Source organism: Epinephelus fuscoguttatus, linkage group LG11 (genome assembly GCF_011397635.1).
Source record: "Epinephelus fuscoguttatus linkage group LG11, E.fuscoguttatus.final_Chr_v1".
Taxonomy (NCBI): Eukaryota; Metazoa; Chordata; class Actinopteri; order Perciformes; family Serranidae; genus Epinephelus; species Epinephelus fuscoguttatus.
The window spans coordinates 27,313,554-27,457,732 of NC_064762.1; the positions used below are offsets into that span (position 1 = coordinate 27,313,554).

General features: G+C 40.4%; 1 protein-coding gene across 1 annotated transcript; it reads left to right on the plus strand.

Moving 5' to 3' along the window:
• Window positions 1-28,310: 28,310 nt before the first annotated feature.
• On the plus strand, window positions 28,311-96,597 carry LOC125897583 (exostosin-1). The gene is made up of 9 exons (XM_049590981.1): window positions 28,311-28,538; window positions 31,273-31,392; window positions 40,150-40,282; window positions 50,711-50,829; window positions 52,932-53,027; window positions 71,904-71,993; window positions 85,026-85,186; window positions 86,107-86,278; window positions 95,794-96,597. The coding sequence occupies exons 1-9, from the start codon at window positions 28,311-28,313 to the stop codon at window positions 95,977-95,979; spliced, it is 1,305 nt and encodes a 434-aa protein (XP_049446938.1). The 3' UTR covers window positions 95,980-96,597.
• The last annotated feature ends 47,582 nt before the right edge of the window (window positions 96,598-144,179 follow it).

Sequence of the window (144,179 nt, forward strand, 5' to 3'; positions counted from 1 at the left end):
ATGCTGTTTGGTAGAGAAGCTTCAAGGACCAATTTTAGGCGGACACAATACTTTGTGTCACAGTAATGGGTAAAGTTTTACAATTTAAATGCAGATAAAATCTTTAAAATGAAAGTCAGTATGACCAGGTTCATTTTTATCATCTTGAACCACCATCTTGATTTTAATTTGACCTCTTACTGTGCATCTCTACAGGCTACTTTCATTTAAATACTGTAAATTACATCTTAAGAGTTTATTAAGTTGGATGGATTCATGTAGGTTTTTCTGTGTTGCTACAAATGGCAGTAAAAAAGAACTTAAAGGCAACAACTGTTACAGATACAAAAAGATAACAGTGTCCTCTGTATCCAAGACAGCAAACACTACCCTGAAGCTGCTCCGTGCACTATAAGTAATGCTGTGTAAAGCATTTGTTGCCATGTCACGTCTTGACTAGAGTAGGGAGGAAGGCAAGTTTTTCCTGGAGTTGTAGAGGCCTGCACTATCTGAAAGAATCCCTGAGGGAGGGGTAACACCTGCACATAGGAAGGCTCCGCTGGGCTAACGAATATACCAAGAAACAGGCATGAGGAGGATGCTGCTGTGACTGCTGAATCAACCAGTGCATGAGACTTGGCAGAAATGGGTCGCAACCTGGACTAGAGAGTCTTGGGAGCTCGTCAGCTGTTGGCGTAATTGAGAATCAGTCATTGTCTGATAGAAGGGATTTTTGTCCCTAGCTTCTGACAAACATTCCCCCGATCTGTCCATTTAAAACAATATATGATTGCCAAGGCAGTAATGATGCATGGGTCAGAGTTGCACCAAACCAGCCAATGCACCCTACCCAACTGGCAAACATATGTGTCAAATCAAGTGCCTGAATCCGACCTACAAACCTGCTAGCTGGAGCTGAAAGTTCCTGGTAAGCTAAATGACTATTGCTAATAACGATCCACTACTTGTTGGCTACATATCATTTGCTATAAATATCACCAATGTTTTTTCTGTTTAAAAAGTGCAAACGAAGGCAGACAGCAAAGTACTCACCAATCTTTTTAAGTTGTTAAGTGCACAGCTGATATCCTAAGTGGTTTGTTTACATGAGCGTACAACTGATATGTACTGTACAATGGTTTGTTACATGACGTTACCTAAGTAATGTACGTTAATAATGCATGTTTAACGGATTCAGTGCGGACAGAGAGACGCTTGCATGCCTGCTGTTAGGACATGGAGTTAAGCCTACATATTCTCAGAGGGAAATATTTTTACCCGACATTAATGCTGGAGAGATTTAAGTATGTCGGACTGAACGATTTTCCTGGTAAAACACTGATAACTGATCTTAGTGGGAGTGCTGATGATAAAGGTGCTTGCTATGTGAGAGACAGAAGAGAAGGTGGAAGGTAGACTATTGCACAATGTTTCTAGTGGTAAGTAATTCATAACTTACTCAGAATGCTGCCTTGTCGCTTAATGACCTACCTGCCCAAAATTCCACATATATTCTAAAAAGCGTACCTGAACCACCCAACCTGCAGATAAACCTGCGGGTTGTGGGTCAATGCATGCATCACTACTACCATGTGTTACTGTTGTGTAGCGAACTGACAAAAATAACATGAGCTTGTGAATAAATGACTCATTTAGATTGAAGACTAGCACATCTGATTCAACACTTGCAGACTGCAACCAGCTGAAACTTCCCTTGTGCACCAGACGTTAAGGAGGACTGTAGTGGCCGATGCAAAAATGCAAATGCCCCTATGTAGTGTTTGATTTATCCATCCTTGGCTACTGTAAAAACAACATGGGGAAGTCCATGGAAGAGCACATGGTCCATATGTAGATATAAATGACTCATTCTAAGGTAATAAAAACAACAATTCTTATTTTTAGGTGATTATAAATTAATGGAAACATGGTTATGAATATTATATTTCTGCAAATAGATGCCACTAAATCCTACACTCTGGACCTTTATGTTTTAATCTTGCAACCAGATTTAGTAAATCACTGGTATGTAACTAGCTGGTTGTTACTAATACTTAAAGGAGCAAGAAGCGAAATTCATCATTTCTAGATTGAAGGAATTAAAAAATTGCTATGTGAAGAACTAGAGCTGTAATTTCATCTGGAGTATAGCATGACCTCACACAACCTCTCTCTTTGTTGATCTCCAGCTCCTTGTTTACAAGCCGGTCAGGCTGCGCGTTCATGTACATTCATGTGAATCCCCCCAATCCCCCCCCTCGGAGCCCTTGGCCCTCCCTCCCTATAAAAGGCTACAGCCAGTGAGCAATGGCAGCGCATATTTTCGAAGTGAAATGGCGGAGTCAAATGTCTGTTTTAGTGTTACAGTAACATTAGGCACATGTCGCTATGCCGACATTAATGCTGAATTAAATTCAATATTATAGTCGTAGCATGGGTTAATGTCCGGAGCTTGAGTTATTAGCAGCTCAGTCCCAGCAATGGGTCAGGCGTTATGGCTGTGTTAGGAGAGTAGCCCGGCAGCCCAGCTAACATTTGCAATTAGCATTGTAAAATGTAACCCAGCGCTGTGTTTAGCTATTTCCCTGCCTACTTCAATGATGATGGTACCTGTAATAAATGTAATATATTTGCTGAGATGGAGGCGAGGTTCAGTGACTGTAAGCTGTAAGATCTAGCTGTAAGATATTCCAGTAGCTGTAGTAGCTCTAGTGCTAACTCCAGGAGCTAACGCTAACGTCCCTACTCTGCGTGAGCCGGAGCTATGAGCCACAGGCAGTGTTGCCAACTTAGCGACTTTGTCGCTATATTTAGTGACTTTTCAGACCCCTCTAGCGACTCTTTCTCAAAAAAGCGACTAGCAACAAATCTAGCGACTTTTTCTGATGTTATTGAAGACTTCTGGAGAGCACGTATCATTCTTATTCTTCTCAACGGGCAGCGGATGCTGCCGTGGGTTCCTCTCTCGCCCCAAAGCACTCACAGACAGCCCAGTCCTCCCTCCCAGCAGCAGTTAGAGCAGGAGATGCTAACCCCTCCACGTCCAGACTGCAAGTGAATCGCGCATGCGCGGAACCGCCACTGGCTGATCCCGACCTGGTTTACAGTCAGGGCGGGATGTAAATGTAAAATTTTCTTTGTCTAATATAAATCACTGAAAGAAGGTTCATTTGTAGTTCTAAACATATTCAGGGTGTTTTTTTACTCAGTTTTTGTCTCTCCCATGACGTTATTCCTCTCTCCTACAGCAGCCATTACAATTACATGCATATGGACAATTATGCAAATTAGGCGATGACGTCATTTAGCGACTTCTAGCGACTTTTAGGACAGCCAATAGCTACTTTTCTTACTGAGGAGTTGGCAACAGTGGCCACGGGCTCAAGGGCTCACGGAGAAGAGTAGGAACGTTAGCGTGGCAGGCGAGTAGTGCTAACACTAACATCCCTACTCTTCTCCGTGAGCCTGGCGGGCTCGCGGGCTCACGGCTCCTTCTCACAGAGAAGAGTAGGGACGTTAGCGTGGCAGCCGACTACTGCTAATGCTAACAGGAAAGCAGGGAAATAGCTAAATGCAGCAGAGACTGAGAGTGAGTGAAATAACTGCTAACTGCTAAACTAAGACAAACTTAGTTGGCTGTTTAGGTTTTATTTCCTCGCCCCTGTGGCGAGTGAATCTGCCTGTAGTGAAACCAGTGCTTCTTCCTCAGGCTCCACTTCACTCAGCTGCCAGCACAGCCAGTTAGCCTCCGCTAGCTTCCCACCTAAAGTTAGGCCCGACTCTCCGTTTGGCTCCAAATAGAACACCAAGTCCTGGTTTGTTATTCAGGTTAATGTGGGAAGAAGCAGCGGGTATATCGGGCAGCCGAGTAAAGTGGAGCCTGCGGAAGAAACACCGGGACTGTCTGGATGTAATAGTCCGTGGATGCTGCGGTCCTCGGCTGCACAGATGAGGCGAGTGGGTTGGGGGGTGGAGAGCAGAGGTAGACGGACGAGTGGCTCATGACACACTTTGTTTTGGTCTACAGGCAGTGCACGACAGCAAACCTAGCAGTGAAACGATTTTGCTTTTTGCCCCTTTAATGAAGGACTTAATGCTAAAACATAGTGATACATTTATAAAAAGCTGGTGCATCCATATCCAGATGTAAAGTGATGTGTTTGCAAAAACCTTCTGTTTCTGTTTCCTGGCTCCAGATGCAGAATTCCTGTCAGGTCTCTGCATTGTTCACTGGCCTTGCAGTTTCTCGTTGTTGGTTCACTTTGAGGCTCTGGTCCCGCCATACCTGGGGGCAATCCCATCACTGCTGTGTCAGCTTCCAGCTCAGTATCACTTATGTGCACAGGGCCCATGGGTGCTCAGTATTCCAGATTCAGGGTGCAGGCTGCAGCACAGGATAAAGCAGCCCTGCTTACACTGACCTGTCCACTCCGGGCTGAAAAACAAGACAAGTTCCCAGGCTTTTTCATCACAGAATTAAAAAAAAAAAAATCAAGGTCAGAGGAATGGGATTTTATCATCAAACCATGAAAGAGAGGAGCCATGTTGTGATGGCAGATATAATTGCAACATATTCTCACTCCAACCTTGTCGCATACCAACATTTGCTCATGGACTTTCCTCATCCACACATGATGTGCAGATTACCCTAGGTGCGTTGGTTGTTGCTGTTGCCGCCACACACCATTAAACAATAATGGAGACCTGTTGCGTATCATGCCGATGTGAAAGGACAGATTTTTTTTGTTAGTGTCTGACATGACCAAGCGGTCGTTTTCAATGACTTGTGAGACCAGGTTGGTAATTGTAGTCAAATGTTCGTTCGTTGCCATTTCTAACTGACTAATGTCGCATGTGACAAACAGTCTCAGCGGTGGTAAGAATGACCTTGTCATTGCGAGACAAACTGGACACCTGACATTTTACTTTGCTTTCTTCCCTCTTTTACACAAACACACACACACACACATAAACAATGACACACATACACAGATGCAGTGACAGTAAATGATATGACAGACTTTCTCTTATCACAGAGACTTAAACACATACACACACATTATAGAGGCAGGCTTTCCAGGCAGGTAGAAACACACACACACACACACACACACACACACACACACACACATGGGTGTCTAGTGGTGAGGTTGGGGGGACAGTTGATCCCTAGACAGATTAGGCTGCAATCTGAAATCTCCTCAGGCCAGCCCTGAGAGCATGTGTACACACACACACACACACCCCAACTCTCTCTCACAGACACACACATGCACGCATGCACGCACACACACACACATCAGAGTGAGCCACCAGAGCTTTAAAGTCACAGACTTTGGACTGACAGAAGTGACTTGCTAGTTGAAAAACTCCCCAAGTTTGAGACGTGAGTGGAGCAGAGAGAGTTTATATAAGGCTGCTGTCAGACATTTATGAACGTTTGTATTTTAACTTCAGAGAAGCATTTTGTGCATTGGCAATTTTGATCTACTTGGGTTTCCAGCAACATTTCCATATAGCGCCTTTGATTTTTGGCTTTTTTTTTTAAACAAAACAATGAGTCTGAAGGATTACTCAGCGCCCTCTGGAGGATATGCTGCTGTTGTTTATAACCTTGGTGGCAAAATTGTGTCAAACTGGTCAAGTGACTGAACACCTGATTGTACAGCTGTGCAACTAACCAGCATCACATTAGATATTTTGCTCCTTCCCTTCACTCCAGTAAAAATCTATGCTTTGAGTTTCACCTCTGTTTGGTTTGAAAGGTCAGAGTTAGGGTTGATCCTTTGCTGATAACAATGGCTGCTCTTAGCCTTACTTCACGGCACATGCTCTGGAGTCCAATGGCAGGGAAAATGAAATAAATTTCAAATTGTCGCTAACATCTTAAACCACTTCTGCAGTTTTCTCTTAGTGACTGTGTGTGTTCAGGGTCTATCCATTGTTACAACAGCCCAAAATTCTGAAGCCATGTTAGTCCAGAAGAATGCCCTATTGGACTGGGAGCCCGTTTCCATGGCAGCCCATTATCCCAAAAACAAATGTGCATTGCTCTGATGTCCCGTTTCTTTGAAAATACACATTCCCTACAGTTAGACAACCCAATTGCCAGAAAAAATGATTGCATGATTTGTCAACAACACTTTTGTGAATGTGTGGTTGGGATTAGGCACAAAAATACTTGGTTGTGGTAAGAATAAGATCATGTTTTGGCTGAAAACTGGCTGTTTGGTGGCACAAAAGTTGATGGAAAAAAACAGCTGGGGTCCATGGCTCAAACGCCGCTGGGAAACACTGCAAAGGGTGGATTAAAGTAACAGCATCAGTGGCTCAAACGTTGCTCAGGAACACCACAGACGATTGGTAAAATCACCTGCGATCTGTGGCTCAAGTGCTGCTGGGAAACTGAAACTAACTGTGGGGAGTGTGTTTTTCAGAGAAACAGGACTTCAGAGCAATTGGTGTTCGTTTTTAGGATAAAGGGCAGTCGGAGAAATGGGCTCTCGGTCCAGTGGGACATTTTTGTGACTAATGGGGTGTCGAAATTTTGTGCTGTTGGAACAATGGCATGGCACCATGTTCAGTGTTTCCAATACAATCATCACTTCGCCAACAAATTGCTGAAAGCGGCATGCAACTTGCTGGAACTTCAGAACTATGAGGAGGCAACAGGGTGACATGGATTTAGCTGCGTTGTGAAACACACTGAATCAGAAACACACTGAGCACACATATCTGTGGCAGAAAAGTGAATTCAAGGGCTTTCCCATGTAAAACACATCACACAGAGCATGGTTGTACTGTATTTTCAGTGGAGATAGTAGGGCACTAACTCAGGCAGCTGAACAAGCAAAACTGGCTGGTTTTGGAGGTGATGGCAAACTAAATTGAACTTCGACCTCAGATTTGACAACCTCTACAGCACACGTCTATGCTGCAGTGCTATTATTATAGAGAAGAATAAGGTAAAAGTAAAGTTTGTGCATCTTTGATGGTAACACTTTACAATAAGGTACACAAAATTAGAGTAGTTACTGAGAAACTCAGAAACTACTGTAATTTTTGTGTACCTTACACAAAAAGGGTAACTAATGAGTAGGTAATGATTCAGTACTCAGTACCTACTCATTTTGATGTCTCACTTTACTTTAGGGTGCACAGAAAGGGTAGGTAATGATTAAGTAATAGTTAGTTCCTCATTAGTTCCTCGTTAGTTCCTCAGTAACTACTCTAATTTTGTGTGTCTTAGTTCCTCAGTAACTACTCAATAGTTCCTCATTAGTTCCTCAGTAACTACCAGAGTTGGGTATAGCACGTTACAAAGTAACGCATTAGAGTACTTTGATTACTTTTTGCAGTAACGAGTAACCTAACTAGTTTGTTGTTTGAGTAATCAAATACTTGAATACATTTTCTACAAGCCATCAGTTACTTCCGTTACTTTTAGAACGCTGGTCCTTCAGCTCCGAAACAACAACGGCTGTCTTTTGGTTCTAATAAGGGAGATAACGTTAAACCTATCAGTCTGAAAGAAGCCATGAAGCTTGTGGTCGGAGAAATGCTGCCGTTGTCTAAATAGGTGGAGTCTAAATAGGTGGAGTAGGACTCGCTGACAGACATATTTCAGACTCAGGAGGACTTGCATTATGTCTGGTACACACTAGACGACTTTTCTGCCCGTTCTGAAAGTCACTATGTCACATTACACGATGGTACACACCAATTATCCCCGGTCGTCTTTCACGACGTGTGTGATGTCATCAGGTTATTCTTGTCCTATTTTTATTCCTTTTACTATTATTTGAGTCTCTGTGTCTGTTCATGTGCCAGCCGACATGTTATTGTACAGTAGTCACCTAAAAGCGTCAGCAGATGGCAGGAGCTACATTTGAAGTACCGTAGGCAAATCCTCCACAACCAAGTTCCTACAATTGTTTCACAATAAAAGCCTATTTAGAAAATGAAGGGATTCTCTCAACCAAAGTTATAAGAGGCTTTTAATTTGAAGGAAAATCAGGAAGTGTTGAGTTTAAAATGATGGCGCAATGTGTTAACTTTATAAAGCTAAAAAGTAAATATATAAACAAACAGAGAGATTAATAAATAACGGACCGTCTATAATGTAGTTTGTTTCAAATGAAGCTGGGAGCCTCTGCAGTTGTGGTGAGTAAAAGCCCCGCCGCTATATGTTAATGTTATTACTTTATGTCCGACCGTGAGGATGTTCCATCGTTTGCTAGCTTGATGCTAATGACAGTAACGTTAACTCAGCAGGTTGACAAAGTGCCTCTGCTGTTTCACACCATCATTTCCCCTTTTACTCTGTGTGGTAACATCCCTAGAGGAAATATTAAAAACGTTGGGGTGTTGTTGTCATACAGTTGTCTACGGCAGCAGATCGTTCTGTGTTGCTACTGGTCACAGTGACGGCTGTGATGGGAGAATTGGATCACAGTGAAGGGCAAGTGGTCCATAACTTTAATTTTGGAGACAAAAAAATGTGGGCTTAGCGCCCTGTGGTCCATTGCCCAATAGGAAATGTAGAATACTCAAAAGTACTTTAAAAGTGCTTGAGTTACTTTTCTCAGGGAGTAACGTTGGAAGTACTTTAAAAGTACTTGAGTTACTTTACTCAGGGAGTAATGCAGTAAAGTAACTGGTTACTTTTTTTAAAAAAAAAAAAAAGTAACGCAGTAAAGTACTTTGATTACTTTTAAAGTAACCCTTACCCAACACTGGTTACTACTTTGATTTTGTGTACCTTATGGCAAAGTGTTACCCTTTGAAGTTCTGGAGTTCTCTATAGCATGGCAGGAAATATCGGGAAGGACAGGGATAACAGGTTAGAAAATGAATCCATCACCACTGAAATCCATTGTTACTGCTGTAAATCCAAGCTGCTTTGTTTGATGCTTTAAATACTGTTTGGATGGATTCCTTAAAACTCTACAGTCAAGCATCACTCAAAATTGGGATAACCCCTTGGTAATACCCGCCTCACCCTGCCCTAAGGGCTGCTAGCTCGCATTAAAAGAATTTTAGGAGTAAAATATTAGTATTGGCCTTCAAAAACTCGCATTGATCTCGCCTGATGGACAAGATGCTACATGCTGTCAGATCAATATTTAAGTAAAACCTTCACTAAAGGTAACCCTGTGCTGAGGATTCTCTCCTCACATATTCTGATCAGATGAAATATGTTAAGGGCCACTGGTGTTTGATTATACAACAGCTGCTTTTTTTCCCCACTCCAGCATATTTCATTATTTATCCTCCGTGTATCTTTTGATGTGCTGAAGCTACCTCTCTGCCTTCAACAGACACACATTTTATGAAAGAGACGGAGTCCTTGAAAAAGTCTCTGCTAGCCATTTTAGGAGTAAGCTGCTTTGGATTGTTCTTTGAAATATCTGTGTGCGGATACTGAGGAAATGGAAACAGATTCATGCTTAAACAATCATTTTTCACTTTGGCCTTTGTTTCTCTCAGCTCTTTAGGCTTTATTGTCACCTGGAGAGTGTCCTAAAAATGCCTTTTTGGATTCTAAGCAATTACACAAGGGCATGAAAGCTCACAAGTTCTTTCTTAGAAGTTTGATTATCCACAGCTCTTCCCCTCGCTGCCATCCTGTCTTTCTCTTGTCTTTAATTGAATGAAATTGTTTATAGACTTTTTTCTCTTCATAGTGTGTTCATGTTCTTTCGTAGCCCACTGAGTGAGTTTGTACACTAGGAGAAAATCTTACTGTCTCCTGTTTTGCTTGCTGAGATTTTCCTCTAACCTGATTTTTTATTTGTGTTTGTGTAGGTTCGACTACCAGGAGCTGCTCCATAACTCCAGTTTCTGCCTGGTGCCCCGGGGCCGACGTCTTGGATCCTTCCGGTTCCTCGAGGCTCTGCAGGTGTGTGTTTATACATTATATGTGTTAGTGCTGCTGTGGATTATGTGATTGCATAGTGAATATTGGTCCATGTGCATACAACATGTGAATATACTACAGGTCAGTTTATGAGAGTAAAGGGTTTAGTGTGGTTGAAATGAAGTAGGTTGTGCCATGTGTTTAATGAGCATGTGTTTCTAATGCTGTTGGACAGTCTGGCATGCACTTTGTTTTCAATATACTAATGCCTTAAAGGTATACAATGCAAGAATTGTCGTTTACTGTTGGTAAAATCAATTGCAAGCAAAAGTGAAGGTGAAAGCCACCCACATATTCACTATATCTGCGTTTTTTGTGCTCTTAGTTGTTGATTTTTGTGGCCTTCTCTTGAATACATCCAGCTTTTGGTTTGCCACTTGGTTGCTACCTTTTTATAAAGTACCAACCTCCCCTGCACACTGCACCCAAAACCATCTTAAGCAAAGCAGAATAAGAAAAAGAAATTCAGGCAGAGCACAAGGAAATCTCAAAGCAAAGTTAACTTTTTCAGCAGGACTTTCCACTGAGCCCTGTCTACACACTAGGGGTGTAACAACACACATATTGGTATTGAACCATTTGGTATGAGGTTTTCTTTTCAGTATTACAAATCAACATGCAACATGCTGTCTTTCCCTCCCACCCCCGAAACCAGAACATTCTACTCCAGTGAGACACACTGGGAAGTTGTTATGCTAAGCTAGGTCATTGCAAGATGGTTAGTAACACCATTAGAAGTTTAGAAATAGAGGATCCTCCAATAACCTACAGGTCTTGTGTTTGGAGATACTTTGGTGTCATTGTGAATTATGAGGGTGATGGCGAGAGATAGTGGTGGATGAAAACAACTAATAGCAGCTAATGTTAGCACAAAAGTATTCACTAAAAGCAGTAAGCAGTGACTGCTGGTGGGCCAGGTGGCAGATTCAGCCAGAGAGACTAGCCCTTTTTAGATAGGAGTTGTGCAAATTTACAGGAAAGCCCAATCAGTCTTTTTTCAGCATAGGCAATATAAAAACAAAATCAGGGAGTGCGGCAAAATGCCGCCTGCCTACTTTTGTTTATACAGAATGTGCCTTTTTCAGGGCAATGGGGGGCGTGAGCAAGTAACAAAACGTGTAGCTCAGCGTGTGACGTAAACAGTGACATGGGAGGGAAGCCGCGGCTGGTCAGTCCTTCGGCAATTCTCTCGTAAGTCGGCCCGTCCATCACCGTTCCCGTCATCTGATGGTTAATGGCCTCTTTGTTTGCGAGGACAAGGAGGGTGCACAATCCCTTGTCTCCTCAGTTGCTCATCTTTACAGTGTCTGTCAGGTTTGCGTTTCCCTCTTGCTACTAGCTGCTCGCTAATTCCTGCTATCAGCTGTTTCCTGTTTATCCACCGCCAGTGGCTTGCACATGTGACGTCATCAACAGCTCCTCCCACAAGTCTCCAACAGCCCCTCCCGTGGTGGAAGGCCGCCTCGGTCTGTTTAAACTAAAAGGAACTCAGCCGTGCGCAGTACAGAGAGCAGAGGAGAATTGTAAAGGTGCGACCATGTATGGACAGAAATGACATGCCGTGGTGTAAATGAGATAAACAACATGAGGCTATTTAGTTTGTTCAATAAAAGGACAAGGTATAGACCTGTTCTATAGGAAAGGTAACCTTTAATGACTTCTGTTGTGACTTGGTGCTATATAGGAAATAAAATTAACACAGAGATGTTTATCCATATTTATTAGACTAAAAGAGCTCGGGGAGCTTTTTTTTTTTTTTTGTGGTCATGTACAGTAGCACCAGTTTCCAGCAGTGACATACTACTGTCACTGTTAAGTGTTATATATGTAGTTCTTATCTCCCAAATTGAAAGTCTAAATGATGCTGCGATGCAAATTTCTTCACACTTTCACAGTGTAAACCTGGGTGGTGGAAATCATTCAACCCTTTATTATGTTTATGTATTTCATGCCTAAAAACAGTCAAATTTAAAGATATTGGGATATTAAAGATATCAGTCAAAATTTGAAACCTGCCATATGTAATACGTGTGTAGTTTAACGATAAAAACTTCTCCTCAAACCATCAAATACTTCCCAGAGACGATGCGAAGAACATGACAGTAAAAACTAAAGCAACTCCTTAGATTTCCCATGACTGTTATTCTCATTACTGGTATAGGCTTGTCAGACAGCCTGTGGAGCTCCAGCTGGGCACTTCAACAAATCAAAGAGTTCCTCGTTCTCCTCTTAGCAACAGTTGATCTTATTACTATTGGCAATCTGTCATCTCCATGCCACGGAAAAAGGCCTGTTTCTGTAGATACACGGCAGAGAAGAGAAGCGTCCTCAGACCGCAGATGTGTTCATCTTTCATTAGCACCTTGTTTCTATCTGTCTCTGTGTTGTTTTGACATTAAGTATCTGACTCTGCCCCGTGTCTGCCTCCGGCTGTCTTGTTTACCTTGCTGTTGTTTTTCCTCACTTTCCAATTATTTATTCTGCTGAGGACACGCTGCACGCTGAAGTTTAGGAATAAACAGGTTGAGCTTGCTTCCACCTTCGGGACTCGTCTAGAGGAAGAGCTGGGAGGATTTGTATACGTGTTTTTACTCAGTGCTTTAGTGTTATTGAATAGTTTTTGACATTAAACTGATTTCACTTTGTAGCTGTTGAAGTAGAAGAGTGAGTAGATGTCTTAAAACGAGTCATTCGACATGTTTGATTACAGAACAGTTACTTTACATAACTTTATTGCACTTTATATATTTATGACACGCTTTAATACACATCAATATGATGTTAATGTGCCAGACTGAAGACGAAGGACAGCAACAAACAAGACATATGCTTCACTAACCTCTCTGCATGCGGCACTCTGTGGCACCGTATATTCTGTTTTCAGTCACAAGTAATGAGCAAATAGAGGCTGAACTTTGTGGTGACATTACAAAAGGTTGGCCGTTTTTAAGGGAAGATGCACAAAGCATTAGAATGATTGGCAGAAAAAATGGGCAATACTTAATTAAATGTTTGTCTTAAATGCATGCCAATTATTTTAATGGCTTTCTCGGCAAATCAGGATAAGAGGAAAGAGAAGGGGAAAAAAACAGAGGGAAAGAAGTGTGCCAAGGTAAAACTAATCATCAGTATTCGGAGGGCAGAAAAACAAAGAGACATGCGAGAGGGTGACAGTGAGAAAAAGACAAGAAAAGAAAAAAGCCGTCTCATGGAGCCAGACTAATCAAAGCAGCGAGAATCTGCGTCGACAGGTCACTGATCATGCACTCGGCATTTTGTGAATCTCCTTTAATCTCTCAGCTTCACTTGATTGAGAATCCAGTCGAACTTGAACTTTAAATGAAAATACCAGACTTATTGAATTTTTTTCTTCTTTTTTTTTTCACTCGTCTCTGACACTGCTCCGCTACTTGAGACTACACAGACGAATCATACCGTACTGTATGGCATTAAAGTGAAGACATTTAACATGCGACATCCTGGAATCAAACCCTGACAATGATCACCCTCCATAAGTCCTGACTGTCTTATGAAAAGCTCTTATTATTAGCATTTATAAGTAGCATATGAACCATTAATGGATGGTGCTATTCACAAATATAATGTCATTTGAAGTATTGATGTATTTAGCCCCGTTACCACCAAACACTTTCGGTATGGTACCTTTGGAACCAACAGTAACCCTTCAGACATGGTATCTAGACTCCAGTGTTTCCACTGCAAACAGTACCCTTAAATGTGGGCGGGGTTGTTGTCACTCACTGCTCCGCCCAGCACTCACCGTAGTTCCTCCTTTATCAGTCTGCACCTCGTTTATTGTCCACAGAACGAGGCAAAATAAAACAGACTGCAGTGAGAGTCTCTCTCCATGGGATATTTAAAATAATGGGTTTGTGTATTTAATCCTTCTCAGGCAAGCTCAGGGGTGTAGTGTTGCCGGAGCCCATAGGAACTACGATCCATGATGCTTTCTTTTCCCTCTGAGATGCAGTTCATATATTTTTAAATGATTACAGATCGACTCATTACTAAAAGTGTATGTCATCCAAGAGAGACAATAAAAACATATGGAATAGTAAAAGTTGTCACAGTGAAATTTAAGGTGTGCTGATAGATTCACGTCGTCACTTCATGCATTGAGTAACATTACAAGTAAATGTTCCACCTTAAAAGTCACCGGCAGTCAGCCCAGTGTATTATTTTTCTCAGACTCCAGCTGCGGTATGAACAGTGGTTAATAAGCCTCAAAACCAGCCACAACTCAGCCCTGAGCAGAGTGACCATCCTCTATTGACCAATCATCAGACTGCAGTGTTCACAGCTCCACCTTTTAGTACCAGATCTGTGTGCTAGGTACCCCAACAGAGGGGGGACCAAAAATGATGGGATGGAATGTTTCCATTGATACCATCCACAACTTTTCACAGTGGAAACCGAGAAAAAGCGTACCGAACTGAGCTGAACCGTACTGCTTTATTTTATTTTATTTATTTTTTTTAATATATATATATATATTTTGGGGCATTTTGCCTTTAATCGATGGGACAGTCAAGCATGAAAGGGGGAGAGAGAGAGGGAGTGACATGCAGCAAAGGGCCACAGGCTGGAGTTGAACCCGAGCCACTGCAGCAACAGCCTTGTACACGGGGTGCCTGCTCTCCCACTAAGCCACCGACGCCCCTGTACCGCACTGCTTGGTGGAAACAGGGCTTTTGTCAGCAACTATGACTGCTTTTATTATATGTTAAATGTATTAATCACATACTGTATGAAAAACTCATTTCAGTGCATGTGGTTTCTAAATTGGTAAATTCAAATATAATTTTCAGGTATTTCATTTATTCAGAGAGATATTTGTATAGATATATTTTACATGTGAAATTTTCAGTTTCACATTAGGTGTAACATGTGAAACACATTTCATATTTATTAGGGTTTTTAAGGGCGTGTCACTTAAGACGACATATGAATTTTACATATGGTTGTGTGATAACAGTAAAACAAAGCTGTAATCACAAACAATGATATATGATGAGTCACCAGAGCAAATGAGGACCTATAGTTGTTGACAAATATAATAATATCAATAATAAAAATGCAACTTAATTAAATGACATAGGACCTCACTGAGATTAGAAATCTTATTTACAGGAGTGTCCTTGCCAAGAGCATTGTCACAAACAATAAAACATGTTACATGTAACATATACTTCAATAGCAATATATTAAATAGGCTATAACAAGTTATATCACAGTCATATTAAAATACTAAAACAAACACAATAGACTTTTTTTTTTCAAATGAATAGATGTAATAGATACCAGAGAATTTGAGCAGAGCAAATAGTGAGCATGGGCAAAAGGACTTTGGATAGAGCGCACAGCCCATTTTCTTAAGACGCTGTAGAATCACATGATCTCCCACTTTACCCCGCTCCAGTTCCACTCTGGTACCACTCACACCGTGACTTGAAACATGCCTGACCCAGAGTCCATCTGTGCATTCGATGTACACACTATTGTCAAAAATTGGCTACAGTGAGCTTGACAATGGAGTTTACAAAGTACTTACAAAAGACAACTGAGCGAGTTGTGAGCGATTTGAGTGGAGGAAAGTGAAATCTGAGTTGAGCATAGAGCCAAGTAATTCTGAGAAATGGTTTAAGGACACTGACAGCTAAATGAGCCTGCCCATAGGTGTACATTTGTGTGGGGATGCAATGGACATTACTACGATGAAATTAAACACATTTCCACCTTAAACTGATGCAGAAAAGGGAAAAACTGCTGCAAAGAAAATTACCAAAATGATGGAAATGTTTAATGCTCAAAAATTCCTGAGGGAGGACCCCAATCACCAAATTCATGTGTTTTTCATATGTCTGTTCATACACAAATTAAAGCACATTAATTTCTAATGTCCTTATGCATGCTTGTACCTGCATTATAATAACTTTTATGTTCCCCATTCTCACCATTTAAGGGTTAAAAAAGAAGTAAAACTTGATCACTTTCTATTTTATATACACTTTTACCATTCAGCAATATCAACTCTGCAGAAAGAATAAAGTATTTTTCATTAAACCAGCTTTCTCAGATAAGAAACTGGCTTTGGCTAATTCCCATTAACATTAATTTAATATCAGTTCTATAATTTCAACTGAACTACAATGAAAGTACACCACAGGCTTATAGATGAGGCGTAAAATATGTAAAGTGAAAGAAATTATCCAGAAAACAGCATATTTTCCAGTTTAATAATTACACAGTTTAATAGTGCAGCAGAGTGCACAATCAACTCCTATCCATTAACCACAAATGATGAACACTTTCAAGAGCCCCATCATAAAATGACTTTATAGCAACACAGAGAGCTCCGGTGGGAAATGAAAAGAGCTCCTGATGAATTAAGTCACATTAATGAATCCTCTAAATATTGATGCGTGTGGGGAAAATAAATAAATACACTTTATTTTGTCCTTAATCTTTTTGGCAACTCCATTTGTTTCTGCAAAACTCTCACTTGGAACACGTTGAAAGGGTCTCATCAGAGAGAAAGCACCTAGAGGATAAATCCCTCAGTGGAGGGAAAAATAGATCCCTCCCAGTGCTCGGCTTTAAACTTCTGGAGAGACTTTATGTGTAAGTGGGATTTTTCTGCCTCTCTGTCAAGCTGTGAAAACTTGTCAACAGAGAACATTTTATTTCTTCTTTGAGACAAAACATTCCTCCGACAGAAAAACATGATACATAAGTTGTTGCAAACTAACAATAACGCCCGATACTTTGAAAAGTATCTCAATCAATCTCTAAAAATAGTTTTATTAATGTGAACACTGATGATGTTTGACTACTTATTTACCTTCCTACACACATAATGTAAAGATCACTCGCTGCCCGCTACCATTAATTCAACTCCCAAAAAGAATGATTTCTTTTTCTGTCTTTTCTGTTTTTCCTAACAGGCGGCTTGTATCCCGGTTATTTTGAGTAATGGCTGGGAGCTTCCCTTCTCTGAGGTCATCGACTGGAGGAAAGCAGCCATCATTGGAGATGAGAGACTTCTGTTACAGGTACAAAAACATGATGGAGGAATGGAAGAATAGATCTGTTTTACAGCAAGAATACAGGAGAGAATATACAAAGAAGGGACAGTGATAACAGATAGAAAGAAACTGACTTGGTATTACATTATACAATTACTGCAGACCCCCTGAAGTCCCAAAAGTGATATGTTGGTATCTCTTGTGCCCAACATCGTAGGCTAACTCACAAGATAATAACTTGTACACACAAAATAAAATGTGTAACCTTTCAGGACTTTCAAGGCTCCATAAATTACAGCAGATATGTGGATGTAGACGTGTGGAGGCAGTGTTTGAGTTACACCATGGCTTTTGGGGGAGGGTGGGAGGGTGGTATACTGTACAAATGCACATGCATACACTTAATTGTACCAGCCTACATGTAGAAAAAAACCCCAAAACATTTCAATTCATGCAAAGACAATTTAGTTGAAATGTTCTTCTAATCACTCTCGGCTGGACAATAAAAAAGGCTGATGCACAGTGGACAGGCAATGGTTTGTGTTACTTTCTTCACTAGACACAAATTATTGTTTTTTGCTTTTTTCTTGCACAAATTCACAAGCGTATTGACAAGTGCTTACTGGTAGTCTATTGTGAGTTTTAGGAACCTAAATGAACTGAAAAAAAAAAGTATATACAAAAATAAACTGTGGAAGCAAAGAATATATTTTAGAGCTCCTAAATTTCTCAAATGAGGCTTCCTGGGGAGCCCATTTCTTTTCCAGAGGAGCCGAGCTCCACGTAGCTCTCTCGTATTTCAAACTATAGACTGTATAATAAAGATGGAAGACACAACAGCTCAACCCAAAAAAAGGCCAAACATCTTGATCGCCCCCTGGTGGCCAGCTGCAGTACAGGTGATAAATCCTGCCCCATATTGGGACAGTGGACAAGAGCTGAACAAAAAAAATCACACTCCACGTCAACTTTTTTTTTCTAAAGATGATTTCTGACATTTTAGATAGTTCTTATGCAGTTCAAGTGTTCATTAAGCCTCCATCCTGGCAATATCTCAAGAATGCTTTGAGGGAATTTCTTCCTTTTAAGCACAAACTTAACAATGAACTGATTCCTTTCAGGTGGTCATTGGTCAAAGGTCAAGGTCATAATGAACTTATCTGTCTTATTCTTGTGAACACAATATCGCAAGAATGCCAGATGGATTTTTTTTTCAGATTTGGCACAAACTTTGACTTGGACTCAAGGATAAACTGATTAGATTCTGGTGGTCAAAGTTCCAAGGTCAAGGTCACCGTGAACTTGCGTCCGTCTCACTCTTGTGAACGCGATATCTCAAAAACACCTTGAGGTGATTTTCGTCAAATTTGGCACAAACATCCACTTTGAGTCAAGGATGAACCAATCAGAATTTGGTTGTCAAAGGTCAAGTTCAGAGTGACCTCATCTGTTTCATTCTCTTGAATGTAGTACCTTAGGAACACCTTGAGGGAATATCTTCAGCTTTGGCAAAAATGTCCACTTGGACTCAACAATGAGCTGCTTAGAATTTGATGGTCAAAGGTCAAGATCACTATGACCTCACAAAACACATTTTTGCCATAACTCAGGAATTACTTAGCTATTTATAACAAAATTTCACACAAATATCTTCTAAGATAAAATAATGAATTATCCAAAAGGTCAAAGGTCAGTTTTACTGTGACATCAAGGTTATGCAAAAACACTTTACTGGCCATTTCTCAGCATCATAACTCAGGAACAGAAGGGAAGACATTTTGTTAGATACTGAATTGGTGACACTAATTTTGGGTGTCAGCACTGAAACTGTGCTGATTGTATAGACTATAATATGTAGATTATCTTCTGTGCTGCTCCATGTGAAACATCCATGTTCTTGCAATATGATGGGTTCATGGAGGCATAAAACCGCAGAAATTCTGTTTTCCTGATAGTTTGGTAATCACTATTTATTTGATGCTATAAAAAGAGGGTCAAATGTCATGATTCACAGCTGTATGTGCTGGTCAGTGTGCTCGCAATCAATGGCGCTGTTCACGTTTGGTTGGACGGGTGGAACTCAGTACTACAGTGATCATTACTGTGCAGACTCTGGCTCCAAATGACGTAACCAGCACAAGATAGTGGTGGCTGTATTCAGGATTTTTGGCTTCATAATTCTACAGTGGGAGGAAGTGGAGACACATTGTCTATCTTTATATACATTATATAAAGATTTTATATTCCTTGTTTTAAACCCTGGAAGCAGATTGGTAAAAACTACCGCCAAGTAACTTGGATGAGGAAGGCAAATCTTCCTCACACTCTACAGCATGAAAAGATAAAATGTGCCCTTTCAGCAGGGGTTAATTCAGTGTCTGGGTGGTGAAATGCTAACGTCTTCCCTCAATATAATTGTCATCTCTGGCTCCAGATCCCCCTTGGGCAATCACAAAGACCCAGCTGGGGCTGATTCAAACACAGCAGCACAACACATAGATCAGGAAGTGCTGTGAAAATCTCTGGGAACAGATGTGTGCTCCAAACTATAAAGAAACAGACTTTTCTTTGATAAATAGTGATTCAGGCTTGGTTCAGTCACACCATGAAACAATAGATGGGTTTCTGAGCAGGATAGCAACCAGAATAACTGAGAGCTGAGTATCATCCATATGAGGATTTGTTTTAATTTCAGCTCAGACTGTATAATTAACTGTTGGCATCTATGAACATATAAATGACATGTAGATACTCAGTTCAAGAAGAGAGAGATATCTTATCACAGTCGTGTGGCTCTTAGTAAATTCTTTTTTTCATTCTGACATGACAGCTGTGATATTCACATTCACTCACACCTCCGCCAGGAACTGTTTTTATCTAAGACGGATTATTCTGCAATTGGATCGCCTTCTGTTCCTTTTAATTACAGCAGCGGGCAGAACTTGTGATATTTACACTCCTAATTACTAATTACTCTTCATATTTCTTCGTGCCACCTGCGTGACCCTTATGACCGCCTGAACAACGCAGAGGTGTGAAAGCGTGTGCGTGCCTTTAATTAATGCGTCCCCTATCAGCCCCTCTATAAGCACCTAGCAGTGATTTCAGTTTTATTTTCCTCTGTGATTCACACAATAACGGACAGGCCATCATTAAAAGTATCACAAACTTGGCTTTTAGATGAAATAAAGCATCTTTTTTTTAATCATTAAACATTACTGAGAGCCACAATGATGTGCTAATGTTGTAAGAGGTTTTTGTTGTGTAGTCTGCTCCCTTCAACAAAACAAGGCCATCTATCTAAAAGCGTGCTAATTGTTGGTTTAGATAATGCGTGTAAAGCAAGTATAATGTTTTGACAGGGTGAAAATGGTGTGCACATTCATCACAGAGGTTGAACAAAACAAGCATTTTTTCCCCCATTAATTCGCTTTGTGTTGATGCAGACATATGAGAAATTAATGGCTATATAGGTATGAAAAGGATGAATACTGAAATTTGGTTATACAATTCTAATAAAGTGAAAGGCACAATGACTGCTTTGCACGCAATTTTCACCATATGGTGAGAGCAACACACTTGAACACACCTCTGGCACATTTCAAAGGGGACCTGTTATGCTTTTCCTTATTTTCTTTCATATAAATAATGTTATAATGTTAGATGTCTGTATTAAAAGTGAACAAAGTTTCAAATAATGAGGTGAATATATGTAAAAGTAATTCCTGTGAGCAAAAACCCCAGGCTTCATCTGCTCCAGGCATGTTACCGCAAGTATTTACATTACGTAGCCTACACTGCTACATGTAGCTACATGCTAACTTCAGGGAAACCTGTAATTTTGGTTTCTGATGTTACCATTTCTCCCTGATTTCGGCTCATATACCCACTGTTTAGTTGTATTTGAACGTGGATTATATTGTATGTGATGCAAATTGCATTGATACATTGTAAAGATGTTGTATGGACCCCAGGAAGAATAGTTTTGGCATTGCCACAGCTAATGGGGATCCAAATAAATCAAATCAAATCAAACATGTCCAGTTGTGTTTTGAAGCTTTAATTGGTGTATTTTTATAAGGTAGAAAGTGCCAGTATGCTCCATTACAGTAATTCCCCTGCTGCTATGACAGTGTAGAGATGCCAAGATGCACAAGACAGAGCCGCTGACCAGTCAGAACAGACTGAGCTTTTTATGGAGATGGGGCTTAAAAAGAAAGGTCCTAAAATAGTGTTTCAGACAGAGGGTGAATCCAGGTGTTCCAGCACTGACAGTATGAGGAAAATAAAGTTTATGGCCGTAGCCAGAGGCATTATGCTTTTAGGTTGTCTGTCCGTCCAGCCTTCCGTCCATCCTATTCATGTGAATGCAATATCACAAGAACACCTTGAGGGATTTATTTTTTTTCAAAGTTGGCACAAACATTCACTTGGACTTAACTGATTTAATTTTGGTGGTCAAAGGTCAAGGTCAGTGTGACCTTGCGTCCGTCTCATTCTCTTGAACGCAGTGTCTAAAAAACACCTTGAGGGAATTTCTTCAAATTTGATTGAAATGTTCACCTAGACTTAGCAATGAACTGATTAGAATTTAAAGGTTAAAGGTCAATGTTACTGTGACCTCACAAAACAAATTTCTAGCCATAACTCAAGAATTCATACTCTAATTATGACAGAATTTTACTCAAATGCCTTACAGGATATTATGATTAGGTGATAACATTCTATATCCAACAAACGGCTCATCTTCACCACAAGACAAAAAAGTCTTACGTCTTACGTTACAATACACATTTGGGCAAAATTGTTATCAACCCTTAGTAACAGCTGTCGGTTTATGTTTTTTGTTATTTTTTCAGTTTTGGTTGTTGTAAAGTCGGCGCTACACTTCATTCCGAGTGGCATTAAAAAGCCCTAAAAAGTATTAAATCTAACTTGTGCAAAGCTATAGGAGCTAAGGGGGTAACGGTTTACAAAATGTACGTTTGGGACTGATATGGTACAGCAGTGTATAGTGATACAGTGTACTTTGAACAATGATGGAGCTTTACCTGAGTGCTCTGTTACTACGACGTTAGAGCACATAGTATCAGTGTCATTTCTTTCACCCACTGTGTGAGAGCGGCAAGTTTGCTACATCCCATGAGCTCTCTCACTACTTTCAGTTTAATGAATACATGAATAAACATCCTCTGGTAAATGTTGCAATTATATAAAGACAAGCAAAATAGCTGTCAGTAATGTACCCTCAGGGGTCGTGTATGTTAAAGTCTACATTGTGCTACTGGCTTGGCTGCTAAGGAAAGAACCCTGTAATATCCTTTGGACTCCACGCTGATGCTTGCTAGATGGATTTGATGATAGATTAATTGGTCAATTCATCAATAAAAATGCCCAAAAATCTCTGGCTCCAGCTTTTCCAAATATAGTTTCCTTTTAATTCTGTATCCATGCAGATTAAATATCTGTGTTTGAGACAGTTGGACAGACAAAACAAGCAGTTTGAAGATGTCGCCCTGGACTCTGGAAAATGTTTGTGGACATTTTTCGGTAGCACTTTATAATACAGCCCGTGTTTTACGACGTAACTCCCCGTGTCTTACGGCGTAACTTCCCGTGTCTGACGGCGTAACTCCCCGTGTCTTACGACGTAACTCCCTGTGTCTTATGGCATAACTTCCCGTGTCTTACGGCATAACTTCCCGTGTCTTACGGCATAACTTCCCGTGTCTTACCATATACTTATTGGGACTTTCATGGTAACTCTCTGACATCTACATGGCATTTTAGAGGAACCTGTTGTGTAGTTTCGCTTGTCTTACAGTAGACCTGCCGGGGTCTTACAGTGGAACTGCTACTGTCTTATGCTGTCACTCCCAGTGTCTTATAATGGAACTTCATGCGTCTTACCTTGCACTTACTGGGACTTCCCGGGTGACTCTCTGACATCTACCATGACATTTTGGGGGAGCCTATATGGTTTAGTTTCACTTATGACTTACAGTGTAACTCGCTATGTCTTACAGTAAAATGTCTTACAGTCCAACTCCTGATGTCTTACCATGTAGGCCTACTTATTAAAACTTATAACTATAAAATCAGATATGATTTACAGTTTTAAAATACACAAAAATCATACTGCAATATGTAACCTGTTTAATCACACAATGACAACTTCAGAGTTATAAAATATCTTTATTCTTTACCACGCAGACACCTGGTACTTACATGCTAAGTGCCCAAGACTTCCTGTAAGTACCAGGGACCGGGCTGTATTGTAAAGTGCACACTGTTCACCCTTCCTTACCATGCAGGTACCTAGTACTTACACTCTAAGCACCCGAGACTTCTGCTGTACCTACCAGGGACTTTCCCTGTAATTACCAGAGACCTACACTGTACTTATCAGGGACCGGGCTGTATTGTAAAGTGCACACTGTTCGCCCTTCCTTACCATGCAGGTACCTGGTACTTACACTCTAAGCACCCGAGACTTCTGCTATACCTACCAGGGACTTTCCCTGTAATTACCAGAGACCTACACTGTACTTATCAGGGACCGGGCTGTATTGTAAAGTGCACACTGTTCACCCTTCCTTACCATGCAGGTACCTGGTACTTACACTCTAAGCACCCGAGACTTCTGCTGTACCTACCAGGGACTTTCCCTGTAATTACCAGAGACCTACACTGTACTTATCAGGGAGCGGGCTGTATTATAAATTGCACACTGTTCACCCTTCCTTACCATGCAGGTACCTGGTACTTACACTCTAAGCACCCGAGACTTCTGCTGTACCTACCAGGGACTTTCTCTGTAATTACCAGAGAACTACACTGTACTTATCAGGGAGCGGGCTGTATTATAAATTGCACACTGTTCACCCTTCCTTACCATGCAGGTACCTGGTACTTACACTCATTGTGTGATTAAACAGGTTACATATTGCAGTATGATTTTCGTGTATTTTAAAACTGTAAATCATATCTGATTTTACAGTTATAAGTTTTAATAAGTAGGCCTACATGGTAAGACAAAAGGAGTTGGACTGTAAGACGTTTTACTGTAAGACATAGCGAGTTACACTGTAAGTCATAAGTGAAACTAAACCATATAGGCTCCCCCAAAATGTCATGGTAGATGTCAGAGAGTCACCCGGGAAGTCCCAGTAAGTGCAAGGTAAGACGCATGAAGTTCCATTATAAGACACTGGGAGTGACAGCATAAGACAGTAGCAGTTCCACTGTAAGACCCCGGCAGGTCTTAGAGGAGTTACGCCGTAAGACACGGGGAGTTACGTCGTAAAACACGGGCTGTATTATAAAGTGCTACCCATTTTTCTCTGGTTTCATTTTATAGACACAACGATAAATGCATTTATTAAAAAACAAATCAATAGATTCACTGATACTCATAATTAACAAAGAGCATATCGAACATATGGGTCATAAAAAAATGTTTATCTCAAAAGCACATCAAGAATTCATGTTTTCACAAGAAATATACTTTATATCAACATGAAATAACATTTGAGACAAGCCAATTTGTTAACATGTTTATATGCAGTGTCTCATATTTACCTAATTTGCCACATTCAACTAATTTGCCTTTATGATGTTAGATACAAAAAGGCTTTTTACATGTACACTCATGTGCTTTTGTGTAAGCCTTGATCAATACTGATTATACAGAGCAGGTTAATGGGTGTGGCACTCGTAGTTTTTTATCGAACAAAGTCTCCCAGACTTTGAGGACACCTTGAAACAGTTTCATTTGTTTCCCGCAGTCCTAAGACAGCTGGTAAGGTGGCAAGAGTTCAATCAGTTTCTGGAAAATAAATGTCAGAGTACTCCTTCGTTCTCAGGATTTGGGCTTTATTGCACTGTCAGCTCAAAAACAGTCATTAAAAGCATTGAGATACCCAGAAACCTTTTAGTTATTAGGTGTAGAAGACAACATCTGTACAGTATCATAAAAATACAATGACAAACATGTTTCCGGTCGGTAAACAGATTCTGAATGCTTGCCCTCTTTGTCTTCCTTTTTTTTCTTCGTCACACACACACACACACATGCACACACTGTTCAACACAACATCGGAGCTGGAACACCTGCTGAGAGAGTTGAATCTCATTACTTTCAATTACATCACTGAGAACTGCAATACCTGGCTGTTTAATATGTAGAGTTTCTATTCCCCCTGTGGAGAGGAGACATGCACAACACACACACAGACAGCCACACACACAAATTCACAGACACACACACACAATGCCCCTGCTGAGAAACATAAACACTATTAGAGTCAATCGGGGGGAAGAGAAGTGAGCTGATTTGATTGGTGTTGTTTATATTCCACCTCAGAGAGCCGAACAATTAAAACTCGCTCTGCTGTCAACAGATCCCGCTGACGTCATGACAGCAACACTTCCCCCTATAGTGTGTCTTCACACTCTTCATTTGGATTTTTCTTTTTCAGTTTTCACAAACAAAACTGGGAAGTTAGCATTTATCTGATACAGTCAAGTAGTTAAATAGATATGAGAATCAAATTAAATACTGTTAAAATCTGCTTCATATGCAACAGAGCTACTTTATTCTTTAACCTGTTATTGTGTATACTCACAGAGCAGGACATTGGTGCATTGTTTTCACTCTTTATTTCCAAGTTATTTTCACTGCACAGTTGTTTATAATATTACAGGGATAGGTTTTACTGCTCTGTAGGGTTATCATGGCTGCAGATGCAGTTACTGGCATCAGGGGGAAACATGGTGGGACAAGAACAAAAATTAACCCAGTGAAAGTCCAAGTGTGGCGGGCGGATGGTCCAACAAATACTGGGTTTCACCTGAGAGAGCAGTGCTCGCCTCCCGTAAGGTTATAAAGCCAAACCCTGTTCTTTTTTCCTAAACCTAACCACATGCTTTTGTTGCGTAAACCTGCATACATATATACTCTTTATCTAACCAGGTAAAAGCCTCACTAAGATTAAAAATCTCCTTTTTAAGAGTGACATGGTCAAGAGGGCAGCATAAAACATCATCACAAGTTACAACAAGGCAAACAGACATATACAACTGCCACACCCAACAAATGAATAAAATATCACAGTATCCAATTGACATGGAATATAAGGTCTGGGACAAGAACAAATATGATGTAAGTACAATTCCTAAAATGATTTAGGAAAAATCACATTAGCCATGTTTCCATCAGCCTGTTTAGATGCGCATCTAGAAGTATCGCATCAGAAAATTATGATGGAAACGCACTGATTGGAACTGAACGCGCTGATTCGCACAAACTAAAATACGCTCGCTTTAGCCGGGTTTTGGTTGATTCGAAAAAATGTTGATTCGCAAAATGGGGGATGGAAACAGTTATGTTCGAATTAAGTCTGACGTAGTGCACCTCTCTCCATGGTGATATCCACACTCCGGGTTGGGAAGGCAGTAATGCATGTTACGACCGGCCTAGGGGAACCGGTACATAGCATGAAAGGATGCTCCCCTCTTTCCCCACTCCCAAGGATGACTAATGCCACACAACTGCAGTCCAACAAAAGATCATTTATTTAACATTCAACAAGAAAGGTAGCAATAAGCTTCAGGGTGGGCGTGGCCCAAAACAACAAACAAAACAATCTATTCTCCAAAACTAACTTACCTACCCAAAAGTAAATAAAATAAAAATACAGGTCACTCACCTGACTCCCTATAAATAAACAGGAGAAAAAAGGATGACCAAAAAGGGCTACCCACCCCTACAGCTACCTGGACTGCTGGACTAATATCACAATTAACTCATTTCTAACACAGCACGATGAAGCATGGTGCAGTTGGGAGTAGGGCCAAGAGAAGAGGAAAAACAGCTCAAGCAGCGGCCATTTTATACCAGCTCCACCAATCTCCAACCACCAATCAGCAGCCAGCACCTGGAGAGAGAAACACACTAAGGGTGGCAGCACCACCCTCAGGCAGGGAGGAACAACAGAACAGCAGAATCACAAATAAATGACCCAGGGTCATAACATGCATTTACAAGCTGGTTGCCAACCGCCAGAAAATGTACAAGAAAAAGAATGCCTGACTTCTTTTGTTTTCGGTTCTGTGGAAAACTCGTGCGAATTTGTGGTTTTCACCAAAGTCTGTACATTTAATGGAAACACACAGGATTTGTATTTCTTTTAATGCGCATTTCCCAATGATTCAAATCACTTTTGGATGGAAACATAGCTAGTGACTAAAAGAGCTAATTTCTTGATCCTTTAAAATTCCCCCACAGTGATCAGCTCTACCAGTTTCAGATCCTTCTGTAGATAATTTCAGGACGAAGACGCAGCATATTTAAAAGTTGTTTTTGCCAAGTTCTGTTCTCACCCTTGGAAACAGCATTTGTAGAATGTTCTAAGAGCGAAGACCATATTGATTTTGGTTTCTACACATGTATGTAGACAGATAAGAGGGAACCAGGCCAAGAATAGATTTATACATTAAAAAACAACCAATGCGAGAGCCTGCGGACATACAAAGGCGGCCATTTAGCAGTGACTATAGAATACAGTGGTGTATGCGATTTCCACAACCTGCAATTAAGCACAAAGCACAAAGGTATACAGTGTCTAACTTCTTTAGGCACTAGTCAAGGGCATTCATGAAGGTATGAAAGTATTCATGAGGTAAAAAAGTTGCAGATATCAAGTGTCTCCTTGCCTGAAGGAAGAAATTAGATTTGTTTCTAAAAAAAGAAACCCAATTTAACCTTCAGCTTGGAGACAAGGTTTTCAATATGTGATTTGAAAGACAAGTTCTGATCAATGATGAAACCTAAATACTTGTATGTTGTAACCATTTCAGTTTCAATCCCTTGAGTAGTTGAGATCCTTGGAAGATCAGATTGAAACTCTTTGCCTTTTGAAAAAAGCATGAATTTGGATTTTTCTGCATTTAACAACAGCCTAAGTTGAGTTAAGTGGGTCTGAACAACATCAAAGGCAGACTGCAGGTATTCCAGAGCTTTTACTACTGAAGGGGATGAACAACAGATGACAGTATAGACATAGTGTATGTCATTTGAAAGAGACTATATGCAAACGGTGGTGGGTTGATGTATAAACATGACAGGAAGTACAAAACATCTGGGTATTATTTTAGTGGAAAATGAGTTGAGAATATCCAAGACAGGCTCGTCCTTGTTTGCAGCTGTCTCAAAAGGCTTCAAGAAGTCCTGAAACATGATGAGAAGCTCATTGGTCACAACATGAGAGATGAAGCCAAGCAGCTCAGGACTCTCTGACTGAAAGTCCCTGGATGACGACCATCATTTCAGCTCTGGTTGCTCCCAACAAACTGATATTTGCAGCATGAGTCACTATTCCACTGCCTGTGTTGGCACTGTAACTTTTAGTCAAGAGGTTTTGGGTTCATGGCCAGAACACCAGAAGTGTCCTGGGCTCCAGATCCACCACCTCTTCAGGGCTGATGATGTGAGGCTCTTCAGGAACATTGGCTACAACGCAACTCAATCCTTCTTCGGCTTCATTATCAAGCTGAGCGGGGCAGATAAGGTCATGTCTGACCTCATCAAGCAGGTAGTTTGTTTTTCTCCAAACTGAGCATCAAGAGAGCATCCTGCTCCATCTTCCTTGGCACATCAGGATGTTTAGCTCCCTGGTCAGGTTGGCAGGATCCTCGTCTCTCTTGATTTCATCCCTTCACTGCCTTTCCCCGAGGGTGATTACTGCTGCAAGGCACAAGCCAGCTGCTCATGTCCTCCATGACAATGTGAGCTGGGACCTCAGCTTCCCTCTGGAGCACCAGGAACAAGATATCTGGGCTCCTGGCAGGTCTGCAGAGTTTGTGGGTACACTGCTGTGGCAGAAGTCCTATGAAGCCAGTTGACAAAAACACAACTGAATGATTTGTTGTCACTTGATATTTATCCAGAGAAAATGAATGAACCCTCAGTAATACCTTTGTAGAGCATTATATGATGTACAGCAAGTTGCTTTAATACCACAGAGAGAAAACATTGCAGTCACTGAATCTTAAGTCCTACTCTTACTTTTAGGTTTTGTGGTATAATATTATAAAAGTAAAAACAACTAGATTTATTTGACAAATGATCTCCACTGTAGTGCTGAAATAAAGGATTGATCCGCCAAATAAAGCAAGTTTAAGTCACTTAGCACTCTGGAAAATCGTGATGGGCATTTTTCAGTGTTTTCTAAAGTTTAATAGCCTAACTGAGGAATAATAAATAAGTAGTCCTACTCTAAAGCAGTTTTTCCCGAATCTCACAGGGTACTTCTTTTATTTACCTCTTTCCAGTTGCTCCCAGTGGTAGTGTGTAGAAACTATTTAGCAGGGACTGTAAAATAGCTGAAGTAATGAATAAATGAGTGAAATGTGCATGTTTTGTCACTCCATGTGGTGTCAGTATGATTGAAAGCTAAAAGTATTAAATAACGTCCAGTTTTTAAAATGACTTTTTTTTTTTTTTGTTTTTGTTAAGAAAGATATTTGGAACAAGGTGTTGTCAGTGAAGCTGTACCCGATCATATGTGATAGGGCTGTATATGTCACACCAAAAAACATAAACAGTTGATCCTCAGGAGGAAATGCAATATATTCTATATATGCCCCTAATGCTCAATATTATTGTCGCATACTCTCGATAAACGAAGATTTCAGTTTATATCTGTATCTAAATGTTTATTATATATTTTGCAACCATATATGTTAATGGTAGGGCTTCTCACCAAATATCAGCTGGGATAGGCTTCAGCCCCCCATGACCTTTACTATGATAAGCGGTAAATAAATGAATGAATTATTTTTCAGACCGTATTCTGACAGTTTATGAAAACAACATATTCTCTATGCTTATATTCATTCATTCATCTTCTAACCGCTTCATCCTCTTGAGGGTCGCGGGGGGGCTGGAGCCTATCCCAGCTGACATTGGGCGAGAGGCAGGGTACACCCTGGACAGGTCGCCAGACTATCACAGGGCTGACACATGGAGACAAACAACCATTCACGCTCACATTCACACCTACGGACAATTTAGAGTTACCAATTAACCTAGTCCCCAATCTGCATGTCTTTGGACTGTGCCCGGAGAGAACCCACGCTGACACGGGGAGAACATGCAAACTCCGCACAGAAGGGCTCCCACGCCCGGGATCGAACCGGCAACCCTCTTGCTGTGAGGCAAGAGTGCTAACCACCTCACCACCGTGCCGCCCTCTATGCTTATATGTTTTTCTAATTAATTTTAACATGTACATCTATCTTTTGTATTTACATATATAATATCAGCATATCCAACATCAGTTCAGAAATAATATATGTATTTGCACACGTGTGTGTGTGTGTGTGTGTGTGTGTGTGTGTGTGTGTGTGTGTGCACGCATGTTCATGTGTGCATGTGCATATGTGTGTGTGAATTTGTACATGCTACACAGTGAGGACCAAAAAAAATATTTTAGCAACAGAGTGAGGACATTATGCAAAGCGAGGACATTTTGGTTGGTACTCACTTTTTCAAAGGCCTGTATGAGGGTTAAGACTTAGTATTAGGGTTCAGCTTAGGTTTAAGTTATGGTTTGGGTTGGGCATTTAGTTGTGATGGGTAAGGTTAGGGTAAGAGGCAAGGGAATGTATTATGTTAAGAGGGTCCTCACAAAGACAGAAGTATGAGAATATGTGTGTATGTGTGTGTTTGGATATTACACATTTATACTAATATATACATGTGTAAAATATATGTGTGTGTGTGTGTGTGTGTGTGTGAAATATATGGCAATAAATGTATTATACATACATTAACATACATATTTGTATACGGAAATATATGTAATTGTTCCAATTTCGAATAGGTTATTTTATATTTAATATATAAGTATAATTCAGTATACATACATGTATTGTATTTTCTGTATGGGTTTGCTCTGAAGCATTTATTGATTTAAATCTGTTTTTGGCCCTATCTAGACACCTAATAGTATCTGTTATACGGTGTGAATACAGTATTAGAGATGGACAGCAGGTGGTTTAGTTAACAAACTGTCCTGGGGATTAGTTGATGGACAGAGTAAGATGTAAGAAAAAAGAGTCTTGAGGGGAAAAAGAATTTCCTCTAATCTTTTCTGCACGTCCACATAATTACTTATGCTTCCTCCACCTGTCTGCCGGATTTATGCTTTTTTTCTTCCACACACCGGCTCTCATCCCCTCACTCAACATTGTTTAAAATCTAACTCAATCTATCTCACTGTCATCTTTGTCCTCTGGCTTTTCTTCCGTCTTCTCTTCCTCCAGGTTCCCTCCATTACCCGGTCTGTGGGCCGTGACAGGATCTTGGCTCTCCGCCAGCAGACTCAGTTCCTCTGGGACGCCTACTTTTCTTCTGTAACCAAAATCGTCTTAACTACTCTGGAGGTAAGACTGAAAAAGGAGGTCTTAATAGGAGTTTTGGATTTAGTTTTGTCAGGAGAGCTTGATTTGATCAACCAAATGCTACATCTTGTCTTCAACTGCTGCTCAATTGCTGCTGGCTATGCCTCACCTTTCAAAGATAAACTTTTACAAGAAATCTTTCTTCACTTGTCAGTTGTAGTTTTTGACCTTTTTTAATCCAAAGACGGTTAGCTGAATGTGCCCTCTCTCTTCCAACAATGTTCTGATTCATATTCATACATCTCCACCACTTCTAACATTAACTAGAGAGCTCCGCTGAAGTAATTGGGGGTTGTTTGTCTTGCTCAAGGGCACCTTAAAACTAGTTTTTGATTATGTTTTTTAAGGTCAGTGTTACTTTTTGTTTCTTTTTACAAAACTGCATTTTTCATCCAAGTTCCAGTCAGCACATATTTAACTCCAGTCAAACTGAAATATGATAAACACCAACTTTGGATTTTTGACTTCTCAAAGGCCCAGTGGTGTATTTTCTCAGGATCCAGGCTGGCTGGCGGCAAGCAAAGCATGTAAAAATATTCTCAATATAGCATCCACTTAGACTGATATAGTTTTCTTTTTTAAGCTGGCATTTTTAAGTGGCGAAAATCCAGGGGCTCCCAGTGGCTTAATAGGTAGAGCAGGCGTCCCAGATATGAAGGCCATGTCCTTGCCACAGTGGTATTACTACATAGTTTAGCTTCCATTGTTGTACTCCTGCCTGTGTCTTCAAACTGAGAGCATGCCAACTGCCATCTACTGTAGGTACTACATGGACTATAGATACGTACCTCATACAACCTCAACTCAAAAAAGATGAACCATCACCTCTAAAAATTATTATTATTTTTTTATTTTTGCATCTGTTTTGGTCTCCACCAACTGCCATCAGCTGGTAAATCTACTATGTTAAACAAGTTCCTCCCTAACATTGGTTGTCTGCCCTTTGGTGCCGAGCAGGTAGCACACAGTAGGTGTATCAGAGCTTTTTAGCCGCCTGCTGCATCTGCAGACAAGATCATCTGATCCATTGTTAATATAAAAATATTAATTAGTGCAGTTTTTATGGTTTTAAGTTTACAGCTCAGTCATGTCATTCACTCTGCAAACTGCAGTCTAACCGTCAAATTAGGTGGTGCTGATCAAATTTGTATCAGTATCCTGTTACTGAGTTGCCCATTTCCCACCTGAAATGTTTTCAGAGACACATTTTTGTGCACTGTTTAGCTGTAAAATGAGAACGTTTGTGACACAGCAGCCATGTTGGATACAACTGACTGAAGTACCAAGCACAATCCACCAGCCAGACCAACTTTCTCATTTTACAGCTAAACAGTACACTAAAATATGTTTCTGAAAATATCTGAGATGAGAACTAGGCAATGCAGTTACAGTATCTTGATTCATATTTGATCAGCACTGCCTAAATTGACAGTTTGACCACAGTTTGCAGCCATTGACATGATTGACAGCTGCATTAGAGACAAATTTGCTCTGATTGGTGTTTTTTTCTCCGTGCAGTAAGGCCATTAGAAGTGCCACAAGGCAATAGGCAGAGGAATATAACTTTTTTTACACAGATTATCTGCCCAGTTTAGTGCTGTGTGAATATAGTGACAGTTTTAGAAAATATGGCAACAGCTATTTTTTCTAAAAGTTACTATCTACAGTTTTAATGAAATACAGCCAACGTCACTGGCAAATATTAGGTAGGAGGGAAATGGTGCACTCAGGAATCTGACAAACTTTGACGAAGAAAAGTTTGATTTTTATCATGACATTTAGACTTGGGGAAAAAAGCATTTTGATGCCTGAAATCTAAACACAATGTGAGCACAAGGGGCAGCATGAGGTGCCAAATGTGAAGGAGGTCTGTACTCTATGGCAGCCCTCAGGTTAGAGAGGCTGCAGTTATGTGTGTGTGGGTGTATCTGCCTGCTCTCAAGACCAAAAAGCTAGAGGCTGGCTCATTAAATGACCTCACTAGCTCGAGTGTAGACGATGAAATTGTCTCATTGGAGTGTAAGAACCTTCCTCCTCTCATTTTATTCTCTGTTGTTGTTAGTTCACTCCAGCCCTCAGGGACTATTTGCTCTCTGTAGCATCTCTGAATACAGACACAGAACATAATAATCCTCTTAATTACCACCACCGTCGTCACATAAACATCAGCACAATTGCTATGATCTCCATTGTAACGCACATTATTGTTTGCAATCATCATCACTTTCTGTCATCATTATTTCCATCATTGCAATAACACTGGAGTCAGTATCGCCGCTCGACTTGCAGCTTGTTTACATGGGATTAGTGTCCTTAACAAAATCTAGTGATATAATTATTAACATGGGACATCAGTCTTTGCTACTTGCATTGGAATTAGATTAGAATTTCTGTGTTATGTTCACTAGGGTGACCATATTTTGATTTCCAAAAAAGAGGACACTCAGCTGGCCACGACAAAGCCTACTTAAATGATACTCGCAGTTTACTCAAAGATGCCTTATAATTTTTATATATATAAAATTTAAATGTATGGATAGAAAATTCAGTTATATTACAAAATAATATCTCTCAAAGACAGAAATTCAGATAGGCCCCAATAGGGGACACATACACACACTAGAGTGTGGCAATCTGAGCCCAACGGTACCTGACGGGTCGGGCCGGGTTTGGTCAAAAATGTAGCTATAAATTGTATTCGGGCTCGGGTCAGATTCGGTCAGCTTTCAGTGAAAATGTAGTGTAAAAATAAATAAAATCCTATTGTCTGTCCTGTTTGATGCTTGGGCACTGTTATTTACGTGACAACACCTGAACATAACACACACAGACACACATTGGCTGTTTGTTTCTACCTCTCTCCTCTCTGGAAGTCTCGGACCTCCAGCCGCCTGCCTCCGCCTTGATTAAACGCTGAAAATAAAATAAAAGAGGGAGACAGGTTTTTCCTATTTTATCTTATTTTGTTTTATTTCTCCCTCTCCTCTCGCTAGAAGCGTCGGACCTCCCGCCGCCCGCTCCCGTCTCAAACACGGAGGCCTCCCTCTCTGCAGCTGAGCACCCACAGCACACGCCCGGCCTGTTAAAAAGCCTGTAACCACTGTGTGACACAAACTCAGTGCTTTGGTCATTAAATAATGTCGGGCTCGGTTCAGGTTCGGACAGAAATATGCGGCCCGTGCCGCACTCTAACACACACACACACAAACACACGGAAAACCGGACATTATCATCAGTCTATAAAACCCCCCCGGACGCCCCGGACGGGACGTGAAAAGTGGACATGTCCGGGCAAAAGAGGACGTTTGGTCAGCCTAATGTTCACAGATTACTGGTTAAAATGTTGTAGAAAAGGATGTGAAAGTGTATGATTAATGTGGTTTTCCCACCACATAACTTTGAGGTTAATTGTCATTCAGAACATATTTTGAAGAACTTCACTTAGAGATGTAAAATCATCAGTTTGAGAGTTTTGTAATTAATCATAATTGAAAAGGTGATGTTTTTACTAATGGAAAACCTTTAACAGCATCAGACAAGTCATTATCTTGTGTTAGTTTTTGTATTTATAATCTTTTAGTATATTTTTTTGCGGGGGTGCATTCCTTTTTCAAATTTGAAGTAGGCATATTTATTGTGTCCTTAAGTGGGTTATATTAAAGTGCAATCAACAAAACAATCAAGTTTTTTAATTTCAAGTTAGTTTGTGTAACTTTTGCTGAACATTAACTATGGCCACAAATAGCAACTACAGGATCATGTTAAATGCTAAAATACAGTGTAGCACAAGGTCAGAAGAGTTATACAGTCAGTAAACTGGCTCAGTACTGACTTATACAGCATTATGTTAATAATAACTACCGTAAGCTACTGGTCATGCCAGACAGACAAGCCCTGCATGTATGAGACTGAGTATTGGGGTCTTTCATGGGGGTCTGTTTAAACCCGACCCAAGCCCAAGAAAATAACCGAGCACGACCCAAACGCAAATGTTTTATATGCCCGAACTTGCAGCATGTAAGGTACTGAGGCACTGAGTTTGTCCCTGTCGTGCATGTAATTGTTGGTGCCATGGTTACAGCTTGCCTATATACCGTAATTACACACATAGCACCTTGTAAATGACCGTCACAAGGCATTACTTTATACTAGTACAGCGCCTGTTCAAAACATGACTGCTCAGAACAGGCTGATCATTTGGCCTGTCGTACCTTTCTTGAGAACCTCTCACTAACTATATTCTCAAGACTGTGCTTCTTTGGCTCCTGAGCGATACACCTGGGCCCCAGCTTTAGATTTATGATGATGTTTACACATAAAAAAACATTAAATTATGTTGCTAATGTGGGTCAGTGTAAGTTGGATAAAACATGCAACATGCAGGAAAATCATCATAGGTCTACAGTTACTTGTACCTGACAGTGACATGTTAGGCTACTGAATGTGTTGCAGATTCATATTCTACTCTAGAAATCTAACAATTAAAATATGACACATTATTATACATCAAACTATTCAGCATTATATTAAAACTGAAAGCTCCACCTTAAACAGATGTGGAGTAAACCGTGGTGGTTTATTTGAGGTTATCATGGAAGAAGGTGAAAGCATCCAACGTGGATGGCTGCAGGTCTCTCCTCCTCTGTTTGATCGATCTTCCAGCTACTTGGAAGTTCCATTCACTGCTGCTCCCAGCTGGAAAGGCCAGAATGTCCAGAGCAAGCACACCAAGCATCAGGTTACATTAGGAGTTGATATAACTTGTTTGACATCCTCCATCTTTAGCAAGCAAACGCCCTTAAAATATCCTATCTTAAAATCGCCTACGTGTTGCATTCATGTGTTGTCATGTAAATAACAAACCCCAGCACTGAACAAGAAGTAGCCCAACACAGACAGAAGATCCGAATTTTTTTGGCCAAATGTGACCCGAATATTATTTGTAAGCATTTCTCCATACCTGGCCTGAACCATCAGGTCCTGTCGGGTTTGGGTCAGGTATCCACACTCTATTTTTGAGACAATCAATGACGATTGTATTAAATTGGTTCATTTTTTAAATATATGAGGACACCAAAAACAAAATTATACAAAAAATAAACATTTAGTAGTTAAAAAATAATATGTGGAAGAAGTGTCCCGTTTTCATATATTATACTAGATTATATTGGCTATGTATATATTAGCTTTTCAGTGGTCAGGCAGCTTAATTGACACTTCGGCAACTTATTGGTTCTTTAGTTGATCCGGATTCTGGATGAAAAAGAAGAGCAAATTTAATTTTTGATTTTGATATTTTCATCATTTTATCATTTGAAAAAAGTTTATTTATGCTTTGAAATATTGAAATTAAGGTAAGGATTCAGTCTACATACCTGTAGCTGTCAGACATTCAACCATCTGACTGGATAAAAGCAACAACAAATGAGTCACAAGAATCTTGATATAATGTATCCTTATAATGTATCCTCACCTTACAGCTTAATAAGACAAATATTTCTCCAATTGCAGCATTTTTTTTCTGTTAAAATCACAGCACAAACAACACCTCAGTGACACCCCCAAATGCCCAGCGCTAGCAGGGTATGAAATTAGACAGAAGCCCAGTGACAGCCGTATACTGCTGGCCAGATGTGCCAAAAACTCAGAGCCAGCATGCCACCAGGCTAAATGAGTGAAATGAGGCGTTGTTGATAACTGTAGTGGCCCACATACTGCGAGGCTGACAGTTGGTGTCATGAGGTGTGTGTGTGTGTGTGTGTGTGTGTGTGTGTGTGAGTGTGTGTGTGTGTGTGTGTGTGTGTGTGTTAAGAGCTGGCTGAAAGTGCCAATTCTCCACAGATCAGTGGACAGCTCTGAAGTCAGAGGGGGAAAGAAAACAGGATGCCTGAAAAAAACTGTTCTTCCATCCTTTGATTTCAGTATTGTATAGATGTCAAAGTAGAGTTCAACATAGTAAATATTTTATTTAAACTAAAGGAGGCTTGTTTTTTAAAATTCCTGCTTATGGTTGAGATCAATTAATTATCAAAAATTACAAAAAAAAAAAAAATCAAAAAATAGTTTAGCATTTTGCTTCTTTTTAATGCTTTACACCTTCACAATAAATCCTCTAGTTTATTGTCACTTCAGTCAATAAATACATTGAAAATACATAATTGAATTTAAATATTCGGACCGTTATCTGCTTCATATAAAAGCTAAATGTAATTCACAATTTTTCATGCCACTGTTTAAAAGTCATTAAGTATATACAAAACAAAATTCCAGTCGCTTAATTGGTTGTCGGCATTAAAACAAAAATACCAGTGATGAGCCTTAAAAAAAATCCCATGTAATTTAGGTTTAACACTAGTATTCACACACTCGTGCATGCTGATCTCAAACCCATGTGATAAAGCTTGTTTCTATGGCGTCAAAACACTCCTTTAGCACCGAGTGGTTTGAAGCCGTCACACCTGCAGAGAGTCCGCCAGGGTTCATCAGACAGAGACCTGAATTCTTTGCCTGAATTGGTGACAAGCGGAGAGAAGACAGAGCCAGTGGTTGTGGAGCCTTACTCATAAGAAAGACATTTTTTCACTCAAATCCCACAAAAGCTTGTCACTCAGCATCTCCTGAGCCGGCTGGCTACATGATCATCCCTCTGCCAGCGTCAGTCAACACCTCTCATCCCTCAGTAATGGAACACAAATACAGTGTGTGTGTGTGTGTGTGTGTGTGTGTGTGTGTGTGTGTGTGTGTGTGTGTCGCTCACAGTTTGTATTTTTGTTGTGGTCAGTTTTTTACTCCTGCCATGACACAAGGAGTTTGTGTCTTGTCTGTTTATGTACATTTACTCAAGTAGTACTGCTACTTTAAGTAGCTACAAATATGAGGTACTATAGTTGAGTATTTCTGTTTTATGCTTCTTAATACTTATACTCCTCTACAGTTCAGGGGGAAATATTGTACATTTTTCTCAACCACATTTATTGGAAGCTACTAGTTCCTTTACAAATTAATATTTTACATTTTACATTTACATTATAATATATTGTTATAGATTTATTTCAAATATTTTAAAAATTTCAATTGTCCTCCTGTCCTCTACAACCCAAACTGGTCTTCTGTCCATTGCAATCCATTTTGCAAAGGAGTTAGTTAGTCGTCACAGGTAGACTCACTTAGCTTGCATCTGAACGTCTGGTCGAGTGTAGCTTGAGGAGGCTAACTGCTAGCGCTAGCATCAGAGGCTGTGCTAGCTCGGACCTCAGGGTTCACTGTAAAATACTTTGCGTCCGATGGTACAAAAATTCCTTACTGCAGAAACTGCGAAGAAAGGTGTTCCTATTAACGGCTCCATCTGGGCGATTTTTAAATGTAAATGTTCCATTCATGGGGCCAGGCAGCATCGTCTCGCCTTCATCCATCATGTTACAAAGTCACTGTGGCCTTAAATCATGCACTGGGTCAAAGGGCACCATTGAACGCCATTAATCAGCGTTAATTTTTTTTCAATGCCTTATTTTTTTCTGTGATTAATTAATCAAATTAATGCAGTATTCTGACAGCCCTAAAACATAGTTAAAATCAGCTCCACCTTGACCAGCGACAACAATAAAATGCTTCTCACACATTAAAACATCACTAATTATAACGCAGTAATGTAGTGTAGAACATTTATTTCAATATTTCCATTTTTAACCTTTAAGTAAATTTTTTGACAACACTTACTAAAGAGTCCTTCAATTAAATAATTTCTACACTGTGGTATCACTACTTTTACTCAAGTCAAGGACCACTGATGTAATGAAAGGTTCCTCAAAGAGGCTTCTTTTTTCAGAGCTTTATAACTTCACTTCATCATTTAATAATTAATAGTGATACCTGAATATAATTACAGTAAATAAATGACATCCTAGTTGCTGAACTATTTGTGTATTCAGAGGCCCGGCAGCAGGTTGAAGTCATGTCATTGGTCTTCTTCTAAGCCCCCCCCCCCCCCCGGAAGACTCACAGCACTCAACTTACTAACCTGACCTTTACTAACAAGCCAGATGGATAATTTTAGCTAAATAACTAATGGACTCCTCATGTTGGGAGCAAGTTGATGCTCCCAAGTGAATGAGTTCAAGTGTCTCAGGTCTGTTCCCCGAGCAGCAGCTGCAGTTAAACAGCTGGCTACTTTTATTTCCACATATTATCACATGTCGGCAGCTAGAGGGAGAAGTGTAAAGAGGCTGTCATGAGGAAGGCTGTGTATAGGCAATATAGCAATAGATTGTTGATTTATACTTGATCAGCACTGCCTACTTTACAGCTTCTATACTCTTTGTGTCCGTGGTGGCAGTCGGCTGTCATTCCAGCAACAGCCCAGGAGCCAGTGAAAAATTCACCTTTGCCAGGGACAAGAAGTAAGATGGAGGGAAGTTTTCCACAGTTCATTTACACATACTGACCACACTGTTACGCAGCAAACTGGTTGAAAAGTGGCAAAGTATCCCTGTTATGAATGCTCTCTGAGCGGCATTTTTGAGTCAAATTTTAAATCTGGGAAGCAGTGTATGTAAAATAAACAGAAAAGCAGGAAATCATTTAACTAATCACACCTTTTTCAATCTAGTCACACCTTTATATCTTCACCTCTTCACTCCTCTACCTCATTTTCCCTCCCCTCTTTCTCACTTCGCCTACTCCTTTCCCCTCTAACGTTTTCTTCTCCTTTTGTACTTTTGTACCTCTGTGTTTTCCATCCAGATCATCCAGGACCGCGTGGACTCCCATGTGTCCAGAAACCGCTTGTTGTGGAATTCCCTACCTGGTGGTCTCTATGCACTCCCCCAGTATTCAACTGACCCTGCCCAGTTCCCTTTTTACTATGCCATATTGGGTAAGTGTTGTCTTTGAATACGTTTGATTTGCTTAGATGCTGTTGTCACTGGTAGTTTCAGTTACAGCTTTTGTCCGAACATGACCTCATGGAGGCAGTTAAAGTACTTTAAGACCGCTCCGTTGCCACAATTTGTGTTAAAGGAGTCATAACTCATTCTGGTCTTCACACAAAGATATGATAAATATGAAAATATATCATTAAATAATTTTGTTTTAGATTTAATGTGATTTACACTTCCTGAGGATGTCATTATCTCTGAACCCATCGCAAGGCAATGTCCAAAAATTTGCTTAGCAATCATAATAAAAAAGATGCTCCATATAGCTTCAGAATCTTGCCTGAGGATTGTCACATTTTTAAGTTTGCTTTGGTATCATATAGTGACTTCAATGACAATATTTTTAACTGGTTACCATTAATTTGCTGCTCTTCCATTTATTGAGCTGTGCACCACCCTGGTCTGGTGGAAGCAAGCTAGCAGCACCTCTTATTTGACAATTACAGCTAGTATCGCTGTCCCAACCCAACGGTATTCCTGTAGAAACATGGTGCTACTCTCTGGTCTCTCCCTAGGTCCATCTGGTGAGTAGGCAACTCAATTATGAGCCGCAAACTCCCTTTAGCATTACTTTTAGCTCTGTTAGCACCGGGTGCTAACATAGTTAACAATGCTAAAGGGGTTTTGCAGCTCAGAATGAGGCTGCTTACTCACTGGGGAGGCCTGGGGGGTGACAGGAGGATGGGTGCCATTTTTCTACAGCAACGTCGACTAGCCACAGGAATGCCATTACCAGCCGTAATCACGAATGAGCTATACAGCTTGCTAACTCCCACCCGACCCTGGGTTGTAAGCAGTACGAAGCAGCCAATGCTAGCTAAGCAGTGGAGACCAGACCATAGGCAGTGGGCACTATGTTTCCACATGTTAACATGGGTAGCCTAACCTGGAAATCCAGATGCCCCGCCCCTAGCAAATTCGAACTTGCTCTGCACAGGCCCCAACAAGCAGAGCCAGCTGAATCACCAATTGGACCAATCAGATCAGTCTATCTGACAGAGGCGGGCTCTGGGCAGCGTAACATGATGACAACAGTGCTGCAGTATTGGAGTCGAAAAGTACACAGCCAAGATGGCAGCTGCCAAAGGACCGCATTCATTCAATTTAGCTTTGGAAGAAACGCTAAGACAATTTCACTTATCTTTTTCCTACCAGAAAAGCCTTTGTTTCCACGAAAGACGTTTTTGCCATTTTGCCGACGGGATATGGCAAAAGCATAATATATCAGTTAGCCCCACTGTTCTCACTCAAAATCTGTCTAGATCTGAGTCTGGATTTCCAGGGTATGGGTAGCCAGCTGTGTGTCAGCAAAACCAACACAAAGGAGAATGAAAGGCACAAAACATTAAAATTTCCCCCTTTTCTATATTGATAGCGCTTTGAAATGCGATGCTAAAGATCACTGAATCAAAGGATTGCCAGACTAAAAGGAAAGGCCTTTTGTAATTCATGTCGTTTTGAATTTTTGCCCCAAATAATAATAATAGGTTAGTTACTGCTTTAATGGGCACTGGGCTATCAAAAGCAAAATTATGGGAAATTAGCATCCCTAGTATGAAAACAATCCAGTGATAGTTGTCTATACATCCATGCAAACAGGAAGTGCTAGCTGCTAATTTGGAATACATTTATTGGTGCCAATTTTTCAAAATGTAACAAACATAGGCAAAGAAGCAGGTCTCAACTAACTGACTCCGTGGGAACACATTTATATCCTCCACAGCCACTCAGTTGTCTTAGTTTTGTCTGGTTCACTGGGTCAGACTTTGAGACCTCTGCCTCAGTCAGACCAAATGGGGAAAATGGCGATGTCGCTGCACTGCTCTTGCCAGAGATCATCCATCAATCAGGATATAAGTTCCTCCTTAGATTACCTGTTAATGTAGCTGAAATTCTTCCTGTTTTTTCTTCAGTTTATCCAAAACAAGCTGTTGCTTCTGACACCAAGAGCTTGCCTGGGAGCTGTTGCTGGATTTATCTCAGGACACAAAAAGCATATCAGAGACCAGGAGCTGGTTTCTGGTTGTTTAGAAGTCTGCATGCATAAAAGCTGACCTCATGCCATAGATTGTGTTGCTGGTTAATAACTGAGGCAGTAATTAAAATTTGCAAAATGTACAAGAATATGTAAATGTGTGTGTGTTGTCAGACTGCTGTTGAAGCAAGAGTTCAGAAACTTAAAGCTGCAGGCAAAGAGTGAAGAGAAAGTGGCCTGCTGTGTGTGTGTATATGTATACGTGGGTGTGTATAGATATGCAAGCAGACTGGAGAGACTGAGGCTGTAACTCAGATCGATGTTTGTCTTTCTCTGAGGAATTGTGGACACAAGGGTTAGCAGGAAGAGGGAAGGGAGGGATCGAGGGATAGAAGGAAAGATGGGGCAGTTTGGTTTACGCCGCCGCAGTAAATCACTATTTTAGCTGCTGCCATCTCCAGTGCCTCTGCCCGGGGAATAACTTGTCGTCAGTGCCGTGTGTACGCTGGTCTCACTCTGCTACCTTCCCATAACTTTTGATGGCGAAGCAGTTGCAACTTCTGCCTGGTAGTTAGAAAAAAAGTCTGACTTACTGCTCAGACGCAGTGGCCTCGGGAGCTGTTAGAAAATCTTGATTTGATGGCTCAAGTTACATCTCTGGTTTGTGGAAAGTTGTGCTGTGGAGCTACTTTAGGTTATAAAACAAAAAACATGTTGTGACAGTATGCTATGGCTGTACAGGACCCATCAGGACATATCTTTACAGAGGAGAGTGTGAAGAATGGGACAACACTGATCAACAAATCTATTTTTGATCATAAATATGTACACATTCTTTGCTATTGCCTGAGTCTCTGCAGAGGTAGACATTTCTAAGAGGCAGAGGTGTGTTGAGGTAAATTTTAAGGATGCCCTGATATAATTTTCTTCCTTCCAAGTACAGATTTTGATACCTGAACTTGTGTATCAGCTGATACCGGGTACCAATCTGAAACCATTGTGTTAAAAAACAGCTGTGTACTACTAATCCTGTCTGGATGTGAAATGATTGCTATCGCTGCTGTGTGGCATGGCTCAGGTTAAACCCTTTGCAAACACATAACCTTCTGTATCATCTAATATAAGAGTCAGTCATAAAAAAAAAAACAGGATGATTACTGGTGGGACTCTCCGGTGTAAAATATCGCCACATTGCTGACATTTTGCTAAAGGCTGAGGTTACATTATTTACCAGAAATCAATTATTCCTCACCGCTTTAAAACAGTAGTTGGCAGCGGCTGCAAAGCAGAACTTGCTATGCACAGTAGGTTGTTGTTTTTGGAGAGTGAAGAAGAAGTGATTTCTGGGAAAACTGCCATTTTATTCTGGTTTGAAGCTACTTTAAATTTGATTAATAAATGATAGTAGATTGCTGCATAGACGGGTGTACAAGCCAAAACCCAAATCAGCATTGTAGGCATTTCCAATACTGGATTCTGTATCAGAACAACTCTAGTAAATTGCAATGGCTAGAGCCAAATAACCACTACTTCCTGTTACAGTAATGAGTAATGAGAGATGAAAATCCAGTCAAAAAGCCTCCTTTTAGGTGCACTGACAAGCTATTTTTTATTTGGATTATAGAAGATTAAGTGCACGATTATTGCATAGCTGGCAATAAAATGTGTCTGCAGTTGAAACACTGAAACCTGATTTAAGGTAAATAATTTGGGTGTTTATTATTTCTATTTTTTGTTGTTTGTTTCTTGCTTTGTTTTGGATTTGGATCTTCTTAGGATAAAGGCTGTAGTCCTGTATTGTCTTTGTTAATTTGTAGAATAGTGTCTTTATTTATTTATTTATTTATTTATTTATTTGAGTATTTATCTATTTAGTTATTTATTTATTTATTTATTTATTTATTTATTTTCCCCACATAGAAAATAATGAAAAAAGTTGGGAGAAATCCTCAAACTCACTTCCCTTGTTTTATTTTATTCATTTATTTCTTTTTTACAAAATCCTCAAACTGACTTCCCTTTAATTTTTTAAACGAAATTATCAAATTCACTTCTCTTTCATTATTATTATTATTATTATTATTATTATTATTATTATTATTATTCATTTTCATTTTTTTATTGTATTTTATTTTATTTCATTATTTTTATTTTATTTTTTTGTTTTGTTTTGTTTTCATTTTGTTTTATTTTATTTTATTTTCTACTTTGTCATAGTTTGAGCTAGAAACATCAAACTTAAAACAGGCCACCACACTCCTTTCCTGAATTTTAGAGACTTTTTCAAGTTGTCAATCATGTACTTAGTGAGAAAATATAGCTCATACTATTTATTTTAATATCATAGAGCTACGCCAAGTTTAACATTATCTTTTACTTATATTCTAAGCAATGTGTGGACAATTTATGCTGATTAACTTGGAATGTATTTCTCTTAATTCAAAATAGTTTAAATGATCTATGACCTAAATTCACCGTTAGTCATGGACTCTGTGAACAAAGTGCATGTGCAAGCTGAGCCTTAAAACTTGCAAAGGATCTGGGCCCTTATTCACAAAGAATCCTAAGACTAAAAGTAGCTCTTAGTGACGTCACTCTAAGAAAAATCTTAGAATTCCTCGAATTTTCCCTTGGTAAGATAAAAGTTATTCACAAAGCATCTTAGGCCTTAAGAGAGCTCCTAAGGTGAAAAACTGTTAAGAGGAGGGAGGAGGACTTTTAAGAAGCCTAAGAGTGTCTTAAACAGAGAAGATGGTGGAAAGACAGAGAGGAAGGAGAGATATTCTCCGTATATTGAATGACAGTGATTTAATAAGACGCTACCGGCTTGATAGTGCAGGGATAATGTTTGTGGTTAACCTCATCAGGGATGAGCTTACTTTTTCCACCCAGCATAGTAACACAATAACACCCGCTTTGGATTGCAGCACGTACCAGCGCTTCTCACACTCATCGCTTGTGCATAAAAGGAGGGAACGACGCATTGATTTGTCGGGCAATGCACTCCAAGTCTACCTCTTCCCTTGTGCCGTGATCCCGGGACCGAATTTCCCTCTTAAAACTCCTTTGTTCTCCTCCACGAGCTGTGCCAACAGCAGGCACTGCTCTTCTGTCCAGTTCGGCTTTTTCATTCTTTTTTTCTCCATTTCATTCGTTGTTTTGGTCATTCTGCCAAATCAAACCGCTTTTTACAAGGAGGCCAGCAATCACAGTAATTGCTGACAGCTGAGTCTGCGTCCACCATTAATATCAAATAGATTAAGTAGTAAAATTACCAGCATGGCGAGTAAACATAATAAGCAAATCAATATAATAATCGGCATGTGAATGAGGTACGTTCAAACATTTTGAAGCTGTGTAACAATTAATTTAATTTTGCTGAGTTTCATCATCATGACATAAAATTATTTTCACCATTACACATTTCTTAATACAGTCTAAGTTCTATGATCGGTTCATTTCACTGTCCATTCATTACTAGGAGCGCATTTTTTTTCCTTTTTGTAACAATCAATCACAGCTTTTAGAAGACTGCGTCATACCCAGCAACGGGGTCAACCACACCTCCTCACTAGGATAAAAGATTCTGTCCCCTCCTTGCTCAGAGTTGCTCTCAGAAACTTCCTGAATCACTCTTAAGCTAAGATTCCTTGCTAGGAATTTTTAGGCTAAGTTAGGAGCTCTCTGAGAGGACTCTGAGAATCTTTGTGAATACGGGCCCTGGCTCCTGGATGAAGTCTCAGCTGCAGTCTCTCTTCACGGTCCTGAACCTTTCAGACCATCCATCTCTTTTTACACTCATATGCGTTGGCCTCTCTCCATGGTGCTGAAATGCATGAAACAGTCCAAGTGTATTTTCTTCTCTGTCCCTCTCAATTTGCATGAATTTCTGTTCATTTCAGCTGCATATTGATAAGTTTATATTCACTTTAGCATTTTTTAAAATTCCAACAACTGTTGGAACAACAACTGTTTTAATTAGTGTGCTGTCTGTCACAAGCCACACACACACACACACACACACACTGTTGATAACTCGTACACCTTTTATGATATTATTAATCAATAGGTGGGGCTGAAGTGTCCCTGGGGAAGACAATGAAGCCCATATTCCTTCTGATGTGTGTGTATATCCATGGGGAAAATGAAAGCATCATCTATTTGCTTTGGAACATTGGATTCTTTGCTTCTGCTCTCACAGAGAATACCTCTTCAATACTCAGCCACTATGTGCTACTCGTTTTAAGGGTCAGCAGTCAAGTGTCTGGTACAATACCTTTTTAATTTTAATGACACCAGTAGATGCAATAGAGTGAAGGGTAATAAGATAGTGACACTTGTCTGCAGACAGAAATACAGGAAGCTGTCCACTCACCAGACCCTATATTTTACTGAAAAAACAAACACACCAAAAAAAAACAAAACAAACAAACAAACAAAAATGACGCCACTTATTGACGACTCCATATATCTCTTCCCTGGCAGTTTAAGATCCATTTATACTGTGATTCATGTGACTCTTACGCTGCAGCTACGTGGACTAATGACCCACATATGACCTCGACCACTCCATGAATTAGTCAGGATTACAAGAAGCAGATTTTAAGAGAATGGTCACAGGCTATTATCTACAGACTGTCTTAATAAAAGTTTCACCAATGCAGTTGGCCTTTTGTTAGACCCCCACTAAAAAGTAAAGCACTACCATCAGTTATTTTATCCATTTTTATGTATCACACAAAAATGACCTCGTTCTCATTGGTGGAACAATTTGTCCGTAATAAAAGAAACGTAGGTAATTCAATGAAAATCAATGTGGCAGAGCTCGTTCCAAGAAGACACAGATGAAACAGAAGGACTGAGCCTATTTCTGTGACCCCCCTCAAGGGCAGACCTCGCGCTTCCATAAATACCACTAAGCCCACCTGAGATGGCCGGTCAGGGGCCCGGTGTCAGAGAGATGGATAGAGCAACACTAAAGAGCACTCTGGCTCCACTTATCCATGAGGATGTGTATTCCCTTATTCCCATCCCCACCCAACACTTGGCATGCCATGTGCCTCCAAGCCTCGCCTTCTTTAGTTGTTGTTAATATTACGTCCATGTGTGTTCCCATATCTGCCCCTGTTGTACATTCTGAGATTCCCACATAAGGGCATCTATCTCTTTTGTTTTGAAAGCTACACTGATCACTTATTTTATATTAACAATGGTTCAAATGACTGTGTGATGTGAAAGGGGTTATTTGTAGTGACGCACCCGCAGAGAGGTATCACCCGACTGTACAGTTGAAACTTATTGTGTGGTTTACTCTCACCCAACCAAAACGCCAGAATAAATGTTGGCATTGTACATTGCTGCAAACCATGGATATGAAGGTTTCACATGTTAAATTTGTACATTTAATTTGTAGCAATTATGTTGAAATTTTCTCTCTCTTTACGGTTTAGTTTTAGATTGCATGTTGTGACGGCTGTGATTAACATTTGGCTAGGTTTAGGCACAAAAATCCTTGTTTAAATTAGGGTTAGGAATACATTATGTTTTGGCACCAATACCATGTCCCAAACTACTGTTAAGAAATGACTCCTTTTGTTGCTACAAAAAAAAAAAACAGGAAATGTCCCAAACTATCATTAAAAAATAGTTACTTGTCGTAAAAAAAACGACAGGGCATGTCCCAAACTATACCTGCTTTTGTCATTACCAGAACAGCTGGACATGTCCCGAACTACTATTAAAAAATACTCCCTTTAATTGCTACAAAAACAATGAGAAATGTCCAGAACTATCATTCCAAAATACCTGCTATTGCCGCTACAAAAATGGCTGGACATGTCCCGAACTATTGTTAAAAATACCCACTTTCATTGCTACAAAAACAACAGGACATGTCCTGAACTATCGTTGAAAATACCTGCTTTCATCGATACAAAAATGGCTGGACATGTTCCAAACTGTCGTTAAAAAATACCCACCATTGTCGCTACAAAAATGGCTGGACATGTCCTGGACTATTGTTAAAAATACCCACTTTCATTGCTTCAAAAACAACAGAACATGTCCTGAGCTATTGTTAAAAATATCTGCTTTTATCAATACAAAATGGCTGTACATGTCCCGAAGTGTCGTAAAAAAAAACCACCCCCCATTGTCGCTACAAAAATGGCTGGACATGTCCCAAACTGTCATTAAAAAATACCCACTTTCATTGCTGCAAAAAAAACAGGACATGTCCTGAACTATCGTAAAAAAAAAACAAAAAAAAACCTGCTTTTATCAATACAAAAATGGCTGTACATATCCCTAAGTGTCATTAAAAAAAATACCCCCCATTTTCGCTACAAAAATGGCTGTACATGTCCCAAAGTGTCGTTAAAAAATACCCACTTTCATTGCTGCAAAAAAAAAACAGGACATGTCCTGAACTATCGTAAAAAAAAATAAAAAAAAAAAATACCTGCTTTTATCAATACAAAAATGGCTGTACATATCCCTAAGTGTCATTAAAAAAAATACCCCCCATTTTCGCTACAAAAATGGCTGTACATGTCCCAAAGTGTCGTTAAAAAATACCCACTTTCATTGCTGCAAAAAAAAAACAGGACATGTCCTGAACTATCGTAAAAAAAAATAAAAAAAAAAATACCTGCTTTTATCAATACAAAAATGGCTGTACGTATCCCCAAGTGTCATTAAAAAAAATACCCCCCATTTTCGCTACAAAAATGGCTGTACATGTCCCAAACTGCCATTAAAAAATACCCACCACTGTAGTTACAAAAATGGTTGGACATGTCCCAAAGTGTCGTTAAAAAATACCCACTGTTGTCACTACAAAAATGGCTGTACATGTCCCAAACTGTCATTAAAAAAATACCCACCATTGTGGCTACAAAAATGGCTGTACATGTCCCAAACTGTCATTAAAAAAATACCCACCATTGTCGCTACAACAATGGCTGTACATGTCCCAAACTGCTGTTAAAAAATACCCACCACTGTGGCTACAAAAATAGCTGTACATATCCCAAACTGCTGTTAAAAAATACCCACCACTGTGGCTACAACAATGGCTGTACATGTCCCAAACTGCTGTTAAAAAATACCCACCACTGTGGCTACAACAATGGCTGTACATGTCCCAAACTGCTGTTAAAAAACACCCACCATTGTGGCCACAAAAATGGCTGTGTATGTCCTAGAGTGCTGTTAAAAAACACCCACCATTGTGGCCACAAAAATGGCTGTACATGTCCCAAACTGTCAAAAGAGCAGTGCATGCAAGACGGCCCAAGAATCTCACAGAGCTACAAGCCTTTTGCAGGAAAAATGGGTGAAAATCCCCCAAACAAGAACTGAAAGACTCTTAGCTGGTTATGAAAAGCATTTAGAAGCTGTGATACTTGCCAAAGGAGGCGCTGCCGAGTACTAACCATGCCGGATGCCCTAACTTTTGCTTCAGGCTTGTCCTTTTTATTTTTATTTTGAAACGGTAAAATATTAAAATTTAAAAATATTGAAAAGTATGTTTCATCTTTAACTTCGTGCCTTTTGGAAATCAATTCCTCTTCTTCTTACTTAACTACTCACAGTAAACTAAATTTTGATCAGGGGTGCCCAAACTTTTGCACGCCACTGTAACACTATTTACAGAATCATAACAAGCTTGTGTCACCTTAATCTTAGGGTAATCAAACTATTATTGTCAACATGTCATATGACATGACTTAATATGCTCTTCTATTTAAAGATACAGCAAGACGTTAATGGATTCATTTATTATGGAGCAGAAAATGTATACAGAAAATAAAATCCAATCGTAGTAGCCGATGCTTCATAATATTGATACGTCTCTTTGGCACAGTCTGCCACAGGGGGAATCAATTTCCTCAACTCCATTTACTCATTGTAGCGTATGCTGGGGATCATTTATCTGGGGGGGGGGGGGGTAATTTAAAGTTTGGTTCCGCTTCATAATTTCTCTTTTTGTCCTGTTTGGTTCATTTGTTTGCCCCAATAAAAGGCAAGAAAGTAACTAACAAGTGCTGCTTTATTGTGAGGCTGCAGAAAATACAATTACTCCTTATAGGAACAAATCAGCATGATTCACAATTCACTACAGCAGACACTCAAGGCAAACTCTTGAATTAGACGTGTTTACTCATGCTCAGTCATGGGAGGCGGGGGTATATATCCTGTCAGAAAGATTGATGACGGGTGCAGCCGGAGCACTCTGTGTCCAGTTAACTGTTATGGAGCTTTATGGAGAGGCTGTGTTAAAGACCTAAATACAGTTTACCCATGACAACTGTTTCTGGTTCCTCTCTATGTGTGTGTGTGTGTGTGTGTGTGTGTGTGTGTGTGTGTGTGTGTGTGTGTGTGTGTCCAGGTAAGAGTCCGTCACAGCAGTTCACAGCTGTGATCCATACGGTTACTCCTCTGCAGTCCCAGATCTCCCCTGTGGTGAAGCTCATCATCGCTGTAGCCAAGTCCAAGTTCTGTGCACAGGTGGGAAGTGTGTCTCCATCCTACTGTGGTGTGCTGCTGGTTTAATGAGATGATAATGGGTACAGTGTTAAATACGACACAAAGCAAAGTATAAAAGATATCAAAAGATGTCAGTATTTGTATTAATACTGTATGTATCACTCTTTATTCTTCCTTTTGTTTTTCATTTCTTCACCAGTTTGTACCTTCAGTTAGTACAGTTTCATGAGGGAGTTCAGCTATTCCTTATACACAACAGGGTATGAGGTCCACTGTGGAAAATAAATGTGTGATTTCAAGAAAAGGTCACATTATTTTAGTACTCCAAAACAAAAAATATGATCTAAGGATTCACCAATACATGTAAGCACCTTAATCATATTGGCTACTGGAATGAAATGCCAAGCGAGGAGGGACATGGACAGGATAGAGTGTGCAGACACAAACCAGGACTGTCTACCAGTCACAACAAAGTGATGCCACCTTTTCCAAGGAAAAATAGTGACTGTACAGTACATCGAGATAGTCAGGAAAAACTTCAACATGCACACGTGATCCTATCCAACCATAACAAAGTCACCTCTGACTCATGTTAACCACTAGGAATCCAAAGTTCAGGCACACACCAGGACACTGGGATGCAAACTATTTTATTAATAGATTACATTAACAGGTTTACCTTTTAAAATATTCAGTTAGAATAAATAATATTAAAATAGATAATTAAATTGAATTGAATTAAATTAAAATAATCCAAATGCAAACACATTTCAAAAAAGCAACAGCAGGCAAAAGCAACTATAATTCTATCTTGTAAAGTGTCAATAAAATCGTGACATTTAATGCAATAAGATTAATATCAAAGTAAAACAAAGGCTGAGTAGATCTAGAATGTGCACATTTACATACGATACCATAAATATCATAGAGTACAAAGAATATTAATATTCTGATCATAAGATATATATTAAAAACTAGTAGAAAAAAATATAGACAAAAAAGACAGATGGTGAGCACTATTGACAGAGTAGATATGAAATATACCTGTCTTGGTAACTTAACCTTTTATTGTCATAGCATTCTCATAATATTACTTTTTCCTCATAATATAATACGATTGTGTTCTCAAGATTTTTCACATTAAATTGGGTTAATTGGGCAGAAATTACCCCTTTTTTCAGGACAGCAACACAATTGAACAAATACAACAACAAAACAAATACATTAACACAAACAGCACAGACTAAACAAAAGCATCCACAACATTAATGATTTTTTAAAAAATTATATGACTTTTTTCTCAAAATATTTTGATGTTAGCCATGTAATTTTTTTTATTTTTATATATTTTTTTCTTCACAGTGGCCCTTATGCCCTGCAAAACTGCCAACATTGTGTTTTTTAATACACATAATTGCTTGACTTCTGTGCATATTATATGCAGCAAAGGAAGACTCGCACACAGAATAAATTAAGAATCAGACTGCAACATGCAAAAAAGAGATTTTTTAAAATCCAGACTCCAGTGTTAATCTTTTATTGTTCTGTGTGCGAGTCTTCCTTTGCTACATTACATAGATATTAACTAACACGCCTTTACAGTTCATCATAAACTGATCACACAGGAAAGATGTGCCAGGAATAGACATGACAATAAGCACTAAAGAAAACTTATATAAGTGAAAAGTGCTTCGACACTAATGAGCTTTATTGAAATATATGTCAGACTTCCTATAACTACAGTTCTTGTAGCAGTTATACTGTATAATAGCAGTTGAAATAAACTTTGTTGGTTTCATGATCATTTCACTGAATATTATCATTTTATTTTCACTATTAAAAATACCACAGCTAAAATATGTATGAAAATACCTTTTATATACGTGATGGTGTACTTCCTCTGATAATTAGGAGTTCTTCAATTAACCTTGAAGCCTGATGCTTCTTAAAGATGAAAAATGCATCCTGAAATAGATCCTACTGTGTCGTCATCCTTTACTTTGTGAAAGATATCAGTTATTTTTTAAAAAAAAAAGTATATAAAATCTCTATGCAGAAACCAAAGTAGAACCATGTTGATGGTTATATAATGTTAATCAAGTCCATGCACTTCTCCCATACAGATTGTGATTTTATGGAACTGCGACAAGCCTTTACCTCCAAGGAACAAGTGGCCCTCCACCAGCGTGCCTCTCACTGTCATTGAAGGACAGACCAAGGTAACAGCTGCTGGCTTTTTGCATCCATTATGTATTAAAAGACACTTTGTTGCATAGAGGTGAAGATATTTATCTCGGCTTTATAAAAACAGATATTCTCAAAGGTATTTTGTTGGCAGTCTACACCAGAAATGAAAGCATGGACCCTTTGGCTTCTCGCTGCTTTCTAGATACATTAAACCTGAACTTTAAGACACTAGAAATGGAGGATGAAACACGGTAAAGTTTCGATCAGAAAAACGCCTGCAGGATCTTAGGAATTTTAGCATGTGAACGCTTGTGTGTCTTTGTGCACTTGTGTGTTAATATCCTGAAGAGTATCATATAAATGCCCTTCCAAACCTCATTGTTTTGTCTTTAAACAACTGTCAGATAAAGTTCAACTGCAAACTGATGTTATTGCAGTAAACTGGAACAACTTTTAGCTGCAGCTGAAATGATCTTTACAGTTCAGCTGTGTTGCAAATACTCTTTTTTAGATTATGGAAAAGAAACAGAGCACAGACTCTGTAAATGTAAACAGACAGTTCAGCAAATGGCTTAAAGGGTAAGTCCATTTTTTTCCTAATCTGGATCCTATTTCGCCATGTTTTTGTGTCTAAGTGACTGGAAACAGGGCTGCAGCCAACATCACTCAAACAGGCTGCAATGTAACTACTGTGGGCATGTTCGCACCATCAATGTACGTTCACTAAAAGTGCTTGTTTTTGTCACCGACAGGTTCAGATTGTTATTATAAATGTCTAACACCATTATGGAAAGGATCCCTGCAGAGATAAACCTTTTTGTGAAACAGTAAGACCCTTTTTGTTTCAACCAGAATCAGCCCAAAATTGCTATCAGCAAACCCACCAGACTCCATTTAAATAAACAGTTATTTTAGTGTGTATAAAGCCAGTATATTTTCACATCTTACAGGGTGAATTAAGGCCCAGTCTAGACCACAGGCTCGCAACAAGAAAAGTTGAAACAGGCAGATACTTGCAATGCAACATTCTGCAACGTTCTAAAGAACCTGATGGATCACGCCACTGCAACAAGATGAGATGGTGTATCATCTCTATGCAACAACTCTCTGTACTTCTGTTCTGATTTCCAGCTTTTCAGGCTTATTTTGTGGCTGAAATCATTTGTAGCTTATTAAGATATGAATGAGATTAGATAGTGAGATACTGGCTACAGTTGTGTTTGTAGCAGTGATGACACAGCGAAAAACAGAAACAAAACGAGTATCAGGTGGACTGCATTCACAGTAAACATGCCATAATAATATGGAAAAACCAGCGCCAATTAATCAGTCAATGAGAATGTGTGTGTGTGAGGGGGACATAAGCACATACAGTGAGCAGTAGCAGCAATCCACTGTCCGACACCAGCACACCATAAGGACGGAAACTGAGGGCTCGGCAGGGATGCAGCATATGCAGCGGCAAACACGCCATCTGCTGTCATTTTGATTTTACCAGAAGACTTCACTACAAGTCAGTTGGCTGTTGGAACAGGTGATAGGCTTTATGTTCTAAAAGCAAACGCCAGTAATTTGACCACCTGAGTTGCAGGTGACACCATCAGCATCATCATCACCAGCTTGAGTCGAGCTCAGACCGGCCAGTTCACAATGCTGCATCTTTTCTCTGCAACGTTCTAAAAGGGTTTCGTCTCGTAGCGAATCATTGGTCTGAAGTGGGCTTAAGGGTTCATTTCAATCAAACCAGAGTTGGTGATTGCTGTAACAGTGGAAAGACCACCCAAGCTGTTTTTTTGTGAGTTTTGTTTTGTTTCTGTCGACTTCGAATGAAGTGTGTTTTTTACGATGACAAACTTAAGGTTTACCTAAATGGAGTCTGGTGGGATTAGCGATAGAGTTTCAGGGCTGTTTCTGCTTAAACAAAATGAGCTTATTCTTTAACTAAAAGGTCCACCTCTCGGGATCCTTTAAATAAGTTGTCAAAGACTTAAAATGACAATCTGATCCTGTCAGTGGCAAAAACAAGTGTAGGAGCCATTTCATATTTTAATTGTTTATGTGTATGTGTTTAGTTTGTTTTTTACCACTAGAGGAGGGAGGTCTCACTCTGATGCTATTTTTAGTTAATCACACAGGTAATTGGCAGCTGCACATTCACATGTGTTAAAAGGGTTTGTTGATTTCTCATTTTTCTTGATTTGTTTGGTTTCTCTCTCCCTCTCTCTCTCTCTCTCTCTCTCTCTCTCTCTCCCTGTGTCATATGGATTACTGTTAATTTATCATGTTGATCTGTTCTGTACGACATCTATTGCACGTCTGTCCGTCCTGGAAGAGGGATCCCTCCTCAGTTGCTCTTCCTGAGGTTTCTACCGTTTTTTTCCCCCGTTAAAGGGGTTTTTTTGGGGAGTTTTTCCTTATCCGCTGTGAGGGTCTTAAGGACAGAGGGATGTCGTATGCTGTAAAGCCCTGTGAGGCAAATTGTGATTTGTGATATTGGGCTTTATAAATAAAATTGATTGATTGATTGATTGATTGATTGATTATCAGCAGTCAGAGCAGAGCGGTGGTGGAAGCACACGGTTCTTACCGTATGCCAGCATTTTGTTTCAACCCAGCAACATAATTTGGTATGTAACCCTTTTCTTTTGGATTTATACTTTTTGCAATAAATGGGAACATCACCCAAAAGAGAAACTTCTTCTGGACAGTTTAATTTAATGGACTGGAGTACGTGTTAAGAACATTCCTGAGCCACCGCAAGTGACTAATTAAATTTTTGGTTTACGATAGTCACCACAACAAGCACTTTCAGTGGATGTTAAAAGACGAATGGTTACATGGTAGCCTGTTTCACCATTGCCATCTGCAGTGCTCTCACTCAATACTAGACCAGTTTAAAAAAAAAAATCGGTTTCCATTTGTCACTTAGACAGAGTTACCCTTTTATTCTAAGGCTTGCACCCCAATCTCAAATCAGGGGAGGAACACGGATCAGCATCGAGGTAAGATGATTGCCACAACATAAAAATATGTGTTCAACAACAATAATCCAGTTCATCAAACCACCATTATAACACACTGAAATGGCTGCTTTGCTCAAAGCTCTTTTAAAGTGAGAAGCAAGTCCTATGCAAAAGAATGATGTAGATGAGTTCAACTTGAAATCAAGGAAAAGCCTTAACCCCTGTTCAACAACACAAGCAATAGCATGATTGCACTCTTTCGTGTAAGCTTTTTTGTTTAGTGGCAATGGCACAAAGTCAAAACAAAAGGAATTCAGACAACAATCATAAAACATAGAAGCTGCTTCCTTAACAAATCAACTGTGATCGCACTATTGGATGATTTGCCCAAGAGGACAAGAGAGGATTGGGGTGCGACAGCATGAGCGTGATCACCATCAGCCTTCACTTTGGAGGTTTGAATGATCAGGATTCACCCAGTCTCACAACAATGTGAAAATAGTTGAACTTGAGAGAAATCAGCAAAATCTTGATACATAAAACCTCAACATAACAGACATAGAAAGCTAAAGTAGAGCTAAAATGATCCTATGATGTGTATTTTGAGTATTGCTGTAGCCACCGGGAGGAACTCTGCACCATTTAGAGCTTCATTTCATGATAAATGATTCAGGAAATTAAACAAAGCACCCTTGGGAACGCCAGATGTTCAGACCCTTTTGGGTTGTTATTATATTAAAACCCAAAGAAAAACAAGAGTGGGCCCTGATTAAGGCTCACTGAGGCTGAAATGTATTAGTCAGTTTTAACTCTTCTGTCACTGAGAATGTGAGGCTTTTATTAGCTCTGTTACTGCCGAGTGCCTCAGACTATTCTTGTAAGTGAAGAGTCCATCGAGCATGTTTGTTTGCTGCAGACAATTCTGCAGCAAGTGGCACTTATAAATACTTCTTTTAGTCTGTTGTCTGCTTACAAGTGTCCACAATGTTTAGATTTTTTAAAAGCTGAAAAACTCTTCTCGTCTGTGTTCCAAAGTGAGCTCTACATCAGTAACAGTATCTGCTGCGTATGTACCGAAAACACTTTTGAACCAGTATAATCAAATGGATTTAAAGACTCTGATTACCCTCACAGGTGTTTTCAATTATTTTAGCTGATTTAACCTCTCCGCAGGTGTGCGCCTGACTGACATCTCCCTCACTGTCTTCTGTTCACACCTGGTAGGGTGGAAAATTTTACACCTTTCCCAAATCAATGTGAGAGGAGGTTAAACTATTAAAAGTGAAAAACACCTGTGAAGGAGTCCAGAGCTTCATCCTGCAATCTGTCTAATACACTGCTCTCACAGGAAGCTTTGAGTTGCAACTTTTGACTTCAATAATAACAGCAATTCAGTTTTGTCTTCCATCTGCTTTGGTGGAGGACTGGGGCATTGGGGGCAAAGTCTTCCCATGCTGCGTCCCACACCCCTCAACATCCCAAAATACACTTTCAGGTAATAGAAGAAAATCGACAGATTAACTTTAAAGCACTCTAATGTTCTTTTGAAGGTCAAGATTAAATGAAAAATGCCTTTTTTAACTCCTTTATATGCAAGACTCCTGCTGATATTGTGCACCTATTAAATAACATATGAAAAACAAATTGATTTATTTGTTATATTAAAATCCAATCACATTTTTTCCTGTAAATTAAAATATGAGGTGTGCTTACATAAGCTCATACCAACCAGTTTCAACCATTAATATCATGACATACACCCATAAATCAATCTTGAGCTTTTAGCCACACAGAGCTAAGATTAAGTTAGCTAGTTAGTAACAGCATATCACAGCAGTGTGTCACCACCTCAAACCTTATGTTCCATTTCTTTTAAAATACCTTGGCTTAATCACACAGCCTCCGCCCTCTACTGGACTCTTTGGGTAATACTCCTCTGCTCATGAGTATGCATTCACACACTTTAGCGTTCGCAAGTAGTAGACTGACCAACACAGGTCTGGTGGAAAGGGTTGGGTGTATGTTAGCTGCCTTGTACTTGACTCCAAATTGGACATGACACACCAACATGTTTCTGTGTACCTTGATGACCTGGAAAATGTGCTGTGGAGGGTGTCTATGCTTGTCTTTGACCCCTGCAAGGTTAGGCCACAGCTCTGCCCAGTTCGATTGCTCACTACCTGGGTTGGCTGGAGCCCCCCTCGTCTCTGCTGTAGTGGCCTAGGTTATGAAGAAGAAGCTGGGCTACAACAACTAACCTTTTGTCAGTCAGGATCAGTGTGGCTGGGTCGATGTTAAGTTCAAACAGCGTGTTCACTCATCAGGCCCTCTCCACTGTACCCAAAAAAATCCAGTCGAGGGTGGAGCCTGTGTAGGATGGGTGTAGGATGTCGAATATGGGAATCTGCCTCCCTATATACTATAGGTTTTGCATGTTTTCGGGCAGGCATGTCCTGATTGACTGGCTATGTTTATGCTTTTTCAGTGTGCAAATGTGTGCTCATGTTTACAGCAGTGTTACCCAAAGAGTCCAGTAGAGGGCTCCAGCTGTGTTAATAGAACTAGGGTTACAATATTGTAACCTTTGATACAAGATCTCTGTCTAGATTTTATTCACTTTATACAAAGTAATATCTGTGACTTCTCCTCAAGTTGCACATTTTACAGTGGACTGCTTAAGCCACTATATAGAATAGTGGTTCCCAACTGGTGGGTCGTGGTCCAAAAGTGGGTCGTGGGTCCATTCTGAATGGACCGCGAATGACTTGCTAATGAATCAGCAAAAAAACCCAAAACTTTATTTTATATCTTTATCTTTTATATCTTTATTATTTAGTCTACATTGTCATCTTGTCATTTTTACTGAATGTACAGTCAACAACTGCTGCCCAGACTGAGAGGAATTTTTATTTTTAAAGGTCAATGTGTGAAAGAACACAGAAAATAAAAAAATAGGTACATTTTTGTTTAGTTTTGTTCATAGTTGCTCTGAAAAGTTAAGTAGAAGTACAATAATTCACTCCAAAATGCAGAAGCATTAAAGTAGCATAAATTACCTAAAAGTTGAACTTAAGTGCTGCACTTGAATTAATGTATTTAATGAGATTGCACCACTGATATAAGTAAATAATGCAAACTAGCCTCTGTGTGTTAACAGCTGTAGAGACAGTAACACAGCAGGGAGATGATGTAGATGTTGTGTACAGTGTATTAGATGATGTTCTATACTGTGTTATTGTATAATGCAGAGCTATTTCAGGTTTTAATAGACTCTTGATGGTGAGATTGAAGCGACATGCGTTTTGAATGTCAGCTGTTAGCGTGAAGCTGACAGTGTGACTTCTTGTGGATTGTTCTCATTTGCAGTATCACAGAAAAATATTCTGTCTGCACATATGTGCACGTATGAACTCACAACTGTTACGTGACATTCCCGTTTTTAATTTTACTCATTTACACAACAAATTTCTGACTCATTCTCACTTGTTCACTCACTGAACACACACACACACTAACCTCTCTCTAATCCTGATGCTTTCTGGTCTAATTGCCTCTGTTTGTTTTCATGTAAATGTGTCCCCCTTGAAACACAAGAACAATGTTTCCACTGGTGACAATAAAACACGTCTCAGAGGCAATATGCAAGTGTGTGTGTGCCGGTACCCAGCAGCGTCTATGGTCCTATAATTAGTCATGTGGTATATTGTCGTGCAGCCCAGACAGATGCTCTTCAGTGAATTTCCTTCCAACCGCTTGCTGTGTTTGTTCCCACTATAATAACTAAACACACAAACAGAAAGTTTGCAATTCGCCTCGACAGAGCACAGCAGCAGAGTAATTTGCAGTTGGTTATGAGTGTATCTACTCTGTAATGCTGAGTGGATACACTCCATCAACTGGCTTTACTTCCTCTCTCTCTCCTTCCTGTACTCATGTTTACTTCCACTCTTTTCATTAAATATCGCATCTACTTTTCAGTTTATTTTATTCGTATCCAAAATGTCTTAATACATAGAGAAAATAGGTTGTTTTTCCTTCATGGTACAAAAAATACTTGATAAAAGGTAGGAAAAGATTGTAGTCAAAGTAGTTAAAGAACCCAGTTATGACTGTTGGTAGGAGGCGGAGATTGATGCACAGTCTCCAGTGTCAAATTCAACTGGGACTTCCCAAAAATGGTGCCTTACATCCCATATCATACAGCGCGTCATGTGTCTGATGAGCAGTCTCGTCACTTGTTGGATATACTAGCAAAACCATATCCTAAAAAGTTGTTTATTAACCTAATCTTTGCCTTAACCTCAAGATTGAACCTACAGAAGACCTCACACTTAACTATAACTTATGGCAGCTGACTCCAGATTCTTAACCATTCTCATCCTGCTTGATCTGAGTGCAGCCTTTGACACCATTCTTCCCAGCATCCTCCTTAACAGACTGGCCTCCACTGGAATCACTGAAACACCCCTGCACTGGTTGAAACCCATCTATCTGACCATACACAATTTTTCCAATTTAAAACATTCAAATCCCAGCCATTTTCAGTCACTACCGGTGTTCCTCAAGGTTCGGTCTTGGGTCCCCTTCTGTTTATCATCCACCTACTTCCTCTTGGCCACATCTTCCATAAATTTAACATTCACCTCCATTACTATGCAGATGACGCCCAACTCTATCTGTCTACCAAACCTTCCTCCAACCTTCCACCCTCCTCCTTCTCTAAAGGAAATTAAATCCGGGGTCTCCTGTAACATTATTAAATTAAACAGTGATGAAACTGAGTTACTTCTCATGGCACTAAATCTACCGTAGCAAAAATTGACAGTTTCACTCTGGATATTGTTCACTGCACAGTTTACCCCTCCCAGTAGGTTAAGAGTCTGGGCATCATCCGTGACAGCACTGAGCTCACGTCAATAATGTCACTTGGTCTTCCTACTTCCATCTATGCAACATTAAGCACCTTCGCCCGCTCCTCATACCGCCCAGTACCGTCATTCTTGTCCCCCCCCCCCTTGTTTACATCCTGTATTGATTAGTGTAACTTGGTCCTTTTTGGTCTCCCTCTCAAGTCCATCCCCAAACTTCAGCTGGTCCAGAATTCTGCCACTCACATTATCACCAGAACCCCTTCATCCTTCACATCACTCCTGTCCTTCAGCAGCTTCACTGGCTCCCAGTTAAATACCGCGTTTGACTTTAAGATCCTAATGCTCACCTTTAGGCCATCCACAACTTGGCTGCTCTGTACCTCTCTGAACTCTTGCACATCCACACCCCCATCCGCACTCTCAGGTCTTCCTCTTTCATCCACCTCACTGTCCCGCCAGCCAGCCTGACCACCGTGGGGTCTATGGCCTTCAGACGCTCTGACCCCCGCCTCTGGACCTCCCTCCCACCAGAAATTCCTAGCATCCACTCTCTTTCCACTTTCAAATCCGGCCTCAAAACTCACCTCTTTCAGATAGCCCAATAAGTTTGACCCCAGTTTTTCTAGCCTCACACATCGACTATTTACACAGAATTTTATTCACTGTAAATTTGTTTTGCCCAAATATTTATGTTATTATTATTATTTTTATTATCTACTTTTTATGTTACTTCATTTCTTATCCCATTGACTTTATTAATCTACTTTTATATTCTCTATCCTTGCCTTTAAGGTGTCCTTGAGTGTCTTGAAAGGTGCCAAATAAAATGTAACTGTTTTTTTTCTTCTTTTTTTGTGATCATAGATTTACAAAGATACACTTAGATTTTTGCTCCTTGCTGCAACTACAGCCAGACTTCGCTGCAGATTTTCAAATGACTTAGCCGATTGATGATAATTTCTCAGATTGGATGGTCAAAAATTGACCATCATAAAGTTAAACTGAAGACTATGTACAACTAAACAGTGCTAAAATATCTAAATATTTAGATGGACTAAATCATGTCCAACAACAAAATCTACTCAGACGGTGGGGTCTGAGATCTGACACCAGTGTTGCATCTTGCATCAATGAAATTAGATGTCCTGTCGGGCTTACAAGGCATGCTTTCAGTTTCAATGTAGCATTTATAGGTGAGAATGGTATTTAAGTAATGGTAAAACATGAAAAGTACATTCAATGCGCCTTTATACTTGTAGTATGTATTATTCAGTCTAGTTTGTCTTACCTTCCAAGCTTTAGAGATAAAACCAGCCCACACTTTGCCACCTGGTCCAACTTCTCATTTTCCTCAACCCTAAACAACTCCGGATTTTTGTTTTGCAATCTTACAAAAGTGCACAGACGTTCATATGAAGTATGAACATGCACTCGAACAGGGGCTAAGACAGCACAGTCACAGAGCTCGCCAAAGTGTGCACTGCTAAGTCCTGCAAAACCACACCCATCCAGTTGAAACCATGTTTTCAGTGAACCCCAAACCCAATCATCTACCTTTGCTTCTTCCGTCATCATTTGCACAGCAGTCACATGCAGTCACTTGTCACTTGTCAGAAAGCATCGGAACATTTGACTAATGTAGTTGTTCTTCATCAAAACTAATCTCAAAATATTAAGCCTGAAGCGCTAGGCTTGCTGTTTTGTGTTTTTCAACCCAGGCCTTATTTAGAAATCTTCAAATGGGACAGTTATTCTTTCGGAATCAGCTCTGTTGTCCAAAATGTTTACGCATACAAGGAATTAACTTTCCAGACCAACAGTCATGATAAATCTCCAACAATATTAAGCATAACAGAGTCTAAACTTATAACATAACACAAAAAAGAAACAGGCTGCATACTCCCAGATGTCTTCACTAACATAAATGAGGTGTTGTTTGGCATGTGATGCATGTTTAAACTAATATAGAACAATCTAATCAAATTTGTAGCAACACTCACATTGTCAACAGAAACTTCTGCTAATCTAGTTTAGGCTGATCACAACAGCATATACTATCGTTGCTTAGCAGTGTTTTAGACGCCCATCCATGTTGCTGATGTTATACAGATACTGTACAACATACAATACATATTGACTTGTTGCAGTACATAATCATTTCCATGCTCATGTTATTCACTGTACTGGGTTTATACATTAAATATTTTTGATGGGGCACATGTCAGGTAAAAGACTAACCCTTTAACAGGGTCCATTTAATTTACCTTCTCTTAATTGGTAAACTTACTCTTTTCTGAGTATGTTGTACACTTTAGCAGATAAATTATGCACAGTAGAAATCCTTACATACACAATACAAAATTATAGTTTACTCTGGGATCCTGGTTGGGCTGGAGCCCCCTTAATAATTCAGGATTTAAATTATTTTAAGTATAAATTATTAACCAGCTGCTAAGCACACAGAGAATTTGACTGGTTGATCAGATGAATCAGATCTCCCGTAGCTCGACCTCGCTTTAAGAGAGGTCCTGCTGGATCAGCATTCATGACCCACACATCAATATTATCAAAGGACTCCCCTCTATCACTGTTAATATGTCGACTATATCTCACCGTCATCAATCACCTTGCAATATTGCACGTGTTGCCCCCACATCCTGAATTTAATATTGATAAGTTAATCTTCAACATTGATCCTGACTCCTTAGGTATGCATTTAAATTATACCAAAGGAGTATAAAAGTGGAGAGTTCAAAGGTGAAGTGGGACCTGATGTTGAAATGCGGTTGAACAGAAGAGTGGAGAGGCAGAATTAGAGTAGAATTAATGGTCTTGTGTTGACTTTAAAATATCGTTTAGTTTATTATTTGTTAGACCATTCATTGGCAACTAAGATTAACGTGTTTATGTATGTTTGTTTTGTCTAATCAAAGACATAAAATGTGTTCTGTTTTTGTTTTTTTTTTAATTCTGTCATTTAATTATGTACGTATTCCACAGTCTGGAGAATACTGATGCTAAAATATCCCTTAGGAAAGTGCCATCAAAAGTTACAGTGCCCTCCAAAAGTATTGGAACAGTGAGGCCAATTCTTTTATTTTTGTTGTAGACTGAAAATATTTGGGTTTGACATCAAAAGATGAATATGGGACAAGAGATCAACATTTCAGCTTTTATTTCCAGGTATTTACATCTGGATCTGATACACAACTTAGAAGATAGCACCTTTTGTTTGAACCCACCCATTTTTCATGAGAGCAAAAGTATTGGAACATGTCACTGACAGGTGTGTTTTGTTGCCCAGATGTCTCCCAGTTACATTGATTATTCAAACAATAAATAGCACTGAATGTCTGAGCTCAGTTTCAGATTGGGTACGATAGATTTTGCCTGTGCAGACTGCATTTAGAGGTGGAACCAACATGAAAACCAGAGAGCTGTCTATGGGTGAAAAAGAAGCAATTGTGAATCTGAGAGAAGATGGACAATCAATCAGAGCCATTGCACAAACATTGGCCATAGCCAGTACAACCATTTGGAATGTCCTGAAGAAGAAAGAAACCACTGGTGTACTAAGCAACAGACGTCGAACAGGTAGACCAAGGAAAACATCAGCAGTTGATGACAGAAACATTGTGAGAGCTGGAAAGAAAGACCCTAAAACAACTGTTAGTGACATCAGCAACAACCTCCAGAGGGCAGGAGTGAAGGTATCACAATCTACTGTTCGCAGAAGACTTCATGAACAAAAGTACAGAGGCTACACCAGAAGATGCAAACCACTCATTAGCAAGAAGAATAGGAAGGCCAGGCTGGAATTTGCCAAAAGGTACAGAGATGAGCCTCAAAAATTCTGGGAAAAGTTTTATGGACTGATGAGACAAAGATTAACTTTTTCCAAAGTGACGGAAAGGCGAAAGTTTGGAGAAAGAAAGGATCTGCTCATGATCCCAAACATACAAGCTCATCTGTGAAACACGGTGGAGGTAATGTCATGGCTTGGGTTTGCATGGCTTCTTCTGGGACGGGCTCTTTCATCTTCATTGATGATGTAACACATGATGGCAGCAGCAAAATGAACTCAGAAGTCTACAGAAACATTTTGTCTGCTAATTTAAAGAAAGATGCAACCAAACTGATTGGGAGATCCTTCATCATGCAGCAAGATAACGACCCAAAACACACTGCCGAAACAACAAAGGAGTTCATCAGGGGCAAGAAGTGGAAGGTTTTAGACTGGCCAAGTCAGTCTCCAGACTAGAGCATGCATTTTACCTGCTGAAGAGGAGACTGAAGGGAGTAACCCCCCAAAACAAACAACAACTGAGAGAGGCTGCGGTGAAAGCCTGGAAAAGTATCACAAAAGAAGAATGCAAAAGTTTGGTGATGTCAATGGGTCACAGGCTTGATGCAGTTATTGAAAGCAAAGGATTTGCAACTAAATATTAAGTCTCATTCACTTTAATCTATTTTAAGTTTATATGTTCCAATACTTTTGCTCACCTAAAAATTTTGTGTTCCATTACAAATAATGCTATCTTCTACGTTGTGTATCAGATCCAGATGTAAATACCTGGAAATAAAAGCTGAAATGTTGATCTCTTGTCTCATATTCATCTTTTGATGTCAAACCCAAATATTTTCAGTCCAAAACAAAAATAAAGGAATTGGCCTCACTGTTCCAATACTTTTGGAGGGCACTGTATTTCGTAACAGGGCAGCAGTTACAAATCCAACTCGTAGTAGCAACAGATCAGATTAATTTTATGTCACAGAGTACACAGTTATTCTCAGAAAAATATCAAGACAACTTGCAAATTTTCTTACAAATGTTCGGTATTATTGCCTTAGAAACTTTCACGTTTTAGCGCACAGTTGTTTAAGTCTATTTGCTCTGTTTTGGTCTCCACCAACTCCTGTAATAGGAGGGGGCAGGCTGCTACTAAAAGTGATGTTGGTAAGAGCTGTGTAAATAAACTAAAACGGTAAAGTTACAGCCATAAAACCAAAGCAACGAGTTGAAAGATGCTCATACTACCCATACAGACTATAAAATATATATTCTAACTGAAGTCCATATCAGCTCTATCACATAGCACATTACAGTAGTGTATAAAATCAATGTTTTTTACACTAAACTCAAAGCGAATTTTCACCTTTTCACAAGTTACTCACACAAGTCCAGCTGCTGAAGTGTTTTATGGAGTATTTCGACTGGCAAATATTTGATCATAACAGCTATGCTAACATTTGTGCTAACTAACTAAGGAACGCAGCTAATGGCTAAGTTGGTTCATAGTAAAGTACAGCCCAAAGCTGGTACCAAGTAATGTTAACATGCTACACGTGGAGGCTCTAAGTTCTGAACCAGCATAAACCAAGACAGTAACATTCTTTATTATTTTTCATATTGTCATGGCAGCGCCTTTTTGCTTCACTCATTCTGTTGTCTACTTTCCACAATAAAAGACCAACTTCAGTTACTCAGAGCATTTTGCTAGGAGGCAACTCAACACAACAGCTTCCATAAGTCACAAATACATAATTTTAGAATTTAACCATTAGCTGACCGATCTCAGAGCCCTCTCCTTATTTGTTCTGTCCTTGTACAGTACTGACGGAGAGTGGTAGAGCTCTGGGTCCTCCATTTCCAATTCTCGGTAACGTCAAAAGAATCTCAACTAGATCTCAACACTGATAGGGTTTGATGACACAGCGTTCGGCAAAAAATGTAACTCACACAAACACGCAAATAGCACAAGTTTTGCATGTCGGCATCATTCCCATTGCCCAGCACAATCATCTGTTCCCTCCTTTGTTTTGACTTTGAATGTAATCTAGCCCCAGAACACACTGTAACACTTATGATATACAGCCGTGCCTAGACATCTAATGTTTTGTATTCATTTACATCTAGATCATTTCAGCATATGAATTATCTGATCAGTATAGAACTTTTAGGACCCAGTGTAGTAACAAATTATAAACTAACATTACCAAAATGACCTTTTTATTGATTCTTTCATACTATGACTAAGATAGTCGAATTAGGCACAATCAGACATCAAATAACTGGTCTGATATATAAAGACTGAAATAGTTAATTTCTTACCCTAATAATGAAGTAAAATGTTTGTCGTGAGTGGCTGTCCATAGTTTATAATGGTGTTGCAAATAGTTCTGTGATCTCTGACTTTCAGCTGTAATTTACAGACATCGAGAAAAATCTGCGAGATGAAGACAGACCTGATATCTCCAAAGTCTCCCCTTGAAGTAGCAGGAGTCACGGCAAATATAAAGAGGGGAAATGGGAGGAAGGAGAGCGACAAAGATAAGGTTCAGACCATTGAACTGCCAGTGATCTCAGTGGGATCTAATCTCTGCCCAGAGGCAGAAAAGCATTGACACCAGCCAGAGGGAGGGAGGGCTGGGCAGTGTCTGTCTGTACCTGCACTCAGACAGGTATAGATACGTTATGAGGCACAGGTAAATTATGAGGTTTTCAAGGCCGGTGCCAAAAATGACGTTTACTGGACTGAAAACTGCTGATGAATATCTGTCACAATGACCATTTTTTATGTTCTTGCCAGAGTGAAAAAGCATCTAACGCGTCTATCGCACCACTGTGTAACTCTAATAAAACCTTGAGGCACTAGATAAATAGCTGAAATTTAAGAATGCATGTGATTTGAATTCATTTTTACAAATCATAATAAACAGGACTAAAGGCCTTTGAACACCAAGTCTCAAGTTTTTGTATGTGTTTCTTTAATCCAATATCCAGTAAAGATCGTAACACACAGAAACCTCACACTGACTCTGATGAGTTTTATTGTAGTACTTATTCCAAAATTTGCAAATCAAATGTAGCTCAGAGATAGAGCGGGTCGTCCACCAATCGGAGGATCAGCAGTTCCTCCAGTCCGCATATTGAAGTATCCTTGAGCAAGATACTGAACCCCAATGATGCTTCCATCAGTGTGTGAGTGTGTTAAAAAAAAAACTGAGTAGCAGGTGGCACTTTGTACGGTAGTCTCGGCCACCAGTGAATGAATGTGTGTGTGAATGGGTGAATGTGACTCATAGTTTTGAGCTTTGAGTGGTCGGATGACTCGAAAGGAACTAAATAAGTGCAGGTCCATTTCCCATTTACGTGAAAAGCTGTTCTCACTCCCAGCTCGTCAAATACCTACACTTGGTCCATGGCCCTGAGTCAGGTTTAATCCAGGTTTAAAGGAAGATAACCCGCGGGATGCTTGGAAATGTAGTAAAGTCATAATGCAGACTGGCCCATGACAATGTGTGTGTATGGTGCATGTGATTGTTCATATATTTATTCTTGCTTATGCAAATCTTTGATATTGTAAACTTGCTAAATTCAGCCCATCAGTCCAGGATGAATGCAGCTGATTATCAGGCAAGTGGTGAATTTACTTTAACCAATTAGACTGTGTTGGTGGTTTCATAAGAAAGCTGAGAGACTGTTACACTACTCTGAGCACCATCCTAACTGAACTAATTACCTGCCTGGTGATTATAGGGCATCCATCCAAAGAAAATACATTTTCTGCCAAGAGTTCTCACTTTAAGCAGTGATTTAATTCATTTTTTTATGTGGCACTCTCAAATAATTTAGGGGATTTGCGCTCAAATTCGTTTGATGTTACGCTTAATTTCTTGATGAAGTTGCAGTCAGCATCCATCGGCTCATTAAGCTGAGATGGAAGTAGACATTAAACTTGCGGATATTTGTGGTCTTACTTTGCAAAATAAGCCTCTTAATATTACCCCTGGGGCTGTAAATTCAATCTGCTTTATTTAAGACAGTGAATCTGTGTCAAACGTCACTGCTGTGACAGTAGTTACCACGGAGGTCCATTTCAATTATATAAAATCTTAGTAGAGTGAGATAAAAGCAGAGGAAAAATATATAATTAATGATTAACACAAGTTTTTCTCCAGCTTAAGGCAGAGTTAATCATACTAGTTGTGTTACATTGAAGAACTTTTGCTGAGAACTTTTGCTACCATGTGAACAAAAATCTACTTCTACACTTAAGTGCATCATTTACTGTAGATTATGTGGTTAGTTTAACTGATCTTCCAGGTCCAACCTAGAAAACTGACCTTGAAGATCATATTTGTCTAGGCTCCGATTGTGCCTTACAGTGTTGAGTTTTGCACTGACAGTTCTTTTTTAATGCACATTTTTTGGAGTCATCTCTGTATCATACCTGTACATATTCTCTATACATTATAGTGTGAATTTTTGCACAATATTTTACACATTCCTGGAAAAAACTGTACAGCTCTTCATCATTTTTAACAAGTCCTCCAACCAATACAACCACAGATGTCATCGTATATTCCTACCTTTTAATACAACCCGCAAGAGCGCCCCTACAGGTGCTCCTATGTGATCGTTAACAGTTGCAGTTTTAAACACATGGATAAAGTTGTGAAATGGTCACAGATGCACCAAAACTCCTTGGTTAGGTTTAAAAAAAAAGACCAAGGTTTGGGTTAAAATGAGTAGGTGTGTTGCTGATGTAATGGGTTAGTACTCTTGTGTTGTGAAGATTTAAGGATGACCCACTCTCAGTCACTGTTTGACTTGGACTTGCATATATTTATAGCTCAACATGCACTGAAACAAAACGAAACAAAACCTGTAAGGCTTGCTTCAAATCAAATAGCCATGCCACCTGGATTAGCCGCGACAAACAGCTAACGTGCTAATAAAGTTACCTACACTGTAACCTGCACAGCTCCTTACTCAAAATACATCTCCAGCCACCCAACATCATCACAGAACATTAAGTGTTTTCGGGAGCTTTTATGGCACTTTTAACCATAAAAAGTAAAGTATTTTTGGCGGAGCTTAGCTGAAGTCAACCTGCCACAAGTCCAGAGACAGCAGACTGTAACAGAGCATGGTGGCCTATCCGAGAAGTCTGCAGGGTTTCATCAGTGCAGCGTTCAAGTACACAAGCAAAAAAAGAACAAAATCTCTGTGGTAACTAATACATTGCAACAAACAGCAAAATATGACAGTAAATAACATAATGACACAATAAATTAAAATCAGTGCACCTTCCATAATGACAGAAGACAGCTTGTAATGGTAAGTGGGATCACCAACTTATTAATTCCTGTACACTAACAACATATTAGACGTACATAGTACCATGCTGAGTTGTTAAACCTAATGTTGACTTTTAGTTTCACAGGGGACACAAACACTGGTCTCCTGGGTCAAAGTCCTGTGTTTGTTTAACCTAGGGGGAGGCAACCAATGGCTCCGGAGCCATATGCAACTCTTTAGCCCCTCTCCAATGGCTCCCTGTGGCTTTGACCAAAAATGAGGCTACATTAGAATGAATCACGGCTATTTTTGAACATTTTAATTTTAATTTATCATTGTTGTAGGTCTACAGTGATTCTTACACTGTCCAGTTTACACTGTCCAGTTGTAAAAATATTTAACCTATAGGCCCACAACAAATTAAAAAAATGTTTTAACATTTCGTCAACTAAAATGTCATACCTATGTCTGCTGCCTAGTGCCTTTTCTCAAAATTTTGCTTGCCTTGAGTCTCCTTTGCGAAGCTAGCTGTGGATTCCAGATCCAGAAAGGAAAAGTCTTGGAGGACAATGTTGAATTAAATACCGCATAGACAGATGTGTTTACTTTTGCACACTGCAAAGTAGCCACCTGATGGTAAAACACATTAATGTTTAGACCTATTAGTAATGTTGATGAGATAATTTAGACTTAATAAGGCTGTGTTACATTTATTATATGGCTTGGATATATTTCACGGCTCCAAACAGATGACTTTTTTTTTTTTTTTTTTTTTGGGACCAAAAATGTCTCTTCTGGTAGTGAAGGTTGCTGACCCCTGCTCTAACCCATCCACCTCCAGTTGCTGAGTGACACATGGAATTAGCCAAGCCACACTTTAAAAACTCAGCAGGTCATGAAGTGATGCTAAAACAAGTCCATAACCAACCCTCATGTGAAGAGAGAATAAATATTTAGACCTGCTAATCTAGCAGCTTCTTCTACACACAAAGTTGGCCCCCAGAAAAAATAACTGTAATACATTTGTCATCCTTGATTACATAAGAGACAGATATTTCTATTTTTAGGCTTCACCCACTGAAATTTGACAAAACAAAACCACTGCTCATGAATCAGACTAAAGGTACCCTCACATTATCCTTCTGTTGAACTAAATTGGCCCACTTGTAGCCTAGAAAAAGACATAATGACATGTTTCTAATGCAGATTGATACATAAACATTGATCAGAGCAATCACAAACTGTAAACAGTGTATGAGAGCAATGCTGCAGTTTGTAGTCTGCTGGTGTGATAATGAGGTACGAGTCTGCCTGAGAAGGTTGTCTGATTCCTCACTTACACTTTTCTCCCCCGCTAAAGTCGAGATCTGTGTCTTTTTTTTCCCTTTTCTACTCAACAGTTCAATAATTTACACTTTAATTACAAGTCAATAACATCAACAGCAGCCGCAGCCTTCTTTAGCCCGATGGATCAAGGTCTACTACACTTTCTGTTAGGCAGTGAATTGATAAAGACTCACACAAAACCTATTAAGTCAGCTCAGTGATCGATAGACACACAGCAGGGTGTGAAACAAACACATTTTCTCATTGGCCATTTATTCTACCTTGATTTTTCATACCTCTATGGCAGTTCTTTACCTTTAAACTGCTGGGAAACATATTTCCTGAGATACTTGGTGAAAAAAACACATGGATGTTGATGTTGAATCAGCCAGACCTGTGATCTCTCTCTCCCTTGTTCATAGTCATCACTCCTACCTATCCTATGGATCTGATAAATGCATGCAGTGCCCAAAAATGATGAAAAAAAGATGAATATGAGCCTAAACACCTTAAGTAGGACTGGCTACAGGTCAATAACCCCTGATACAGATTGTCACATGCGACATCACTCACACAAAAATGTAATTCGTGTTGCTTTTGATGGGATATTTATATTAATAAACTGTTGTTAATAATGTCATTTATTTCTTTTTGTCTCTGCAGACGATGAGCAGTCGTTTTTTCCCCCACGACGCCATCCTCACTGATGCCATCCTCAGTCTGGATGAAGACTCGGTTCTCTCAACAAACGAGGTGAGTTGCCGGTGACTGAATCAACGAACTGGTACGATATTGACGTTTTACAAACTGGTGAACTGAGACACTGATGCTTTATCAACAAATGAGGTGAGACAGCAGCAATCCCAGGACACAAGACCACTAAAACCCCTTTATATCGGACATCTGGATTGCAAGCTCAATTACTGGATTACTCACCAAACAGCTGAAGTACAAAACCAGTTCGTCATGGCCGCCTGCCTAAAACAGACCTAAAAAGTGAATATTTTCTTTTATGATTAAAAGATATTATGTCATAAACTGTAATGCAGCTGTCAACTTTCTGTTCTTACACAGCACAAATGCAGTTTAAATGCTGACAGTGGCAGAATAAACAGGGGAAATTCATTTTTGAAACAATGGGTCTCTGATTTCAGATAGAGGAAGACAAAAGCACGTTCTCATTTATAGCGCGTGACTGTCGTTTTGTAAAAATGCCAACTGTCACTGACATATTTTTTCAGATGTAGCCAGCTTGCTAATAAAGCTAACATTAGGTCCATGTTTCTGCTTCCAGCTAACTTTTTAATGTTTTGTAATGCACCTGATGTTAATGCTGTATGACCTGAGCTAATCTGACTCAGTGGATATAGACTGTGCCTAAAATGCTGCCAGGTCAGGCGCTGGATGCTACTCTTGTGTCTTCTCTGTGCCAGCTTTCAAGAGCGCCACAGCAGGTCGCATCTAAGGTTGCTAGGCAACCTAAAGACGCACCATATCATAGCCTATTTACCTAAAATCCTGAGTGCAGAGCTGATCTTCCTCCAGGCACTGTTTGCGTGTAGGCCTATTGTCCATGGGACACATTTAAAGCTTTGGCAGCCCTGCACTTACATGATTGACTTCTTCTCCATGTTTGTCAAAAACTGATAGTTAGGGAAGGAGGGAAAGATATCTGTGGGCTGTGACTGGTTGGTTCTTGTCACATGACATGTGGTGCGCGCTGCTGCGTTCCAAAAGTTGAACTCCAACATAGGCACTTGGGAGCGCATGAATGCCACAACAGCATTGCTTTGGCGTTTAAGTGCACCTACCGCACGTCTACTACAAATATTCCTCCAAAACAAGTTCCCCTTCTACACTAGTTTGCTAGTGCCCTCGCTGTATTCTCGCTTTGGCACCAGCCAAGACAATTATGACTGGTTTGAAGAAATAACAAACAAACAACCCAGTAGGGCTGAAATCAACCGAAGAAAATCTTGGTTGACTGCAGTTCTACCTACTCTTCAACCAGTTGATTGGTCGATGGGGGAAAAGATCTGCGCATTATCTCTAGATTAACTAAATTAGTCAGAGCACATATTTCCAAGTTGTCGAATACCAACACTTGTGGTGGTGTCTTTGGCGTCACATTCTGATGAAAAAGCCATCCTTTCATGTCAGCATTAGTGTGTAACGGCGCCTGACAGTGTCGGGGGGAACAACGTAAGTTAAAGGGGTGAAAAGTTCGAGTAGGGTGGGGGGGTGGGGGGGTGGATGGGTTTCACCTGGGCAGCCAGTGTTTGTTTCCCATGAGACTGTAAAGCCAAACCATGTTAACTCAACCTAACAGGAGCGTATCTATGTTTCCCGGGTTCTATGTTCCCCACTTAACCCTGCAAAAAAGGTTCTATGTTCCCCGCTTACACAAAAAAGGTTTTATGTTTCCCGGGTTCTATGTTGCCCGCTCAACCAAGCGGCAAACAAAGAACCCTTTTTGTGTAAGCGGGGAACATAGAACCTTTTTTGCAGGGTTAAGTGGGGAACATTGAACCCGGGAAACATAGGGATGACCCCAACCTAACCACATGCGTGTGTTGCTCAATGTAAACTTGTGCATTTATTTTTCAAAAGAAAAATAAAATCAATTTGCATGTTCTCCCCGTAGGTCCGTAGGTGTGAATGTGAGTGTGAATGGTTGTTTGTCTCTATGTGTCAGCCCTGTGATAGTCTGGCGACCTGTCCAGGGTGTACCCTGCCTCTCGCCCGATGTCAGCTGGGATAGACTCCAGCCCCCCCACGACCCTCAAGAGGATGAAGCGGTTAGAAGATGAATGAATGAATGAGACAGTATGCAAACTGTACATTTCCTGTGAAACAACAAACCTACCTTGGACATCATATGTTGACATAGAAAGTCCATGACCAGTGAGAATGTGTTGGAATGTCTGTTTTTCAATTCCCTTCTCAAGCGCTGACACAGTGCTGTGGAGATAGGCGTGGCTACACCAGACTCGTCCTGGGTGCAAAGTCAACCCTAGTATCATTAATATCATATTGCATTCTTAAATATCCCTGTTCGGCTGATTAGCTTACATACCTCGTAAGTATTTCAGATTGAACATTACAAGAGAATAGACATTTAGGATGAGGACTCGCCAGTGTGTCTTATGAATGTTAGCCAAACTTGGCTAACGTTGCCTGGGGTTGCGGAGTTTAAACTTTCCCAAAGAGCATCTCAGTTAGATCTCACAGGCCATGTTAAACTAACTTTGCAGAGTGCTGCAATTTGACACAAACAGAAATATACAATTTTGTACTTTTGCATACATTTCCAGAGGGTTTTATTAACTTTGGAAACAACTGATTGCCCATCAAGGGACCTCAACACTTTTGAATGACTCCACCCACTGAATGCCTCTGGAAATGTTTTTATAACCAGCTCCAGTCTGCATGGTTTTATGTCAGCCTGTGGCAAAAGGTGGTGATGTCTTAACACAGTATCGATCCTTTCTGAAATGAGGCAGTCAGTCCACGCACAGTCATGAATACCATTACAAATGAATTGCCAAACATTGCAATGGCCACTGAACTAGAGGAGGAATATGTGCTTTGCCTTTAAAGGACGATTCCAAATGCAGCAGATAAAATTAAACCACGGAGGATGAGCAGGAAGTTTGGCAAAGCAACAAAGTTAGACAACAGATTTACATTGCAAAATAAAGAGCTGTGATTACAGACATCAATATCGTGGAGCCCCAGTGATTTATAATGTCACCAGGATGCTCGTGAACCTCTCCTAATTAAATTAAGTGCGCTGTTTTCGAGATGGGGTAGATACTGTTAAGATTTTAATTTAACTTAACACTTAGGGAAATAGGGGAGGAATGTGAGGAAGCAGTGGGTAGGGAAAAGAGGAAAGGGTAGAGAGGAGTAATAAGTAAAAGAAAAGACAAAAAGTACCAGAAAAAAAGAAAAGAGATGAGAGGGGGAAAATAAGACAAGAGAAGGAAAGGGACAGAAAATGATATATGTACGGAAAAGGAAAAGATGGGAGAAAAGATCAGAGTAAGAAAAGGGAAATTTGTAAGGGGAAAAGAAAGGAAAAGAATGTGAAAGGGAATCAAGGAAATAAGGAAAGGAGCATAGAAAAACACATTGAAGAGGGTATAATGAAAAACAAAGTGCTTTCACGGAATCAGGAGTTTTACGAGATCCATTAGCTCTGTGTCTGTATCATTACACTGTCAAAACACAGAGCACCTCTTTGATTAAAGTCTCACTTGTTACTTAAGAGATAGAGTGGGAAACACAAGTGGTTTGTTACTCTGACACTCGTTTTTGAACAAATTAGAAACCAGTGAATCATCTAAAGCTTTGTCAAGAGCGGAAATAATGTTTTTATTCTTGCTGTTTTAATCAAGACTTTGATATGTTTGCCGAGTGCTGAGCTTCTTTAGGTTCGGAAACTACTAAAACTTTTAAGAAAAGGCAGAGGCACACATTTACCAGGCTGATACAAATTTTATTATATATATGAGGACAAATGCGCACGTTGTCTTTTTTTTTCATTTCAAGATCATTAAAATATGTATAAAATTTAAGTTTTACTATGTGTGATTAGTTTTGTATGAATGTAATGTTGAAATGACGCTGTGTACAAGCAGAAGACTGAATCAAAGCTTGTCTTGGATCAAAAAACAAAACCCACGAGGTAACCCACTCGTACTGTATTCTCTTGATTTGTATTAAATGTATTGAATCATTTAAACAATGCTCTCACATATCCAAGATTCCACATAAATTTTCATTTAAACCAAAGACATCCATTTGACTGACTTTTTCAACCACTTCCTGTTCCATTGCTCTCTATCAAAGATTAAAACGGACACGTTTCCTGTGATTTCTTCACAATAAAAGCTACCCCATGTTTAGCCAGTTGAATACTTTTAATGTAGCCCCAGTAATAAAAGTCTTAATACAGCTCAGATATCATTGTGAGTGTGTTATCAATGTGATGAAATTTTTTAACACTGGATTACATAAATGTAAGTAAATGAAGATACTGTGGCAATTTGAATTCAGCGCAGGAGTGGCGGACTCTGCCACCAACCATGACAAACCACTGTGTAGAGAGGTATTTATTGAATATAAATACATTTAATGGCTATTTCTGGGCAAAAAATATAGACCATGAATAGCATCAGAAACTGGATTTTATTTTATGTAAATCTTCAGTTGCTACTTTAATGTTTAACCCCCACTTTCACATCTGAAACATGCAGCAAGAAACACAGGCAGCCCACACTGACAAATCACACTCCTTGCAGTTTCCACATGGTCTCCATAGGTGCTGTGGCCCCAACATGTTGTTTTATATTTGAGCAGGTACACATCACTTCATGACCATAAAACTCACAACTATTTTATTTTATTTTACTTTATTTCATTTAACCAGAAAAACCTCTTGAGATTAAAAAGAGTGTCCTGGCCAAGACGGGCAGCAACATAAGTATGAAATAAATATAAAAATGTAAAGCTCTAAACCAAGCAATATACAAAAAATAAGATTACTACAAAGAAAAGGCAAAAAGTATGTTGATATATACTAGAAATTAACCAAAAAAAAAAAAACACAAAAAATGCGACACATGATTACAAAGATCAGCAAAGACATACCATGACATTGCCATATAGAAGACAAAAATCCTGCAATAGTGCTTTGAAACGGCCAAAGAGAAGCAGAAGATTCCACGTATAAGGGGCTGCATAAATGAATGCTCTCTTGCCAAACTCTGCACGTACACTTGGTACAAACATAAAAACAACTGTTATTCCAGGTTTATTTACACAAAAAAAACATGATACAAAAATGCAGCTACACTTTAAAGATGATGGTCAAAAATATCCTGAGTCTTCAATGGCTTTCCAAAATTATTATTTCAGTCATAAAATGCCATAAAATGTGATCAGGTTTTGGACCTTGTTGAGAGATGGCTGCCATCTTGTTTTTACATGAATTAGTGTATTGTGCTTTTGCTACCACTAGATGGTACAAAAAAGTGTCCACACATGAGGACAACAGGTCTAAGTTAAGTAGAATGAAGTACATGATGTAGCAAACCCAGAATGTGATGTCCTCGTATGAGGACGCAGGGTCTCAGGAGGATATTTAATGCGTTGCAAGTCTTGATGTCAGTTCCCTTACCATTAGTGATTGAACCATGATTTTATTTTTATTCGCTGTCTTTTATTACATTTTACACATATCAATTATAACCTTCCTAACTTAGAGACACACAAATACGCTGAAAAATGTTGCACCTAGTCTCAAATGATTTAACCCGAATAAGCAGTCAAATAAACTGGAACAGCTCATCTGTGATGCTAACTGAGTGCTTCTACTTTGAGAGTCATTACAAGTAGCAGCCTCGTTTCTCTTCAGCTTTTCAGCGAGTAAAAGACGCGATCCATAATGGATTGTGAGGCCCAATGAGCCCAGGAGATCCAATATATCTTTAAACTCTGAGATGTTTTATTGACGGGTGCAAGTCAATGTTCACCTTTTCTACGCTGGCGGGATCACAATTACACTTTATGGCACTACAATTTGTGGCACAGCAATACGAGCAAGTTTGTACAACTAAACTTTTATGGGCACATGGCTTGTTTTATGAAACGAGAGGAAGAGGAAGATGTTGGTGAGAGAGAGAGTGGGGGGGGTGGGGGGATCATACAGAGGAAGTGGAGGGAATCTTAGCCGTGCTCACTAACCCGTTTCTCTAATTGCCCTTTTAACATGGTGAGGGGATTTATTGAAAGGAGATGAAATATGTCAAGTGAGTGGAAATGTGCAAGAGAGAACATTACACTTTTAATAGGACTTTTCATATTATAATACCTCAGTGGAAGAATGGCTGTGCCAATTTCATAATTACATTGTTTCAGCTCATTAAATATATGATTATTCCATGGAGAGAGATTAGAGAAGGGAATACGACTGAAAAAAACCTGACAAAGCCTTTGTCTCTCATTGGGCGGCCAAGCATGCTGCTGCGTTATGCCCTTTGGAAGACATTTTCAATATGGTGGATGTGGAAATACTTCTTCAGCAGCGATGGCTGAATTTTTTCCTCTTCTCATCGGAGGGCCTGTTTGGGATGTTGCAGGGTTTGACCCTTTTCAGCAGTGGTGTTGGAAGTATTCCGATCCTTTACCTAAAAATACCACCCTGTAAAAAAATACTCCACTGCAAGTCAAAGTACTGCATTCAAAACCTTACTTAAAAGTAAAAGAAAGTGTTCTGCGAAATTGACTCAAAGTATATCTGATGTTGTTTGATTAATATTACTGCTGCATTCATGTGTTTGTTTGATTTTACTGCTGTAGATGTTTAAGGTTGTGCTCGTTTCAACTCCTTTATAAACTGTTTGGTAGTTTAATCTACAGCATCATATTCTATAAGATCATCATATCACTGGTATTTGGTCATTTATAAAGCCATACTGGGTAAAGTCCCTTCGTACAGTTGTACTTTGATTCAACAGAGATCGGACTGAAGCTATAGTCTGAGATTTAGTTTTGTTGTCTGTTCAAAGAACATGGATAGAGCTGGGAAAGAAAGCTTTAATGTGCTCTGCTCCTCTCACCTGGAATAACCTTCAGAAAGAGTTGAAACTACGTGACTTGGTCTCTCTGCCTGACTTTCAAGCTCCCATAAGAACAAGGATGAATGAATCGGCTGGTTCTTGTCATTGTGCATAGGCGTTTTAATATCTCTACTGTGTAGCTTTTATGTTTTTATTGTGTTGTTGTTTGGCTGTAACCCCCCCCCCCCCCCCATGCATTTATTATACTTTCTTCCTTTCTTTCCCCATAACCCATCCTTTCTACCGCTAAACGTTCTCACTCTGACCTCGCCACATATCGACGTTTGGTCATGGACCGTCCTCATCCAGGTACAATGTGAAAGGTACCCTGGGTGTGTTGGTTGTTGATGTTCTGGGACACTGTGTCAAGTTCTGCCTGTTACATGCATTGTCTTCTTTCAAAATACCTATCAGTTTTCACAGGAAATTTACCGTTTATGTACAGTCTCTTTCAAAATAAAAGCGCTACGTCAGTACAACTTCATGAATTGACCTTTTTTCCTCCAACAAATAACGCGCAGTTAGGTTTAGGTAAAAAGAACAGGGTTTGGCTTTAGAATCTTACGGGACTCAAACACCGCGCTCTCGGGTGAAAGTCGGTGTTTGTTGGACCCATCCACCACAGACCTTCGCCGCCTTAATTTCCGTTCTTGTCCCACCACATTTCCCCCTGATGCCGCCAGATGCCATTAAACTGTAACAGCGAGTCACTGCCCAAGCACCAGATTTCAACCATTTCAGAGTGAGAACGGGTTGAACCTGTACTGTAGAGTATAGACACATAGACACAAACAGACTCCCAACAGCCAACACAACCTTGTCCCCTTATCCCCTGACTACACTTAATTTACTGGCCCGTATTCACTTTTGTATTCAGTGTTCTTATTGTTTTGTTAGTATTTTGTATTATCCTGCAATTTAAAAAAAGAAAAACAGTCCTGTTTTCAGCTTTGTGACGATGCATTTTCCAGCTGATCCAAGAGAGTTTTCAAAGGGTTTATAGAGTTTGAACATTTCGTAATCTGAAAAGTAACTAGTAACTGTAGCTGCCATACAAATGTACTGCAGTGGTAATGCATTCTCATCCCAACTCATCAAATACTGTAGCTTTGTCAGTGACCTAAACCTAAAAATATAACGTACTAGCCACCTGTGTCAGTTTTGGATGTTCTGGGATGGTGTATCAATTTATACTTGTTACATGCAAGCAGATGTGATCCAATCCTGATCCTAATCCAGTGCATGGCACACGCAAAACTCTCTTTATCATCAATATTTAGTATGTCTTGAGGTATGGGGTGTAGTATGAGACCATGGTCTGTCATAGTCAGAAGGAGCCACAGGCAATCAATGAAAGAAACTCTTGAGAAAGTTGACAGCAGATCATTTTGGGAGGCTGAGAGTTTGACAGTTCTGTACAATTGCTAGAGAACACTTTATGAGTCGTCCAGACCAGACATTACCACACTCCACAGAGAGGCACCTGGTGAGAGCAGCTATAATTCAAAAGATGTTTCAAACCACAAACCCGCAGTAGCCGTTTGTGGCTGCAGCGTGGACCTTACGCCCCAGCTGGTCATCCTGGATCACACTGAGACTGTTGGTAAAACTTCATCAAAGCCACAGCACTCTCAACCTGCTGGATACGAGCTCAGTTTAAGACACATTTTCCTCACTTTTATCACCCTCAAATCAGATGGCGGGTGACAGTGAAAGCACCGCAGTGGCATCGCTTCACATGGAGCCAAATAAAATAAAAAAAAGATTGAAAACACATATTTTTTGAAAACACAGTGGACAAAGACCACATACTGAGGGAGGATAAGGCCTCTAAAATGTGATGTAGCTCCTTTTTATCTAATAACGCTGGACATGTTAAACCCAAATGTCGGGAGAGATTTGTCACAGATTATTGGATTGACCCTCTGCTCCTCGGATCAATTTTGGCCTTGTAGAATCTATTAGTATGGATCTCACACACACACACAAACACACACACTGACTCTGTCCAACTTTCAGTCCTCCCTTGAATTCTCGAGTCATATCAGGCCTCTGTTTTAAACAGTAATTAAGACAGACAGATTATAAGTGCAAAGAATCTGGGTTGTGACTCTGTCTCACTTGTTCGCTCACACACACTCACACATACACACACACACACACACACATGCCATTTCACATTATAAAGAACCTTTTAATCTCTGAAGGCTAAATTATATTTGCATGATATCATTAATCCTTTCAGCAGAGCCACGGAGGCATCTGACACATCTCACACACAATCATATGTACAAACACACACTCAAACAGACAGACAGACACACACCATGCGTGCACATACATCGTCGGGGGCTACACTGAGAATGGCAGCTCCAACCTTTCTCTCAGCTTAGCGCCGGCGCTTTACGGTAATTGCTCACGCGATTCATGACAGAAGCCGCGAGGTATCGCTAAAGAACATCCACTTTCGGTGCTCCCCTCCCCAGCGCGGTCTCTCTACCTCTACTATTCTGGTAATTAATTTTCTCCCCCGGCTCCTGAGGTGGTGTGTGCGCGTCTGTGTGTATTACCAAGTATTTCATTATGTGCTGATCCCCATATTCTCTGGTGTGTCTGCCTGCACGTCTCAGCGGTGTTTTTGAATTCAAAAGAGGCTCTTTCTCAGGTAGCTCGAGCTTCTTCAAGGACACCAGGTACTCCAGATGACTCCACATGAAATTTCCTCTTTACTGGGCAAGTAGGCAGAATGAGAGGGATACTGAACCAGGCAGTCCAATGGTTGGGTGAAGAATATGCAGCTCCAGAAGCTATGAGCACCATCTCGGCACATTAGTGTAGACAATCATACACTTGTGAAGCATTTTGATGCCTTTGAGTTGCTCAGTGCTTGTGCTGAAGGTGTGTTCGGACTAAATGCAAAGGGAGTTGTAGAAGTGCCATGTTTGCCTGTGAAGTTAATGACAATATATAAGTGGCAGCATGGATCTGTTCTAGGTGGTGCAATCTGAGGAATTTAAAGACACAGTGCACCCCAGAATCAAAAAATACACATTTTCTCTTACCTGTGGTACTGCTAATCAGTCTAGTTTGTTTTGGTGTGAGCTGCCGTCTGTTAGAGATATAGACCATTGCAATATCTGCCTTCACTTGAATATAATGGAGCTAGATGGCACTCGGCTTGTGGTGCTCAAAGCAGCAAAACCATACATTTGATAAACTCAAGAGCAATGTCTCTTTCCAGAAATCATGACCTGGTTACTCAAGATAATCCAAACTACACCCACCAACCGTATCACTGCACAGAAGGAAGTGTGTATCTACTCATGGACAAGAGGCTTGTGCTGATGACACAGATGTGAATAATAATGTGAATATTAATGGTTTCCTCCTTCAATATATCCTCACAGAATGGTTCATGTGATATCCTACGACTTAGTGCCCAAAGAATGACGTCATGTCCTTTACGTACAATTACGTACAGTTACAGTTACAATGTTGATTAATGGAAAATTACAGAGATTGGGTTTAGGTGAGCAAAATTACTGTGGTTAGGTTTAAGAAAAGAAACATGACAAGGACATACCTTAGAATCACTCAAAGCTCACACCATTCTAAACATGTGTCTCCACAGGAAGGGAGAATCCTTGTTGTGTCCTAGTCACAGGACTGCTTCCTTGTTTACTCTCATCAGCACATTGGTCACATGATCGCTGCCTTTCTAAATACTTGGGATATGTACGAATTTGGGTGCATTACTTTTATTAGGAAAACTTATTAACAGTTTTATGAGAGCAGCTTGCCTCCTCGATTAAGCTGTAATGTTAGCTAGCTCAGTGATGCTAGGTGAATTAGCAGCACTAAAATTAACTTTTTCAATGGAACACAGGTCCGGACTGCAGAGAAGTCAGTCTAGTACCTGCACTCTTTTACTTCAAAGCCAAGCTATTGTAACACATGAAGAATGTGGCTTGGCATTGTCTTGCTGGAATAAGCAGGGACATCCTTAAAAAAGACGTTGTCTGGATGGCAGCATATGATGCCCCAAAACCTGTATGTACCTTTCAGCATTCATGGTGCATTCACAGATGTGTAAGTTACGCATGACTTGAAATGTGGACTCATCAGACCACAGCACACTTTTCCACTTTGTGTCAGTTCATCTCAGACGAGCTCAGGTCCAGAGAAGTCGGCAGCGTTTCTGGATGTTGTTGATATGTGGCTTTCAGGTCTTAACTTGCATTTGTAGGTGCAGCAACGAACTGTGTTTACCAATAATGGTTTTTCAAAGTGTTCCTCCACCCATGTATTAATATCCTTTCTATAATCATGTTGGTTTTTCATGCAGTGTTGCCAGAGGGGTCAAAGGTCAAGGCAGTCCCCTTGCACATTACATGCAGAGATTTCTATGGATTTCCTGAATCTTTTGATTTCCTTAGGCAGACTCATAAACAGTTTCTTTGCTAAAGCCATTCACACTCTCAATCAGCATACAAAATAAAGAGTCATAGTGCCCTCTTAAAAAAAACATCCGTGCAATAACTACTGTAGACTGGGCAGTTTGTCAACTCTCGCCCTTAATATTTGACTCAGGCACTTTTATAGCTGCCTCTTTTATATTGTGAGCAATGTGGTTTTTGCAGTGTGCTTAATGTTTTTAATTTTGAATGCAATGTGTGCCTTTTTTAACTCTCATACACCAACGAGGAGTAGTGCTCCTAATTTTTCCTTCACAATACAGTGACAATAAAGGCTTCCTTTCTATTTTATTCTATGGAATTATGGACTGTAGATGGTGACCATTCTTGCTTGTGAACAGCTGAGCCCTTGGAGGATGTCCCTTTCATACACAGTAATGATACTTGCTCTGATATTTAATCTGTTTACCTATGGAATGTCCTAAACAGGTGTTTATTTGAGCATTACACAAGTTTCTCAGTCTTTTGTTGCTCTTGTCCCAACTTTTTGGGAATGTGTTGCAGCATCAAATTCAGAATAAGTGAATATTTATGATATATTTATATGAACATTAAATATTTTGTCTTCGCACTGTATTCAATTGAATACACAGTGTTATAACTTGTATTGGAGTTGTAATCTAAAGTAGTGGTTCCCAACCGGCAGGTCGCGGTCCAAAAGTGGGATGTGGGTCTATTCTGAATGGACAGCAAGTGGCTCGCGAATGTTTCCACTTTGTAAAAAATACACTTTATTTTGAAGTACGGCACAGAGCTTTTATTTTGAAGTGCTGTTTCTTGTTGTAGAGTGAGTGACTAAAGGACAGCTACTCGAGAGAGACAGCAAACAGTCTCAATGACATGGCCAAAAACAAGTATGACGCTGAATGTATTAAACTGTGTGGACCTTGAACTAATGACTAAGGAGTAATCTGGACCCCGTGGCTGGACCAGCTGGGAATCAATGCTCTAAAATATCCTTATTGATTACAAGTCAACACTTCCTGCAGTTCCTTCACAGTAAAAGCCAAAATGTGCATTTTCATTGGAAGCTTTTTATACTGAATTGTTGTCTGTTAGCTTCTTTTGTTCTTCAGCATCCCTGTTTTTGTGGGTGAAACAATGTTTAAAGATTGCACAAATAACAGTTAACTTCACTTGTTGAAACCAAAGGATATTGGTAGAAATTTGAGGTCAGGTCTGTTCAGGTTCAGAGGAAGAATCAAAATTATGACCCTAAAATGTTTCAGGTGAATCTGTTGTGATGCAGATACTGAAATGACAGTGATTTAATGGGAAACTTTTCAGGTGGGAGGGAGAGTGTTCACAATGCTGAAATGCCATTTGAAACGTTATTTGTTTGGTTGTGAAGAGGCAGAGAGGCTGTTGTTTTAATGATCTCCTCCGCAGGCTAAATGTCAGTTGATAGCTATTCTGAATAAGTTGTTTATTTCTGTTTACCTCATCTACATGCTGCTTAAAGTCTGAAGGATTTTCTTCGTATTTTGAATAAGCTGTATCACCTCTAAATATTACTTTATGCTTCTTTCTCTCTCTCACCTTTTCTCTTCCTACTCCTATCTCTTTTCTTCCCTCTTTTCTCCATCTTTTGTCTTTATTTTTTCCCATTATATCATGCTTTTTATTATCCATTGGCCTCATCTTCTTTTCTCTGCTGCCTTTTTCTTTACTTTCTGCTCCCACAGGTGGATTTTGCCTTCATTGTATGGCAAAGCTTCCCGGAGCGTATTGTTGGTTATCCAGCGAGGAGCCACTACTGGGATAGCTCCAGATCCCGCTGGGGCTACACCTCCAAATGGACCAACGACTACTCCATGGTCCTCACGGGCGCAGCTTTCTACCACAGGTACAAAAGCCACATGATCTCCCGATGATCAGTGAAGCTTTGAAGTTGCTTTTTAATTTTTTACACAGGTGGCAGGGGGAGCTTGCCTAGGGCGCCAAATGTGCTTGATCCTGCACTGAAAACAACCATTTAAAGGCATGTAGTGGACAGTACAGGATAATGACAATGTGATATGAGAATGCTTTTGTCATGCTACTCAGCACTGTCGTCCATTTGCCGTGTGTTGCAGTTGTTCTGCATCACCCATTTGGTGGGATCTGTTCCAACTTTACAGAAATACTTATTCTCCTTAAGATATAAGCCACGTTAAAAGTCATCTCTCACTGTCATGTTGTATTTTTTTTTTTTAGTGGAGTAATAGAAAAGGGAAATGGGATAATACAATTTTTGTCCACCTCTTTGTTCATCTCATAAAATGATTGTCAAAAACACAAAGCTGGAGCCGAAAGAAAACAAAAAGGTAAACTAAAGTATTAAACAGAGCGGTAAATTGAACCGAGAGCAGCGTCGCTCTCTGAACGGATTTGAAGCATCTTTTCAAGCAGATAAACAGCTCTCTTATTGTTCTATTGTTAGGACGTGCAATGCGACTCTTTAGTCCTTTTGTTATTTAAAATCGCAAATGCCAATGCAATTCAGGAAAAATGAGTCAGAGTATGAAAAGGAAAGGTGGAAATATGCATGTGTGTGTGTGTGTGTGTGTGTGTGTGTGTGTGTAGGTAGGTGTGTTTGTGTGAGCGGGGGGGACAGTAGACCTTGGCAGGGAGGTAGCACAGCTGACAGTGATCTAGTGCTCCCATGCTGCTGAGAGTGCAACACAGCAACCAAGCAGAATAAAGGTGCAGCATTTAATCAAAGAAATAAATACACAGTTAACCTCGTCTGTCTTTCTTACTTTATGTGTGTGTGTGTGTTCTCAGATACTACCACTACCTGTTCACCCACTACGTAAATGCCAACCTGTTGACCATGGTGGACCGCATGGCTAATTGCGAAGACATCCTGATGAACTTCTTGGTTTCGGCTGTTACCAAGCAGCCGCCGATCAAAGTCACGCAGAAGAAGCAGTACAAGGAAACCATGATGAGCCAGGTAGAGTGTTATACCATTAGCTTTACACACAGATCGGCATGTGGTCGTTCTCATAGCTAAGACTGGTTATTGCAGTCGTTATGCATTTTCAAACATACAAACAAAATGGAGACGCCTTTTGTCAAAGCATTGCTCCATAGCACTGAAGTGATCAAAACATCCACTGGGTACCTTTTAAGAGTGCTTAATGGGGATTTAGATAAGTTTTAGAGTGAGTAGTTTAATTCTCTGACTCCTTTTTTATAAACAGAAAAGAAGATGAAAGTGAACATCCTCATGTTGAATGACTGAAGCTTCGGGCTACATGTGGCCCTGACCTTCTCTTTGGGAAATCCATATGTCCGTGTGTGTGTGTGTGTGTGTGTGTGTGTGTGTGTGTGTGTGTGTGTATTTTGTGTGGCCAGCCCTACGTCAGGTTCTGATTGATGGCCTGACCACAGGCAGGACGATGACTCGGCAGTATGGACTCAGTGATTAATGTCTTAATTGTGAAGGCAGCACGACAAACCTAGATTTACTCCCTCCTCCCGTCGCTCTCTTTCTTTCTTCCCCTCCTTTTTGAGTGTCTCTCTCTTCCTGCCACCCCCCTCTCCCTCACTTTTGATTTGTTTCTTTGCTTGAAGCAAAGTGGAGAAATCTTTTCGGGAACTTGAACCACCGTGTTTGACGAAGCAACAGAAGTCATGACTGATATCTTTTGGCAGATTTTGTATCATTTATCCATTCATTTTTTATTCCAAGAGGAGAGATGTTTCATTCAAGGTGCCATTTCTCTGACACAATTTCTTGTAGTTTCATTATTCTACCTGACCCTCGATTCCCCCGGCTGCCACCCCCCTGCAGTACACAGGATGAATCTGCTCCAACTCCACGCCCCCATGCCACAGCTTATCAAAGAGGTCTGCTGCCCTCCGCTGCCCCTTCTCCAGCTCATCTCCCAGCAGCCACTTGGGGGCCCACCCCTCCCTCCCTGTTGTCCATCTCAGATAACCAACTGAGGACACAGAGCAGCAGGACACGATAGGACATCTTAGCAGCAATGCAGGGAGCTTGAAATGTTCCAGCTACTGACAGAGGACAACGCACAACAACTGCATAGTTCCAATAGCTGTACCAAATAATCTAATATCCCTGTGACCGACTGCAGCTGGAACTTACTGGCATTTTTGTGTCTCCTTTTGAACTTTTCATAAAGCCATTTCAGACTGAGGGACAGGCTCTTGAGAATGCAGGTGAATCCCCTGATTAATAATAATAATAATACATTATACGTATATAGCACGTATAAAAATTGAGGAGAAGAAACTGTTAGTGATGGTAAGCAGCATTGAACAGGTGAGTCTTCAGTGATTTTTTGAATATGAGAGAGAGGGGGAGTCTCAGATGGGTTTGGGGAGTGAGTTTCAGAGGGTGGGAGAAGCGATGGAGAAGGCCCTGTCCCCCCAGGATTTGTGCTTGGTCCGGGTGGGGTGGATCAGGAGGTTGGCATCGGCAAAGCAGAGTGTGCGGGTGAGAGAGTGATGATGGAGGAGCTCAGACAGGTAGGGTGGGGCCTGGTTATTCAGGGCTTTGTATGTTAGGAGGAAGATTTTGATGTGGATTCTCTGGAGGATGGGAAGCCAGTGGAGTTTATGGAGAACAGGGGTGATGTGGTCACGGGGCAGAGTTCTGGATATACTGGAGCTTATTCAGGGTTTTTGAAGATGAGCCATAGAGTAGACTGTTGCAGTAGTCCAGACGGGAGGTGATGAAGGCATGGATGAGGGTTTCTGCAGCTGAGGAGGAAAAGGTTGGACGGAGGCAGGCGATGTTCTTGAGGTAAAAGAAGGCTATTTTGGTTATGTGTTTAATGTGCTGGTCAAAGAAGAGGGATTGATTGAGAATGACGCCAAGATTTTGGATTTGAGGGGAGGTGGATACTGTGGAGCCGTCAATGTTGAGGGTGAAGTTATGGGTAGATTTGGTGAGTGTTTTTGGTCCAATAATGATAATTTCAGATTTGATGCAGTTTAACTGGAGGAAGTTGGTTTGAAGCCATGATTTTATTTAATTTATGCAGTTTGTCAGGGTTGAGTGGGTGGCAGTGGAGATTGTCTTGGTGGAGAAGACAAGCTGGATGTCATCGGTAAAGCAGTGGAACTGGAGACCATGATGGCGGATTATGTGACCAAGGGGGAACAGGTACAGGATGAAGAGGAGGGGACCAAGGGCAGAACCTTGGGGAACACCTTGGGGGAGGGGAGCAGTGGGGGATTTGCAGTTATTGATGGAGATGAACTGAAGTCTGTCAGAGAGATATGATGTGAACTAGTTGAGAGCAGTGCCAGTGATGTTAAAGACCATTTCAAGTCGGGTGAGAAGGATGGAGTGATTGATGGTGTCGAAGGTGTGATTGAGTGTTCACACTGTATGCAAAGTGAGTATTGAGATTACATGCAAAGGCAATGCAAACATTCAAATAGTCGCAGATCCATGACATGAAGACAAGAGGTTCAAATTTTTTTTAACTTGCCCGATAAATTCGGGTGAAGCTGTCACAAAAGCCTATCAGGAATGAGAACTAGTTTAGATTTTCCTGACAACATCAAGAATCTGGAGATTGCATGCCATCTTGGGTCAAACTGGCCCAGAGCATGGGGCCTCTGTGTTTGCCGTTTTCACATTATTTGATTCCAGCTATCAGTTTTGTTGTACTGCAAACCAAGTTAGCCATCAGCTGCCTTCCCCAATTAGTTAGCGCAACCTTTAGCTCAGATTTTAGGGTCAAATATTTGTCTGTTGCGAAATACACTCCAGTGGCTGTATTCAGGCATGTAATGCAATGCAATGCAAATAATTGCTTCGTGTCCAGTGTGAACACACCATTAGACCAGAAGGAGAACTACACTCACTGGCAGATGTATTAGGTGCACCAGTCCAGTTTCACAAAGCTGCCATGCTCCCGTCTTTTGGTTTGTTGTGCTAGGTTAAACATTTGAAGCTAAATGTCAGTAACAGGAAGCAGCTGCTGGTGGTAAACATCTCACCAAGGACTCTCTATCCTCGTGTTTCTACAACACATTCTCAGTCTGATGGTGTAACATATTGCTGCTTGGTCATGGACTTTCCATGTCGACATATATCATGCAAAGTAGCCTTGATGTGTCTGTTGTTGACGTTCTGGGACACCGTGTCAAGTTCTGCCTGTTACATGCATCGTGTCTTTTTAAAATACACGTCTGTTTTCACAGGAAATGTACAGTTTCAAAACTAACATACTACATTAGTACAATACTGCGAAATTTTTTTTCCTTCAGCAACAAATGTAAATGGTTACATTGAGCCAACACATGCACGTGGTTAGGTTTAAAAAACTTTGACTTCTCGCTCCCTGGACTTACGTTGTTGTCCAATCCCATTTCTCCCAGACACCGTCGGGCGCCGCCAGTGTGTAACAGCTGCAAATCATGCCAATATGAAAGGGTGGCTTTTTTCGTCGGTGTCTGACATGGAGGTCACTGCCCAAGTGCTGGCATTCGACGACTTTGGAATGATACCAGATTGCTTTCTAATAAAGAAGGTGACATGACTAAGCTGCTGAAAATAAGGAACTGCATGAGCCTCTAAAACAAGTACACAGTTTGTGATCAGCTGCAAGAGTTTTAACTCTGCAGAGCTCCCAGGTAAAGTGTACCAGGTAATATTTTCCATGCCTGTAGTAGCAGAGTGAGTTACACCAAATAATATGTGAAAGACATATCATTGTATGTTTTCCACCAGCACTTTCTGTGCTGCTGTGTGCTGAAGTGTCAACAACTACTCAGGAGAATCCCACAGAGTGAAACAGCTGGCCAGGTCGTCCAGCTCTGTCAGTATGATGAACCTGGATTCTCTGGAGGAGCAGCCGGTGAAAACAAATAGCGGGAGAAACAGTATGTGTTACTATGAGCTACACCTCCTGCCACGTCATGACAAGCTGTCCACGATAAGAAGTGGCTTCACCAGCATGGAGTCGCTCCTATACGACCCCAAACCGTCAAAATTCCCTGTTTTTCCCCACAGTGCTGGGAAACAAGTCAGAATGCAGCTGCTGTATTTCTTATATGTTCATGTGCAGTATGTCATCATGTTATTCTATGGGATAAAGTCAATTTAAGAGGCTGTTTTACAGTAGGTTTGTTGCTACACTGGAAATTATTCTTTTTAGTAAGACAAATAAAGCATGTTAGTTAGTTATTCAATCATTTTGACCATAGGTGTCTCACCTTGTAGCCAAGGAGACACACACCTCTAAAAACCAACCACAGAGAAGAAAAGAAAGTTGGGTCCAGATGCATCAAGCTGGACATGACCCCCCTCCTGGCTTGTGATGTATGAAACTCAAAAGTCTGAAGTGAAACCCACCAACAACCTCCCATTTAATCACAAAAGCAAAGTCAACGAAAACAGCCCGAAGTAACCAAGTAAGGAAGGACATCAAGTCTCAAATGTACAGAGGAGTCAGACTACCATTGCTCGTACCTCTGCTCAGTAACACCTACACATGAGGCTCCACTTGCTCCCTTGCTTTTTAAGCTTATTGTGAATAAAACATGATAAATGGACTGCAATTATACAGCATTTTTCAACCTGGGTAGGACAAAGCACTTTGCAAAGCTTCACCCACACACACTTACATATGGAAGGCCAGGAACCTGCCATGAGAGGCAGTTTGGGGTTCAGTGGTTCGGACAGGAGGAGCCAAGGATCACACCACACACTCTACAATTAGTGGACAAAGTAAAAAGTTTCTCAGATGGAGGTCAACTTTTGTGATCTTGCAAATTTTGATCGTTGACCACCAGTGTTGGGTAAGGGTTACTTTAAAAATAATCAAAGTACATTACTGCGTTACTTTCTAAAAAAGTAATTAGTTACTTTACTGCGTTACTCCCCGAGTAAAGTAACTCAATTACTTTAAAAGTACTTCCAACGTTACTCCCTGAGAAAAGTAACTCAAGCACTTTTAAAGTACTTTTGAGTATTCTACATTTCCTATTGGGCAATGGACCACAGGGCACTAAGCCTACATTTTTTTGTCTCCAAAATTAAAGTTATGGACCACTTGCCCTTCACTGAGATCCAATTCTCCCATCACAGCCGTCACTTTGACCAGTAGAAACACAGAACGATCTGCCGTAGACAACTGTATGACAACAACACCCCAGGGTTTTTAATATTTCCTCTAGGGATGTTACCACACAGAGTAAAAGGGGAAATGATGGTGTGAAACAGCAGAGGCACTTTGTCAACCCGCTGAGTTAACCTTACTGTCATTAGCATCAAGCTAGCAAACAATGGTACATCCTCACGGTCGGACATAAAGTAATAACATTAACAAATAGTGGTGGGGCTTTTACTCACCACAACTGCAGAGGCTCCCAGCTTCATTTGAGACAGACTACATTATAGACGGTCCGTTATTTATTAATCCCTCTGTGTGTTTATATATTTACTTTTTATCCACTCCTGTTGTCTTTGTAAAGTTAACATATCGCACCGTCATTTCAAACTCAACACTTGTTTCAAATTAAAAGCCCCTTATAACTTCGGCTGAGAGAATCCCTCCATTTTCTAAATAGACATTTATTCTGAAACATTTGTCAGAACTTCCTGTGGAAGATACAGTAGCTTGACAGTTTACATATGGCGCTTCAAATGTAGCTCCTGCCATCTGCTGACGCTTTTAGGCGACTACAACAACATGTCAGCTGGCACATGAACAGACACAGTGACTCAAATAATAGTAAAAGTAATAAAACAGGACAAGAATAACCCGATGACATCACACACACCGTGAAAGACGACTGAAGATAATTGGTGAGTACCCGCGTGTAGCGTGTACCAGGCATAATGCAAGTCCTGAGTCTGAAATATGTCTGTCAGCGAGTCCTACTCCACCTATTTAGACTCCACCATAGACAATGGCAGCATTTCTCCAACCACGTAGCGAGCCACAAGCTCCTTGGCTTCTTTCAGACTGATAAGTTTAATGTCATCTCCGTTATTAGAACCAAACGACAGCCGTTGCTGTTTCGGAGCTGAAGGACCAGCGTTCTAAAAGTAACGGAAGTAACTGATGTCTTGTTTGAAAATGTACACTAAACAAAAATATAAACGCAACACTTTTCTTTTTGCTCCCATTTTTCATAAGCTGAACTCAAAGATCTAAAACATTTTCTATACACACAAAAGACCATTTCCCTCAAATATTGTTCACAAATCTGTCTAAATCTGTGTTAGTGAGCATTTCTCCTTTTCCTAGATAATCCATCCCACCTCACAGGTGTGGCATATCAAGATGCTGATTAGACAGCGTGATTATTGCACAGGTGTGCCTTAGGCTGGCCACAATAAAAGGTCACTCTGAAATGTGCAGTTTTATCACACAGCACAATGCCACAGATGTCGCAAGTTTTGAGGGAGCGTGCAATTGGCATGCTGACTGCAGAAATGTCCACCAGAGCTGTTGCCTGTGAATTGAATGTTCATTTCTCTACCATAAGCCGTCTCCAAAGGTGTTTCAGACAATTTGGCAGTACATCCAACCGGCCTCACAACCACAGACCACGTGTAACCACACCAGCCCAGGACCTCCACATCCAGCATGTTCACCTCCAAGATCGTCTGAGACAGCCGGCCGGACAGCTGCTGCAACAATCGGTTTGCATAACCAAAGAATTTCTGCACAAACTGTCAGAAACCGTCTCAGGGAAGCTCTTCTGCATGCTCGTCATCCTCATCGGGGTCTCGACCTGACTGCAGTTTGTCGTCATTACTGACTTGAGTGGGCAAATGCTCACATTCGATGGTGTCTGGCACGTTGGAGAGGTGTTCTCTTCACGGATGAATCCCGGTTTTCACTGTTCAGGGCAGGTGGCAGACAGCGTGTGTGGCGTCATGTGGGTGAGCGGTTTGCTGATGTCAACGTTGTGGATTGAGTGGCCCATGGTGGCGGTGGGGTTATGGTATGGGCAGACGTATGTTATGGACAACAAACACAGGTGCATTTTATTGAAGGCATTTTGAATGCACAGAGATACCATGATGAGATCCTGAGGCCCATTGTTGTGCCATTCATCCACGACCATCACCTCATGTTGCAGCATGATAATGCACGGCCCCATGTTGCAAGGATCTGTACACAATTCCTGGAAGCTGAAAACATCCCAGTTCTTGCATGGCCAGCATACTCACCAGACATGTCACCCATTGAGCATGTTTGGGATGCTCTGGATCGGCGTATATGACAGCGTGTTCCAGTTCCTGCCAATATCCAGCAACTTTGCACAGCCATTGAAGTGGAGTGGACCAACATCAAGGTTGAAATTTCAGTTTTCAGTTTTCAGTTCAGCACCGCGGACCGTCGGACTAACGGGATGTCAGACCAATGGGCTGTCGGACCAATGACATGGACCCCTTATGAGTTACACCATCCATGTTTATTTCATCTCCTCTGTCAGAGTATAAAATGATAAGAGACAGTTTGAAGACAGTTACACGAGTGGATGGTGCAAATTAGTGTTTTGAGCAAGTTTATTAACTCGGACAGCTTCTTTTTTTTCCAATTATCAGTACGTTATTGAATGAAATTATGTACAATTAAGCAAACAAAATGCCAGGGGCGATTTAACAGCCCAGTGCAGGGCAAATAGACAGAAACTCAGCTAAAATGTCTCAGCTGCTGCAAAATGGAAGAAGCTATCCACTTACTAGTCATGTTGCTTCATCACTAGGCAGTAATTATGATATATAAAAGGGGGAGGGGACACATCCACACCAGTATTCAGGTATGCACAAAATGCCTCCCAAAATTATTGCCAAAGTTATTTAGGAAAAAATAAAATTGCTACTACGAGCCACCACGCATCGGCATTCGAAATAAGCATTTGCAACTTTAGGTTAATCATAAAAATAAACTAAACAAATTGTCATAATTGTTGCTTCCAGTTCTAGTCTTACAGTGTACTGCAGTTTTGTGTGTGGTTTGTCCAAGTGGTGTTGCCATACCCCAGCAGAAGCCGTTGGTTGACTGCTGTGGGTAGGCTCAATCAATGTCAAACATTACACTGTCTGTCTTTTTCTATATTACTCTACTACTTTTAAATGCATAAAAAAGTGAAAAGCTAGAATTAGTGTTATGTGGGCTATGTCACTTTCAACTGTTTTAGTTTTTGTTTCCTCCGTGGGGTGGCTGGACTCAGCCTTAGAGATAGGGTAAGGAGCTCGGACATCTGGGGGGAGTTCAGAGTAGAGCCGCCGCTCCTTCGCATAGAAAGGGGTCAGTTGAGGTGGTTTGGGCATCTAATCAGGATGCCTCCTGTTAGAGGTGTTTTGGGCACGTCCCACTGGTAGGAGGCTGGGGCAGACCCAGAACACACTGGAGGGATTACATGTCTTATCTGGCCTGTGAGCACCTTAGGGTCCCCCAGGAGGAGCTGGAAAGCGTTGCCGGAGAGAGGGACGTGTGGAGTGTTTTGCTCAGCCTGCTGCCGGCTTCAGATAAAGCGGTGAAAAATTGATGGATGAATGGATGGATGGATGGATGGATGGATGGATGGATGGATGGATAGTATATCATAAAAATGTCATAGTGTGGTCACTTTGTATGTGTGGCTTCACTTCATATGCTGGAACCCTAGAATGGCACTCAGTCATAAAAACATTGAAAACCACTGATCCAAGATTTTTGTTTCAAAATGTAAAAAAAAAAAAAAAAAAATACCCTTAAGCTGTTAATTTTCTGAATTTTTTTCCTGTTGGGAAATTCCTCCCAGACCCACCTCAGGAGTTGGGTCACAAAAGATTTAGATTAAAAATGGTCCCCCACAGTGTTAAAAACATGATTATGGCCCTACGTCATATGCTTTGCCTCCTCTGTCAGATTATAACCTGCTCTACAAAAGAGAAGTGGTTAACAGGCAGTTATCAGACAGAAGCTAATGGTACGAAGGTATCTTTTAATTTAACTGCATAAACTTATTGTTTTATTAGCAACAGAGCAAACGAGCTTACTAATTGACAATTAGCAAGTTTGTTTGCTCCAACTGCTTTTACCCTCTTCAGTAATTATTAAATGAAACAATCCAGAGAGCAGAAGGTCAAGGATGGATTTAACAGCCAAGCAAAGAGAAAATAATGGTGGATAGTATCTTCAGGTTGGCTAGTGTGTTAGCCATTAACTCCCCATCTACATTACTTCACCTTGTAACCTTGTGAGTAATCACTACATTGCTAATCTTCTCAAATCAAAGAGGTGCAGATTATTTTTGCTGAGTCACTTTTCTTTCAATTTTTATTTTTCTTGTGCTGTACTGCAAACAAAGCTGGGTTTTACACACTATATTAGGACATAATCAGTTAAAATACTATAATGTTTGTTTTTCAGCATTCTCTTAATATTATTATTATTATTATTACATGCTACAGAGCTTTGTTGGTTGACATACATTAATCCTCTCCCTCTTTGTTTTCCATCTCTGTTTCTCTAAACCAAGGGCTCCAAATCGTCTCGGTGGGCCGACCCAGACCACTTCGCCCAGCGACAGACCTGCATGAATGCCTTCAGTCACTGGCTGGGTTTCATGCCCCTGGTGCACTCCCAGATGAGGCTGGACCCTGTGTTGTTCAGGGACCAGGTTTCCATCCTGAGGAAGAAATACAGGGACATTGAGAGGCTGTGAGTGCACAAGGATGCACACCAAATCATTGTGTGTGTTCGAGATGCCGTGACAGGAATACACACACTGAATGTGAACATTTGTGAGGCTATAAAGGAAAACTCCCACATGGACACCAGAGATAAAAAAAAAAAAAATAAAATCGTGAGGTATGCATACGGCATATAACTGCGTATTTCTATGAAGAATAAAAAGAAAAACACAATTCTGTGTGTGCGGTTGATAACAGCGAGTGACTGTGCATATCCGCCATATACTTAAATAAGAATGCATGGATACACATGCAACAAAGACCTGGACACATTCAAGACTGTCCTGACCACAGACATACAGTATGTGTTGCATGGTTTGAACAAGACAACTGTACAAGGACCTGAAAACATAATGTGTTGGAATTAAAAAAGAAGACCTAAGAGCTATGTTTACTGTGGAGGTCCGAGTGTTGAGGAAGAGTATACAGTATAATGGACAAAGGTAAAGGGATTTATGGGCTATAGATTGTATTCATAAGGTCAAAGGACACACTCTGTGGGGTTATGTATGTAAAGTATAGACACATTGTGGACAAAAGGGACACACTAGCTTCTGGGTCATGCCACGTTACAGCTGCTACTCCAAAACACCCAGAGACAATGGCGATATGCCTCTTGTACACTATTGTAGATTTTCAGCAGCAGTTCCTGTCTGTATGAAGCAAATAAAAAATACAATAAAGAGATGTTATGTTATGAGACATGAGGTCAGGTCTCAACAGCATTTCTTGCTTCCTTCCTTCTGTCCTTTGCTTGTTATCTTTTCTTTCTTTTTTTTTTTTTTTGGCCATGATCTATTCTGCCTTTGGGGTTTTTTGTTGTCGCTGACTGTTCTGCCCTCTCTATGCATGTAGGTGCACACTAAGCAGCTAGCCAAACACATTTCCAATGAAGGTTGAAGATAGGAGCTAGCTTTTGAAGGAAGAAGTTGTGAAACTGTAAAAAAAAAAAAAGTATAAGACAATAAATTCAGTGATAAAAGTTATAAAAACAAGAGGACAATACCACTGACAGAAGATAGACCAATTGCAGTGGTATTAGCACAGTGAAAAGGAAACTGGATTTTTCTTGACAAAAGGTAACATAGTTCCACCAGTCATCTATCAACATCATATCCCATAAAAAGTACAGTTATTGATTGAGTAAATATACACACAAGTAAAACTGAGAAGATATAGTCAAAAACATTAACAGTAAAAATGTTATATTTGGAACACATTTGCCTCGGACAGCTAGTATGACAGCTAGCTTGTTTGGCAGTGAACTAATCACAGAATTAAGTTAAGAGTTAAGAAATTACAAAATAACAGTCGTAAAAAACCTATAATAAAAACAGTACCTAGAGATAATGTTCAACATGAGCATCTGGAAAGTAGACAAAATGTTACACTGGGCACCTTTCATCCTCCATACATGCCATCTCCTTAGCCCATTTAGTAATTTTCCATTCACCTTGTTACCACACCCACCTGCCAGCCTATCACCTGTCCACTCAATTACTGCTCCTGCCTGTCCTCCACACCTACCTCATCAGGCTTATGCCACTCACATGCGGATGATTGCCCCCTGTCAGTATAAAGACGCCCACTTCACAGACACTCCTTGCCAGCCTGTTCTTCACCTCATGCACTGACTCTCCAGCGTTTGTTTTTGGACTGCTTCCTCTGTATCGACCCTGCCCGTCTCTGACTCACCTGCTTCGTCTGATCCCCGGTAATCCACTCTGCCTTCCGTCTTCTGTCTGTTTGCCTGTTTCCTGTGGCCTTCTGGAAAGAACGTCACCCAACTTTCCAAACTGACTTTACCAGCCCAGTCACCTGTGATCTTCTGAGTTGTGCATTGCTTCGTAGTGTGGCAGTACGCCTCACCTTTGAGTGTGCACTGCAGATTCCACATTACATCGCTGCTGTCAAGCTCTCCTCTGTCCATGGCCGGCTTAGCATCAGAGAGACTGCGTTCTCATCGCACGCTTTTGAACTGTCTCCTGTGTGTAGGCACCCAGCCAATGCCAGCAACTCACCTGTGTGCTGTAGTATGTAGTATGTACACTGTAGTATTTGAACATTAACTCTCTGTTGCTTCAGCTCAGCTCCTTGTTTCTGGTAAGTATTGTGTGGGATGCTTGCAGGCTATCTTGTTTTACAAAGTGGAGATGGTGGTAGTAGCTACAACAATATCTATAAGCTACCCATGACAGTATTGTGAGTATGAATTATAAGGAAGGACATACTCACCCACCTTTTCAGTGGTAACTCTGTGATCACAGTTTTGTTTACATGACAGAACTGTGTTTAATATTTAATGGATTCGGTGTGGATGGAAAGCATCCGATGTAATACAATGCAGCATGATCTAAAGTGTCTGTGAACTAAAACGCACGCTGAAGTGCCCTCCTGGGAGCCAAAACGCGCGCTAAAGTGCCCTCCTGGGAACTAAAACGCGTGCTAAAGTGCCCTCCTGGGAGCCAAAAAGCACACTAAACTGCCCTCTTGGCTGGTTAAAACATGATAAACTGCCCTCTTGGGTGGTAAACACGTGTGCTAAAGTGCCCTCCTGGTTGGCAAAACACACTAAACTGCCTTCTTGGCTGGTTAAAACATGATAAACTGCCCTCTTGGCTGTTTAAAACATGATAAACTGCCCTCTTGGGTGGTAAAAACATTACTGTTGCAATGTCTTTTATGTTGGGGCCTTTTTTGATCTATACTGAGCCAGAACTATATCTCACAGAACCAGTTTGGATTATCTGGTGCTAATATGGTGTTAAAATGCACTAGAATACAGGAAATGGCATCTGCTTAATTGAAAATTTTGTGTGTGTGTTCTTCACAGTCCAATGTTGAATCTACACAGTTCTCGTGGATACTGATCCTAACTACAAACTAACTTGAATAGTCTGTCTAGCTAGTCTGTTGTAAGGCTATATAATGTGCCATTTGTATAACATATAAACATGTCTAAAGTGCCCTCGAAAACACACAGAACTTAGTGCCCTCTTCAGTGGCGACAACGCGCTGTATGTGCCCTTTTTTTTCTTTTTGCCCCTGCCCTTCAAAAAGTCTGTGCATGCCACTGATTATGGGGATTTGCAGGGCGTTTACCTATGCTACTTAGATTCAACTGGCATGCGCTTGCAACTTACAAGGACAATGGGATTCTTCATTATAAGAACACGGGTGCAAACAATTCTGCAATTAAGGATGAATCTGACACAGACAAGAAAAACATGTCACATAAGCATTCCTATTGGCGGTGCAAATGTGGCGCAACCAGTAGGAGTCGCTAATGCAGAGAAACGGTCACAATCCCTCACTGGCTTCTCACCCAGGACATTGGCATTGGAACAAACAGTGAAGCTGAAGTTCTGCTGTGAGGAATTGAATCTTTGAAATGACAGGTGCAAGTTTTGTTCTATTTTTGGTTACATAAGATGCTTCTTTGTTTTCTTTTCACCTTTTTAATTTCACATGACAAGAATATGTAGCAGACATGTGAGGGGAAATGGTGTTATTCCCCTCACAGGAAGGATGTGATTTATTTTGTGATGCTATCCTGAGCTCAGTGTCGAATAAGTCCTCACTTGTGCTGCACAGCCTTAAAAACAACCTCCAACTAAGCAGTCTGTTTAGACAGAATGATCCTTTTTTAAGAGGAAGTGGAACAATTGCTTAACTTCTCTTGTCCAGTTTTATTTTCTACATCTTGTGACAAATAAACATAAATATGGTCAGAGTACATCAAAGTTGAGGCTGGAAGAGCATGTAGTTCAGCCAAGCTTACCGTGATAAATAAAGTTACCAATGGCATCAATTTCAGACAGTAATGAGTAGATTTCATAAGCATGCTCTAGATTACACACATACACACAGCCACAACCGTTTCATGTACAGTATGGAGGGTTGTTCCCATGACAATAAAGGAGCCAATCAACTGTCTTTCCCTCAACCCATCTGTCACTCTTCATTTGTCTTTCCCTTCATCTATCTTTCATTGATTTTTTCCCTCTCACCTTTCATCTCCTCCCTCCTCTCAGACACAATAATTATAATCACCTGATCTTATTCTCCAGTTTTCCCTGTACGCCGTTCCTTCATCTAACCTCCCACTTTTCTTTTCAGGTTGTTCCCTCTCTCACAACCAATAACCAGGATCTCTTCATCATCTGAAGGTTATCCCAGTTTTTCCTCTTTTGATGTGACATGTGTCTTCAAACTAAGATCTCAGCAGAATTAACAGAACAATGAAGGGCTGCATCCCTTTCAGGTAACATCTTGGCATAATGTAAATAATGGCATCAAAACAGCAAATGCTACACTGGCATACTGTGTTTTCTAAAAAAGTTGCATGATATATTATTAATAAATAATGCCTTGTCTCTCATAATTAAAAGTTTAAGCCACCACAGCTTGAGGAAGAATTCAGATGTACTGTAATGGCCCAGTTATATACGGACAGGAAAGGAGCCTTCTGCCTGTACTCGTTCATTTCATACGTATTTGTGCAAGTTTTCTGAAAGCTTAGGGATACGGATCTTGGGGGAAGTGTAGTTCTGTGTGCTAGATACCCCAACAGAGGGGGGACCAAAAATGGGAATGGTTAGGAACGGTTCCTTTGGTACCATCCACAACTTTCGCAGTGCAGATGGAAAAAGAGCGTTCTGAACTGAACCATAACATACCATGCCTGGTGGAAACACGGCTTATTACAACCTCCTCCACCATTGCCATGTTTGTTATTATCAAAAACTTTTGACTCTGCCCTCTAGTGCCTCTAGTGGATGTATCTATGTCAACATAAAGGACACATGGAAGTATGTGGGCAGTGACAGTCACAATGTTTGAAATGAGCATATATATTTTCATATGCAAAGGGAGTATAAGTAAGCTTTAACTGTGCATGCTGTGTTTTGCAACAGGTTTTAATTTGATATATACCTTTTTCATACATAACTCTAAATAACTTTTTCTTTAACTTTTTTGCACTCTTAAAGATGTGACTATATTTGCTTATTCCAGATAAAGTCTCATTCTAGTTATTTCAGTACCAATTAATGTCTTATCATCATCTCAAGGTAGCCCTGGAATGAATAGTCAATTAATGGATTAGTTGACTGACATGAAATCAATTGACAGCCATTTTGAACTTTTTTGTGTTTTGTGTGGTTGCAAATTGACCATATTTGAGATATTTGAGCTTACACTAAGCAGAAACAAACAATTGTTGATGTGTCACCTTGGGCTCTGAAAAGATGTATTTTCTAACTGTTTTATGACATTTGACAAGGAAACAAAAAGTTGACAGATGGATCTCTGCCAGGTCAAATGCCCCAATTCTTGTATTTATCCCCCTATTTGCATCCACTGCAAAACAAACCGAACCAAAAACAATCTCCTTGGTGGAGGAAAAAAGCAATAGCTGTAGGCATAATTTCAAATACCTGTCAATACATTTCAATATATTTGGTCTGTCAGTCACTGTATTATAATTCTAAATCATCTCTAAAGTTATATTTACTTTACCTTGAACACAATCCTATTGCCAAAGCAGGTGACTGTCTACCAACTTGTTTGTAGAAATTACAATCTTGAGATGGTTAAAATGTCTGTCTGGTCACTAACTTCATGTTCAAACAGCTCGTACTGACAGTCAGCTCACTGAATATCTACCATCGAGATTTAACAGTTGCCTGTCAAAAAATAAAGTGATACCATTTGTAGACTGGATTTCATTCAAATGTGTCAGTGTATGAGGCCAGAATGGGCCATTTTCCAGTAAAAGTGAACTATTTTCCAAACACAATCATTCCCTCTTTTCTCGTTGTGCGCTCTCCTTTTCTCCGGTCTGGCAAACCACCAGAGCCAACAGATGATTTAGTGTGAGCTACGATGGCTTTCATTTCAGTTTGCTTTAGGGAATTCTCCTTTTGCTCTTATGATGCATTATGATGGTCCCTGCAGCCTGTAAAACTCTGTGTGTGCGTGTGTGCGTGTGTGTGTGTGTGTGTGTGTGTGTGTGTGATATTGTCATATGTATAACAATGGTGTTTAAGACTTAAGAGTACTCCTGAGACCAGTAGTAACACCACGATAGCTGTGGGAAACGTGTTACTGATGAATATTTAATGAGCCTCTGTGCATAAATCATCACCAAATAGTTCGTCTGTGTCTTTGCTTGTTTGATGGCTCTGCTGGCAGTTAGGCAATAAAATGCATCTACAACTTAGTACAGACAGGTATTCCTGTGTGGGTTAGTTCTAATGTTATTTATGTGGTTTTTTAGAAAAGGCACATAAATAACTTTGCAGAAAACGCTAGGTTCTTGAAAGGTGTCATTGGTCTCTCAGCCCTTTAGAGGACAATGAGGTTCCAATGTAAATGTATTTAAGAATGGTGCTATAGAAAACCTAAACCTCCTCCAACCCACATCACCAAATACAACCTTTTTTTTCCTAGCCCTAATATGACCCATGGGAGCATTTCCTCTATCGGTTAGGTTGGGTTTAGGAAAACAGTCATGGTTGGGCGTTAAGTCCTTGACATGACCTTAAGTATGTAATGTGATGTTACATATGTAACTAACTTCAAATAACTCAGTGCAGACTATAGGTTTCACTCAGGACACAAACCCCTGGTCTCAAAGGTCAAAGTCCTGTTCCTACTCACTAGTACGACCTACAGGAGCATTTCCTATATTAGTGCCCCTATTGGTTGGGTTTGGTTTAGGGAAAGAATCATGGTTGGGTGTCATCGCGTTACATACTAAACATGATGACATGATGTGTCGATTTGACATTAAGTATGTAACGTGATGCTATGTTGGATCTGAAATAACAACTCTGGTTTCACAAGGAACATGAAACCCACGCTCTTGGGTCTTAAGGCCAAAACTATTATTTCAACGTGCACCCCCACACCAGTGGCAGCTGGATGCGCAGCAGTGCTCCTGGATGCGCCGCTCCATGACACTTCACACTACTGTCTTACTTCCAGCCTTGCCGTCCCTGGAGTTGAATTCATTTTTACCCCACTCACTCTCTACTTGTACATACCGGCTCCCATCGCAGCTCTTTTTCTCTGCTCATACGGCAGGTCGACTCCTCTCCTCACCATTGACGTATAAAGATAATTCTGTTGCTGTAGCTGTGTCTTATAATGTAACAAAGAATGGATGAGGAGAGATTCATTGTTGGTTGAGGAATATCCTGGGTTAAACAACCCACAATCCCCACATTATAAAGACCATGGCCAAAAAGATATTGCCTGGTGAGTCATAGCTCTGGAGATCAGCTCTTCATGTAAGAAATCAACTTTAATTAGTGGGTGTCCACGCATGATTTTAAGCTAATGCAGAGGTGGAAGAAGTACAGATCTTTCAGCAAAAACAGTAATAACTTTGTGTGGTCATCTGTTAGTCAGCCATGCTGCGCAGCACTTGTGTGTTTTCAGCTTAAGCCTTGTGTTTGTTGACCTGTCCATCCACTTGACTTCTTCCCCACATGGACTTTGTCGCTTTTTATACTACATCACTTTACTTCCTCCTTTGCTCCCGTCATAATTACTGCAGCCAGTAGGGGTGACTATTAGAGAATTGATTCATATAACCATTTTCTGGGCAGCACGATGCAGTGGTTAGCACTGTTGCCTCACAGCAAGAGGGTTTTTGGTTCGATCCTGCAGGCTAATTTGGACCGTTTTGTGTGGAGTTTTCTCCCCGTGGAGAACTTTGGGTACTCCGGCTTCCTCCTATGGTCTGAAGATATGCAGGTTAATTGATGACTTTAAATTTGTCGTAGGTCTGAATGTGACTGTGAATGGATGTCTATCTCTATGTGTGAGCCCTGTGATAGTCTGGAGACTTGTCCAGGTGTACCCCATCTCTCAAACAGTCTGATAATGAATGAATGAATGGCCATTGTCTGATCTATCACTTCTGTGGTTCAGGTTTGGTTAAAGTTCATGGAAAGCTTATGGTTCAGGTTGCCAATAATGTTTTTCTGTATGAGACAAAATGAAACTGCAGCCAACATTTTCAAAGTTAAACATTTTCAATGCCAAGCCATCCACCCTGACCTTCCCCCTGATGATGAAGAACCACTTCTTGCTCATTGTTGTAGATGTGTCAACAATCGCAAGCTTGAGTAGCTTGCTCGTTGGCAAACACTGTGTAAATAAGCATTCTTCAATCTTTGCCAACTATTTACTGTATGCAACTTTGAGCCAAGCAGCACCTCACTTTTGTATCTGTAATCTGTAATTTATCGACACCTGGTAAAGACTAAATTTGTGTCCCATTTTTGCATTACTGTACCCTTTTTTTATGTCTGTGTATTTCAGCAAATCGCAAGGGAGATAGCAGGTAAACTCTTGCATCCAGTGCAATCCTCCAATGCTAATACAATGGCAAATGTCCACGGTATGCTTCCGAGACTCCAACATATGGCTGGATAAATAAATTTCTCAAACTCCTTTTAGCACAATTAGCTGTCAGTCATAACTGATTTTTTTCTGTTTGCATCTCCATGATGTTTCTGTTTGATGTGCAGCAAGTTTGAAGTTTATATTTGGGTTTTCCTTAAGAGCAGCACTGTTTCTTTGCAGGTAAGTCACTGTTTTGCATTTATGTTTGTGGTGATAGTAAGACAATAAATATGCACAAGTCAACACATATATCTATGAGTCCTCCAAATTAATTTCTCAATTATTCCATTGTTCTTGCCAGAGAAAAGGTGTGCTGTCTGTAAAGAGCTGTCAACAGGGAGTCCAGACCATAATAATATCTTGGACACAAAGCCTTCCTCCCTGTAAGAGCAGGTTAAAGGGCCTTGTCTCTTTGTGATCAATACAGGTCAGTGTTAGTCACTGGATGTGATCATCCACGGGTTCCCTCAGGAGGAAACTATAGCGCTTCGCTTCCCCCTGTTTGTACTTATTGGACAGTGAACATGGATCCCTGCTCCTGCTAATGTCAGAGGAAGTCAGGCAGCACAAAAAAGTATGAAAAAATTAGTCTGACACTGGCTGGGTAAAAGGCACAGAAGGATTTTCAGTGACATAAAATAGTGAAATCCAGATATCCCCAGGGATCCATGACGACTGCTCATATGTTTAAGTTTAAGTTTAAGTTTATTTCCTTTACGAATTCTTATTCATTCGTTCACATGGTAATAAATGTTCTTTTACCATAAAAACGAGTCTCGACTGGTTGAAATAGTTGGTAAACAATGGAAGAGAAACTGGTCATAGCGGTTGCTGGATACCCAGAGATATACGGCCCGACGATAGACAGCAGGTTGTCAAACTGCCCCTGAGTCATCCTAAAAAATGCCTGGCCATCATCGAGGTGAAGCTCCTGGACCAACTGGTGGTACTCCCCATGACCCACCCTCTTTTTTAGGGGGTCTCTAAAGGTTCTGATGGATGCCAAAAAGGCAGAAAATCGAACCTATTACGAAAATTTTAATGACGGACGAAAGTTTCAGATTCAGTGTTAGTGATTGCCACAACTCGAGGTCGTTTTTATTTTTAGATGTGCAACAGTTTCGGCAAAAAAGGACTGTGCAAAGGCCTTTAAGAGTGATGGTGGTGTGTGCACATGCGACCATGTGTACCTGTCACTCCACAGCTAATACATAACTGTCAAAAAAATCTGTTTTATTGACTGTTTTATACCGCCATTGACTGCTGACTCCTCACTCCTCTTTCTCTCAGTTTGCTTGGCCAAAACCACAAGCCTTACCGTCTATTGTAGGCCACATTTTTTGCCTTTGTTGTGGCTAGAAAATTGATTTTGAACCGAAGCATCTGCAGATTAATTCCATATGCGACATGATCCACTGAAGTTAGACACATTACAAGATGAATCAGTCCCAGTTTTTGTTATCTTCGCCACCATCTTGATTGTAAGGGAGCCAGGAGCGACAATTCCACCGGCGCAGCTGCAACCCAGCTTTGTCACATTGTCTTTTAGATTTTCTTTTTAATAAGGCCGTCATCTTTTTTTAGGTTGCTTTGGCAGTTGCTGTAGGCAGTTGTTGCCAGTGCTGGAATGGCAACTTTCTCTGCTGGATTTGTCACCACTGAATCAGGCTTTCATCAAAGGGATGTGCACGCGCATCTGCATTTGTAGAACAGCCAATACGAATGCCTTCTCTCTGTAATGAAATGTCTGCGATTGGCCAAAGTCTCCTATCATGGGCTAGATTTTCTAGAACCTGAAAACAGAGTTAAGAAAAGGTGCAGAAGTCTAGTGTTCTCTCCATCCACGTGAGTTACAATATGCTCAGTATATTATGGGATTTTTGCCAAATGAATGAAATGAAACTAACCTGTCTACCTCAGCTATGAGTATTTTATTTTAACACAGTGGATATAAATGTATCGTATGGTACCAATTAACAGACTAAGACTAAACATGTCTGACATTAAGCTGAGAAAAAGAAAAGAAAATAGGTGATAAATGAGTTGCTATGGTGACTCCATTATACAGTATACATCTGCAGTACAGAGAGAGACTGTAACATCCTTACATCCATCTCTTCTTTCCATCAGTCCATTTGAGTCAATCAATCCTGACAGCCAGCCTCTCCTTTCCTTTCATCTCTCAGACTCTCTTTATTTTTTTTAAGCCGTCAGCATCCATCTCATTCGTTACGGCTCTATTATGCAGCGCTGCCTAAATAAAATAAGAAACACATGAATAAATCATAGCCAAGCCCAATCTTTGTGATTCATAGAGTTTGGGTAATTATTCAGTTTTTCACGAGAGAGCACTCATTGATTTGGCGTGACCCTGAAGAGTTTCCAAGGTTATGAAACGGGAAATTGATCGGCGGGCGAGAGCGATGATGGAGAGAGGAACGAACTCGCAGAATATCCAAATATTCAAATCTCTCTCCCTCTCTTTCTCTCCCCGCTCTCGCTCCTCAAATATCCGTGACCAAATGGACTTATAATTGGAAGTCAGGAGGCCCGGAAATAGTCCTCACCTTCTTTCTGAGTCGTCTCGATATTAGTTCTGGTGAGTTACAGGGTTGATATGAGCACATGGGGAGAAGATGAGGGAAAGAGAAAGTCATTAAGAGGAGCCTGTTGCTAGAGTTTGTAAGGGACTTTCTCATCCTGTAATTTCTTTTTTCCTCTTTTCTCACTTGTGCTTCCTCTTTTTCTTCACCCACACACACACAAACACACATTCAGTCGTCCATCTTTTCCCCTTTTCCAACAATGTTTCTCATTATAGCCTGTCTCCTCACATTTGTCATATTGGGCAGTCACCCGTGATGATATCACAGGGTACTGGGGCCTTGTGTGTGTGTGTGTGTGTGTGTGTGTGTGTGTGTGTGTGTGTGTGTGTGTGCGCGCGCGTGTGTGTGTGTCTGTGTGTGAAATCTGTCACGCATATGTTCACACACACACACACACACACACACACACACACACACACACACACACACACGCCCTGACAGGGAGTCAGAAAGTCCTATTTGCTTCAGAGTCTTTATTTCCTCCTGGTGGGTGTTGAGAGTCCCCCATTGTCTGAATTGAATAGGACATGTGTCTGGATCTATGAATCCTATTATGAAGGAAGTGAAAAGTGGGGAAGAAGGTGGAAAAAGCGAGATGGGAAGATGGATTTTGATCGGAGCGATGCAGCGACAGAAGATGTGCAGACACTGTCCTCACCAGGCAAACGACGAGCATTGATCATTTGTTCAAAGGCTAAAAGTGTCCTGTGTGCCCGCGTCTGACAAAAGGCTTGTCGTGCAAAATATCTGAAGGTGTGTTCAAGGAGACGATTTTCCTCTTGTGTTATTCAGGTTGATTTGACTGCTGGACCGTTTGCTGAGTCACTTCAGTGATTGTGCAGATGTTGGCTGTAACATCTGTGTAATTTCTTCCGCTCTTTCATATTTCCTCTTGTCACTGTACCTTTCTGTAGTAGCTTCCTATAGCCATGGGTTAAGCACACCATTTTTATGTAGCTATTTCATCATTGTTTTCCCTGCGTTTTCCTGTGTGTAATCATTGCATTTTATTTCCTTCGTGTCTAATGTTCACTTAGCTTTGAGCCCATTTTAGCAAATTTCATTATCTGTTGTTACTGTAACAAATTTGTTTTCTTGTATACTTCATCAGTCATCATCAAATCAGTAACTATAGGCATCTTAGGCCATCACGGTTTGGAAATAGTACTACCAGTGGAAACAGAAGTATTCTGTTAGCCTGGTAAGACCATCCTGATGACATTCTGTTTCACTCTCTCTATCAGTCTGACCCCACTGCTGCCCCAAACCCTTCCAGTGAGCAGGGGTATGCTCCTTGACAGACAACCTCATTCACCCAGTCAGCATTAACAAAACACTGGGGAACATCTTCAACCCCAACGGAGCCAGTTGATGAGTCAAGCTTTGGCCAAATTAAGTCATAAGAACAGTGAAAACGTCTTTTCCATTTCAAGAAACTGTGAGTGCATGCACTTGTTCTTGTTTAACTATTGTCACTAGTCCTTTTTAGATAGGAATTGTGCAAATTTGCAGGAAAGCCCAATCAGCCTTTTTTCAGCATTGGCAGTATAAAAACAAAATTGGGAAAAAAAAAGTGCAGCACAATGCCAACTACCTACTTTTGTTTATACAGAATGTGCCTTTTTCGGGGCAATGGGGGGCGTGAGCAAGTAACACAACGTGTAGCTCAGCGTGTGATGTAAACAGTGACGTGGGAGGGAAGCTGCAGCTGGTCAGTCCTTCGGTGATTCTCTCGTAAGTTGGCCCGTTCTTTACCGTCCCCGTCATCTGACGGTTAATGGCCAACAGCTTCTCCCACAAGTCATCAACAGCCCCTCCCGTTGCAGAAGGCCGCCTCAGTCTGTTTAAACTAAAAGGGTCCTGCCAATATGTCTACCCTACAAGGTGGAAAATTGAGCACCTCGGATCAACTCACCAATCCAGCTCTGTGCGTCTAAACGCTTGCAGCTTGCCAGCAAAACGGCCCAACATTCGCGGAAAATCTGGCAGTGTAAAAGGGGCTATAGACTCTATTTCTGCAATAACTGCACTTACTGCTGAGTTTACTCTACTAAGCAGGCGCTGCCATTACTGTTCTGCAAACTGTGGTCTGCACCTTACATCATCAACTACAACACAGTCCCTGATTGGCTGCTCACGTTGTCAACTATGGTGCAGATCCCTAATTGGCCCCATTGGATTTCAATTTCTGGAAAGTGTCTGGGGCGGCAGCAGGGACAGACTTTGGCCAAATCACACAAAACGTGTTTTAGCAGCTGGAGGCGCCTTTATGTAATTATTTTTAATGAGAATGAAGCTTTTTTTGTTCGCTGTTTTTGTTTTGCAATGTGCTTGTGTTTCTATGCTATAGGCCCCTGGTGTTTTTACCAGAGTGCTCTGAACTCCTCGAGCTGAAAAAACTTCCAGAGCAGAAATGCGCCCCACATCATCTCTTTTATGGTAATCTTTTTTCCTATTGTCCAATCAGATGATTTGAGAGGCGGGCTGTCTGTGGTGGTCACGACATCAAGTTTACAGTTGGTAAACAATGGAGGAGAAAGTGGTGGTAGCAGTTGCTAGAGAGCTGTACGGCCCGACGACAGACAGCAGGTTGTCAAACTGCCCCTAAGTCATCCTAAAATATGCCTGGAAACGTCCATCATCGAGGCGAAGCTCCTGGACCAACTGGTGGTACTCCCCGTGATCCACCCTCTTTTTTAGGGTCTCATGTACCCACACAGATCTCCGTTTCCCTGTGTCCAAGAACCTATTAGCTGACAGCCTCTCACCCTCAACCACAGCTACAGCAAGTACCCTTCGCCTCAACATTTTTTCACTGTGGGAAAAAATAAAATAAAAATGGTAGATTCATTACTCAGGAAGGTTAGTGTGAGGACGTCATGGGGTGGCTGCCTTTATAATCTGCAAAATGCTTTCTGTGTGATCAGGGCCATAGGATGCATTCTACATTGCATACTTTTTCTTTTTACTTTTAGTAGGCACTTCAGCTGACCTTACAAAGTACGTACTGTTGCATGCAGTATGCACACATTTGGGACATTCTACTTCTTCATAACAATGCGCCCTGAACTATGACCCTCTTGCTCATACATCTGTTACCTTGGAGATGAAACAGACAGCATTCACCAAGCTTACCAAAGATTGAGGTTTATCCAGAGAGATCTGCTGTTGTTACTTTGCAATGTATGTAGTTTACCTTTTAAGTTATAATTGCATATGCATTTCTCTGTCATTGTTATTTTTAATTTTTTTCTTTTTAGTAATATTTATGATTTTTTCATTCACTTAATTAATACTTCTAGTATTCCCAATCGACAGATCATCAGTCACTTGAATGCCCTGTCATTCGTCATTGCGGCTTTTGTCAGCTGTCAGTGAGCTGTCAGCTGCCTGTGGCTTAGTTGATGTGACGAATCTTCCACTGTGCAGAGGACTAGATAGTATTTTAGTATGGGTCAGTGGTGTACAGTAGTTTAGGATGGGCCCCAGTGCACACTAATATGTTACTAGTTATGAAGCACACAGAGAGAGAGTTTTAGGTGTATATATATTTTCCCAACAGTTTGCCTTACTGCTGCTTTTATGTTATATCCACTTGCAGATGTGTCCAGCTTGTCAGTCTTGAGAGATTTAGCACCTAAACTAGCTGCTGTAAAACATATCGTCTCGTTAGATGATGAACAGAGACTTGATATTGGATGTCAACATACATATTACCAAGCAATCATCATTATGTATCTTTATATGACCAAAAACTACAGTTCTTCTTTCAACACAGGCATAATTCCATGTGGCAATTGGGCCCCTCAACCCCATGGGCCCCAATGCAACTGCACTGCCTTCACTGTCTATACTTTTGCCCCTGGTATGTGAGTTGGAATGCTCAGTGATACAGAGAGCGAAACAGAACTTTGAGCTCATGTCATCAGGATGGTCTTACCAGGCTACTGTTCAGATTATCAACTTACATAAAAGAACAAATACCAGCCTGTGAAAATACTCCACTACAAGAGGAAGTCCTGTATTCAAAATCTTTTTTTAATAAAAGTATGTAAATGTTTCCTGTCAGTGTTTTACCATGATATATATGATGTTTTTTTTGCTAAATATTACTGCTGCATTCAAGTGTGTGTTGTATTTTAGGCTACTGCTTTAGATTATTAATGTTGAGCTCATTTTAACTCCTGTATATACTGTTGGGTAGTTTAATTTGTAGCATCATATTCTAGAAGCTCATCATATGTGGTGTGGCTGCCCTGTGGTGTCTGTTAAAAGTTTTCATGGTGTCAGAAAAACAACCCTGTTCGCTATGGAGTTAGATTTGTGTCTTTATTACATGCGAGAAAATAAATGATATGAGAGAAAAAAAATGTTTGAGAGAAAAAAAATATTTGAGAGAAAATGTTTTCACACTGATAGCAAAAAATTATAATATTTGAGACTAAAAAAAGTTTTGAGAGAAAGTGTTTTGTCATAGAATATAAAAAAATAATTTGAGATTTAAAAAATGATTTCCGAGAAGAAAAAAAAAACTGTCTCTCAAAAGACTTTTTAATTTTTTTTACTCTCAAATATCATGTTTTTTGCTATCAGTGTGAAAACATTTTATCTAAAAAAAATTGTTTCTCTCTAAACATTTTTCTTCTCTCTCTCTATGCCGGTGAATCGACCATGGTGAATGAATGATTCAGTTGAATTCGACTCCCAAGACGATCCTCACCCAGCTGTCAATTCGATTGAGACTGGCCAATGACATTATTTGCGCAGCTAAAGCAAAATCCTGACAGGAGAGCAAAGACTTTGAGGTTTTGAGAGAGAGAAGAAAAATGTTTTGAGAGAAACTTTTTTTTGAGAGAGAGAAAATGTTTTCACGCTGATAGCAAAACATAATATTTGAGAGTAAAAAAGTTTGAGAGTTTTTTTTCTCGGAAATCATTTTTGTAAATCTCAATTTTTTTTATATTCTATGACAAATTACTTTCTCTCAAAACTTGTTTTAGTCTCAAATATTTATTTTTCTCTCAAACATTTTTTTTCTCTCATATTTATTTTCTCACATGTAATAAAGACACAATTCTAACTCCATAGTTTCCAGCCTTGATGCATTTCCAGCTGATCCAAGAGAGTGTTCAAAGAGTTTATGTAGCTTGAGAAGTAGGAGAATTTTCTCAACTCATCAGTTCATCAGAAACTGAAACCAAATTCACCAAATGAATCCATTAGTGCCTCTGCAAAGGTAAGAAAAAAAAAGTTGCATCAACCTTAATTAATCGCTGATTGAAAGCACCACTTGGCGAGAGAGTGACCCAAATCAAACGCACCCATCGCGCTGCACCTGGCTCTGATGTCTGCATGAGAACTTTCTGTTGGACATGTTGAAAACTTTGAGGAGCGCAGTGGGACCAGAGAGGCTGACAGGACTGGTTATACTGGGACTAGAGGCTCGGTGGAGTGGCTGTATTAAGCCTCGTGAGAGAAGTTGCAGATTGAGGAGGACCTCGCGCTGCATCAGACTTACAGACTGCTGTTCAAACAGGTGAGTAGAACAACACATGGTCTGTTTACTTTAATGTGCTATGTTTGTTTGTGGCTGCAGCCGCTGTGCAGTTCATATTGCAGATACATGTCGGTGTTGTCTGCTTCAGTGATGTTTGATGCTGCTGCTGAAGTGTGGCAGGTTATTTGATTTATGCTGATTAATTGTCAATTGTAATTCTCTTCTCTGGTTTTGTTATTGTTAATCAGTTGTTCGGCACTCGGCCTGCAGCCTCGTGTCTATGACCAAATCACAGCCGTGACGATATACGAGTATAACATAACGAGCTCGAGTGTGATATTGCTTTTATAGCCTACAACAGTTCAACAGTTAAATAAGCAAGGCTGATTAAGAAATGTTGAAAAATGAGGACAAAAAATATAATTTAAGCATTTTATTTGTTTTCCGCCAACAAAAATAGTTCCCTCAGGACTCCGCTGTCACCGTTGCTATGTAACGCAGACATGGTGCGCCAGGCACTTACTCTTTATACACATTTATCTGCACGTTTCCATTAATTGTGCAGCCGGTGAAATAAGTCTCTGGTGACTGCATGGTGGACTGTCGCTTCACAGGCACAGCCGACTCTGCCTTCTGATCTGACAGTATGTTGCTCCATCGTTTCCTGCTCTCCATGGATGGCTTCCAGTAGCTTTTTAACAAGCTCTCAGACCTGCAAGAAAAAAGGTATATTTTAGGGCCCGACTCCTAATTAGAAGACTAACTTTGCACATAGGCTACATTAAAACTATTTCCAGCGGAGCTTTAGTCAGAGATATTGGATAAAGGAGATACCCCACCATAGGCTTATCCAATGTTAAAGGGAAATTTCGGTTTATTTCAACCTGTCTCCTATCTTCCTAAATTTGTTTCAAGTGACTAGTGACATAAAAATAATAGTTAGCATGTTAGCCATTAGCCTAGATACAGCTGGGGTGCATAGTAGCGCCAGATCTGTTAAAACGTAAGTGAACGGGCATACTTCAAGTGCAAAGTTAGTCCACTAAACAAGCCTTTTCTCCACAAAGACCGCCTCATATCATTAGGATAAATGTCAGAGAACATATAGAAAACAACATGTAAACGTGTTGTCTTACCTTACCGGTGTGGTGTTTATCCCTCTAGCTCTGCTTTCTAAAGTGCGGCCGAAATATGGCGAGCTCTAGATAAAGCCCAGCTGGATACTACTCCAGGTGGAGGTGTCTCGTCCTCGGTCACATCCAGACCTTGAAAATAAGGCTGCAACCGGTCCCATTCCTTGCAGCAGAGGCATTCCTCTTCTGTGGGCACTGGGGTACAGCATTCACAGGTAACGTTACACCACCAATCTCCTGAGCTAAAGCCTTGCAGCAGCCATTCCTCCCCTCTCATCCTCTACCTGTTGTGCCTCTCTCTCTCTCCCCCTCCGTTCTTCAATTTCACAAAGCTCTTCGTCTGTGTATTCTGGCTCAAATAAATTGTTTACCATTTAGCTCTGCTTTCCAAAGCGTGGCCGAAATATCGCGTGAACAAGCAGCAATCTCATACCATTCCTGAAATCTCGCGAGAACAAGCAGCAACAGCTGGAAGGCAGAACCGGACAGTAGCCTGAAAAGTTCATTCATTTATTTTATGAAAGATTTATAGAATAATGGCTGACTTTTTGCCAGACTTTGACTTTGTGGAGGAGGAATTTGATTTTGCAGAGTTTTATGGCCGCCCTTATTTATTTGAGCCAGAATACACTGACGAAGAGCTTTGTGAAATTGAAGAACGGAGGAGGAGAGAGAGAGAGGCGCAACAGGTAGAGGACGAGAGAGGAGGAATGGCTGCTGCAAGGCTGCGTAGCTCAGGAGATTGGTGGTGTACCTGTGAATGCTGTGCCCCAGTGCCCACAGAAGAGGAATGCCTCTGTTGCAAGGAATGGGACCGGTTGCAGCCTTATTTTCAAGGTCTGGATGTGACCGAGGACGAGACACCTCCACCTGGAGTAGTATCCAGCTGGGCTTTAACTAGAGCTCACCATATTTCGGCTGCACTGTGGAAAGCAGTGATAGATGATAAACAAACATGGCAGCACACCGGTAAGGTAAGACAACACGTTTACATGTTGTTTACTATATGTTCTCTGACATTTATCCTAACGATATGAGGCGGTCTTTGTGGAGAAAAAGCTTGTTTAGTGGACTAACTTTGCACTTGAAAGGATGCCCGTTCAATTAGGTTTTAACCGGTCTGACGCTACTAACGCACCCCGGCTGTATCTAGGCTAACGGCTAACATGCTAACTATTATTTTTATGTCACTAGTCACTTGAAACAAATTTAGGACAATAGGAGACAGGTTGAAATAAACAGAAATTTCCCTTTAAGAAAACGGTTACTCTTCCTGTCTCCTAAGTGGGCGTGGTTAGCTCTCCCTCCAATCAGAGCCTGTTCTCCCTCAACCCCCCCCCCTCCCCACCACCATGTTGAACAGAGGCTCTGTGGATGTCTGTGTATGCGGATCGAGAAGCAGGTGGAATGAAAATACATTCTTCCTATTATTGCAGCCTATTGCTGTGCATTTTTTATGTATTACTAGCGGTAAATAACTGTTTGTAAGCTAACTGTGATTTTACCGCCTGTTTATCAAGATCACAAGATCTCGCGAGAACTTGTTTTCTGAGACGGACAGGGCTCAAACAAAGTTAACTTCCTCTTGATCTGTGAGGATGAAAAATGCAGTTTTAGTGTCAGAATGTTGGTAAGATGTGTGGCTTGTGGAAAATGAACCCAATATTTACTTTAGTGACTATAGGACGAAAGAATTGACCATAAATTGTGATCACGTTCATTTTCCTCATTGACGACAATACATTCGGAGCTGTCGCAAGTCTCCTACCGGGGCGTGGCGCTGACGTCACTAAATCAGGAAGTGAGCTGAGTGGGGTATCTTGCTTTATCCAATATCTCTGCTTTAGTGTACCAGATATTGTCTGTGTGAGCTGCTGTCATCCTGGGCTTCAGATAAAGGGCATTTGCATCTGGTGGAAGTTTGTTTAAACACTTTTCCAGGGATGCAACGCAACTGCTGACCTAACTGACACTAACCGTCAGTTTTGATTTGATTGTTGATTGCAATCAGCTACGAAGCGGAGCGATACATACACACTGAAATAACCGTGATGTTGTACTCCAATATCGTCACGGTTTTACTATCTCTCGACCAATCAGATTGCAGGGTCGGAACTAACTGTTGCATAAATATATATATATGGCGAATGTGTATAAATTAACAGTCACTTTATTCCAAAAGTGGTAAAGAAAGCAACGGAAGAACATTTAATAAAGTCTTGGAGGGTGGGAGTGGATGAACCCGGTTAAAGAGTACCTGCCCGGACGGGACACTCTAAAACTAAAGCGAGCGCGCCCACAAGGAGGCAGGGATCATTTCATTGGTCAACAGTAAATCTTGCGTTCTATTGGTTGGGGGATTTTGACAGGGTAGTTACAAAAAAAATCCAAGCGCAAGTCAGAAATCTGAGAGCAGAAATTCCGCAAGCGCACAGAAACAGTTTGAGCGTGAGGAGAAAAGCCGAAGCTCCAGCAGGAAAAATGTGTAAGCAACATTGTATCTGAGTGCGAGCAACATGGTATCTGAGTGCGAGCACACAGTTTGAGCAGAAACAGAGTAGATCCAAGTGCAAGCGGAGGCTATTTGAGTGCAAGGGCAGGGTTTTGAACGTGAAATCAATAAATAATGCTCTCAAACTTATAGACCACTCTCTTGAATAAAGATAGGGATAAAGCTCCATACATATCAACAGGTTTTTGGATTTGTGCAAATACTGCAACGCTGATCTTTCCAAGAAGGTGGCTGAAGTAATGAAAAAGGCAAGCTGTGTTTGCACAGTCCAACATGTCTGCCACCAGTGGAAAATTTCCCATTTTTATGCAAAAAAGCAAAATGGCACAAGCTGTGTCGGCCACTCCAGTTTTTCCTAATTTTTATGAGGTAAATGATAGGGCTGACCCCAACTAAGAATATTCCTAGTCCACCAATAGTCATCATTTAGGGCCATGAGTTGACTAATTGCCCGTATGTTTATGATATTAATTTAATTATTAAATCATATTTTGGGTGGGCAACAAAATGTTTTGGGTTTTTTTCTGCAACTCAGCAACCACTGAAATCTTGCCACCTAATGACCTTTCTGTTCGACGACCATTTGGTCAACTATTAGGGGGAAGCCCTAGTAATTGTCATGTTGGGGCGTGTTAATTGCAGAATGCACAACTACATGGAAATGAGAATATTAGTGGAATGTTAATTTTCATTATTCATGTAAACAGCTTAGTAGAATCATTGTCTTTTTCAGAATAAGAGGAAAACAGGAATATTTTGTGCATGTAAATGTAGTCAGTGTGAATACATTTCATTCTGTGTGCGGGTTAAAATGAGTATGTGAGAAACGGAGAGAGCGAGATTCTACATTTTATCTTTGATAAATCTGTGATAGGAGAACTGATTACAAAACTCAAAGCTCTTAAAGGATTTGTCATGCCGAAATGATAATATCATACATTGATGCTTTGGGAAAATGGTGCATTACTTTAATGTCAATAAAGCATGTTGGATTGAAATTGAATTATAAGAGAATGCAGAGCAAAAAAGAAAGAGACCCAGGAGAACAAAATGATGATGTATAGAAGAGAATTATCTCTCCAGAGAGACGTCTTCGGCCATTTCTGCACAGCTTCATCTCTAAAAGCAACACAAGGCCAAGTTAGACTTCCTGTAGATCTGCAAACACTGACGCTAGAGGTGCAGTGCTACAAGAAAATTAGAAAGAATATCATGCTATTAGCTTTTATACCTATTATGGTATGCCTCTACTCTGCAGTCAAGGAATATAAATTCAGCTTTAAGTGACGTGTCATTGAAAGTATCCTTGGTTAGGTTACAAATGGACACATTTTCTCTGAACCCAACAAAGTAAACTCTCTTTGAGATTTGAGTTTTGTGCTGAGGTCGGGTAAACATCTCATCTGTCTGTCTGTCTGGAGTGAAACCTCTGTGCATTACACATCGCTATGGCCAAACACACACATACACACATACATACATACATACATACATACATACATACACGAACGGACATGTGTGCACAGAGTTCCCAGTGGACTAAGTGTCAGGAAATGAGATCTGAATCAGGAGGGGAGGAAGTTGAATTCTAAAATAAGACAAACAACACCGCTGAAACAATCTGGTGTGTGTGTGTGTGTGTCTGTGTGTGTATGCATGTGTGCGTGTGTGTCAAGTGTAAATGAAATGATCCTCACACTTTGTAATTGCTTTCTACCCAGCAAGGCTGCCATTCTCATGATGGAGAGAGACAAAGACAGAGACAAAAAAAAGGTCAGAGAGCAGATATTCAGTGAGATATTAAAGTCTACTCACCTGGAAATTAGTGTTAATATTTTGGGGGAAGCTCCACTTGAGGTGTTTCCACAACTCAAGAGTGACGGAATGATTTCACAGGTTTAAAATACCTTAAATACACTTTAATGAGATTTGATGCAGTGAAGCAGCGGCAGGTTATGAAGTGAGACTTTCAGATTATTATTAAAGTTAATTAAGTACTACAGTGATGATACTCCTTGTAGAAACAAGTGAATTGATTCTTTTCAATTGTATATTGCTCTAACTATGCAACAGTTTTGTCCAGCAGTCATGAAATAATCATCAGGGACGGTATGTCCATTTATGCGTGTCACATATATTGTCTCTTTTCAAAATAAATGTTAGTTTAAACAGGAAATATGCAGTTTCTGCTCGTTTAAATGCAAAACTTTTTTCGAATTTTTAGGTTTACTTCCCCAGATTTAGGCAACAAAAACAGATGGTCAGGTTAGAAAAATCATCATAGTTTGGCTTAAAGTAAGGACGTCAGTAACTGAGGTAATGATATATGACATAAATCTTTGATAGTATGCTAAACATATTAACACATCACATCATTATTAAAATAATTCCATTGACATTTGGTGTCACGCAGACACAAACAGTGGGCTCCTGGGTGAAAGTCCAGAGTTGTTTGACCACCCACCCTATGCAAATTGTCTCAGTCTTCATATTATTGTCGCTGCTTGGAGCGTCAAAAAATGTTGCTGCCCAGGTGCATCTAACACCACCACTGAAGGTTGTCAGTGTGTGACGAATTGTGGAGAATAGGAATTTCAATTCAATTCAATTCAATTTTATTTATAAAGCCCAATATCACAAATCACAATTTGCCTCACAGAGCTTTACAGCATACAACATCCCTCTGTCCTTGTGACCCTCGCAGCGGATAAGGAAAAACTCCCCAAAAAAACCCCTTTAACGGGGAAAAAAACGGTAGAAACCTCAGGAAGAGCAACTGAGGAGGGATCCCTCTTCCAGGATGGACAGGCGTGCAATAGATGTCATACAGAACAGATCAGCATAACAAATTAACAGTAATCCACATGACACAATGAGACAGAGAAAGAGAGAGAGAGAGAGAGAGAGAGAGAGATGCAGGTAATGACAGTAGGTTACAACAACATTATTGAAAGTAATAATATAGTTATAGTTCTGGCTACTTACTGTGGTACAATATGTTGAAAGTATGTATTAATATCTGGCAGTATACAAGTGTGACAATAGTCATATGTGTATAATAACAGTAGAAGTATGACTACAGCAGCAGGAGGCATCTGGCAGGACCACGGCAGCAGCACAACCACGTACGTCACGCTGTCTAGGCACCGCTGCGATATGAGTTAATCTGAGAGACAGTGGAGCACAAAGGCTCCGGAGAAGAAGCCGAGTTAGTGACATCCAGAATGGCCGAGTTAGCAAGATGCAGTAATAGAATGAGAGAGAGAGAGAGAGAGAGAGAGAGAGAGAGAGAGAGAGAAGGTGCCCGGTGTATTATAGAGGGTAGACTAGGCCTAAGTCAGCCTAACTAGGGGCTGGTACAGGGCAAGCCTGAGCCAGCCCTAACTATAAGCTTTATCAAAGAGGAAAGTCTTAAGTCTAGTCTTAAATGTGGAGATGGTGTCTGCCTCCCGGACCGCAACAGGAAGATGATTCCACAGGAGAGGAGCCTGATAGCTAAAGGCTCTGGCTCCTGATCTACTTTTGGAGACTTTAGGGACCACAAGTAACCCTGCGTTCTCAGAGCACAGAGTTCTGGTGGAATAATAAGGCACTATGAGCTCTCTAAGATATGACGGAGCTTGACCATTTAGAGCTTTATAAGTTAACAGTAGGATTTTAAATTCAATTCTGGATTTTACAGGGAGCCAGTGCAGAGAAGCTAAAACAGGAGAAATATGATCACATTTCTTAGTTCCTGTTAGTACACGTGCTGCTGCATTCTGAATTAGCTGGAGAGTTTTTAAGGACTTACTAGAGCTACCTGATAATGGAGAGTTACAGTAATCCAGCCTTGAGGTAACAAAAGCGTGGACCAATTTTTCTGCATCTTTTCGGGTCAGGATAGGCCTAATTTTCGCAATATTACGCAGATGAAAAAATGCAGTCCGTGAGGTTTGTTTTAAATGAGAATTAAAAGACAAATCTTGATCAAATATTACTCCGAGGTTTCTTACGGTAGTGCTAGAGGCCAGAGCAATGCCATCTAGAGAAACTATGTCATCAGATAAAGAGTCTCTGAGTTGTTTGGGGCCAAGAACAATAACTTCAGTTTTGTCTGAATTTAACATCAGGAAATTGGTGCTCATCCAGGTTTTTATGTCTTTAAGGCAGTTATGGAGTTTAGTTAATTGATTACTTTCTTCTGGCTTCATCGATAAATACAACTGTGTATCATCCACATAACAATGGAAATTTATAGAGTGATTTCTAATGATGTTACCTAAAGAAAGCATATATAGAGTAAATAGGATTGGTCCGAGCACAGAACCTTGCGGAACTCCAAAACAAACTTTGGTACGTGAGGACAATTCATTATGAAAGTGAACAAACTGAAAACGATCAGATAAATAAGATTTAAACCAGCTCAGTGCAGAACCTTTTAGGCCAATTAAGTGTTCCAGTCTCTGCAGTAGAATTTGATGGTCAATTGTGTCAAATGCCGCACTAAGATCTAATAAAACAAGAACAGAGACAAGTCCTTTGTCTGAAGCAATGAGAAGGTCATTTGTAATTTTAACTAGTGCTGTCTCAGTGCTATGATGCACTCTAAATCCTGACTGAAATTCCTCAAATAGATTATTATCATGGAGAAAATCACACAGCTGGTCTGTGACTACTTTCTCAAGGATCTTTGACATAAAGGGAAGATTAGATATTGGTCTATAGTTGGCTAACACCTCTGGATCCAGGGTGGGCTTTTTTAGTAGAGGTTTAATTACAGCTACCTTAAAAGACTGTGGTACATAGCCTGTTAATAAGGATATATTGATCATATCTAATATATGAGTGTTAACTAAAGGTAAGACCTCCTTAAGTAGCCTAGTTGGGATGGGGTCTAAGAGACACGTTGATGATTTAGATGAAGAAATCAATGCGGTCAATTCTTGAAGAGAAATTGGGGAGAAGCAATCTAAATATATATTAGGTTTTACAGCTGTGTTTGAGGTTAGATAGGTACTATCTGAGGACAGGAGGTCATGAATTTTGCCATTAAAAAAGCTCATAAAATCATTACTGCTAAGGGCTAAAGGAATACAAGGCTCAATAGAGTTTTGAATTTCTTTGAAAGGAAAGTTTTACTCAAACCCAAGTAATTATTGTAGTCTTTATTTTTCATAATAATTATTTAATCCTTCATGAATGTTGAATTTAATGCCTCTAGTGAATCAGCCATGCACTGATGAAAAGGCTCTCCAGTTTACTCTTTAATTGGAATTATTGAAGGTTTACTGTCTCTATTTTTCTTAAAATTAGAAGCAGATTGTATAGGTCTTTCCACTTTCATATTTTAATCAGGAGAGACAGAAGAATAAAGCAGAAAGTAGTAAAGTTAATATTTAGTACAGAATATGAGTGTACAGATTAACAGATGATTTGTGCTGATTAAGATTCAACAGAAGTCTTTGACGCTTGGACACCAGAGGGAGATATTTTGTCACTGAGGGACATCTGAGCAGCAGCAGGATAAATCCCCCCATGGAGTCCAGAAACTGGTGATGGTGGTGGTGGCTGATGACTCTGAGGCTGATGGATGATGAGATGTATGAGGATGATGAATATGTAAAGACTAGGTGGTGATGGGGAGGTGGAGAGAGCACACAACGGCAGCAGGATAAATCTCCCCATGGAGTCCCGACACTAGTGGTGGTGGCTGCTGACTCTGAGGATGATGGCTGATGAGGCTGATGAATATGTAAAGACTAGGCGATGATGGGGAGGTGGAGGGTGCACACAACAGCAGCAGGATAAATCTCCCCATGGAGTCCAGACTCTTGTGCTGGTGGTGATGGCTGATGACTCTGAGGCTGATGGCTGATGAGGCTGATGAATATGTAAAGACTAGGTGGTGATGGGGAGGCAGAGGGGCAGAGAAAGAACCATATTAAAAATGAGGAGCAGTGAGACAATAGGCTGACAGAGCAGGTGTGTCACAGTACTATTGGTTGAATCAGTGTTTTTAAAGGTACAATTAAGGTTACCATTTTAAACAATTTGGTCAAGATTCTTTATTTGGAAAAACTTTAATAAAGGCATCTTTTCTGTTTTCTTATTTGCATTTTCAATGTCACACTTTAATAACTGTTCCTAAATGCAATGTGAAAACCTACTTGTGCTTTCATACATGAATAATTCCCTTCTTAAATCTCATTCACAGACTGTTGGCACGCTGGTGAAGATTTCTGGCTCAGTGGAAGGTAAAAATCTGTTTTTCTTTTATCATGCATACTCAAACTTTATGGGTGAGCTACTATCAGAATGATTATTTCTCCCTGTGTTAAGTAAATATTGCATAATCAAAGAGCGTAGCTGGTGGTGCTAGCTCTGTGGGTGGACTGTTTTATCTGCAGCCGAGGCCCCACAGGTGGACCGAAATATTCTGCTCAGTTGTTTACTCATTGATGTGGCTTTCAGGGTGCATGTAAACACCTTCAACTGAAAAAAGACCTTATGCCCAGTAGCTGCCGCTCCGCCATGCTCGTAAACATTCATACAATCCCTGGTCGGTTTAATGGTTCAGAAGAAGTGAATCTGTTCTTCAGAATGTTTTAAAGATGTTGTGAATTTGCCGAGAAGGTCAGAGTGACTAAGAGGGTTGGTGACATACAAGAGGAAGATGGAATAAGAGGTGAAGAGATAAAGAGAGACAAAGAGAACAACAGACTTACCTTTTCAACCTTTACAGACACTTACACTGTCAGCACTCCCTCTTCAGAGGAACGACAGTCTGAGAGCAGCAACCCCAAAGGAAAGGTGACATTTACCTTTTTCTGGCCTACAAAGAGCCCTCGACTTCTCAATAGGCACTCACATACACACGCACCTTACCACACACTGTACACTATAGCTCCTGACAGTGACAGTGTCAATGTTTCCATTAAGCACTGAACTTGTGCCAATTTGAATGTCTCTGAAGAGCAGGCCGCCTCTTTTTACACCTGAGTCGGTGAGCACATGGGTGTGTGGATAAGAGGTGAGGTTTCAGGACATGTGTAGTAATGGTTTTAATAAATCTAAAGTAAATCACAAATGCAGAGATTAAGGTGATCAGGAAACTGTGCAAACATGATGAATTGTTAAAAATTTAAGCCTCACCTCTCATGTTTTTACTGCATGATGAAGGCCCTTTTCATAGAAAATATCTTGACCTGTCATAGTAGGAAAAGCTCAGGCATAAATAACGAAATGAATGATGGCTGCCATAGCTCCACCATGAAAATATGACCCCAAATCATCAGTGAAAGTGAAAGCCAACCCCAGATTTCACCTCGCTATATTTGCTTTTTGTAGCTTCTTCTTGGATGCCTGCTGCTTACAGTCTGGCACCTGGTCACTAAAGTCCAGAGTCACCTGCCTGCTGTGCCCAGTAATGTCTCCAATACTGCAAAATAAGAATGAAATAAAAAAATATTTGAGCAGAGGTCAGAGTCTCTGCAGAAAAATACACTGCTACACACTTCTAGTGGGTCATAAGTGATGATTGAGAGGGATTACTCTTGTATGAGTGTATACATTGCTTTTCAGGAAAATCCTGCATAGTATACTTTTAAACTGCAGCTGAAAATAGTCACAAAAAATGCACCATTTACTTCTGTTTGAGTAACTATTACTAAAAAATGTAACTACTGTATTTGTGAGTCATTTTTAAAGATTAATGTCCAAAGTGGAACAGCTACTCAGAGACAAACACTTTTGGGATTACCCAGTATTGAGAAAAATATAGAAACCAGCCTTATTACGATTTGAGTTACATTTGATGTGGTTGATCCTCTTTGTCTTTCCTCAAGTCTTGTGACATTATTTATTGCAGAGCTGATTAAAGCCAGGCAGTAGCTAAAATCAGTATTCTAATAACCTAGTCCTGCAAAAATTCTTAAATAGTGGCCAGGCTCTTTATTTACTACAACCATACCAGCATTATCTGAAGCAGGCTTATATTGGAGACAGGCCTTTATTACTAATTCACACTGTTTGGTAACCACCGTTTGCCTTGTTAATTTTTTGTTATGGTATTATGCTGTTATGCTCAACACTTCGTCTATGCGTTTCTGATTCACCCTTTGAAACCTGGAGCAACATCACTTTTCTTATGCTGCTTTCAGACACCTTTCGCAAGTATTTAAACTTTTGAACCCTTAGCAACTTGGTGGAGTTTAAAAACAAATGGGGAAAAAGGCAATGAGCAACCTGTCTAGAAATGTCCCACAAACTGCAAAAAATTAAGGGCCTGTTTATACGGCTATACGGTTTATACATCTGAAAACGGGTATTTATCTTTGCGTTTGCACCTCTCATTTACATGTAACCGGCGTTTTTCTCTACAAAAACGAAGATTTTCAAAAATGGCTTCCAAAGTGAAAGTTTTTAAAAATATCCGTTTCTGTGGAGACGTGTAAACAGGATAGACAGAGATTTTGGAAAATGATGACGTTGCAACCCAGTTCGCGCATGCCCATTAGGCGCCTGGGAGCCACAACAACTATGGCGGATATATGCCGGGTTGTTCACGTTTTGTTAGCACTTTTGGGACTACTTACAAGCTTACAAATGAACTTAGCACTGCTGCATCAACATCACCGCTACATCGGCTCACCAAGACATCTGCTGTGCCCAATATTAGTAAGTGCGTAGCAGCTAACTATGCTACATAAGGTTAAAATGTAGTTTATCATTGTTTTTATCACTAGCACCAAGAGGAAAACAAATCACTGTGCATGCGCAGAACATTCTTCTATGGTGTTTGACATATGACGTATCGCCACCTACTGGCCTGGCATGCTAATTGCAGCAAAAGCTGCCATTTTTGGGACAGGGCCAGGGATATTGTTTTCACAACTGATTGTGTAAACCCGGAATTTTTTTATACAGGATAATTAAAAATCCATTTTGATTTGTATCGGTATCCGTGTAAACAAGGCTTAAATGATTTAGAAAATTATTCTTAAAATTATAATTAATATTATTACATATTTTGAAATTATGGTACAGAATTATTGGAATTTTTAAGCACTTTACAAAATTTACAATTTTTTTTGTTTTTAATTTTCTCTTTTAACTAATTTCTTGCAATTTTCTTGGGTCATTTCTTGTTCTGTTGCCCATTGCTGTCTTCCCATGTTTTTGAAAGAAATCAAGCCAATTTGCTCAGGTTTCAAAGGGTTAAAAGCCCTTTCGTGTTTTGGTTGACAGAATCCTTTATTTTCTTGACACGGCTTTTATTGTGAAACATTTGCAGGGAAATTCAGTGATTTGCAGGGCTTCCATATTGTATTTCAAAATTAAGTAACTGCTATCTTGTGGCACTTGTGAGTTTCTACAGAATACAGTTTGACTGGGACATTAACATCCACAGTGACTGAATAAAACAAAAACTGTTTAATGAGGAATCCAGAACAACACAGTGGTGCAACGTGAAAGTGATGAGAATGCACATAATGGTTGATTAGCATTATATGACAGGCAACAGGAATATATCCACCCTTGTTTAAATTTACCATAAACAAAAACTGTTTATGGCAAATTTGATTTTAGTAGAATCCAAACGTTAGAATTAAAATTAGACTACATTTCACCACTAAAAATACTTTGATCTACTTCTATAAATGCACCCTGTCCATGCACTGTGTGTGTGTGTGTGTGTGTGTGTGTGTGTGTGTGTGTGGTATATGTATGTGTGTGTGTAACCAGTTGAGCTCTGTAAAAGAAAGCAATGACGCCCTGACATAAAACCTCTATCTTGGCATATTTCCTGCTAAGCAGAAGAAAATGCAGCTATCTATTGCAGGTAACACTCCCATCTGTCACACACACAGAGGAGGCAGAGGAGGGGTAGCAAATAAGCCACTCTTCACCTCTGACACACACACACATACACACACACGCAGGAAACTCATCTTAAATCTCTCTGTCTTTTGTCAGTGTTTCAATTTCACTGTACACTTCCTGCACCACTGAGCAGATAGAGAAAGTAAGAAAGGGAGAGGGAGCTGCAGAGGAATGACAGGACAAAGAAAAGTGTCACTGTCAGCTCCACTGAAACCCACCAAAATGAATAAAGCTCCTCTAAATTTCTCTTTTACTTCAAATAGGAGCTTTCCTTTCATTCATGATCTGCTGGCTGAGCAGTCAGTCTGTGGTAACTTCTTCTTAAAAGAGCCAGTGGTTTGCAGCTTTCATGCAGTGCAACAGCTCCGTGGACAAAACTTCTTTCATAATTGATCCATCAGAGGCCTGTTGGTCCCCAAGCACACACACATCTGCAGCACACACATGCAGCTCTCTTTAAAATTACTTGTAATGTGGTCTTGAAAAACCCAGCCAAGAAAAATCAACATTTGGTATGAATAAAAAAAAAAAAACTAGATATTTTAAAAAGTTGTGAGGTTCATTATTTTACTTTCTGAAATATAGCTGCCCAGTTGCCTAAAGAAAATGTTGGTATTGTATATTTTTTAAATCACAAATATTAATTTGTACATTTCATACCTATCATATTAATGCTTCTAAAGTGATGTATGAGCTGACCTGTGTCTTCGGGCAGTGGAGGGGATGGTGGATGGACAGCACCGATTGCTTTTGGGTGACCGTTGGCGGCGTTTCTTCTGGCGTTCATGGCACTGAACCTGGGTGTTTTTATGCCAAACCAGGGTGTTTTTTAGCTGCACATCGCAGCTGTTACCAGCAACGTTTGCAGCACTGAACCTGGATGTTTTTCACTGACCTGTCCCTGCTTTTCTAGGGGCATTTGTGCCCCTCATAAGGGTGGTCAGATCAGGTCACTGAAAATCATGGGGTGGTGCACCAAAAACAAAATCCATAACTGAATTATTGTGTCATGTATGTATGTTGTTCTCTAAAGAGACTGGTTGTCCTTTTCTTTAAAAAGAGAAATATACAGCTTTAATTTAAAGGAGGATATTAATTGTAAGGAACAAAACATTTACTGGGAGAGAGCTTTCTTAAGTTTAGAGGACACTTGTGGGTACCCATAGAATCCATTTTCATTCACATATCTTGAGGTTTTAGTTCAGTGGACCTCTTTGAAAATGCCCACGCCAGTTGTTCCTTAACCAAAATTTAGCCTAACTTCAGAACGGTATTCAGCCTCCTCCTGATAAGCTATGCTGACGTGGTTGGTACCAATGGATGCCTTAGCTTTTCTGTTTTCACAGGATACCTTTGTGTTAGCTTAGAAATTATATCACGGCCTCTTACAGACAGTAAGGTTAGCCTCCAGTGTTTTTTGCCAGCAATTGTATCAGGAGGGCAATGGCGACCCAGGCCCCAACTTGGCAGCACCACAGGTGTACTTTTACTTCGGCCTACCTTTTTGATATTTATTTCTAGACAGAAACAAACTCATGGTGTAATTACTTTTATGTAGTTATTAATCCTGTGGTTAATAACAACACTGCTCCATTTCCACAGAAGTTTAACAAGTTTTCCTGGTAAAGGATATTAGAGTGCACACAGGGTCTTTGCCTTTGGTTAAGGTTTATTGAACTGCCTCCCTTCCTTTATCCCCTCTCGCTGCTTTATATCCTTTGTTCATTTATTTTCATTTGTATTTTACCTCTGTTTAATTTTTCATCCATAGTCCTTGGACAGCTGAATAGGAAACAATCTCAGATTTATGAGAAGATAGCAGGCAAGCAATTATTCTGGTCGCTCTTCACACATTCATACTTACTTCTGGGAGATGTGAAGTTCTTTTACTCTGCGATATGGTCAATTGAGGCTCCAAACGATGTTCATTAACATCAGTAAAGCAGCATTAGGCTGGTAATGATTATGAAGGTTATATTCAGTCTTACTTACAATGACTCCTGCGTGGAAAACTGATGAAATATTGGTATTCAAAACAAGGCAGCAGGAACTTTATTTTTGATTGAAGGTACAGTAATTCAGTATTCAATTTTGTGCTGAGTGCTCACACACACACACACACACACACATTAGATACATGGTGGGTGACAATGAAAAGCAACAGGGGAATTTAATCAGTATTTAAATTGAAAAGAATTGGACTGTCATCACTGTATAATTTGGATTGTAAACTGTGTCTTTTCAGTGCCCAGAGGTGTGTGTGTTTATTTATGTGTGTGTCTGACTCTGATGAGACAGGGTGCTCTCCATTGTTGTCCCGCAGTTTTCAATTTGAGGGTCATTTGTTTGCATTATCCAGTTTATGACAGGCGGGGAGAGGGAATGCCACTGTTGTATCTGATTGTAATTATTTAGCAGCTGTAAAACACTTGTCGCTGCCTCTGCTGTTTGCCTCCACCTCGTTTGTCTGACATCGTCTTTTTTTCTGGCCTCTGGCCTCCCCCGCTTCTCTCACCTTGTTTTCTCACATACTGGTAGCAGCGCCATTTAGGAACACTCCAAGATTGAAAGACATTTGTTTATATGCTTTTTTACAAATAATTACATGAGAAGGTAACTAATAATGTCATCTATGTTGCCTCAAAAGAGATTATAAAAGTTTAAAGAGCAACTTGACAGCCACTTAAAGTCTCCATTGAGTTAACTTCTCCCACTGCTGCAGTGATGTAAGAGTGTACTCTAGGGTGTGTCAGTACATTGTGACATCACTGCTGGGAGTGCAAATCTGACCACACCAAACTGGGTGCAACAGAGTTGACTGTGAAATGCTGATTTCAATTAGGAGGCAGAAATGGCTTGCTTCTGCTGACCTTGTAATATACTGAAGAAGTAAAGGACATTTGCATATCCACTCTCCATATGTTTTATGGACTGTGGTAGAACACCTTTTGACCTTTTGTTGTGTCTTGTACAAACAGTTTTGTCTTTTCTACAAGCCATTCAGTTCTTCTATAGCCCTGTATTCTTGATTGTAAGTGGAACAATTTCATAGTGGATTTGTGTTCTGCTAAGTTGTGCCTTGCAACCAATTCTGTTTGTTACTTATAGCTGCAACCAGCAGCTCTACATGTCACTCAGTCACTCGGTCCACAAGAATTTCCAAATTGCCAATTGCCTAAGGGGAAAGAGTGACAATGCCCTATAGCAAAAAGGTGCATTTATGTTCGTTAAAGAAAACCTCTTAGTGCATGTGAGGAGCTTCAAGTTTGCATCATTTCTTATGCTGATGATGTTGTTCTTTTTTACTTAAATGTTCTGGGGTATCTTGCACACACAGGGACGACTTGCAAGCAATTATTCCGGTCGCTCTTAGTACAGTATTCCGGTCGCTCTGAGTACAAAGTGGTTGGTGTAGGACTCAACTCCTCCAAGTCTTAGCTGATAATACTGAGCCAGGAAACAGTGGATTGCCTCCTTCAGGCTGGGAGGGTGAAGTTGCCCCAAGTCAAGAAGTCCTGTGGAATCTCCACCATGACCTGTCCAACACATTTTCTGCAAATCAAAACAAAAATTGTAATCTAAGTGAATACTCTTTTACCACATGTCATGCGGGGGAAAAAAACATTCTTCTAAAGTCTGTAGGTTTTCATTTTGGATAACAGCTGAAAACTGTAAAAAAAAAAAAAAAAGAAATTCAAATCAATAGATTCCTTTTGGGTCTGGTTATGAATGAGGATAAAATGAGTGAGGGTAAATATATTGTAGGAATGATAAGTAGATTAGTCCAGTATTCACAGTTATGCAGCCATTGTACCACACTATTGTGGCAAAGAGGGAGCTGAGCCTAAAACTGAAGCTGTTGAATTTCAGTTACCTGCGGTAATGAGCTCAGGCTTTGAACGAAATAATGAGATCATGGTTAAATGTGGCTCAGCACAGCTTGTGGTGAAGACGGAGCTGAGCCAGAAGGCGAAGTTTTTGATTTATTGGTCCATCTACGTCCCAGCCCTCACCTATGGGTAGTGACCAAAAAAAAAATGAGATTGTGCATACAAGCGTCCAAAATGAGTTTCCTCCGTGGGGTGGCTGGGCTTGGCCTTAGAGATAGGGTAAGAAACTTGGAGTAGAACTGCTACTCCTTCACATCGAAAGGGGTCAATTGAGGTGGTTCGGGCATTTGATCAGGATGCCCCCTAGGCACCTTCTGCTAAAGGTGTTCCGGGCACGTCCCACTGGTAGGAGGCCCTGGGGCAGACCCAGAACATACTGGAGGGATTATATATCTCATCTGGCCTGGGAACATGTCAGGATGCCTCAGGAGGAGCTGGAAAGTGTTGCTGAGAAGAGGGACGTCTGGGGTGCTTTGCTTGGCCTGCTGCCCATGTGACCCGTCCTTGGATAAGTGGATGAAAATGAATGGATGGATGGTTAAATGTGCCTTAAGTGATTTTCTTTTGGAGGATGTCTTTGCTGCTTAGAGCTAAATAAGAACTAGTTTATACGACATATGATGCAACCACAATAGAAGGCTAAAGCGTTTATAGTTGCTTTAGATTGTCACACTCTGAGGTGAAGTGAAAAGCCTGCTGTCATAGAGAGAAACAAGACATGATAGTTTTTAAAAAATGGGATAATGGTACACAGTTTAAGAAGTCTCACCTGGAAAGCATTCATAATGTTGCCACTGTTTGGAAGTGACAGACGTAATGTATAGAATGAAAAATTTGGGCTTACGGAAGTAGATTAAACCCGACGTACTTTCTCACCTCTGCACAACTGAATGCCGAGTTGTCAGCCACCCTTCAATTCAGATGTTGAGATGGCTTTGGGGAAGGGCATTTCAGTTGCTGTTTGATCATCCGGCAAACACTTCAGTGGAAGTATACAAGCACTTTAACCCTTAGAGACAGAGTGAGGAGTCGGGCACCCAGACAGACCTTGGAGTGGAGCGGCCTCTTCTGGCCTTGAAAGGAACTAGTTGAGGCAGTCCAGGCACACCGAACTGTGACAAGACCCCCACACATACCCAGAGCTTACTGGAAGGATTATATAGCCCATCTGGTCTGGGAACTCCTTGGGACTCCACAGGGAGAGCCGGAGTATGACACCTTGCATAGCGTGCTGCCACTACTTGGGGTTTTTACTTCCACAGACCTAACAGGGTCAGGCTCAGCCACCTTGTTGCATCCTGAGGGGACACAGAGCCACTCAATGCCACACAAACCTATATACCCAAAGACACAACCCCAGACAGACTCAGGGACAGATGCCACCTCTCTCGATTGCACCATCTCTCTCGTTCCCCTTTTCAGAAATTAATCAGGCGACATGTACTCGGGAAATGAGGTGACATTTTCCTATAATGAGAGCGATGGGTGGAAGGGAAGGAATCACTGCGTTTCCAGGGCCCCGCCATCGACAGAGATTGACATTTTCCATTACAGAGTCAAAATGTACATGTGTTGCTCCGTCTGAGTTGCTGTGTGTGTGTGGGTTAAGGTTCGTTTTGGCAGCAGACGGCAAAGAGGTCATCCATCTTGTTAAAGCCATATCCCAAAGTCTATGTGTGTGTACATGTAGTGTTTGTGCATGTGTGTGGTGCCTGCGTCTGTGTGTGTTTGGCTGCAAAAGCGTGTGTGTGTGTGTGTGTGTGTGTGTGTGTGTGTGTGTGTGTAGAGTGGTGGTAAGGTGAAAAAGCATGATTTATGGAAGGGAGTGGTGCTGGAAAGCTCTAGGTACAGCGACGCCTGTAAATCCTGATAAAAAACCTGGATAGAAGCAATTTAATGCCATCAATCTTCCTACCTAGAGGCTGTGATATATTGGCAGGTAGAAGGGAGTGTGTGTGTCTGTGTGTGTGTCTGTGTGTGCTTGTGTGTGTAAAGGAATTAAAGAAGTAAGCTAAACTCATTCCTCAGGCAGACAAACCTGCTTTTAAAAGCAACATTATGCAACTTTTTTTTACCTTTAAAATAACAGCTTCGACATTATGTGGACGGGACACTGATTTGTAATAGAGAAAATGGTGTCTCTGTCACTCCCACTCCACACCCTGAAAGCCTATCCCTTCACTTTGTAACTTTGGTGAGTGGGTTGGCTCACTCAGCATAATGCTTTACAGGGCTAGCCTGCTCAGCTGGCACTGCTTTTCATTTTGTTTTTCAAAGGCTTCATCTGTGTGTGCATGATTCTGATGTTTGTGTTTTTTATACTATGCATTTTGATTTAGTAGTTTTAAGTAATGATTTCAAAAAGAAGCTAGCGGTATTCTACGTGTAGATATCATGGTAGAGGCAGAGGGCCAGTTGTTGTTTAGAGGTTGTGCTTCAGATAGTGGCTCAGACCTTCAAAATGTCCCAAGATCAATGTAAAAGATTACAGGGTTAATTTTGCAATACAAAATCTTTGTTTTTTTTCTCCCTGTATTGTGCAGTTTAAAGGAATAGTATGCAAGATTTAGGGGTATTTAGCGGCCTCTAGTGCTAAAGATTGCAGATTGCAACCAGCTGAAACTTCTCCTGGTTCGAATTCCTTCAGTGTTCTTTGTTCAGGAGGTTTTTACTGGGAGCCAAATTATCTGCAGAGGTCTCTTAGGGTGCTTTCACACTTGCCCTGTAAGTGCGGTTCTTTTGGGCAGGTGTGAATACAGCAATCGCACTTGGGTGCACACCAAACCAACCGGACTGAGACAACCTCTTCAATAAGGTCTCAGTCGGGTTACAAACGAACTCTGGTGCAGTTCGTTTGTGGTGAGAATGTGTTCCAACCTCGATCCGAACCAACTGCAGTCACGTGACACATTGTTTGTGTTAAACATGAGCATGTTACAGTCCTGGAGGATTATTATTGTGCACCTCCTCCTGTACTGCCTTAATATGCACATTCAGCACATCCAATGCATCAAAACATTGTTTTCTAGTTGGAGCCGCGCCTCGTTTTCAGACTGTATGGTTTGACTAAAATGAACATTGACAGCAATATAGTCCACGATGACCAGCGCTAAAATCAACCTGCGTAGTTGTCCCTCCATTGTGACATTACAAAGTGTCACATTTATCTTGCAAGTGTACTCTTCATCAATGTTTTGTTTACTTCCTGGATTTTTTCCACATGGAAATTCTGACCAATCAAGAGCAGCTTTCTCACACAAGGCATTTGATCTGGTCCGCTTGTAAATGCTGCCGTGAGAACACGAACCAACTCTAGGCAATTATGCAACTTTGGAACAAGTCCCTGATTCAGACCAAAGCAAGACAACTCTAGGTCTGAAAGCACCCTTAGTCTCCAAAAAAATGGACTGGTGATTAAAACTCATAGAAACACTGAATAAAGGAGTTTCATGCCACAGATGCTGTTTGGCCTGTTGGAGACAGTTTGCCCCCACATGCTAATGTGTGCACCTTTTTTCCTCAGATAAGCTCTAGACGTTTAGGAGGTTTTTACTGGGAACTAAATTATCCGTTGAGGTCTCTTCTTGTCCATAACAAATGAACCTGGTGATTTAAACTGGTTAATCACTAAATAAAGGAGTTTCGTGTTACAATTCCATTACTTTCATTAATGTTGTTGTAAGCTACTGTCATTACCGTCTGTCCTGCATCTCTCTCTCTCTCTCTCTCTCATTGTGTCATACGGATTACTGTTAATTTATCATGCTAATCTGTTCTATACGACATCTATTGCACGTCTGTCCGTCCTGGAAGAGGGATCCCTCCACAGTTGCTCTTCCTGAGGTTTCTACCAATTTTTTCCCCGTTAAAGGGTTTTTTGGGGGGGAGTTTTTCCTTATCCGCTACGAGGGTCATAAGGACAGAGGGATGTCGTATGCTGTAAAGCCCTGTGAGGCAAACTGTGATTTGTGATATTGGGCTTTATAAATAAAATTGATTGATTGAATTGACAATTCACTGTTTTCCAATGCTGCTCATCGCAAAAAGCTTCCAACCATGGTGGCTGACACAAAAAGGTGAATGGCCCTATCTAGAGCCAATGTTTGGTTTGTCCATCCTGGGCTACTGTAGAATCATGGCGGTGAACAAAAATGTTCTCCATAAACAAGGTCTTTGTGCAGAAATAAACAGCTCAGGGTTCTTATTTTCAGGTGATTATACATTAAAGAAAACATTGTGTTATATCCCATTTCTGCCAATATATCACCCTAAATCCTACACACTGGACCTTTAGTACGGTATAGTTTTATTTCTTAAGACCTGTAGAACTTATAGAAAATAAACATTCTAAGAGAGACCACTCACAACTTATATGGCATCACAATCCTTCAAATATTCATACCCTTACATGCACTAGTGAATACACTGTGCCTGTTTTCTATATAAGCTGTGAATCCAGGGCATAATGTGACCCTGAGCACAGCACAGGCTGAAGGCCAAAAGAATCACCCAAAGTGAAAACAGCCTTGTATTGCAGTCTCCCCTGAGATGTGCCGATGTGACTTTACATTCACTTGCCCACGGGTTAATAAGAGTGTGATTTATAGCACGACAGGGTTCCATCTATCTAACCACAGCTAGTGTCACCGCTCTGCATTGCTGCTCTCCACTAAATGCTACTAAATACTCCAGCAGCATCTGAAACAAGAAGCCCCATGTAGACTGCTGTTAATGTGTTGTTGGCAGGAGCTTGATAATGCAGACAACAGTGACAACACATACTAGTTTATTTACTCATCATGAAGTCAGTCAACCAAATGATTAATTCTTGTATCTGTCTTATACTGTATCTCTTGTGTGCTCATGATGCGTGTGGTTAAACACATTTCAAATAGACACCATAAAGAGAAGTCAGACCAAATGTGCAGTAAAATGAATTAATACCTCAACAAAAATGTATTCTCAAAACTATACTGTCACATTGTCCCTCAGGCCAGGAAAAAACAAAGTATCACTAGTTAAGATCAATATTTAGTCTCCATAGAAAGTAAGTTACAAGTATAATGTGGTAAACATCCATAAAGTTAACAAGTGTAAAAGTATAAAGACACAATAGTTAGCCCTACAGTTATAAACAGTTACTTTGAAAGCTGTGTAGACCAGGCTGGCGCATACAGGTGCTTTGCAAATCATCAAAGCCATGCCCCTTTTCAGGTGGATAGAAAACCAAAGATCCTATTAGTGCTGTCAGAATGAGTCCAACCCAGAAATGAATTAGCATTTTTGCAGTCTCAGTTCCCTTGACTTTAATTCAATGGAGTTTTTAAATGGGTTTTGGATTAGAAAACTGAGATAAGCTTCTATGACATAATATACATACCCACTCATGAATTTTCAACCTTCAACATGTCTCACAAAAGATGATTGCTAAAAAGTGGCTAAGACTTAAGAACATCTTCACGCTGAACACGGCTTTGCAGCCTCATTGTGGTGGTGGCATTGAAGTCACGCAACTATGGTGTAGTTTGTTTTAAGCTTAACATTAGCTTTTTACGTCTGGCAATTGAATTTATGCTTCAAAAATCATGAGAGTGGTATTATTTGTGAAGATTTTGTCACTGAACAAAATGTGTAAGTATCTTAAATTTTTGTTGGCCACATAGTTTCTGCAATATTTCAAAATCCCATAGAAAAATCTCTTAGTAAATTTCACCAAGAGAACCTGGTCGATGTTAATTTCTGGGGTGGCCTGCAACTAAAAGCCATCCCTGCAGCACTCTGTAGATGTCACTGCAATTTGACATTCGTTTGGATTATAATTTTAAGATATTTATATGCATTTATTTGTGGTGGGGTGGTGTAGCAGCTCACCTGCTAGAGCTGGTGCTCCATTACACTGTGTCCTCAGCAGTGGCCCAGATTAAATTCTGACCTGGGATCCTTTCCTAGTTATCCTATCTGATAAATGCTAAATAAGCAGCCCCAAAAATAATCTTTAAAAACAAAACATTTGTTTTGTGAGCATGTCTAAAAATTGTTTAACAACCTTGCCTGAACGTGAGTGCTTGCAACACCTTAATAAATTGTGTTTAATTTAATTGATTTAATTAATAGGTGATTGCCGTCAGGTTCCTTCAGGCTTCCGCTTTCCAGCTGGATCAGTGACCCAATACTGTGGGCGGACATGGCTTATATGTACATACATATTTGATCGAATCAGTAGGTATCATTAAGGCTAAGTGCTGTCTGTAAAAAAACAAAACAAAAAACAAAACAAAATAAACTTTGTTTTGTCCAGGCTGAAATTTAGTTGACTGTACTGAAGCAGACTCCCACTAGAGTTAACATTAGTTAATCCTTCAGTAGCTGTCAACAGCATCACTCAGCCATTTACCACACTGACAGTCAATATTCACAAATCTCATTTGCCTGAAATCTCAGTGTGAAAGCCTTCATTAACCTGCTACACAACAACTTTTTACCATTTTCCTGTTTCTCCCCTTATATGGCGGCATCATTTTTCCCCCTGAAGGGGGCGCAGCCTTGGTGATGATGCAGCGCTAATGTGGTCCATTAGCAACACATTAGCTTGTATAGTGGCTAGCTTGGAAAAACTGGCAATGACTTATAGAAAACACAATGATAATCTTACTTTGAAAGTCTGTGCTCATGACATTTGAATATCAACAACTTCTCACATTATTAAATTCATCGTCAGGATATTGTCTTCGGTGCGACTTGTCAAGAGACCCGGTGGAAAACAGTCTCTGAATATTTTATCGAAGATGTCTGACAAACACTATTTTTTTGAATTGTAAACACTCACTGGAGAGCTGTCTTTGCTTTGGATGAGAAAAAAATATGCAACCTGATCAAGGTCACGCTGAATCATTTACATATTATATTTAATTGTTCCGTTTGATACAAGAGCAGAGCAGTTAGCTCCTCTCTGGTCTGCTCCAGCTGTGTTTTGTGTGAAGATGAGGTTGCATTGACAGCGTTATCTTTCTGTGTGACAGACTTGACAGGAGAGGCCTTGAGAAATGATTTAATTTACCCCTGCAGGCACTAAATCACACCCAGTAAGAACATCTACTTCACACACACACACACACACACACACACACACACACACACACACAAATGCACACAAGCATACCCATACACATAAACACTTGACACACACACACACACACACACACACACACATTGACAAGACATTACGTCAAACCATGTGCCCATCCAAACCGCTGTATTGCTGATTTGGAAAGTTCACACCTCTCTGTCTCTGACTCTTTCACATCTCTTCTCTCACATCATATTTCCTACAGTTGTAATTGTCTATAAATGGGTTCACTGTAAAAAGCTGAATGAGTTCTCTTTGTCACACAAGTTCAACTCCTGCAGCCTGTGATTTAGAAGACATCACACTCCCTAATTTGTGTTATAGCACTCAGCAGATCCTTCAAATCCTAAAATTATCTTACAATGTACCTGCCACTTTCCAACTTGTTAAAAGCATTCATGCCATTGTCCAAGTTGTAATAATGACTGACAGACTATTTGGAAAGCTTCGATATGTCAGTCTGAAGTGCATTAAAATGTAAGTAAAATATATGTCCCTCACTAATGGAACTTGATGGCACTTGGTTTGTGGTGATCAAAGCACCTAAAAATACATTTGAAAGACTCAACAGCAATGTCTCTTTCCAGAAATCATGACCCAGTTACTCAAGATAATCCACCGATTTGTGAGCAATTTCATTTAGGAACAATGTTCTTTCTACCGAACCACACCCACCAACTGTATCACCATGCATAAGGAAGCGTGCATCTACTAATGGACGAGAAGCCTGTGCATGTGGCAGCGCAATATGCAAAGATCATGACATCCTCCACGGCTCAACTGTAACGTCTGGGGTTGAAAAATGAAACCAAAAACTGCAGTTCTTTGAACAGCCACTTGAGGCTGGCTCCGGAAGCCAGTCGTAGATCCCCGTGGTAAAATGCCCAACTTTTTGGCAGCATGTTTACAGCTTGGAACAAAAAATGGTTTTGATCTCTGTTGTTACTCTTCCCGTTCATTACTGTAGGAGGGGTGATTTTTTTTTTTTTTTTTTTTTTATAACATAACTTACCTTTTCGTATTTTATTAAGGCTTAAAGTTACGTATAATTAAGGGCAGGCTGCTTGAGTGATAGGCTGTCTGTGATAGTGTCCTCGGCTTCTCAGTCAGAACTACCCCTCACTCCTCCGCAGCGCCACCCTCTGGTCCAAATATGGTCACTTCTGGCTCAAACAACCAAGACGGCAATGGCCTAAATGTTATTCTTAAGGCTTCCAAACGGGAGTCCATAAACTAATGGGTGATATAAGGAGAGGGTGGTATGGCCCTAAATGATATCAGGATATTTCAGGGTATTTTTGCGATAACGATATTCTTGACGTAATGACAAATAAGTGAAAAAAAAATATTTATTATTAATTTAAGACAATAGATTTGCATCAAAATAAGTGATATAGTTTTACAGTTTGCCTTCAAATATTCAGTAAAACCTAAAAAGATTATCTCTCATTTCTTTGTAAACAACAACAGTAACTCAGAGTGAGATTCAGATTCTGTATACAATATTAATAGTTCAACTAAATAAAATCTACCACAAATTACACATTTGAACAATTCCAAAATACAAAACATGTACCCTGAGATCTATATTTATATTATATAATATAATATATATATATATATATATATATATATATATCCTTCTCTTTGAACAAAATCCTAGTTGGTAATAATTTCGCTTTCAGCCATGCTTGTTGTTGCCTTGCGTAACAGTGTGAAGTCGAAATATTACGGGTAACATGGTATGAATTTTTCATATCATATTAAAATTTTTTACTGGCGTTATCGTGAATGATATGATATAGTGCACCCCTAGGTGACGTCACGGTAGCTGTGTCCATTATTTTTACAGTCAATGGCTGTAATGTATGCGAGCTCAGTGGTAGGTGACCTAGTGGTAGATGCACACTTCCTTCCACATGTTGATACAGTTGTTTGGTAGAAAGAAAATAGTTCTCACATGAAAATGCTCACAACAAGGACTTTGGATTATCTTGAGTAACCAGGTCATGATTTCTGGAAAGAGAGAGAGAGAGATTGCTGTTGAGTTTTTCCCAATGTGTTTTTTGGTGCTTTGAGCACCACAAGCTGAGTGCCATCTAGCTCCATTATATTTGAGAGAAGGCAGAAATCTCTATAGCTGTTGTCTTCAACTCAGACCAAGACAATCAAGATTGATGAATAGCACTACAGATAACAGGAAAAAAAAAATCTGTATTCTTTTTTCGGGGTGGTTAGGGTTAGTCCCTTTAAATCCTGAACCTGATTGTTATAATTTAATTTAAAAATTTAAAAACATCTACACTAACAGCAGATTTCAGTTACATTTTTTATGAATTATACATCTGATCAATTGTGCGTTAAAACATTTTAATGACTTGGTTTGTGTCTATATTTATATTTAGTGATATCTTATCTTATTAGGTTTATTAAAGTTTCACCTTGTCATATTTGTATTTACACCTCTCCCTCAACACATACAGACACATCACCCACCGCCTGACAGCATGTAGCGGAGGCTGAGGAGAAGGTCCTGTGTAGGAGAATAAAGTGTCAGCTGGAAATGTGTTGTGATGGGTCTCGGCTGTCCAAATGACATCAGTCCAACATCCCGCCAACTTTAAGCCCGGCGTCCACACACCTCATGACAGATAGATTAAGGTTTTGACAGCCTTAAGCCTTCAAAGCTCACACCTCGACACATTCTTCTTTGAACTTTTACTTTGCTGCTCTATTTCTCTCTCCCTCTGTGTCTGTCTGTCTCTTGACCAGTGCTCACTCTCTCACTGAGAATGACAGACCCATATGTGGCAGCAGACTGACAGTCAGGCAGACACAACACGTCTTTCTCTGAATGCACCTGGCTTGCCCATGTCACCACAGATGTGCAACTTGTAAAATGATTCCAATGCGAGACATCCTGCAGATGGGTTGGTAGCTGACTTGGATCAAGGTACCCCTAAAAAGAATACTCCATGAAGTAGTCAAAATAGGAGTCACTGGTATCTGGTGATCCACGTTTTATTTCAAACTAAGTATCTAGAGGGCATCTAGGTGGCCGATCACAGACATTAATCTGATGCCACTGATGATAACCAGCTAAAAGTATCTGTAATTTTACACCCACATCCCTTTATTTTACCTTAAAAGTTCGGTATGTCTGCTCTTCACTTCACCAACAGACAGCTCTGACACCTGTCTGGAGTCTGGCTTCACGCACACCTGACACACTCACACACCTCCCCTAGTGCTCTGTCACCTTCGCCTATCATCAGCTTGACTTGACTCCAGATGCAATTCACCGAACAACGGCACACTTAGCAGCAGAGAGCCCACAGCCAAGTGACTTCCCGCTGCTCATGCACACCGTAATGGTTCACAGCTACATATACACACTGTCTACATGTACACACAGGGTCTGAAATTAGCACCCCGCCAAAGTGGGTAAAGTGTTGGCAGTGCCGGGTAAAATTATCAGCCAGTCCGCTACATTGGACAGGGAAAACAGAAAGACACCATTAGTAAGGTCAGTGATGATTGGATAGAGCTACACGCTGATGCAGTCCTGTATCAAGTTCACTAGCTCACATATCCGTTTCATCTGAAGAAATAGATCAGTGTATATTGAGTATGTAAAGGACGTAACGTCATTCATGGGGCACTAAAGTGAGATTTATACTTCTACGTCAAACTGACTTAGAGACCACCCTACGCCGTAGCCTAATGTGCAACTCCCCAGAAATGTAACTACAAATCCTGGTGACGCAGACCTCCTGTCTGTTTTTGTAAGCTGAAACCATTTCCACCAGTGGAAATTAAACTGTTATTAACTTAGATTTCATAGATAAGAAAAATAAATTGTGAAGACAATAAAGCCTCCACAAAATAGCATTTTAAGTCTTGTGTGTGATTTATCCTGGTTTCATATGAGCAGAGGGAAATTCCGCTTGTCGCTAGGCTAATTTATACAATGTAAAATTAGGGCTTGTGCATGGCATGTTGTATTTGTTGGGAAAACATGTTCAGTATAAGACAGTTGTTTTGTCGATGAACCTTGTAATGGAGCCTAATTTTGTAACGTTACCTTTGTTTAATGTTGCGGTTGTCCCTGGCTTCATATGAGTAGAGGAAAAGTCCACTAGCCGCTAGGATAATTTCTACAGTGTAAAATGCCATAGGCTTGTGTTAATAACATTAGCATGTTGTATTTGTTTGGAAAATATGTTTAGTATAAGACAATTGTTTTGTCGATGAACCTTTTGAGTTGTAATGGAGCTGAATTTCGTAAGGTTACCTTTATTAAAGGAGCTATATGTAAGAAATATAAAGCAAATAGTCGTAAAATCATCCTAATATGTCACAGAGACTAAGGAATAATGTTCATATAACATACTGATCTCACCAACAACAATAGTACAGCCAGAATATTCACATTTTAAAAAAAAAATTACGGTCCGCAAATCATGTTTATGTTTTGAATTTGTGTTTTTGCCTGTTGCGCCACCCACCGCCGTCTACCAGTCACACAGTCAGTAGAGTCTCAGCATCAGTTACAGTTACGACTGAGCTACAGCAGCACGGCAAGCAGCATTAGCAGTGTCCCGGTACATAGCATTAGCAGCCGGCTCCTCCACAGCTGTATCCTGGCAGCAGTGTTAGCAGCAGAGAAGCCGGACTTGCTCGAACGGTCCGCTGGAAAACCGCAGATCAAGGACGCAGCGACGCGGCCCTGCCACAGCAGCCGCCCGTGGGCAAACAAATCAGTCTCCAGCGCGCCGCTGTCCAGCAACCTCAAATCTGTAGGAGAGGGGGGGCGGACACGACTCGCAGCAGTATTTTGAATTTGAGTGCAGTAACCGTTTTGGCCACATTCTTACATACAGCGCCTTTAAATGTTGCTGTTGTCCCTGACTTCATATGAGGAGAGGAAAAGTCTGCTAGCTGCTAGGCTAATTTATACAATGTAAAACACAGACACACCACAAGTATAAATGCTCACAATGGCGTTGGCCACATGCATAGGCTACAGCTTAGACTCTACGTAGAGCTGACACACAAGTATAAATCAGCCTAAATTCATAGGATATCATACAAGCTCTTGTGGAACGGTCAACTTTAATGTTTCCCAAGCTAAATATTCCCTGTATGAATTAATATGTATGAACAGCATATTTTTTTTACATGTAGGCAGGCACATGCGTGTATGTGCATGCATGTTTACAGTACCCTCTCAGCCCCCACCACGAAAGCTACAGTGTTTACCTTGCAATGTTTTTATGTAAAAATAACAAACATCAAATGGCATCATTCTTTACATTGAAAAAAGACAAAATTATCTAAAAGTTTTTCCTTCATTTGGTGCAGAGTTTTAAGAAGTGGCAGATAAAATTTTGGAGAGGCAGACAAAAAAATAAATAATTGTCTACCACAGGGGTGGGTAACGGAAAAAGTTAACTTCAAACCCTTTGTGCACAAGTACCTGTAAACAGCTAGTCAAACAGTAAGTATAAAAGTATAAGGTAATGTATATAAAGGTAAAGACATTCAGACCATACTGTTCTGTTTTTTCTTCCTGATTGCTACAACAGTCACCCTAAAGAATTTTTACAGCTCTGATTCACACCACTGACTGGCTTCTCCTCTGTATAATATCCGTATGAATACATAGTGGGGAAAAATACATTGCAATCACTGGCAATGGCCAAGCATCATCTTGTTTCCAACTCAGTCGGGCTCTCTTGTGTTACTCCTTGTCTCCTCTGAGGAGTGTTAGGAAGCCTCTCCTCTCCTCTCCTCTCCTCTGCAGTAGGGAGGGCAGGCAGCTTTGTGATAACCTTGCCCTGTCATTGCGTTCTTAGAACAAATCTGCTCTTATCAGGATCTTGTAGCAGGCAGCAAATGCAATTTCCCAGCTCCCCCGGCGGGCGTCTGCCTCAAATCCTCCACGGGCAATCTGCCTGTGTGATCTGACGTCTTTAAGAGGGACTTGAACCGAGGCGGCATTAGCCCATCTGACAACTAGCTCTGCCTCTGACAAAGTGTCAGCCTTGCCCAGTGCGCTCCCTCACTCGTTCTCTTTGGTTTTCACACTGATTGCATTCTATCTCTTTCATCCTTTCTGTGTATTAGCATCTCCTCTTTCCCCTCTTACAGTCCTTCTCTCTCTGCGGTGCCACTCGTGTGTTCTCGGACCACAGATCACAGGAATGCATTAATGTCTCTTGTCTATCATGCCCCTCTCTGCCCCTCTTCTCCCTCTCCACCACATCGCAGGCCACTCTGTCCTCACTAAGTCCCATTCCTCCACATTACGGCAGATCTGTTGAGACAGGCTGCTGCTGAGGTGAGGGTGTGTGCATGCCTGTGCCTGGATGTGGTGTTGGGTGTGTGAGTCATGCTTCATGATGAGAGCCTTATGCTTCAGATAAACTACTGGTGCACTTCATGTCAAGGCAATGAAGCGAAAAGAGGCTAAGTCATCGTTTTTGTTCTGGGTTGTACCAATTCATTTTTTGATTATTTGCACAATAGTCTGCCTTGTTAACCTGCAGCCAAGAGAAGAGAGAAACAAAAATGTATAGAAAGAAACAAGGAAGTGAAACATGGGCACAGATAAATGTCAGAGATCTGTCAGTCATGAAATTACTGAGATACATACATCTCAAAGAGCACATCCTTGACCTTAAAGATAATTGCTAGGCTGAAGTTGTCCTAGAGTAGTTGAGCCTTTTGCAAGTTGTGAGAAAATCGTACAGGGTTCATATCAGTTTTAATGTCACTGACGAAAACCATGACAAAAATTTTGAGCTGTAATTCAGCAGTAAATAATCAGCCGTGAGTGTCTGACTGTGGATGGTGGAGCTGCTAAATGGATTTGTGGAGTTTGTTAGTTGCAGCGGTGGCTGTTAGCAGTTCCACTTGTTAGCCACTGAATGGCAGCGGACTCCACTCAGATCTGGACTGTTTTGAGAAGGTTTATTTGTCGATGCTGTTTGACAGGCAGGTACGAGGCTCAGTTATCTGTGAGTGTAGCTGTGTTGTAAGTAAACAGAGCTGAGTTTTCTTTGACAGAGGTAAAAGGTTATTATCATTACCTTGATAATCAGTTAATTGTTGAAGTCATAAA

Coding starts and splice junctions, on each gene's coding strand:
- LOC125897583 (XM_049590981.1), top strand. CDS start 28,311: ATGAGTCACTATTCCACTGCCTGTGTTGGCACTGTAACTTTTAGTCAA. Junction 85,187..86,106: donor GGCGCAGCTTTCTACCACAG/GTACAAAAGCCA, acceptor GTGTGTTCTCAG/ATACTACCACTACCTGTTCA. Junction 86,279..95,793: donor AGGAAACCATGATGAGCCAG/GTAGAGTGTTAT, acceptor CTCTAAACCAAG/GGCTCCAAATCGTCTCGGTG.